This window comes from Cupressus sempervirens, chromosome 9, assembly GCF_028749045.1.
Source record: "Cupressus sempervirens isolate cs-2001-9-10 chromosome 9, ASM2874904v1, whole genome shotgun sequence".
NCBI classification, from domain to species: Eukaryota; Viridiplantae; Streptophyta; class Pinopsida; order Cupressales; family Cupressaceae; genus Cupressus; species Cupressus sempervirens.
Window position 1 is genome coordinate 774,197,014 of NC_143126.1, and position 144,179 is coordinate 774,341,192.

A 144,179-nucleotide genomic window follows, 5' to 3' on the forward strand; every position below is an offset into this window, starting at 1 on the left:
CTCGGTGACCACTGGTGACTCAAAAGATGTAGTGTTACTCGGTAGATACTCCACGCTGATTTTACCTTACTTTACTTGGTAAACATTATAACTTCCATGCTCGGTTTACACTGAATTCTCATGACACAGTTTGACTACTCAATAGACACTAAGATGCTTAGTGGATACTGAGATGCTCAATATAAACTATTGAACACTTCTAAGCTCGGTGAGTGTAGGAAACTGAGTGCTGAGCTTGGTAGCTAAACTGATGTAGATAAGTGTTGTCACTAATGGAAATAGTAACTTAATGCCAACAAACAATAGCATATAATCAATACAATGAGTAATGATCTTTAAATTATCATGTACAAGTGAAGGGTTTAATATTATAATCAATGGTAATTTGAAACTTCAAAAAAAATTAATTTAAACATGCTTGAATGTAAAAGTAATGGAAATAAATAGGAAGTCATTACTTAAATTGACAATTAATTTATAATTTATCAAGTGCACACCTTTAACTTTCAAATAGAAGTAAACTCTTGTTTTTAAATTTGTTTGTACAACATATTTCACAATATATATAAGACAATGTTAATGATATATTTATAGAAGTGAACTCAAAATATAAAATTGGTTCAACACATCTCTTCAAATGAGGTCCTGTAAAATAAAATTGTAAAACAAAAATACATGTTAATAGATGCATAAATTAATATGAGGTATCTGAAGTATGTAAATATATGTGTAATTTGTATGTACGCACTATGTGGAATTGCACAAGATGTTGATGTTTGATCCACTTTAACATTTAAATTTGGATAAATTGTAATTGAGACCTGAATAAGAGGACTATATATAAGTTTTGTTAATTTTGTATTAACAGTGCAAACATACATGTAATTAAATTATATGAGTACATATATAAAAATAATACAATAAAGAAAAAACTTACACGTGTTTGATTTAAATGTAGTCATCCCACTATACCATCTACATCCTCTCTCTTTTGTAATGCATCTATGATTGTCTCATGCTTATCCATTAAAATTGTCCATAATACCTTATTGGCAGGTCTCCCTTTGTATATTTCTAATTTGATATTCATTGCCACAACCAAATGAGAATAGTGTAAAATCTTCTTTTCAGATTGGTAGTCTTCAAATGCTAGTAAACCATTTCTTCTTGTTAGGTATCTATGTAGCGAGGTGCTAGTTACAATGACAGACCCAATTGGATACTCAAAACCATCATCATCTACTTGATGACATATCAATTTCTTCTTAGGTTTCACACATCTAGCTAGCCAATACTCAGTCTATTCATCGTTATCACTAGGTGCAATAATAGCATAAATATGTACTAAAATATAAGATAAAGTACATAAACACTTTAATCACATGAGTACATATGCAAATTATATAAATTGAAGCATGAGATCACAACAAAATCTAATTAAATTATGCATACTAGGTTGTATGAGGTCTGAAATATGACCATAGTCTTCTGATGCAAAAGTAACATTCTGGCCTTCATTTACTATATCATCTTGAAAATGTGTGTCAGTAGATGCTAATTATTTTTGTTGCCAATCTTCAACCCATTCTATATTCTCGCATTCTTCCCATTCACCTGCAAGACAAAATTGACAAAAACAAACAAGCTCTCTAGTCCATATAGTCCAAGTGCAAGAATTTGAACTCCTAAATGAATGCCATTTACCTGACCCACTATATGTATCATAGTCATATCTTGAAAGGATATTCTTCTCTTCAATTAGATAGAAGAAACGTTTGACCGTAGAGTTCTCACTTGATCCTATGTATAAATATTTGTTACACCATTCAATAATCTCATGTGCATTTTTGAATTTGACTTTTTCCTCAAATTTTAATTTCTCTTTACTAAGGGCTCTCTTCACACATGCACCAACACCATCATGTTCTCCTTTACCATGTGCAACCTCAAAAAAAACTCCACACATGTTGGATATTAGTTTTCCTATGTGTCCTACTCAACCAATAGAACATTCAAGCATTCTTGAATTATCATGTACAATTATCTAACCATATCCAATGTTGTGTCATTTGAATTTGTTTCTCTTTTAAATTATCATAAAAGACCTTAAAAAAATATTGGACAAACTCAGATGAATGAATTTTATTATCACTCATATAGAAATGGTACTCTCTCAGTATGTTTTGATACTCCTTTGTACTATCAGGTGCATGCCTATAAGTTATATGAACATACATTGTTACTTGCACTGAATTGTAATATTGTGGTTATATCTCATCTTATGGTGCAAGTGTGTAGTTCTCTAAAACGTCAACAACTAAAAGTATAGTACCAAATGGAAATGTATTCTTACATATGTGAAATTGTCCATCAAGCCATATAGCATATTGAGAGTGTTTAATAAATTTTGGTATGATCACACTTTTAAACTCATCCATAAATGCATGACAACTAACTTTATCTGTAACTAGATCACACCTTCTTCCAATCTTCTCATCCTTTAATGGATATTCAATAGTTTTGAATCTTTTTACATCAACTAATTGTTGTCCAAAAGTAGTCAAATCATTTTCATGCAAACATTCATCTAAAAAAGAAAGATTGCCACACATATCACATGTACTAGAAAGACATGCATTAAAAAAAAGTATTGATCATTAGGTGGCTTACAAAACAAACCTAATATGAAATCCTTTATAGTTTGAGGTAATTTTATACCACATTCCTGCAACATTTCTTTACTATGCATGGTACCAGGTATAGATCAAAATACATCATAATGGTAACGAAATTGAACATGAGTTTTACAACATGTGATTCTTTCCTTGTTAATCCTTACATACCATGGTTTACACTTTTCAAAAGATCTTTGACTAATGGTAATATTTAATACCTTACCATCTACAAATTTTCTAAACAATTTAGTTTGAGTCATGTCCAAAAGGTTTTTAGGATGTGGATCATGTATTTTTGACCCAACTCTCAATTTAAGAACATCTCTTGAATTAGGTGATACTCTTGTATTATCATGCCAAAAAATTTCAACCAAACTTTTCACTCCACTAGTAAGTTTCATATCACATCTCGGGAGTCTACCACTAGAAGTCCACAAAATATTTGTTGGATCATATTCAAAGTTAACCCTTCTCTTTACAGATCTTTCTAAAGTCGTATAATTCACATTAATATATCCAGTTATGTTGCTAATCAATCTTTTGTCAGTTGTTGATTTGTTAACTAAAGTTGTTGTTATTGCTTGTCGTGCTACATTCTTATCTTTAGAGGGACTTCTCTTTCTGATAACATCAAAGGCACTAGCAATAGTGGATACAATTTGTTTGAAAGGCTCATTTTTATTCTTTGGTTTTGCATACTTTCCTAACCTTCTCATTACTTTTCACATTTTAGACATTTTAATCAATTGCAACATCAACTAACATTGAAACCCAAATTTCTTATTATAAAAAAAATGTCTATATAATCTATTAGCATGTGTCCTAATTTATCTCCATGAAACCAATCCCTCAAGATTATCTAGCACATCATTAGGAAAATAAAAATTATGTTCAGACACTTTACTATCATTATGACATGTTTGTTCAGTAGTTGGTGTTTCTATGTATAATTCATGCAATTTTTATTTTCAATTGACATTTCATTTTCAATGTTATTTGGGATTTGAATCTCATTTTCAATTTTTCTTGGTATTTCTTTCAGGGCATGCATTTCCTTTGTTGTTTGTTGTGCATGATCGTTTGACAATTTATTCTCATGAAGAAAATCTAAATCATTTAAATTGTAACCTACTTCTAAAATAGCACCAATTTCATCACGAGAAAAATTTTGAAGGTTTGGAGACACACATATATTGAATGTTTGATTAAAAAGTGAACTTGAATTTCCTTGTATTAGGTTCTCTTCTTCGGCCTCTTCATCCATTGTGGTATCGAAAATGTCTTTCTCCTTTGAAACATTGTCCAAGTCTCTAATTCTTTGTCTTCTCTCTCGTTGATGTTGTGCTTCATTCTCTTTATTTGTTGCAATCTCCTCATCTTTTAGAACTTTTATTTTTCTTATTTCTTCATTGTTTTGATCCCATGTTTGCACCAATTTTGAATTTGAATCAATAGCTTGCAAATTGTAGAAGAAGACAAGAAAATAGAATAACTATGATAGAATTCACTGTTGCAGATCGAAACTGTTATTCAATCATTTCAATCATTGAAAGTCGGCCTATGGGGAAAATTTTGGGGCCCAACAGGTCATTAGAATTGGGTACCCAATTTTTTAAAAATTGGTTACCCACTTACAAATTGATTACCCAATGTTTAAACAATTGGGTACCCAATTCTTACAATGGTTAACATGCAATCGGGCACCCAATTTTTAAATTACAAATCGGGTGCCCGAATCTTGAGACATGAGCAAGAATTTGGAATGGCCGTGACTTTTGCATGGGGTTTTGCCTTGGGGAAAGGTATGGCATAGGTTTGTTCCCACCAAGCCATGCCTTTATGAACCATTTTTTTCCTAAGGCATTTAATCGACAATTTTAGTGATTGTCATAATTTTTATATGGTCATCCCCATTGAATTTTTTGATGAAACAAAAACCGATTATAGGTCTTATTGTTATGATTTCAAAAATGTAAATTTTATAGTGTTATTAGTTTATTTTCTATTTTTCCATTATTTATTAATCAAAACTATCTCTTACACGTTAAAAAGTGACATTCACTAAAATTTTTATAACTTTTTTATTTTATAATTTTTCTTAAATTAATTTATATGTCATCAATTTACATATAATTCTTTTGAGGTTAATTTTTGTTTTTTGAAAAAAGTGAAATTTTGATCAAATTATGGTGTCCATACTTTAGAGGTTTTAATTTTAATATTTTTAAATTTAAAAAAATTAAAAAAATTGGTGAACGGCTAAAGCCTTGATTAATTAATAGAAAATTAAAAGTTTACAAAAGCTGGACTCTATTCAAACAGAAACTAGAAGGAAAGAACAGAGAAGAAAACCACCAGTCTTGCCTGAGACATATGTCCTATATTATTACATAAATAAAAGGGGCATACCCCAGTGTCCTTTAGTGATAAATCAATTTATAAAGATTAGGCGAAACCCTTAATGAAAAGGCATTGTAAAGTAGAATAAATACATATAAAACTTAATCATATAGTTGTCAGACGAGATCCATCTTCAAGAAAAAATTCACCATCATGTGATCCTTTCTTCAAATTAAGCTAGGAAGAGAATAAGTTAGAGAGCTAGCTATTTACAAGAATACATAATCGTTGACCCAAGAGATAGGATCTATGCTCAACCTTATCATGCGGATTTCATTAAAGAAACAAGTTTGAGAGCTACCATCTAGATGAAAATACCATAAGGGAAGATAAAGCTAATCTTAACCACTCATAATAACAATCCATATGAACCTAAAGACCAAATAAGGCCACCAAGAGGGAAAAAATTGACTAAAGGTAACTTAATTAATTAGTGGAAAATAAAAAAAACCAATCAACTAAGCAACAATAGAAATAGATATACCTATCCAGCCTATAACATGCATTAAACCAGCACTTGAAAGATAACCCTTCCGAATCAAATGCAGCTACAAAAATTATAAACATCATGTAGATTACTATACCATAAACTTCAGACCAAAAAATAATAACATATGATGTAATGAAACAAAAAACTATATCAATATAGTGTTGACAATATCTCCATATCTGTTAACTTCCTTAACTAAGTTGGGGATTCAGATGAATCCAGTTAGAACATGAGGCTACCAGCAGACTAATGTCATCATAAAGAGATTGAGTAATAGCTAAACTAAGAATCAATAAATGAGAGAGCCATGCTACAAAATACTCTACTCAATTAGAATAGCCCACATAGACTAACCTCATGCATCTAGGCCCTGTCTAATATGCTAAAACATAATTCATCCCGCCCAAACCATCTGACTAAAACTATTAAATATCTACCAAATTGGAATTAACTACCCTTAATCACTACAACATAGATCCTTCCTCCAGTAATAGTCCTAAATTCAAAACACTAGACCTTGGTGAGGTCAAGAATAGGGGTAGAAAAAAAGTAGACACAAATCCATAAAGAAGAAGGAAGATATCTTACAAACATCAGATCGTCAAATAGATATCCAATTGCCCTAAATTAGAGTGAGAACCAAGACATAGAAACCTTACACTACAGTAATAATTAAAAAACCCTAAAAGTCTAAGCCGAACATCAATTGATTACTAATTATCCAAATGAATCTATAGAGATAAACAAACCCCAAATTATTGATAACACTCTAAATCTAAAGGTAACAACCACCCCACCATAGCTATAAAATGGAATAATTCCATCAAAACATAGCATCAATTAAATTCAAAAGTCAAATGCAAGACAAAAGAAATGAAGATAAGACAAACTTCAGGAGGAGCCCACTTAAACTATTAATATGGTTCTTTATATATATATATAGAGTGTCCATTCTAGTACAAAGGTGGATATATACAAGTTCAAACCAAAAGGCAAAACCTATCTACATAAAACAAACTGCATACAATTATCTTCGCCAAGTATAGTAAAGATTCCATCCAACTATAATGAAACCAAAAATAGAGTAGAAACCCCATCCCACTCGAAACCCTACCTCAGGAATAACATAATGACATATGAGATGTAATTAGGGTTCTCCACCTGGAAATGTGGAGGTAGATTATAGCTAGCCTTCAGTCTATTGTACTTGTCTGTATTTGGGGTACAGAATGTGAGGGCTTCAAGGTTGTCAAATGAGACTTTAGGGTGGATATAAGCTTGAAACGCATCAAGGTATTCTGTCAACCACAATCTGAAATGCATCAATACCGGGAGGATGGTAACTAGTAATTAAATAACCATCATGAGTAAATGAGGGGAGATATTAGCCCCTAGCTATGAATCCTTTCTTTATAAAATTTAAACACAAGTACTCATGGCCTAAGGTGACCCTTAGTGCAAACAGACATCATTATTAATAATATTAATGACATCTAATAATAAAACTTTGAAAGAGGGATATAAAACCTCAAGATGAAAAAGCCATACTCGTGAACTAGAGACAATCTAATAATATGTAGATAGGAATTATTAACATAGAATAAAATAATACTTGATTACACTTAAGGGTAAGTTACTAGAAAAGGAAATCCCTAATAAGAAGAATGTTAAAACCATCAGCCCCTTTATTAGCAAGCTGATCCACTTTCATATTACCTTCACTATAAAGATGGAAAATTTGGTAATCTTCGAATCAATCAAGAAGCTGGAGGACACTGTCTAATGTGGAATTGATGACCCAATTTGGAGTAGATCTCTTTCTTATGGCATTCAAGATGATCTGAGAATCACCTTCAATAACTATTTTGGAAACTCCAACCTCCAAACACAAAAGCAATCCTGATTCCAAAGCTTCAAATTCTGCCATATTGTTCAAGTAGGACCGATGGCCATTGCCTTTTTAGCTAACCATTTTCTAGAGTCATTTTTGATGATGCATCCTATACCTACTATACTAGGGTTACCATGAGAAACACCATCAAAATTTATTTTGGCCCTTTCCCTCGGGGGGGGGGGGGGGACCACTTACGGTTAACCCTATTCATTTTTCTATTATTGGAATAGATGGGGGGGGGGGGGGGGGGGTCAACAAATTGACCCAATTCTTCTTCATAAGCCCATCCCAAGAAGAAAAAGATCCCTCTTCTTTCATGCACCTTTTAAGATGAGTGTTCATGACTTCCACAATACTAGCCTTGATTTTTATAATAAACTTCTCAACCTCCATCTCAGAGTTCTAAAAAATGCAACAGTTCCTCTCTTTCCAAATTTCCCAAGAGATGATTGATGGGGAAATGTTCCAAAATTTACTGTAGATGCCTTTATTCAGATTGGTTGGCCAACTAATGAGAAATTCCCTATAAAATTTAGGGAAAGGTGAGGACCATCCTAATTTAAATCTTAGCCATTCCCAACACTTAAAAAATTAAGGACACATGAAAAGAAAATGATTAAGGTCCTCGAAATATTTTTTACATAGTACGCATCTAGAAGGACCCTGAATCACAAAGCCATTTAGCCTATTAGTGATTAAGACTCTATTTTGGAAGGCTAACCAGAGGAAAAACCAACCTTAGGCAGACAGGCCTTGTCCCAACAAAGTTTGAGTGGGATGTCAATACTATCCCATCTTTGAGATGAGTGTATTGCATTATAGCCATCTTTCGCTTTATAATTGCCATCATTGTTAGTAGCCCAAATGAGCTTGCTGGGTTTATCTAATTGCTTGATTTCCCTCTTAGATAAGATCCTGGTAAAAGCTTCTACTTCAACCTAATCGACTCCCAAGTCTTCAACTGATTTCCAAGCCCATCTAGTCACACCATTGCTCAAAGTCTTTGTTTTGTAATCACCAAATTTATTACCCCATCACAAAATTAATACTTCCTTCAAGCATTTTGGATAGGGTTTAGAAATGAGCGGGGAGTGGTCATCCCATGAATCCTCCCAGAATAATGCTTTATCACCTATGCCAACATCCCAAGTGAGGAAATTCCCTAGAAGATTACAACAGATTACCATAAAGTTCCAACTTTCAAAACCCCCAGGGGGTTGAATCATTCTAAAGATAGATAAGGGGTCATCCGCATTAATATATTTATTGTATAAGATCTTGGCCCATTTTTTATCACTCTCATTATACAATCGCCAAATTAACTTTGCACCCAAGGCTTCATTTTTCCATTCAAGATTCTTGATACTAAGCCCACCCTTATCTTTAGGTTTGCAAATATTGTCCCATTTGATTAACGCTAATTTTTTGTCTTCCTCACAATCCTTCCATAGAAAGTTCTTGAGTTTTGATTCCAATTTGTTTCAAAAAAATTTAGTAAGAGGGAGACAAGACATGGGGTAAATTGGAATGGCATAAAGGACCAAACTAATTTTTGTGACCTTACTTACTTTAGAGAGCCACTTATCTTTCCATCCCCCTATCCTAGTATCCAATTTTTCCATTGTGTTTTGCCACACTTTGTCGGATTTGGCTCCTTTTTGTAGTGCGATTCCCAAATATTTGCATAGGAACTAACATTTATGATAACCCATCAACTTACAAATCCTATTTTCCATGTCTTCAATAGTGTTTAAAAATAATATCCCAGACTTATCCTTATTCACTGTCTGACTAGAGGCCTTCATGTATGAATTTATGATGGATTTAAAAATAGAGGCTTTAGCAATAGTACTTTTACCTAGAAGAATTGTGTCATCAACATACTATTGATGAGTGATACTAGGCATATTCCTTGTAATGGTTGTCCTAGAGAGTAACCTATTTTTGATGAGTAGCTAATAAGGCTCTCCTAAAAGCTTCAACCATGATGATGAAAAGAGAGGGTGATAATCGATCATCTTATCAGATACCTCTAGAGACTTCAAAGAAGCCTTCAGGCATGCTGTTGATAAGAATTGAGATTTTAGGTGTAGAAATGAATTTAAAGATGAGATCAATCCATTGATGTGAGAATCCAAAGGCTTCTAGGACCTTGCATAGAAATCTCTAGTCTACCATATCATATGCTTTTTGGATGTCAAGTTTCATAAAGATACAAGGTTCCTTTCTTTTGTTGGTAGAATGAATCATTTCTTGAATGGTAATGATGCCATCAAGAATGGATCTCCCCGAAACAAAACATGTTTGCTCCTCAGAGATTAATTTAGGTAGGAAACCCTTAAGCCTATTAGCAATGATTTTGGAATAGATCTTGTAGATAGTGTTGCATAAGGCTATAGGCTTGTAATCTCCTGTAGTCTTAGGTTCATTATTTTTTGGAATCAACATGATAAAAGAGAAATTTATTTCTAATAGGAGAGTGCCTCCATTTCTAGATGCTTCAATAGCTTTCCAAAGATTGAGCCCAATAATGTCCCAACATTTTTGAAAGAAAAAGGCTTGAAATCTATTAGGCCTAGGGGTTTTATTGGGGTTCATATTAAAAACTACAAATTCTACCTCATCCAAAGTAATAGGTCTATCTAAAAACTTATTGTCCTTGACTGAGATAATTTTAGGAATAAATTTAAGCATTTTATCTTATGTTACCTTGTTAGATCCTTCATAATTGTTGAGAAGATTCTTAAAATGAGTTACAAAAGTATTTGCAATGTCCTTGGGCTTATCAAATTGAATACCTAAATGATTTCTAATGCTAAATTTTTTTTTCTTGGATCTATTATATATAGTTGAGTTAGGGAAAAAATTGGTATTCCAGTCCCCTTCTTCTAGCCACTTTTCCCTAGACTTTTGTTGCTAAAAGATTTCTTCTTTTGATAAAATTAGCTCTTGTTTAGCCAATAACTCCTTTTCTAGCTAATAACTTTCATTATTCATACCATTCTTAATAATATCCATGTGTTTAGGTTTTTAAGTTGGTTCTCTATTTCTGACTTCTCTATGAAGATATTGCTAAAATGACTCTTATTCCATTTAAGGATATGTTCTTTTAATAATATTAGTTTAGAAACAAAAATGAACATTTTTTAGCCTACTACTTTGTCTTGCTCCCACATTTTTTCGCATTTGAATGGGTTCCTTGAAGGTTTGAGGGGTTCATAGAGTTCTAATCTAATTGGAAAATGGTTTGATCCTACAATAGGTAGGATAGAGGATTGAAAGTTGAAATTATTATCAACTAGCTCACCTATGATAAAAAAAACCTATCTAGTTTCTCCGCAATGTATGCAAAGTCCTTTCTTCTATTGTTCCATGTAAAAGTCTCATTGCTGGAAGGGACATCAATCATGTCATGTTTATTAACCCACATCCTAAAGTCTATTGATGATTGTGAAAGGTGATTGATACCACCCATTTTTTCTGATAGGTCTAAAATGGTGTTGAAGTCTCCACCTATTAGAAAGGTGTGATCCTTGAAGTTTAGGATGAAATTAATAATCTCATTCCATACTTTTTTTTTATCCATGCGACTTATAGGTCTATAGACATTTATAAGAATAAACTGTAAATTAGACTTTAGACTCTTTACACTCAAGCTGATCCAATTTGGGCTATGTTGAAGACAATTAAGCATTATCTTCCTAGTGTTCTAGATAACTCCTATACCACCCGATGCTCCTATTGATTCTTGGAAGAAAGTACTCCATAAGCCTAAAATTTTATCTAATTTAAATGCTTCATTCTTATTAAGTTTAGTTTCTTGAATTAATATGATATCTAATTCAAAGGCTTTAAGATTATGTTTTACCAACCTCTTCTTGCTAGGGGCATTTAGACCCCTAGCATTCCACATTGTAATCTTCATCTCTCTTTGGGAAGGGACTTCCCTTTCCCTACATTGAAAAGTTGATCAATTTTCTACTATTCCCTACTCAGTCCTTCTATTTCTCTCAGGTCCTTTAGTGATCTTCTTCCCCTTTTTCCTTTGATTTTTCCATAATTGGGAGAACTCAAGCTGTTCTAATACTGTAGTATCCCCAAGTCCTCTATAGTTTTCACATGTACTAACTTGCCAGTCTTCTCATGATTAACCTTTCCTTCTAAATTTTTAGATTCTAGCTCATTGATGATCTTGTTAATGATGTTTTCTTAAGGATCTTCTTCTATACCGTTCTCTATCATATTTTCCCCAATGTTCCCTTTGTCTAGTACATTAATGTTAGAATTTTGCACTTTCCTTATAGCACAATCCTCTACCTCTATACTTATTATATCTCTTCTAATATCATCAAAAGTATAGTTACTACCCCCAAGTTTGATGATTCTCTGGATCAAAACCGCCTTTTGAGTTTCTGAGCTATTGTTGATTGCTTCAAAGTTGAAAACCTGGACTAGTTCATCAGATAGCCACTCCAAGTTCTCTTCTCTAGAACTATGACCAAGAAGGTTTGCCTTTGAATAGTCTTCTTTGTTCAAGAATTCATACACCATTTTTGTTAAAGAATCCTCACCTTTTTACTCATTCTTTCCGTAGGACTGCTCTATTGGAGTGAAAGGAAAATTTTTGAATTCTAATGGAGTTTGCCAAAATTTAGAAGCTTTTTGATGACTATCTTTTACAAGGGAGGTAGCTTGAGGAGTCATCATCAGGTGCTATTTCTCTAGAGGTGCTTCATTTGTAGGAGTATCGTACTCTTTCAAACTTGGATCTGCTTCAAATAACATTTGATTTTCCATATCTTCAATATTAGTAACCTTAATAATCTCTAGGTCTGTGTTCTTTTGGGTAACACACATCAAATTGGTTTTATCCTCAATGTCTGTAGTTATAAATATCTTTCCCTTGGTTGTTGGCATATCCAAATCAGTCACTCAGTAGGAGCTAGAGATTCATGTTTCTTTGCTATCTTTTCTAGAATTTCATGTTCCTATATCCACACCTGATTACTATTGACTGGGCCCTCCTTGTCAGTTGGGGAATCCAACACTGGGTTCTGAATGATAATTGATTTGAGTCTTATTTTTTGTGTCTGGATTGCCCTTGTTAGCAGCCCAGCTGGTATCTTAGACTTCAGAGTTCTCCTTATGATGCTTATATTCCATATTTGAAGGATCTAGGCTACATAACAAGGCCCTCGCTCTCGTCCTCTATTCTTTAAACTTTGGGAATAATATCTAACAGTCTAATGTACTTGAAATAAATTCACAATTGGTTTTTTGCCCTTTTCCACTTTTATGATTTTAGAGATATATCCTTTATAGGGGTGCAACAAACATTCATATGACTCCTTTTTGGTTAAAATTTTTCTTAAACCTTGAATTGATTGATTGAGCTTCATTCTAATCAGCATTTTAATATTATTATCAAATATATATGTAGACTCTATACCTAATAGCTCTCCCAGACCAAACCCTAGGGGTTTAGGAATCTCTAAATGGTTTAATTCGAGAGGTGAGGATATAAAATTAAACCATAACAAACACATTACATCTAGCTTCTCTGGATTGAAATTAGGATACCAAGCTATAAATTTAACAGTGTGCCACATGAAAAAGAACTCAAAAACTTTAATAAATTGTCTTTTAACATCTTTGTTACTGCATTGTAAGTAAAGTATAGTATCAGAGAAGAAGGAAATACTTACCTGAGATTTTCCATTTTATTCTAACCAATTGGATAGTAGAGGCAGATCTTTTCTTGATCGACACCAAATTGCATAAATCCCACCTTTTTTTGCATTTGTTCTAGGCATCTTCTATGAATTCTCCATGAAGGGAGATGGGTGGGATCACCTGTTTGGTAGCTACTTTTCCCTTAGGATCTAGGGAAACCCTATGGGATGAATGCTCCAACCATCAATGTGGAGGGATCTATGAATTTTGGCAAACAAGACTATTGTTGAATGAATGGTTAATTCTAGGAGGAGTGGATAATAGTGAGGATTCTGCCCTAATAGGAAGATTAGGGAGTGGAAATGATTGACCTCGCAAGTGTTGAGCATATTTGGTAAGATGAAACACTCAGAATTGTTCCTCTAGGCTATTTACAGTAAAAAATAGCTAAGCATGATGGTTGGGTAACTAATGGTGTGCAAAAGCCTGGTTAACTCTGGTGGATCTCGATCTATGTTTAGCAAATATATCATTGTTTTTTGTTTGGTGCTTCTGCTTGATTGATTCTTCCACTTCCTACAAATGTGAAAATTTGTTTGAGATTTTGACCTCGAAATGATGTCTAGGGTTTTTCAACTCCTTGCAATTTACAATGGAGTTCTTATTTTTTTTCTCGTGTTCAAGTGACTTCCATTTATTCAAACCTTGATTCTGCTCTGCCATTTTTTGCACATTCGGTCACTTATAAATTAAGAGGTTTTAAAATTTACCTTTATAGCCAATTAATAATTAATAATAAAAGAATTATTCAAGAAAAAATTAAGGAAAAATATTTTCATCAATCTTAGGTGTATAAGGTTGTTAACACCCTTTAAAAGGATTTACAAAAATTATTTATTTGTGTCAAATTATGGTGTTTGTACACGAGCGTGGTATGGTCCTGAAATAGGCTTTTGAAAAAGTGGTTTTTAAAGATCCTTACCAAAAAAAAATCTATCATATGGGTATACAAATAAATTACATATTCAAAAAGAAGATCCCAGGCACTACAATTTTTATTTCTGAAGTTTTTTTTATATTTAATCTCTAAATGACCCAAATTTTGGCATCAATTGACAAAATATTTCAAAAAAAGCAAAAATACTTCCACCTTTTGGCCAAAAGTGAGACCCAACTTTTTGCACTAACCCAAGAGCCAGAGGACAAGGATTTGGAAGAGGACACTTCCATGGGAAATATTTTCACTATAGAGAAGAAGGGCATAGAGCATTTGAATGTTCACACTGCCAAGGAAGGACATATCGAAGAATTGAAGGCTAGGCTAGAGTTACACATGTTGACAAAGATGCTAGATCATCACATTCTAAAGATGCTAAAAGAGGAGAAGTCCTAGTCAATAGAAGAGTCCCACTGAGTGGTGAGAATGAACTTGATCAATAGAAGAGTTTTTTTCACACTAGGTAAAAATGTGAAGATAAGTATTGCGATGTGATCATTGATGGTGGAAGTACTGACAATCTAGTGTCAAAAATGATGGTCACAAAGTTGAAGTTGAAGAGATAGAAACACCCATGTCCATATCATATTGCTTGGGTGCAAGATGACCACAAAGTCATGGTCATTGAGCAATCCTTAGCAAAGTTAAGATCAAAAGTTAACAGGATGAGGTACTATGTGATGTCATACCTATGGACATATGTCATATGTTGTTGGGTAGGCTGCGACAGTTTGACAGGCATGTTGTACACAATGGGTAAGAAAATACCTACACCCTGACCAAGGATGAAGTGAACCATAAGTTGAAACCATTAAAGGAGAAAGAAGAAAAGGTATGTAGTGCTGCTAGAATATGTTTTTGATGGAAAAGAGTTTCTCAAAGGTATAAAGTGTGAGTAGATGTGTTTTACTATAATTCCAAAAGATAGTAAAGAAGAAGTAGAGGAGGTACCTACAAAAGTTGCAAATATGTTGGGGAAGTTTTCTAATATTGTATTGGATAATATACCTGATGGATTACACCCAATGAGGAAGATTAGTCACCAAATGGGTTTGGTTCCAAGAGCCAGTTTTCCAAACAAGGCACTGCATAGAATGACACCAGTAGAAAGTGAAGAGTTGAATAGACAAGTTCATGAGTTATTGTAGAAGGGATTGATTCAAGAGAATCTAAGTCCTTGTGTTGTACTATCCATATTAGCACCAAAGAAGAATAGAGAATGGAGGATGTGCATATATTATCGTGATATCAACAAGACCATAATCAAGTACTAGTTTCCATTGCCAAGGATGGATGATATTATGGACTATTTAAGTGGGATTGAGTATTTCACAAAGATAGATATGAGGAGTGGCTACCATCAGATTTGTATCAGAGAACATGATGAGTGGAAGACTACTTTCAAGACAAGAGAAGGATTGTATGAGTGGTTAGTCATGCCTTTTGGGCTAATCAATGCACCAAGCACTTTCATGAGGCTCATAAATGAGATATTGAAGGAGTTTCTAGGTAAGTTTGTCATTATTTACCTAGATGATATTCTAATATTTAGTAAGAAATTGGAGGAGCATTTGATTCATATTCGAAAGGTGTTTGATAAGTTGAGGGAAGAAAAGGTCCTAATAAACTTGAAGAATTGTAGTTTTGTAAAGGAGTTGGTGTACCTGAGATTATTATTCTCGGCAAAAGGTCTAAAAATGGACCTAGAGAAAGTGAAGGCTATCCTTGAATGAACTACTCCAATGAGTGCAAAAGAGGTAAGATCTTTTTATGGATTGGCTATTTTTACAAAAAGTTCATAAGAGCTTTTAGCATTATTTGTGGACCCTTGATTGAAACAATGAGAGGGGATATGAAAGAATTTAAGTGGACTGTAGGAGCAGATAAGAGTTTTAATCTATTGAAATAGAAAGTTGCTAAGCAAATTGTTTTAGCACTTCCATATTTTAACAAGGTGTTTCAAGTAGATTGTGATGTTAGTGGCATTACACTAGGAGTTGTTTTGAGCCAAGAAGGTAGACGTGTTTCTTATTTCAGTGAGAAATTGAATAATGCAAAAAGAAAATATTTTGTTTATGATCATGAATTTTATTCTATAGTTCAAGCATTTAAGAAGTGGAGACACTATCTTCTTCCTAAGGAGTTTGTTTTGTATACTAATCATCAAGCTTTGCAGTATTTGAATAGTCAAGGAAAATTAAACCAAAGGAATTTGAAGTGGGTTGAGTTTTTGCAGAGTTACACATTTGTTTTGAAACACATGAGTGGGAAGTCTAATAGAGTGGCAGATGCACTTAGCAGAAAAAAAATTTTGCTAATAGAAATGAAAATTGAGGTGGTTGGGTTCAAGGAACTCAATACTTTGTATCCACAAGATCCTAATTTTGGTGAAGAGTGGAAGACTTGTACAAAAATTGTTACACTTGACATGACAAAATAGTTAGATTTCATAATCGAGAATAGTATGTTGTTCAAAGGAAGTCAATTGTGCATTCCCAAAAATTGAATGAGAGAGAATCTCACCAAGGAGAAGCATAGTGGAAGATTCGCTGGAATTTTGGCAGAGATAAAACCATAGCTTTAGTTCTTGAGAATTATTACTAGCCATAGTTGTAGCAAGATGTGAAGAAGTTTGTACAAAGTTGCAAAGTATGTTAGATGGCGAAAGGAGTGAAGCAAAATATAAGGTTTTATCAGCCATTACCTATATCGAAGAAGCCATGGGAGGATTTTAGCATGGATTTTGTTCATGGATTATTGAGGACACAATGTGAGAATGATTCTATTTTTGTGGTGGTTGAAAAGTTTTCAAAGATGGTACATTTCATTCTTTGCAAGAAGACTAGTGATGTTGTTCATGTTGCAAAGTTATTTTTCAGAGAAGTGGTGAGAGTACATGGTCTGCCAAAGAGTATAGTTTCAGATCAAGATACCAATTTTTTTGGTTATTTCTAGCATACACTATGGAAGAAGCTGAAGATAGATTTGAAGTTTAGTTCATCGCATCATCCACATACTAATGGACAAATAGAAGTGGTGAATAGGAGTTTGGGAAATTTATTGAGATGTTTGATAGGAGACAAGCCAAAAGGATGAGATATGATTTTACCATAGGTATAATTTGCATATAATAATTATTTCAATAGGAGTACTGGTAAATCAACATTCTAGATTGTATACAAGAGTAGTCCTAGAAATGCTTTTGAATTGTGACAAATGGATAAAGGAGATATAACTAGTGTTGAAGTAGAAGAATTTGCTAAACATTTGAAGACCATAAATGAGGAGGTGAGGAAGCACATTATAAAAATGGATACATAGTACAAGGCTAAGGTAGATGTAAAAAGGAGGTATAAAGAATTTCAAATTGGAGATGAAGTCATGGGTCATTGAGAAAGGAGCATTTTCTAGTGGGTAGATATAGTAAGATGAAGATGAAGAAGTTTGGACCATGCAAGATAGTGAAAAGGCATGATTCTAGAAATGCCTATGAAGTGGAGTCGCTTGTTGAATTGAGTATTTCACTAGTATTTAATATTTTAGATTTGAAAGAGTATTATGAAGGAGGTGATGGAGATGAAGTTATAGAAGTGTAGTGGAGTATTCCAATAGCTAGTTTGGCTACAAAGGAGATTGAGGAGATACTAGATAGTCATATTGGAAAAAGTACAAGGAAAAAAACTTATGAGGAATATCGGGTCAAATGGAAAGGAAGGCTAGTAGAGGATTCATCATGGCTAGAAGGGGAGGAGGTTAACTATCTTGGTTTTCCTCTGAACAACTAAGACATAATGGGGCCACTTCTCAAATTACCTCAGGTGTTTGATGCAAGAGCATCCTGGGTGTAAGAGCAATCTTGCATCACCCAAAAATATTTTTATTTTCAGTCTTTTGTATTTTAATAAGGACTAGTAGACATGGTGGTTGCTATTTATGGGAGCTTACTATTTTTAGTAAGTTTTTCATACGAGCTTAGAATGTTCTCATTTTCTACACGAATGTTCATTTCAAAATTTAAGCCTACCACAAAAATCTCATTGCTCCATCTTAAGTATCAGAGAAGTTATTGCAAATTTTCGATGGAAAAATTTTCAAAAAAATCTTTAGGCTCATTGTTGGAGGCTTTAGAGTGCCCAGATGAGGTCCAAAAACTTGATGAAAGGGCACTTGCGCAGCTTTGAGCCTGTAGGTTAGGAGCTGGCATTTTTTAAAAGTGGTTATAATAGCCAATCAGAGCAATAGTTCAAGAGTTATGGCCTTCCAAAGTTGGGCTACTGAAAATTCCTAAAAGAAATGTCAAAGATGTGATTGGTTGAATATGTATGTTTAATTAGGGTCTGTCGACCCCAGGTATTAAGTTGGAATGTCTAGAATCTTCTTGGGTGGCATAAAATTGCCTATTTAAGAAAGGCCCAAACATTGTCTAAAATAGCTTTGGGTGATAGTTCACCACATTGTCTAGAAGATAACTGTAATGAAGGTGCCCCATGTGGGTTAGCATATTGTATTTGTGAATTCTATAATTCTGCATTTGTGACAATAATAAGAATTCCATATTTTGTTCTCGCATTTGCTATTGTTTCTGTAATGAGTTTAAGGCATTTAGGGGAGCACCCTTCATCATTTGTCTTACTATGTCATCTTTAATTTAATGTTCTTACTTCATTTAGATTAATCCAAACTAATAATTTGTTGGTGATCTTATGTGAGGTTTGTCATTGGTTGCAGGTACTAGGGTGCAATATGAAGCAGATTTTGTGGTTTCATTAGTGAATTAGAGGTAGCTTAGTACCATCCATGGTTTTGAGGTCCTTGGGTAACCTTTTTGATAACTTGTATTTTATAATCCATTTAATTTAAATTATTTAATAATTTTCATAGGAGGATAAGTGAGTCTATCCAAAAATGTTGAAGCTAGCACCTAACTTGGAACTAGATATTTGTATAATCATCATTATTCAATTATTTTCAATTAACTCTAAGAGTCTTCTATAAAACTTAATCAAGTCATAGAAATTGGATAATGGTGACTATAATAGAATTGTTATGAATGCATATACATCTATTCAACAAATAGCTAAAATAAATAGTATATATAGTTGTTTTGATTCAATAATTAAATTAGAAGCATAATGAAATTATTTGAATATTTAAAAATAATAAAATTTACTGATATTCAATCTAACAATAAAATTAATATCTATAATAATAATAATAATGACCATAGTAAAAGAGGTAAATAGAGGATTGGAAAATAAAATATATGTATTTTACCAAATTGTTGATGTTGGAGAGGCAAATAAATAATTTATTAAATGATGTTAGAAGGGAGGGAATTTTCCACACAGGCGGAAGGCATTTTGGAGACAACTATATATATTCATGAAGAAATTATTGTGCTTCCTACCATATTCATGATTCAAGACAACTATAAATTGAAGTGAAATGGCCAAGAGCATGTAAGAGGAGGTTGACCATTTCCTAGAAGGCATGGACATCTATAATTTTGACCAACAAATGTTGTCGTACAAGTTTTAAAAACTCTACAACTCCTTTTTCTTGGAAAGAGGCACTATTAGAATTGGCCTCATTTTTTGATGAAATTGGTCAAATTTTTGACTCATGTTGGTCGAATGATCTAAAAATTGTTTTGTTGCTATTTTTCTCATCAAAAATTTGATCAATTCCTATCATCATCAAAATTTTGATGTACAATTTGGTTGAAAATAACCTCCCTTATTTGCGAAAATGGCCGTCAAACTTTCAACCAAACTTGGTCAAACTTTTGGCCAACACATTGACCAGGATGCCAAACCCATGACGACATCTTGGTCGATGCTTTGGTTGAAAGTTCAACCAAAGATTGGTGAAAAGTTTGACCAATTTTGACCCTCAATCGACCAAGATGCCAAACCCATGATGACATCCTAGTTGATGCTTTGGTCGAAAGTTTGACCAACATGTTTTGTTTAGAAAAACATTTACCTGAAGAAAAATATCCAAAGTAATCATAGATGATAGCCTGGTCAAAGATTATTTTGGATATTTATCATTAGGTATTTGGTGGGTCTGCCACCATCTTGAGATGAGATTTCACACACCTATATTGATTGCATTTATAAAGAGATGAGTTTCTACTATGACATCATTCCATCTCCTAATTGGGAGATGTTAGGAGTTGGCCATTAAATTAGTAAACATCTATCAGATTCTATATATTCTCATATTTGGAGAACAAGTTATGATAAGTAAACCCTTGATAGCTGACATCTATGAGTCATGGATCTATAAGGTTATGGTAGGTTAGTGGATGATAAAGGACATATCTACTTGTAGTTGCTTGAGTAAGGATGACACCCAAATCTATTGATGTGGTAAACTTTGATGACCACAATGGCACTACAAGTGGCTACAGATGGATGAGGTTCCCATCTATCATGGTGTCTCATTCTCTACATCTAGACCATGAAGAGGGAGAAAATATATGTTAGGGTCATAGCCTATTAGCCCACCTATACCACAATCTCAATTGCTACATACACTGTTAGTACCACAAATCAAAACTTACCAAATATGTTAGGCATGAATAATAGAGCACATCATATACATTAGGCATGTGATTTAACATTATCCTATTGATTCTTATCTCCCTCACATGCACATATGTTCATAAAAATAAAGAAAAAAGGAACAAGGAACTATTTTTCCTTTAAGTGAGATTGAGATAACACCCACTCCAAAACTAGTTTGACACCTTCATCCATCAAAATACATATCCTAAATAGGGTCATGATTGATTATGAGAAATTTCTCAATTAAAAACAAATTGAATGTGGGAAATGTTTTAGGTGAGGGAATTGAGAATGTAGGAAATGTTCTCAATTCCCTTGAATGACTTCTATGTTGCAAACCCTAGGTTGAACCCAAAAAGACACATCACCCACTTTGTTAATCTACCTCAAATATCAGCTCTAGAAAATAAATCACAAGTAAATTGTTCTTAGTGACAACTCAAGTTTTTGTATGTTGAAGGCGGTGCCTCAACTTTTGTGTTGTGAAAACTATAGCAAGAAATTGTTTTTCCATGGAAGAGTTATGATTGTTATACTCAAGAAGAACATGACTAATATAATAATAAACTTTTTTTCCCCTTGTGATCATACTAAGCTAATAAATTTGCTAAAGCATTGTGTAATGCTGAAAACATAAAAGGCCTATCTTACATAGTGTGCATCAACATGGAAGGATTAGCAAGTTTTTCTTGATGGAATCAAAATCCCCCTAGCATTCACCACCCCATTTGAAGTGCACATCCTTCTTTAATAATCATGTGAAAGATAGGTGAATTCACTATCTTCAATAAATTCACAAAGATGATGCATGCCACTTTACTTTGCTTCTAAATTATTCCTTATATGAATAAGAATAGAATCTATAATAGATTTCTTATACTCAATCCATTTTCATGGAGTATATTACTCAAAAAAATTTATTAGTGTGTGGTATTTCTTTGGGAATTTCAAGCACAAAGATGTAATAGCTTCCACAACAATAATCTTGATCTCATATTCCCTATCAGACATGAAATTTCTAATTTTGTTCATCAAATGATCCACACTTGATTCATTTCTTGTTTTTAATAGTGTGGTAATAGCTAGAGTGGTTTTGAACTAGTTTTGGTCTAAAATTAGTCTCTCGATATCAATTTTGTAGTTTGTAACTGCAAACAAAATGTGTCATTACCACCTTGTTTAAAGTACAAATAGTTGAAAACCAAAGAAATATCTTTGATGAGCTTAAAAATAGTTGTAAAATAGTAATAGCTAGTGTGAACTCTTGAATTGTCACCCCATTCAATTCTATTATATACCTTGTAGCTTTAAATATGACCATTTCCACATTGTGGTACAAACATTCTTCTAAATAATCATAGAGTGAATGTTGACTAGTTTGTGAATTTATATTTGTTTCTTATATAATGTGGTAGGTGTAATAGATAAAAGAGGCATTGAGCTAAAGGTGAGTGAATTGTTCCTCTCATTAGACTAGTCACAAGCTTTATTATAGCTAAGTAGCCATTTTGTCAAATGAAGCAAGGCTAGTGCATGCAATTTTACAAGAGAAATATTGGACCGAATTACTTCTTGTACCTTGTTATTCAAATGATTGACAATATATTGAGTGGTTTGATGTAAATGAATTCCACTAATAAGAGAAGTACTAGAGACAACCTTTTTCTTTTTCTTTTTTATCAACAATGACTTGTTTTAGATATCTCTTAATTTGTCTCCTTGAGAATTAGCAGCTAGGAAAAGTTTATTCTTAGCACATATCCATCTATATAAAAAAACTTTACATTTGGCAATTTTTACAACTTTTCGGCAAAATCTGTATAGAAATGTTTTTACATTAGCAATTTTGATTTGGGCTACCTTCATCTATCATTATGATGAAATGATTTTTTGTGTACAAGTATTTTTAAAACTATTTTAGAAGTAACATCCTTTGATCCCTTTATGCAGGTACCAATGAGTTGTTTCCTAACATTGCAGAAGGTTTCAAGGCCTTCGTGTCAAGATTTGCATTGTTGATGGTATGTTATTTCTTTTGTTTAAGGACCCAAATGCTCCAATATTGTATACAAACTTCCTTGATGAGTGTTTCACATGTTTGTGTAAATTATGAGAATATTTGTATATCATAATTGTAATTTTTTTAAAAATTCTTAGAGAATAGCATAAGTAGTTTTAATGTAGTTGTGAGTGGTAACTTTGCATGTGATAAAGATCTCATATTGTCTATAATACTCCTTTTTCACATGTTGCCTTTTTAATAGAATACTCATAAGGGATTTATGATGCAATTATTCTAGATTATTTTGATCCTATAGGTATGATGTTTGGTATGTATATAGTACTATTTATTATAAGTTTGTTTGAAATACCCTTTCAAAATAAAAAGTAAAGTGAAATAAACATTTTTTAGTTTCTATGATAATTGCAAAGTGTGACTTGAGCATTACTAAATGGACATAGGTATAGCATGTTTGAAGTGAGGGATTGAAATATTTTCAAAAAAATCATTGCAAAATACTCTCATTGTCAAAGATGCACAAGAGCTGGATCATTTCAAGATTTTCAAGCATATAATGTGACTATTGCAATTTCGGCCAACACACAAAATGAGACTCTACCATTATGGGCCATCTTTTCACAAATGATTAGTCCCCATTAAAAACAATATTTTGTTAATGAAAAACAATGAACTAGCACAATTGAAATATTTTATGTCCAGGAAAGTAAAATATATGATAGGTGTAGTAAAATATGTTGGAAAAAAGTCAGGATGCCCACATGGCATAGATCTATATATGAAATTCTTATTTATATGGAAGCATTTTTTTTATACTTTCATTTCCCATCAATATTGAGTTTATATGTTCTATGCAATTAAGAATTGAATTCCCTAATCGGATCTACTAGTACTTAGGACTTAGGTGCAAACCACTACATAAGCTCATCCAATTTGGGACCATCCTCTCCACTAATTAAATGATGTTCAACCACAATAAATAAGGTAACTTGTTGCATTACTTACATTGTTTCCATTTGTGAGACAGAGCATCCCATTTCTCAGGTGTTTTCAAAGGAAGATAAGGGACTTGACAACTAGGGGACTTGAGCTAGTATGCTATACATTCTTATGAAATGCTTCTTGTAGGATATTAATTACAAGGTTTAGCCTCTGTTGCATGACTTTGGTCCGATATAGTGGCCATCTCAATTAGTTTATCCAATCATATTGCCATAGAATTGCTTGTTGCTCAAATTTATGATAGCAATAAAGATAAAGTAGTTCAGGGTAAAAATGGAATTTGGCTAGTTGCATATTATTATTGTTTGCTAACTTTAATTTTAGGATTATCATTTATTTCTATAAAGGGTAGTTACCTCTAGAAAATTCATTCATGATAATCTTAGTAGAATGATTCATTCAGTTCTCTTTGGAAACGATAACACCAAGGTCTATACCATTTGGGAGACCTACAAATCTAAGGCTCTTAAATCCTGGTTGATTGTAGCTTGCATTTGTCAACTTGAATATGTGTTCGGTAGGAAATATTTCAATGTTGGAGTCGGAATGGTTGTGAAAAATTGTGTTGGTGTCTTTATTACCAAGGTTATATGTCTTAGATCTCAATTGCATGGTCCACTCCCATTGTTAACCCTTCATTTATTTTCATTATTTCTGTATGGCTCGCTGTAATATACATATAGTATTCCATAGTCCTTCATTTTAGGGGCTCTAAAATTACCTTTAACTTTCACTTTGTCATTATATCTATTTTTATTATAACTAGTTTATCTAGATTACCAAGTTTTCATTTCCATTGTTGTGGTCTCATATATGGTAACCTTGCAAAAGGATAACTTTGAAATACAAGATGATAAGTACTTCCAAAACATATCCTGGTTATGAATCTTATCAAGAATATGTGAGCACTTGACACATCCTTGCCAGTGTATCTTTTAAAAATGCAAAATTTGTGAGAGTGTATAGGGTTGTCTGATGAAATAATAGTAAAAAAATATATATTAAATTTTTTATTCTTAATACTAAGTTTCTGGATTAGATTGTGTAAAGATTTTTTGCATCAACGTTTTGAACCACACTACGTGATCCATCATTAGGATGAGAGAGCATGAGGTGTAAAAAAATGTTTACATTGTTTTACACCTCTTGTTTTACATTGTTTTACACATCTTGCTCTCTCATCTTGATGATGGATCACGTAGTGTGATTCGAAACGTTGATGAAAAAAACCTTTACACAATCTAATCTAGAAACTTAGTATTATGACTATCATGGATTGTGGAAATCTGATCACATTAAATTTTGTATTATTCAGGTACATATAAAATGAAAGTCTAATTACAAAAGATAAATAATTAATTAGAAGCTATCCTTGTTTCTGAACTTCAAATGAAATGGTAACTGAAATTTTCATAAGATTTTCACTATTTTGTATATAATTCCACAACACATCAACATCATTCCCTATCATTATCTCATTTTTAATTCAATTCTTGAAGGAGACAATCTTATGACTATATTTTTTTACACAGAATTGGACTCTATAGGTTTTCCTTGCGAAAATAACATAATCTCTAAAAGTGTAGGCTGAAAGAGGAAAGAATAAACCTTTTATACAAATCATAGATTGAAGCATAAAACAAACTTAAATTCTTTTTAAATAGGAGAATGAAAGACACTGATGTACATGTTGCATGTGCAAATTGTAAAATTATGTTTAAGAATTAAAAGAATTGGTCTTTGTACACGCTATAACTTTTGCAGTGGCAGAGAAGAGACACGCTATAGGAGGCAACATTGTTGAAAATGTAATAGGAAATTTAATGTTATGTTTTAAATGCTTTTAGTTTTTGAAGTTTGTAATAACGTCCTACATGTGGTGGCATGCCTAGAGTAGCAGTTCGATAAGCTCTCCAGATATAGCCACCTAGGACCAGGTGTGTGGATCTTAAATTAGAATAGTTTTTAATTCGTAGGTGGAGTGTTAATGATTTTCAGAATCCAATAATAGGTAGTAGGCAATTTTTTGGAATATTCTTGATTTAGACTGTCTAATATTGGTAGGAAAAGAACATTTCAGATTCTTATCCTTTTTTTGGATAGAAGACGTTTTTCTTTTCTAGATAGAAAGAAAACATTTCACATCCTTTAATTAGGAAAAAGAAAGTCAATTTTAAAAGAAAGCCAGTCGGCTATGTAAGAGAGGAATCGAATTTGGAGAGATATGGAATGTTTTTTCATTTTGTCTTTGTGCAAGTTTTCGATGGTCTGATTTTTGAACAGATTTTTCTTATCTTCTCACTGGAAACAAGTTGATAGTTTGCAGAAGATTAAAAAGTTTTAGTTTTGGGTCGAATTCGGTATGTTTGCAGAAAATTAATCTCAGTGCGTGGGTAATATTTCCCAAATGCACTGTTGGATTTTCATGAGCTTTGGATATGTTATTATAGGCCTAATTATGCCCATCTTGACTAGAGGGATCGAAGATTTTTGATCTGGTTCAAAAGTTATACATGTCTATTCATAGGTCTATCTAGAGACAACAAGAAGCAATGTTTTACAGAAAAATATACTCAAATGCAGGGTCAATATCTCAAGTTTTAACCGTTGGATTTCTCTCAAATTTTTATATGTTGTTTGAAACCTAGTTATACAAAATATCAATGGTTGGATTGAGAAAATATTTTCTTTTTCAAAAGTTATACATGTCTGTTCACGGGTCTATCTAGAGATAGCAAGAAGCAATGTTTTGCAGAAAAATGTACTCCGATGCGTGGTCAATATCTAGCGTTTGAACTGTTGGATTTCTCTAAAACTTTTATATGTTGTTTGAAACCTAGTAACACCAAATCTTAATGGTTGGATTGAGTAAACATTTTCTGGTTCAAAAGTTATTCATGTCTGAGTGCAGGTCTATCCGGAGGCAGCAAGAAGAAATTTTTGGGGGGATTTATTTTCAAAGTTTTGTTTATTGAATCTAGTGGATGGTTATAGGAGTCTTATGAGTTGAGTCTAAGGTATCTTTGGTTGTTTTTTCATAATAATAATAATGATTAGAATAGTTGGTTCAAATCACAATGGGTGGTTATAATATATGGTGTGTGATCCTGAAGGTTGTAGATGCCCCTTGAAGGAACTCAATTGAGTGAGTTTTTTCCTCCTGAGTTTTCCAAGGTGTGGCTTTGCATCAATAACCAAGGTCAACCAAAACCAATCCTAGCTAATCAAACATATATTTCAATTCAACTACTAATATGTCTTGCTATTCATACCTAATGATACTTATGCACATCATGATTCTCTATAAGAATTGGTAGCTCAATAGTAAAGAAGACAACTCATCATATCTAGTTTTGGGTAACTTATATAAGCTTCACTTGAGCATTTGAACATTGAGAAAAGAAATATTTTTGACATGTTTCCATATGTCGATAAAAAATTCCTAGCATGCAATGCTATGATAAAAGTGTTGGTGGAGAAAGAAGAAAATTAAAACAAAGCTTATACCCCAAATGATCAGGTGTAACTGTGACCTTTCAAGAGTATGAATATTTTTTAGAAACATGAAAGGTACAGTCCTCATATACAATTAAGCAGGTGGAAAGAAACAATGTTGATAAGGTGAAAGAAATTTAGATAGGACTCAAGCTCGCTAAACTAAAAGTATCATTGAGGTTAATAAATGAAGGTCACTCCCAAGTTATAATCAAAGCAATTGCGAAAAGACCAAGTCACAAATAACATCGCGAAAAAATTGGACAAGAGTGAATTTTTTTTGAAATAGTAATAACAAAAAACAATTATATTCACTTAATGGGCTAAAATTTTTTTTCCTCATTTTTAATTATTTAGCTAACATTGGTATGAACAATAGGTATTGGATTGGCCTAGTAGCAAATGTACTCATGGAAAGTGCAATTATAAATATCTAGCTTTAAATGATGAAGTTTATATTCATAAATTAGGGTTCCCTAAAAATCCTCCTCCATGCAATCATCATAATAAATTTCACAAATGAAAAATCCTCCCCACACTTTGTCTACTAGCTAGTTTAACTCTATTCTCAATCACAAGAAAAGGAGAGTCTTAGATACAAAAGAAAGAAGCATTGTTTGATAAATTGTTTTTTGTAGACCATTTTTGAAATACTAGTAAGAATCGACTCTCCAATTCTTTTGTTGAAATATTAGAAATTGTATTTTTTTTGTGTTGGTAAGTTGTTTAAATTAAAACATGAGAGGGAAGTTGACATTTTTAGCACAAGGAATATTGGGTTCCTTCTAGAGATTTTTTTCTTTTTCAAAATCTATATCCTTGCTCTCACTTGATCATTTACTCTTTTGATCTTTCTCCATGGATTCCTCTTCATACTGACACTTCAAAAGTAAGGGGTTGGGAATCCTTTTATACTATTTTTACTAGCCTCTCCTGCCTTAGCTTTTGTCAGGGGGTCAGGAATTCAATTTGATGAAGAAACTAGATTCCCTTAAATAAAAATGACAGGTTCAACATGATTCATGTATCTTTTATGATTCAATGAATGTCCATACCATTTTACAATTTCCTAATTTGGTATTGAAAAGGAGGATGCTAGAATATGTTGAGCAATTTGGTTTTACACTTGCCAATTGCATTTGTCTTAAAATTTTCTAAAGCTTTTTAAAAAAAACCCCTTGTACTTATCCAATAATCATTGCAGTCCATGAGACCACATTTATTTGAGGCATTTTTAAAATAGTTTATTGCCTTGTCTATGTTTCCACATTTTTTATCCATGTCTAGAATGGAAGTTGTAACTACAACATATGATGAATATCCTCTATCTAGTATTCTTTGATGAATGTCAATACCCTGTTCTAAATCTTCCATGTTGGCACTGGCAAGAGACTAATTTTACAGCTACCAATTGCATTTTACTAGTTTGTAGTGGCAGTGAAAGCATATTCACCATGATTGATTTTCTATGTTCTATGGTGACATGTCCTTGACTTTTTTGGACACATCCTTGAATTGATGACATTTTGGGGATGTGGGGAAGACTTAGGACTCCCCCACCCCCACCGCCCCTACCCCCCCACACCACTTATTTTATTTATTTTAATCTCACCATGTTAAACATATTTTTGCATTGATCTTATCATGTTAAACAATGAAAGTCTTCCATATTTGATTTTTTAATTTTTAATGCAGGTTAAGGACAAAATTTCCAATTATAGTATCTACTTATGTGCCTTCTTATGCTCTTGGAAACTTTGTATGCCTTCCTACGTAGCTCTAATTGATAATGAAATTATGAATGATGGGAAAAAAGGTTGTAGAATATGGCCTTGGGTTTGTCAATTGCATTAGCTTGAAAGTCTCTATATATTTTCACCAAATCCACTTTGTGCACATGCTGCATTCATTTCTTTTCATTCCTTGCAATGACATTGTCAAATAGTTGTATTATTTATGATTTCATATTCATTATACCACATTCTTGTGAGACACTTTAACAAATAGTTTTCTTGCATTATACTACTCCAACTATACCTATCACTACTCACATCACCATGACCATAGCTCCCATAGTCACATTGATGACACCAGTCATAACTCCTATTACTACACCAATCACAATGTCCACCACTCTTGCAACTCATGTAACAACACTGTAACATCCCCCACCACTGCAACAACACTGACAACTAGATCAACTTGGTGCATAACAAATCTTGGTGTGGCATATAAAAGCTTGTAGCTTGCCATAGATTATGCCTATGGGCTTGGAGTCACAAACTGTTCAACAATACAACAAGGAGTTGCCTACTATAATCTAGAAATTTTTGCATCTCACACCTATACTTTTGATAACTACTACAAGAAGAATGAAACAACTCCTACTAGTTGCAACTTTGGTGGAAATGCAAAGATGACTACTCAAGATCCAAGTAAGCTTCTCATTTAAAAAATAAAATCAAAAAGCATATGGTATCAATCTCTATTTCCATCCAAAAATACATGATAATCAAAATATGTCCCCATGATGAGTAATTATCTCCAATAGTAAACCACCATTCCAAATGGTCAAATATAGTTCCCAGGTAATATATTTTTTGATCTGCTCCTAAAATTAATTCTTTAAAAGTAGAAAGACCATGAAAGAATATATTCACCTAGATTTTCCATTACAGGGCATCCTAGTTCACTAGCTTGTTACCACAAAATCCTACATTATAATAGAACCTTTAAAGAGAATTTTATTTTAATTTTGAGATGTTCTAGCTATTTCAAGTTGGCCATTGCTTTAAGAACTTGAACTTGAATTTGTAGTGACATGAGTTTTAGTTAGATAGTGTGATGGTTGTTTATATCCATGATTTTTATTATGCTCATTTCGTGGCTGCCCATAGCTGACCAACTCATTGTAGGGATGTTGACCATAACCTTGTTCCTCACATGTGCCATATACTTGTTGATTCGCTCCATGTTGCATGTAAGTAGGTTGGGTAGAGACATGTTGTTGAGTATAACCAACAGGTGATGAGAGTTGTTGCTCGTACCTTGTTTATGTTGAATCCTACTGACCATAGCTAGGTTGAGTTGTGCCTAAATGGGCATATTCCTATAAAGAGATTTGTGGTCCATAACTTGCCTACGTCAACCCTTGCTATGGATATGTAAGTTGGGTTCATTCTTGTTTCCCATAGCATAGTCAAGAAGATAGTTGTTATCCAAATCCTAATAGTGGTATAGGTTGTTTTCCATAGGCAGGTTGAGATGGTGTTTATTATCCATATCCAAACTATGAAGCCCCTTGTTGAGGATAGCTAAACAAAGAAGGTGTTGATGAAGCCCCTTGTTGAGGATAGCTAAACATTGCAGGTGTTGATTGGCTATAACCCTGCTAGGGTGTAAATAGCTATCATTTTCCTTGTGGCATAGTCCCTCAATTTGAAGAAAATTGGGGTGGTCCATATTCTTGTGATGGAAGTCAGTCTTATTGAGTAGCTGCAGTTTGTGTAATTCTCGACGGGCCATAACGTTGATTACAATAGGCTTACTGATCATATCCTTGTTGTGCATCTACCTATTGTCCATATCACTACTGTGATGTGCCTTGATTCCAATAGGCTTGGTTGTCATAACCTTGTTCAGGATAGCCCTACTAGCCATATGTACTTCCTATTAGTTTGTGGTGACTGATTAGGAAAGTACTATACATACTTAAAAAATTCTTTGGGGTTCGAGGCATCAGCCCAATTTTTTTTTTTGGCCTGTGGCTAACATTGTGGTTGACATATAGTAGACATGTTATAACCTAAAGTGGCATAAAATTACTTATATAAAAGGGCTTAGGGTTAGGTGTTTTCATTAAGTTGTGATGCAAAATTGGTTCTTGTGGTGGCATTGAGCTGTAAGGGATTACAGACTATAATCAAGTTATAATCACTAGATTGTAATAATATCGGACTTGCTGTTTGGTGGATGTAGCCTAGGGATTGGGTGAACCATGTTAAATCTTGGTTCCTTGTGTTCTTTTCTGTGTGATCTATTATTTTCTATTATTGGTTATATTTTCATGTAATTGTTATTTTCTATCCATGGTTTAATCCTAACAAGTGGTATCATAACAAGGTCATTTTCTAGTTATCCTCTATAGGAAAGTCTCACAATTAAGTGGGAGTCTCATGGTTGAGTGGGAGCGATGGTAGACAAGCGTAAGCTAAGGGTTGACAGGTTTAATGAGCAAAACTTCTAGTTATGGAAGATGCAAATGGAAGAATATCATTATTAGAAGGATTTATGGAAGTCGTTCGAAGGAAAAACCAAGAATAAGGGATCTATCTCAAATGATGAATGAGATCTTTTAGATAGAAATACACTCAAAAGCATTTGGTTATGCCTAGCACCATCAATGGCATTTCATATTAAAAAGAAAAGATGATAGAAGATTGATGCAAACCCTAGCAAAACTAAATGAAAAGCCCTTCGCTTCAAACAAGGTATTTCTCATGAAGCATTTATTTAATATGAAAATGGTAGAAGGTGGATCTATTGTAGATCATTTAAATGAGTTTAATAATATTACTAAGTAGTTATGTTCTGTGGGTATCAATTTTGATGAAGAAATTACGGCTCTCTTGATTTTTTGTTCTTTGCTTGAAAGCTGGAATGGCTTGGTAATGGTTGTGAGTAATTTTGTTCCTAGATCTAGTATCCTAAAATGTGATGATGTGATTGGTGTTCTTTTGAGTGAGGAAACTTGTAGGAAAACCTCAATTGGATCTACATCAAGAAGTGCTTTGAATGCACAAAGCAGGGGCAGAATGACTAAGAGAGGAAGTAACTCTAGAAATCATGGGAAATCAAGAGGAAAGTCAAAGGGGGAGGAGGTCTCAATCAAGAGGACCGAATGAATGATGGTACTATGGGAAACCAGGGAACAAAAAGAAATATTGTTGGAATCGAAAGAAAAATGAAGGAGATAAACTAGATGGAGACAAGGAGGCAAATGTGGTAAGTGACAAATCCAAAGAGGATGCTTTTCTTTTGTCTTTAGAAAGTGTTGATGATTCATGGGTTTTAGATTCTGGTGCTTCATTTCATGTTACACCTCATAGAGGTTATTTCATTGATTATGTCCAAGGGGATTTTGGACTTGTTTTTCTGGGGGATAATGAACCTTATCAGATTTTTGAAAAGGGAAAAGTTAAGATTAAGTTGCAGAATGGGAATCATTAGCTAGTACATGAGGTAAGACATGTTCCAAGGTTGAGTAGGAATTTAATTTTAGTAGGGCAACTCAGTGATGAGGGTTGTGTCACTACTACATTTGACCTCAAATATCTACCAAAATTTTGACCATCAATTCAAAAGGTTTTGGTTGGTCAAATTGTAAAGGAAAATTTTCATTTTTTTAAATCTAAGCCTGTGTTGGTTGAAATTTCAACCAACACGGGCTTAACTTTGAAATGAAAAATCATTTTTGATTTGATTGTTGGAGCGGGCCAAGGAGCTAGTGTAAGGGTTTTCTTAATTTGGCATTTCATTCACATTGTTTTCTTCTGCATTTTTTACTTGTGCCCCCCAACTTCTCCCTTTTTCTCACTATTGGGGTAGTGGCATGCATATCACTAGAAGCATTCCTTCATCTTTAAATCAAGCAAAATGAAAAGTTACAAACTAGAGTTTTAGGGGTTTTACTAGATCTCTTCCATTTCTAGATGATAAGATGAGAGATCGCATCTCATATTTTTTGAAAGCTTTGAAACTTCATATATGCATTGTAAGCTTAAGGATAGATGCAAGTTGTAGAGTTTTGTATCTCTTAAATTTGAAGTTTGGTACCAGGTGCAAGCCAAGTACTGTGCCATTTTCCTTGACTACTATTTACTGATTTTTTAAAACAATATTATACTAAATTTAAGGAGACTATTAAAAAAAATGTGGAAGTAGTTACAACTCTAAATAATGTGAAAGTTAGCAAGCCAACAATGAGCATAAAATAAAATTAATTAAAAGATGCTTGATTTTTTCCCATGACCTTCCCAAATGTGGAATGGCAAACCATGTTGGGGAGGAAACTCAAACACATGGCAAAGATAGAAAATAGCCATTGGAACTATAATACAGGATTAGTTGCTACTAGAGCAAATAGGATACTGTTAATTATTCCTCGTATGCAACAAGAGCTAACAAGATCCTTCTGGGACAACTATGGAAGACAAATACAAACTACTATCAAAATGTAGCAGCCCATCACAAAGGAAATACTAGTTGTTCAAAAGTTACATCATAATAATGGCCTTTAAAATAGCAACCCTAGTTCAATGGGTAGCTCCATCCATACACTATTCTTTGCAATATTAAAAAGATTAGCAATCTAAAACCCTATCCATGGTGGTAGCATTTCAAAAGCAATTAACTGGCATTAAAAGAGGAAACCCCTCAGAAGTCCCCTTAGAAAGTTCCAAAGAGGAGATTACATTGCATTTATCATCCACATTATTGTTATATAATCTAGATGAATCCCTCTAAAAAGCATGTGATATGTACCAAATGGAGTAGGAAAGGGCAATCAATAGATGGTATTGTGAAATGGTGGAAACATGTGTTCCCAAGCTAGGTAAGTATCACTCTACTCTTGCAGGTAATTTTTAATAATAGATTGCAAGGAACCAATGAAAAATAAATTTCTAAGTGGAAAACCAATGTTTTTTGAAGGTGACAGCTTCCTATTTTTAGACTGGCAATCCAATTTTAATACTAAAGCATTCAAAACAAGTAAATCTCCAAAATGAGTTACAATAGCATATTTGCTCATAGAACTATTATCCAAGAAGCCAGATTTGTCCCCTATTGCCCAGATTTGAGTCTAGGTTCACACAAGTCTGAATGTGCATCCAGGTTCATTGCAAGTTTGAGCAGGGTCCTTAGTTTGGATTGCAGGTTCACGCGAGTCCTTGCTAGAGTGAACCTGGGTGAACCCATAGCAAACCCAAGAGGACCCAAGATAGTAGAGTCCAAAATGTGGCTAAAAGATGAGAGAAAACTTCACTAGGTGCCCTTTTAAGTTTGAGAACATGTGGCTGAGAGATGAGAGTTTCATCAAAATAGAAGAACAATGCTGGAAAGGATAAAAGTTGGTGGGATCCAAGATTTTTTGTTTTAAATCAAAACTAAAACCTATGAAGAAAAAGATGCTCATCTAAAATTAAGAATAGTTTGGCAAATATTTTTGAATTAAAAGAATAGATTGAAGAAGACATAGAGAAGTCAAACAATGAGGTAATAAAGAAAGGTATGGATCAGACTAAGTAGCTAAAAGAAAAATTAACTCTGAAACAGATATGAAGACATATTAGCCATATAAGAATTTTTTTAGACACAAATATCTAGAGAACCTTGGCTAGAGGAAGGAAAAAAAGAAGGAACATGAATTGAATCAATAAGACAAGCCTTTAGAGATAACCAAAGAGATGGTGTATTATTACCAAAATATATTGAATGGGGAAGGGTCAGATCTAGAAGCCAAAAAGGACATGTTATCAAATATCCCCAAGGTAAAAATAGTAGAACAAAACAAGATGCTCAAATACAAATTCATAAAATTAGAAAAAGAAAAAGTATTGAATCTAGTGAATCAATTACATCCAGAAAAAGCTCCAGGCTCCCAATGGTTTTCTAGAATTCTTCTTTCAAAATCTTGGAATTTCTAGGGGATGAACTAGTAGAAGTGATAGAAAATATGAAAAATTTAGGGAGAATTCTAACAGAGATCAATAATACATTTATCACCTTAATCCCCAAAAAAGAGAAATCTAAACAACTTGATGACTTAATACCAATCTCTTTATGGAACACTATAAAATAAGATTCACTAAAGCCCCAGCCAATAGAATTGAGAAAATTCTCGCAGAAAAAATTTCTTGTGAACAGACAAGATTTGTCCTTGAAAGATCCATCTTTGATGGAGCAATAATAGCACATGAAGTAATCTACACCATTCAAATAAAATTAGAAGCCTAGTATATTAATAAAATTAAACATTACAAAAGCCTGTGCTAAAGTAGAATGGCACTTCCTTTGTGAATGCTTAGAATTTTGGCTTTTCAAAACAATGGCTAAACCTTAGTTATAAATGAAATACTAGCCCAAGAGGTTAAGTTTTGATTAAGGGATCATTAGAAAGCCACTTTGATATATCTAGAGGATTAAGGCAATGTGATCCAGTTTCACCCCTTTTATTCATCATAATGGTAGAAGCACTAGGAAAATCTTAAGCTAGAGCTTAGAAAAGAAATCAAATTAAGGGGATAAAAGTGACGAAGGAAATGACACCCGTTACTCATTAGCAATTCACTGATGACACAATGGTGTTCAGGGAAAGAGGGGTATAGGATGCAAAAGAGCTCAAAAATATGTTAAACAAGTACTCAAGTCTCATGGCAATGGGTTAGTCCTAAAAATTAGAAGTTCTCTTTTTCAATTCAAAACCCAAAATAGAAAACATAAGTGATATTAAATATTCTAAACAATAGAAAAAGATAAATTCCTTGTAAATATCTAGACCTCTCTCTAGATAAAGGAAACTGATAAAAATATTTATGAGACCAAATATTGTCCAAATTGGCCAAATATAAACAATAGTTGGATGAGCACCAATGCTAAAAACAATTCTTTCAACGATATCGATTTACCAAATGTCATGTATTTCCCTCCCCTCTAAAGTGAATGTGGAGATAGAACAAAATTTATTGATCTATCATGCATTACACCTCTCATGCATAAATATACATTCTCATAATAAAAGCAAAAACAAAATGACCAATTGTATGTTTCATCATGGAAGAGTGTCCAAATAAATATTGTATTTAGTGCATAAGTGTAATAGAAATATTTTAAAAATTAAAATTACTCTACGACATTCTTCATTGTTCCTATTTATAATTTAACCAAGCAGACTTTTAAGAATCCTAAGTACCACAATAAATTGGACTACATTTTTTTGAACAAGTGCTAAATGAATAGCTGAAGTAAACCTGCAAAGTAGAAAAAGAGGAGATATTTGCACAATGATCCAATATGAAAGATATAGGTAAGGCAAGTCTTAACTATATATTATCCTTTATCAAAACAAAATTATGCAATTCAAGATGCCCTGATGACTATTGGTACTAACTCCATAGTAAAGAGAAGAAAAATGTTTATTGTTCAAACTATCTACAAATAGAACAACATGTTTTTCCATAGTATAGGTACATATGACATTAAATATGTTTGAATTCTCAAGGTTCAATTGATAACCTTCAATCACATCATCATAAGATGAATCCACAATTGAGGATATGACTTTTTTATTTCTTGATTTTGCAAAAATGGATGAAAACAAAAAAACTTGTGTGAAGGAAACATACCGAGTTTCTATTTCTATTGCAAGTTCAAATAAATTATAAAACCTAGCCTGTTTGTATGCTTGGCCTTCACTACTATTCAATTTCAATATAATTGACCTTGCAAATTCCTAGAAGAGTGGTCTTAAAGAAGAGTAGAAGACAAAATGCATGAAATTACAGTGTTATGGTGATACATTATGTTTTGCCAATTACATTGTTTGGTTAAATTGTTATGTTTTTATTGGTTCTTCTGCTAAAAGGTAACAATATTTCTAGGAAAATTTTAACTTTCTATTGAAAATATATCCATACTACTCTCTTTTTATTTGTAAATTTAATGGATAATTATCACAAATTGATGGAAATTCTTTTGTAATCAGCACCGAGACATTTGACAATTTAAAGGCTGCCATGATACTACTAGTCAATGTCAAGAGTTTGTTAATAAATTCTCATCCCTATCATAGGATATACCTGTTGACATGCAGTTGAATGACATTATAAATTTTATCTTTTTGCATGTAAGAGATTTTGACTATAAATGCCTTCCTACTAAAGCAATTGAAAGAGCTTTGACCATGCTTTGACTAATAGGGGTGATTGGGAAACTGAGCATTAAGATTTTCTAGACTAAACTTGGTTGGGACCCAATAATTATTGCTTTGGAAGATGTATTCATATGCACTTGAAAAAGAAGTGATTCAGAGGCATTTTTTGATAGATTTTGCATTGTAACTTTGTGAAAGTATTGATACATTTGGAATAATTTGCTTGTATGGAAGTGTAGATGTAATAGTGCTACAATATCCTAGATACAAATCTGTAGTAACTACCAATGATCCTGCTAGGTTAAAGACTAGGAATATGTCAGATTCTCATAATGTTTCTCAATTACATTTGTGATTTTTGGAATGATGATAGTGGGGTATAGAGGTTGTAGAGGTTAGAGAATGGGCTAGAAAGAGAGAAAATCTTGTAATAGTAGACCTTGCAAAGTTGTCAAGACGTGTTTGTGGTAATTATTACTTTGTTCTATTGGCCATTCCTTTAAAAAAGGGCTAGTGTGCTTGACAAAAGCTATTGAGGTTCCCATAATGCATTTTATTTTCTATGAGAAAAACTATTTTCATTGAATTAGCCATTTTTATGGAAAATGAGAATGACTCTACAACTTATTGACTTTTAACATTCTTCTTAGTGAGGATAAATTGTGGTTGATTCATAGCTCCAAAAGGTAGTGAAGTTATTAAATTAATTCTATGAAGGTATTGGGTTAATAATACAGGTGATAATACATAATGTTCTAATACCTATTTTACTTTTGAGAAGATCTTTAATTTTTTTGTTTGATTGTATCAAATAATCAAGTTGGTCGATCTTTCATTTCCCAACATTCAGTAAAGGTGAGTTTAGGAATTATGCTTATTCATTTTTGACAATTTCCATATAGTATGTGAGTAAAAATAATTTCTGGTCAACATTGCTTTAGTTTTGAGACACCACTTATTTCTTGGAACATTTTGTGCTATATAAATATTTGATTGTCTTCAAGGTTTATTGCTGATTTATGTTTATGCATCTTGGTTAGATTATTGACAACATTCCAGTAACAATCAAGAATGTTCACATTCGATATGTCGATCAAGATCCTGCTTCTAAGGCAACCCATGTTTATATGCTAATGATTGCATTATGTTTTTCATGGATTGATTATTAAGTGTCCTTTCTTATTAAGTGTCCTTTGGAGGGTGCTTGCATAGAATGTATTGAAACTCAGATACAAAAAAGCTTTTGATCACTTTGGAATGGTATTTTGTGACATTCCCTAGTAGAAAATTCTAATTCCCAATGAATAATCGTATGTCACTATGCTTTTAAATCAAATTAAGGAACAATCATTGATTCATAATACATATGTCCTAATTCATTACTCTCTCCTAGTCATTAACCTTAAGAATGATGATAGATTTACTATGTCAAGGGGACATGAAATAGCCTACAAGCAGGTTCCCTCAAGGCTCTTACCTTCATATATTAGTTGATGATATACTGAAACCATTGTTTTTCTCTTTCCTTTGAATGTGATTTGTGATGGATACTTTGTAGGTGGCTTTAGACTTTATGCAAAAAGGCTCAATTATGGAGAAGATAGATATAATTAATGGTGCTTTGGAATCCCCTGGACTAGGTGTTCTTGATGGTTTTTTTGCAAGTTTCTCTATGATCATTGTTAGTGAGGTAGTATTCTTTTTTTGAACATTTTTCTTTAAAATTGAATTCACTAGGATCATTGCACCATAATTGCTTCTTGCTGAATGACTTTTAAGACTTCTAGTATGTTGATTACATATTTTTTTCCCTACAAGATTGGAGATGAGACTTTCATTATTGTTGCACTCATGGAAATGTGTCATCCAAAGTCCATTGTCTTGTCTAGTGCTCTTAGTGCACTTGTTGTTATGACTATAAGTAAGGTAGTTACTCTAGTATTGTATATTTCTGGCTTTAGTTTTGGAATACAATGTTCTTAATGGAAGTGATTTTGGTAAAGACATCTTTGTCTCATTCATATGGGGTTGGGCTTGAGCAAATTCTGAATTGATTCAATTTTTATGATGTTGTGAGTGAAGGTGCTATCAACAGGATTAGGGTGAATAGTTCCAAATTTGATCTCGAGGAAGCACACAAATAGTGTTGTTACAGGTAGGGAAGTGTACATACTATTCTGATGAGATACTATTCAAATTTCTTTTTGCATAGAGCTTTTTTAATATTTAATCATATTAGAATCTCTTAGTGCCCTGAATTACAACCTCACCATGTCCAAAGATCTGTGATACTTAGTTCTCTATTATTTGTTTGATTGAATACTATGTGTTCCTTACTTATTTGATATTTCCTTTAGAAAGCTTAAGACACCTATGTCCTATGGTATTCATCATTTTCCATTTGAATGCAGTGGGTGTTAGAGGATCACAAATATAATCATAGAGTAAACATTTTCCATCAAATTCCAGTAATGAAACTAGAATTAGAAACTGGTCAGACGTAAACTGCGACAGTGGCGTGCACATGCGCGCGCGCGCGCGCACACACACACACACACACACAATATATATATATATATATATATATATATATATATATATATATCTGTGTGTGTGTGTGTGTGTGTGTGTGTGTGTGTGTGTATATATATATAATGGAAATGATGATAATAAAATAAATAAATTATAATCTACAATATATAATAATGGTGAGTAAAAATGATAAATATGTATTACTATTATATAAATTTCCTACCAAAAACATTGTACAAGATGATGTGCATGCACTTGAAGCTCTATGGATCTATGGAACACTCCAAGCTATCTAGATTTTTTTTTTCTACACCTTATATGTAAAGAAGTTTGTGCACTAAGTATTCATTTGTTTATATTTTGAGCATTCCACTAGTCTTTCCTGAGTATTCTTTTCTCTTTGCTATTCCACATCATATCTAGCTCCATGCACCAATATTACACACTTTCAAAAGCAACTATATTATCATATTGATTAAAGATTTATTTATGAATATTATCATTAGCAGAGGGCACCTTAGAAATATCGGGCCTCTTTGAGGAACACATCCCATAATAGGAGATGGCATTTCCTTGGCATATTGGCCTTCTAAGGATCCCCTCCTCTTAGAAATGAGAAGATTTAGGGATCATGTATCCCTATGGAACACTGCTATTAAGGTTACCTAAATTGGTAAAATTGCAAGGAATTTTAGTAGCTACCAGTAGTATTCCTATAAATATTAAGGCTAGGTATATCTAAGATGAGGAATTATGAGTGTTGGTTATGGGAGAGTCAATAACCTCTACCCAAATAGAAACTAAATCAAACTAGAAATGTTTTTACTCTATTATCTCCAACTCTTAATCTCATCAGTTCTAGGTTCACAATTTAAGAGACACCAATGGGCCATAACAATAGAATTCAAGAAAGTACAAAATATTTAAGTAATCAAAGTTTAAAATAAATTAAATATGAATGAGAAACAACATAACATAAAGATTTGGTGCATATACCTTAAGCTTACTTAATGTGGACATAAAAATGTTGAATTAAGTATACATATACTATTTAGTATTTACAATTGATATTTTCATATCAATCTAAAGTTCAATGCATCCACTTATATCAAGATAACTACTCAAAGATATCAGGCACCTCATCTTAATAGTTTCTTCATCACATAAGTATGCACCAGCAACAATTGTATCCCTTATATGATTCTCAATGGAATCAAAAGGATCCAGAATAACACTAATACCACCTTGTGCATAATGACTACCACAAACCCATGTTTTGCAACTTCAAGAGCATACCTAAGACTAGCCAGTGCACTACCAATGATAGAAAAGTCAAAATATTTGACAGGATTGCCCCTTGACACAAAAACTTGATTTGACTTTGAATGATTTTTCACTCCATGATCAAGTGAGGCATCTATTCTTCTAGTATATCAATGGTTCATTCAAGTTCCTTGAGTCCATGAGTAAAAGTTGCAAGACATGTAGAAAAATATATTGATCACAAATTTAATTTTTTTTTATCATTGTATAGTTTTTTTTTATAATTATAATAGTATTATATCATCCAAGTAATAAAAGTGTAGCCAAATTTATACATATAAACTGATAAAACCTCTAAGAATCATACATGCTATATTTTAAATTCAGCTTAAGCTATGCCATTGTACTTCTCAATAGAGTGGTTAAACTTGATATCTTGTGGACCCCACTAAAAGAATTCAAAAAGCAAAGAAACTTTTCTAAATCAGATATTAATAATCAGAGCAATTTTCCCCTACCACCAAATCATCCTAGCTAACTATACAAACCTTTAAGAAGCGATTTCACTTTCTTTTTGCCTATAGAAATATTGCAATAAAGTTGTGTATACAAATATAAAGCATATGTAGTTGGTACCTCATAGCTTATTGTGTTTTAGTTGTGTTTCACAAACCATCAAGATGACTTAGTTAGAGCACTTGTCTGTAGGATTCTAATGCTCCTTTATGTTTACATAAAATTAGTTAGGTTTAATTGAATTTGATATATTTTCACATATGCTTGGTTAGAAATTTTGTATGGGTTATTGTTGCCTATAATACTATTGCAAATCTATTTTTTTGCCTATGAACTTGTACTAATATAGGACTACCCTGTACTTGTAAGAGGCATCTAATCATTACTACAAAGGAAAAATACAAAGTCTTCTACCATTAGAATAAAGAGTGATAAAATGAAGGTTCAAAAGAACATTTGCACTACCTTAGTCCCTAAAAAATTTCTCCAAACATGTGATTTCCAATGGTACAACAATGTTTGATATCATCTTTAACAATAGGAAGATGGCTTCTCTAAGCTATCATGAGTGGTCACTCATAGAATGTTCCATCTCTAATGGGCCTAGTTCCTTATTATCTATGCATCCTAACATCATATTTGACATTAACCCATATCTCATTTAGTATTTGAGTTAGTGTCTATAACCCATATCTCATGGGTTCATTCCAATGCTCTTTCCATTCCTAATTCTTTGCTATTTTGCAAATCTCTCCATGTTGATTGCATTGTACCTAGGGCATGAACTAATTGCCGAGCCAGTCAAATAATCTACCTCAAGATGTTAAACAAGTTTTGTGATGTTTGAATAGTTCTTCATTTTCTTTGTAGGCATTTGGAAATCTTCCTATAAAGCATTATATAACAAAATATAGTATCTTGTAGTTCTAAAAGAGCTCACCACATTCAATTCCAGTTGTGCATGGTTGGTGTTGATTACAATCTGCAGGTGACTTTGACAAAATGGATCTTCTCTATTGTGGTCACATGGCTGAATGGAAAGAGACATTGCAGTTCTACCCTCCTCTACCCCCTTAAAGGAAATCTCTTACAAAGGAATATTAAATTAGTAAAAAATTAGGCAAGATGACTTTTTTGCATCCTTTCTTGTCTTCATTATCAGGTTCAAAGTGCTATTTTGTTTATCATACAAGCATGTTGTTGTAAAAATTGGTGTCAGAGCTTATGGAAAGGTGGAAAATTTGAAGTGAACGATTAGAAGAACATCACCATGGTCAAAAACTATGAAAAAGAAGTGGAAGATCATATACAATGTAATTTCAAAGACAAACCTTATAGAAGAAAGTTTAAAAAGAAGCAAAATTCTGGCAAAGATGAGGAATTCATTTTTCTAGCTCAACAAATCTTAATTTTAAATTAATAAATTGAGCATCTTGACAAATTCTATAACATTTGTTGATACTAGTAGCCAAAAGAACCCTAAATGAAAATGTGATGACCCATTAGAAATATTTCGTCAACAAGAGATAATTGTAGAAAGTTGTGATGCAAGCACTTTTCTTTTTCTGTATTCTATTTCATTACAATGGAAAATTGAAATTCATAATTAGAAAAAGAAGTCAATACTAAATAATGGAGGAAGAACTTGAAATTAGAGTAAATATTGTTGTGTGCATTTGCAAAGTGAATATTGTTGCGCACTTCAGCTATGAGTTATTTCTTCAACCTATGTATGTAATAGTGTTGTTACTGTAGCTTGTAGTGACTTCCATAGTTGGTCTAATTCATAAGTTTTGCACACATGTCGGATTTGTCAAGTTTGTCTTTTTGCCAAATTGTGCAAGAAATTCAAGATTGCTAGCCTTAGTTTGCATTATCTTCTTTCTTCTTCATGTTGTACTATATAATCTTATGCTTAGATTAGGATTAGTTAATTACAATTTTGTTTCAATTTTATGATTTTTCGTGTTAGGTTTTCAAAGAAACAAAATGATGACTGTTGTTTAATTTGAGTACAAAAAATGATTCTTTTGTTTATCATGAATCTTAATCATGCTAAGTTAATGGATTTGTCTTTTTTTTTTAGAAATATACAGTTTAGTTTATTCATTGTGGAAAGAAGTTCGTTCGGATCAAAATCTACAAAATTTTTCTTGTTTAAATACAACTCTGTATACTTTTGGATGACACAGCCCTACTTTGTTATTCAAGCATCATATAAAATTGCAAACTTTCATAGCTCTATGCATTTAAAACCTTTTTAGGGTAACTTTGGATGTCCAACTTGGTATGTCAAAATGTGCAACAGGATATAAAATAGATCTGGAAACAAATTCTAGGCACATCAACTTAGGTCCACTGCGAGACTTCTCACTATGTCTCAAATCTGTGATACCATAGACACTTTGCTTCAATACTTGGTCACTTAGATCCAAGCATATCAATATGCAGCCAACAAAGGATCCTATGTGTAGGTACACATTGGAAATCCATAACAATAGATGAGTCATTCAATTTATGATCCTCAAACCAACAAAGACTATCCTCATCTAGGAATTAGTGAAGCACTTCAGTGACCTATAGGATTTAAATTTTTTATCTTATGTTCTTATTAAACATAGGTTATAAAAAATTTAAAAAAATTGTTGGTGAATGCCCATTTTCTCAAATGACATGTAGATTAGCTTGCACTTTTATTGCTGGCAATGGTATCTCTCTCTACATCCTAAGATTGGTGTTTTATTTTTGAAATTATTTTTACAATACTGATACAAATTTCTTACATGGAGGGTTTTGTGAAAACAATAGTCTTGATTTGGATGGATCAATAGTTTATGCCAAGCTTTTCATCTAGAGAGCGTTCAATTTTAGAAGTAGATGCTTGTGTTATGATGTGTAACAACCTAGATCTGATCATGGAAAGTGACACAATATTTTTAATTGATTTAAAAATGCTATTCATATAGGTAGGATTTTCATATTTATATTATTTTGTAGGTGAAGAAGATGAAAGGGTTGAAGCAGAAGAAGGCTCACCTGATGGAAATCTAAGTAAATGGTGGAACAATCCCAAAAAAAGTAGATTATGCATACAACTTTTTTGAGAAGGTACCCATTGATGCTCTTTTCTAGATATATGAAATAATTAATTTCATTAGTGTTACAAAGGGAAAATAAAATGAAGGTGTTGTAACTAGGTGCGGTGTAACAAGGTTGCCTTGTAAACACACAGAGGTTTGCAAAAGGTTGCCTTTATTGGTGCTTGGCATCTAGCTAGAGTTTCCTTTATTATTGTCAGGGCTAGGCAAAATGGATACCAGCATCATATTGAAATGAATAAGAAGATCTATAAGATTGGCAAGTGAGACCAGGAATCTCACACTACAGTCACTGATTTTGACTAGACTGAGAAGGATATCACTCCAATAGGTGGATTCCCTCACTATGATATTGTGAAGGATGATTATATCATGATCAAAGGATGTTTTACTAGTTCCAATAAGTGAGTTGTGACTTCGAGTTAAGGTATTATCCACAACTGGTTAAGGTATTTGTGTGTATAAGTAACCAAGAATAGTTTTAGGGTAGCCTAATTTATAGCAATATAGGATCCATCCACAACTAGTTAAGATATTTGTGTGTATAAGTAATCAAGAATAGGTTGAGGGTAGTCTTTACAAGATAGCCTAAATGATCTTATTAATTTATTATGTTTTCTATAATGATTTGGCTTTATAATATTAAATATTTTGTAGTTGTAATGTGTGTGCACTATTATTATCTAAAAATTTGTTTTCCATGTTGAAGCATTCTTCACTATTAAATCACTTATTCTAAACTTACAATCCCATGGGAACTCTGATATAGGATAAATGATTTTTGCATTGATGGAGGAATGGCTGCAAAAACTTTTGAACCCAATTTTGCATTGTTTAAAAATCATGTCACAAATATACTAGGTGTTCAGTTACCAGAATTTGAGGTAAGTGAGCTGATATTCACCTATTTTTAATTATTTTTAATTTTTCTTGACTATCAATTGTTTGTCTCTATCCATGAAGTGATTTCTATTGAGACCATACAAGTTACCATCATAATCTTTTGATTTTCTGTTGTCCTCAATTAAACATGAAGTTGGGAAAGAAGCCTATGGCTTAGTATTGTTCATTTGGATGTCTTGGTTATCATTTGCTGAAATGTATTCTTCACAAGTGGGGATTTTTCTCCTCAAGTCATGTTCTCAAGTCTCTATAATATTAATAATAAAAGTAGAGATTTGGTGGTTTTAATGTTTTTAATTGTGTTTCATTTCACTAGTAGTTTAAGCATTTGTTAATGGCAGCTATTGGCATAAAAGGTATTGGAGGCATTCTTTTCATCATTGGAAGCATTCTAGCAACTTATTTTCTAGTTTGTCTTTCTTTTAGTGTGCCTCAACTAGATTCTAACTATGGATCAATTCCTACATTTTTTTCCAGACATTATGTTGAGTAGTATTTCTTTTTGACTTTCTTGCAGCTCATTTACTTAGTAGTAGTGACACCAATTATTTATGACTTCTACAACTATGACATGGCTTCATCTAACTATGTAACTGATTTCATTGAGTTCTTGAAGGTATGTACTTTTAAAATCACATGTTTCTAATCTTTAATTTAATGCATAATTTCATATGCAGTTTGTCTTAATGAGATGCAATTTGGATATGAGTTGTTTGTAATGAAGTTTATATTTTTGCAAATCACGCGTTGCTATGCAAAAATAATTTATTTTGATAATTTTGATTATGGGATTTTTCGTGGTGCTGCTAGTTATTTGTGGCATCTCTAGGATTTTCTATTATTTATGCTTTCTACTAATTTCTCCTTGTTCATGCCAATTGAAAATCATTTCTACCCTTAGATTTTTTATTAAAGTTTATCTAATTTTTCTTGTGCTTGACTATGGAATAGGGTGTTCTTTCAGATGGTAAATTAATAGTAGTGAAGCAACTATCATCTAAATCTAAGCAAGAAAAATGCGAGTTTATAAATGAAGTAGCTATAATATCTGTAGTGCAACATAAGAACCTTGTTAAATTGCATGGATGCTGTGTAGAAGGAGATCATCATATTTTCATCTATGAATGTCTGGAAAATAACAACCTTAATGCACAAGCTTTATTTGGTAACAATATACAATCACCCCACTTACCTTGAGTTGTAAGCATTATTTTGTATCCACTCACATAGTATCAATGCAAATTAGAAGGCAATCAAAGATCTAACATCCACCTAGACTAGCCTACTCGGCTCAATATCTACATCAGAACTGCATGTGGGCTTCCTTATCTTCATGAGGAATCTAGTGCCTAAATAGTGCATTGAGACATCAAAGAATGTAATATCCTATTGGATAATTGTTTGAGCCCCAAGATAGTAGATTTTGTGTCATTGGATCTCAAGCTAGTCAAAGATGCTATCTTTGGGTTCTCTTTCAATCACCATGACTTTGCTTTATTGCTACACTTTTATCATTGCGCATTTGAAAGTAAATATTTTGCTAATAAAACTACAGCCAAGGAACAATTTGTAGTGGTTGAAATACCCTTTTATTACCTCTTAATCAATTCTTCAAAGGACTAAACAATCTATCTTAAGAAAACTACTAATAAAAACTTCAAATGATTGTGAATGAAATCTGAATACAAAGACAATAGACCATGGTTATCTCAAAGTCGAGTCCTGCTAATGGACCAAAAAAATGTGGTTTTGTATTTTGATTCTCTTATCATCAGTTATTGTGATTTATTTGTAACATTATGGATTGTGGAATCTTGAAGTGTCTGAGTATTCATTTTCCCAAAATACTACTCAAAATACATCCACATCCTTGCAAATGTGAAATTCTCCATGAGATTGTTCCAGTATCATAGACACACTTTTCTTCTTTGTTCCATGCTATATCAAGCAATTGTTTCTTATCCAAGCCATTTAATTTGCAACCTTTTAAATCTCTACAAAGATAAACTTGGAGCAAGAGATTTTTTCTTCTCAAAGGTGTCTTCTGATTGTAAAGCGTCCATTCCATTATCTGTTGAACTAGATATGTCTTGTTCATTGAACAGATAATGGAATGGATGCTTTACAGTTAGAGGACACCTTTGAAAAGAATTTTTTTTTTGCTCCAACTTTATCTTTGTAGAGATTTAAAAGATTGCAAATTAAATGCCTTGGATAAGAAGCAATTGCTTGATACAGCATAAAAAAGAAAATTCGACCAAACATTGGTGGAAATTTTGATCAATGCTTGTTAGTTTTCTACGTAACATTTTTCAAAATTTCCACCAACTAAAAAAAATTTTGACCAACCATTGGTGGAAATTTCCACCAATGCTAAAAAAATTTGACCAAACATTGGTGGAAATTTTGACCAATACTTGTTAGATTTCTACCAAGCATTGGTCAAAATTTCCACCAATCAAAAAAAAATTGATGAATGGATTGGTCGCAATTTTGACAAATGGATTGGTCAAAATTTCGACCAACATTAACAAATCAGGAACACCAAAAATTAAATTTTTTTGACAACTATATTGGTCAAAATTTTGACAAGAAAAACTTCGACGAACATCTTGGTCAAAATTTGGACCAACTTGGGTGGAAATTTTGACCAAAATTTGTTGAAAATTGAGTTCAAATTTACTAGTGTAGTTACTTTGAATGATAAAAACTGGAAGGTTTCAAAAGGTGTGAAAGTAGGCACCTTATATCTTTGTACAGGTCATATTGTTCCTTCTACTTTAATTGTTCTAGAGAAAAATGAATGTTCAGGAATAGTTGCTGTCGTTGAGCAGGGATAAAAATTAGCTGCTATAAATTCTGATACAATGATATGGCACAACATACTTGGGCACATGAGTGAGTAATGTATGAAAGTAATTCATTAAAAGAAATTTTTTCTAGGTCTAAAATGTGTTAATATGGATTTCTGTGAAAGTTGTGTGAATGGAAAACAAAAGAGACTGAGTTTTGTGAAGACTGGGAAGGAAAACAAAAAGGAGAAATTAGAGCTTGTGCATACTTATGTATGGGGACCAGCTCAGGTATCTTCCCTTGGTGGCTCTCATTATCATGTTATATTTATTGATGATGCAACTACAAAAGTATGGGTTTATTTCCTTAGAAAAATATGATATATTTCAAACTTTTAAGAAATGAAAGTACTTGGTTGAAAATAAGCCTGGTAAGAAATTAAAATGTCTCAGATCTAATAATGGTGGTGAGTATTGTAGTCATGAATTTGATTATTATTGCTCCACTAATGGTATTCATAGATAGAAAACTATTCCAAGGACTCCACCAAAAAATGGAGTGGTTGAATGCATGAACATGACTATAATGGAACGTGCAAGGAGCATGAGGTTGCATGTTGGGCTGCCCTTACACATGTGGGCAGAGGCTATCAATACTATTGTACATTTGATTAATAGAGGTCCCTCTACTCCTTTGGGCTATGGTACTCTAGAGGAAGCATAGATTGGTAAGAAGGTGAGTTATTCTTTTATCAAAACCTTTGGTTGTGAAGCATTTTCTCACATAGATTCTGAAAATAGAACCAAGATAGAAGCTAAGTCAAAGAAATATGTATTTTTTGGATATGGCATTAATGAATTTAGTTATAGGCTTTGGGACTTTGAAAATCAGAAAATTGTATGAAGTAGGGATATCATATTCAATGAGAAAGTGTTGTACAAAGATCTCTTGCAGCAACATGAGAAGAAAGAAGATGATTATGTAGTGTTGGATGATACTCCACAAGATGATGTTCCAGCCATTCCTCATGATGTGCAACAACCACAACCACAAATACCACACACACTAGTACATGTTAGATGGTCAAAAAGGAAAATTAGACCTCCAGAAAGATTTTCTCCCTCTTTGTATTCTATTTTATTAACAGATGCTGGTGAACCTGAATGTTATGATGAAGTGCAGGTGGATACTAAGATCCATTGGGAGTCTACAATGAAAAATAAAATGGACTCTTTGCTAAAGAATAAGACATGAGATTTATGCAAGTTGCTTGTAGGTAAAAAGGCTTTATAGAATAAGTGGGTTTATTTGTTGAAAGAAGAGGAAGGAGGTAAGAAAATATTTAAAGCTAGCTTAGTTGTAAAAGGATATGCATAGAAACAAGGAATCGATTTTGATGAGATATTTTCTCTTGTTGTTAAAATGAATTGTATCCATATTGTTTTAAGTATTGCGGCTACTGAAGATTTGCATTTAGAGAAACTTGATGTTTAAAAAGCCTTTCTTCATGGTGATTTGAATGAAGAGATATATATGGCTCAGCCATGGGGATTTGAGGTCAAAGGTAAGGAGAACTTAATGTGCAAATTGAAGAAAAGTTTATATGGCTTGAAGCAAGCACCTTGGCAATAGTATCTAAAATTTGACAGTTTTATGCATGACCATGGATACAATAGGTGTCATTCATATCACTATGTTTAATTTAAGAGGTTGGATGATGATAACTACATTATTTTATGTTTATATGTTGATGATATGCTTGTAGCTGGGTCTTACATGGATCACATTAAGGGGCCGAAATGCCAGTTAGCACATGTATTTGCTATGAAGGATTTTTGGGTAGCAAAACAAATCCTTGGTATGAAGATTTGCAAAGATAGGAAGAACATGAAATTGATGCTATCTCAAGCTGATTATGTTGAGAAGGTGTTGCAACATTTCTCTATGGATAATGCTAAAGTTGTCAACATACCTTTACCTAGTCATTTGAATTTGACTAAGGAGATGTGTCCCAAGACACAAGAAGAGGAGGATAAGATGTCCAAGGTGTTGGCATTAAGTTATTATTTCCATTAGTGACAACACTTATCTACATTAGTGTAGCCACCAAGAATTCTAGTGTTAACCGAGCTTCGTAGTTCACACCGAGCATTCTAGTGTTAACCGAGCTTTGCAGTTTACACCAAGTGTCTATAGTGTATACCGAGCATTCAGTGGTTACCTTGTAGGTTCATCACTTACCAAGCATTTATGAAGCTATTGAGTGAATGAGCAATCCAACAGTGTCTACTGAGTTTACAGTATTCACCGAGCTTCACAGCATTTACCGAGTGTTGAAAGTACAGTGTTTACCAAGTAACAAAAGTATAGTGTTTACTAAGTGAAATCAAGGTAAATGAAGGATCCAATTTTTACTGAGTGGCACTATATCTACTGAGTCTCCAATGGTTACTGAGTTCCAAGATACGTTGTGTGGTTAGTATGGACTGAGCCTCTACTTCTACCGAGTGCATGATGATGCCGAGTAATGTAGTGGATGCCAAGTATCATAAGGTCACCAAGTCAACTTGAAGAACATGAGTTTTCTACTATTTGACCAACTCAGTAATGTTTTGTTCACTTGTGTGTTAGCTGACCTTGCAATTGTAATTATTGGAATGTTATATATGTAATGTAATATATCATTTACAAAAGAAGAGATGTATGTGAAGGTATGGATATGAAAAGCTTTGAATGAAAATGAATCAGTAGAAGAGCAGAGTATTCAGCAAGGTCTACAAGGAGTAGTAAAGATTCATCAGTCACAAAAGGTGATCTATATTTTAAGGATCTAATCAAGTTGTAAGTAGATCCACTGTTTCATCCTAACAAGTGAATCAGTTTTGTAAATCCTTTAATAGGATAGACTTAATAGTCTTTGTATAAATCTCCTAATAGAGTGCATACTTCAATGTATATTTGTAAATCCTCTAACAAGGTGGACGTAGCAATCCTTTGTGCTCCTAATAGGGAAAATCACCAGAAGTGGTCAATGTAAGCCTTAACAGGCCAACTTCATACTGTAGTAATGAAGTTTTGTGGGTATCATCCCCACCCTAGTGTTACTTTCTATTTGGAAGGTTTATGGGTCACAAAATCACTATGTACATGTGTTACAAATGTTTTTTCTCTCACATATGTAGTAGATTAGATGAATGAATGGTGAATAGTATATATGATTAAAGTGTTGAATTACTTTAAAGTTTTTGAGGTTACTGATTCACCCCTCCCCTCTTAGTAACCTATCATATCTTGAATATTTCCAACAATTGGTATTAGAGCTTAGTTTGGTTCTCAGGACAAAGCTTGATAGCTTGAGCAAAGATCAAGGACAATGGAGATATTCAGACTTGACAAAGCTATTGAAAATGAAAAGCCAAATCTAGAAATGGCCAAGACTCAACTCAAAGAAGCTAAGGAGCATCTTTCTCAATCCCTAAAGAGAAGGAAGGAACTTCCAAGACAAATGAATGACCATGAGTATGTTGAAGAGAAGATTGAATACCTTTTACCATCAAGTAGCTCAAATGAAGCTAATGAGGCTATCAAGGAACTCCTAGCAAAGAAGGGCTCTCTGCAGAAAGAGGTAAGAAAGCTTAAAAGAGAACAAGAAATGCAATGAATAAGGCTATGTGAAGCTTTGGAATAGAGAAACAAAGAAAATGAAGACTTAGAGGAAAGAAATAATCAATTCCTTCAGCATGAAGATCTTGTAGATCAACTATCTAATGCAAATGAAGAAGTTATGAATCTGAGATCTGAGAATGAAAGCGTGAGGAATGATTTAATCACTAAAAGACAAATCAATGAAAGCTTACAAATGTTGGAGTAATGGAAAAGCTAAATTCAATGGTAAATGCTACAATTGCAGTCAACATGGTCATAAAGCTAATGAATGCAAGGAGAAACTAAAATTTGAAGGAAATTGTCACAAATGCAAGAAGCATGGTCACAAGGCATTCCAATGCAGATCCAAATCATTCAATCCAGCTGAACAACTTGTTAAAGCAATATTTGGATGGGACTACAATACCTAGTGTAGATGTCATTATTGTGGAGAATATGGACATATTGGTATAAACTATGCAAGACATCACCTACGGAAGAAGGACACTACTGTAAGATGTTATACATGCACTGAACTCAGTCATATAGCTAAAAAATGCATGAACATAGGAAGAGTCAAAGATGAAAAGAAAACTAAAGCTGATAACATTCAAAAATATATGAGGCAGTAGTGGATTCCAAAATCTACCAAGCACGATAGGTCAAATGATCGCAATGTCACTCAAGAAGTGGGTGACTCCACCATTTCCAATTAGATTCATAAAGGAGAATATGGAACTACATCTTCTAGTGATATCTCAAGCAGTTCCAAAATAAAAGAAAGAAAAATGATCAAATCAATATTCCAGATACACAAGGATCAAAGAAAGCGTATCTTTTGCCAAGTTGCATCTACTGAGGATAGTCGGTTGAAGACCTTATCTAGCTAGTTCGGGAGCAACAAAAGTTTTATTCAATCACCGAGTTGCAAGCTTCTACCGAACAAGTGAATGATAGCATGTCAAGCACTATGTCATCTCAGCTACCTTTGTACCAAACATTTATGGAAAATTTTTTGTCAAAAGGGTAGAATTTGATTTCATTTTTCACCATGATTACAGAGCTAAGAAATTTCCAATGATTCCAAGAAAATTCCAAAGCAATTTCAAGCGATTCTTAAGCAGAGACTTTTTTTAGAATTTTCTTACACCTACCGAGCAACAATGGCATCCAGGAGTAGCAGTAGCACCAAGGCAAAATGAGGTTTAGAAATGCTAGTTAAAGGTGTGGAGTGGAAGGCGTTGAATTTCAAACTAGTTCCAACAATTGCAGAATCACTCAACCCCAATGGAGCTCAATCAAAAACTCCACCAAAGGTACTTCTTATAAATGACATTCGTACTCACTTCAAATTTTTTGTTCAAGAGATTGGAAACCTAGAGATGGATAATGCCCTAGGAGAAATGAGTGTTGATGGTTCTTTGAAACCCAAGCATAAATATCTGGGGACAAAGGGTTAACCCACATTTTGCATATGCCAAGAAGTTTTCAAACTAAGTGGATCAAGTACATACTTAGTCATGTTCACAATGGCTAACTATGGTTAGAGCAGCCAGTGTTAATCACCAAAAAGATGATTCATAAGATTACTGGTCTCCCCATACTCAACAAAGAAAAAACCATCAAAACTCTAGGTCGAGAGGAGTTGCAGAAGAAAAACGTAGCTAAGTGGGATGGGAGAGGTTTAAGGGTTAGCACTATTTCTAACATTGAACTAAGGTTTGGCATTCACGTCATTGCCCACAAAATTTATAGCTCCAGTCGCCTGAACAGTGTGCCCTATGAGGCTGTGGATTTGGCTTTCAAAATTGTGAAAAAGAACCTTGAATTTGACCTATCAGAATTATTGTTGAAACAATTGAACAAAAACATGGACATCATAAGGACTTCAAAGAAGAATCCCTACAAATTTGGTTCCTTATTGACTTGTTTATTTTTCTATGTTCAAAAATCATTTCCATCAAAAGGAACTGTAGTGTGGAGAAAAGACATTCCTATTCTATATCAGATAAATGAGTTTGTAGTAGAAATGGGTGAAAACTTTGATAGCATCATGGACAATTATTTTGAAGATTTCATTGAAAGGATGAATAATAGGTTTAGAATTCCACCAAAACTTGTTGAAGATTAAAAAGATGATGTATGCTTTATGATTGATTGTGATAAAGTATACATTTAGGCAGTCAGGCCCCAAGTTGCATGGGAGAAACCTCTTCCTTATGAGGTTAATATTATGAAGCCAAGGATATCATTGAAGCACTAGTGAATGAGCTAGTAGATCCAAAGCAACTAATTTTTGGAATATATGATGAAGCAAAGGCCAGAATTGAGCTTGAAATCAAGCTACCCCAGGCCATAAGAAAAGGAAAAAGGAAGATAGCCAAGTTGAAAACTGAAACCAGCCCTCTTATGCTTACTGAAGGAAAAGGTGAAGACAAAGAAGAGGAGTAGGAACCAAAAGATAGAGAGGAAGAAACAGAGAAGGAGGTAGAGCCAGTCAAAAAAAAGGCAAGGTAATCATTACCAAGCCACCCAAAGCCTCCATAGTTGTTTTCAGTAGGCAAGAAAAAGGTAAGAAAAAAGGTGAAGTAGTGTTCAACAAGCCCCAATTGACCTTCCAAGATAGATTGAAATAGTTGGAAGAAGGAGCTAGCATCACAAATTTCAAGGCATAGAAATTTGAAACAAGGATAGATGCAGAGAAAATGCAAATTGAGGAACTAGTACTCAATAAGATAGGAAAATAGAAATACTCCCCAGACCAGCTTGCCCCTCAAATCTCCAAAGAACTGTTGGAGAGATTGCAACCTAGGTGGGAGTTAGCCACCCAAACGGCCAAAGATATATATGAGAAATCCTTAAAGAATCTTCTACCGAGTCTTACTAGACAAGACATCAAGGCAGCAATGAAGAACCATGAAGGTAAAATGATTATTAGATTTCACACATGTTTGATTTTAACTAAGGACATTGAGCATGTTGTAAGTGATGCAACAAACATGTGGAAGAACATCTATCATCTGCACAAGCCTAGTAATGACCCTATTGAAATCAAGGATGATGACAATAGTGACAGTGATCATTTTGCTAGCACTCCATCCATCACAGTTACTCTAGGAGAGCTGCATGCACTAATGGAAGAAAAAGAGGAAGAAGACAAGGAGGAAGAAGCACATGAAAAAGAAATAGATGAAGAAGATCCAGTAAAAATTATAGCAGAAGTTATTGCATCCCTTCCTCACTCTCCACCAAAGAAAGTTACATCTAGTTTGGAGATAACTTCTACGAGTGAGATTGTGAGCACAAAAGTAACATCAATTGCTCAATATTCACCAACCTCCTCCCAACTCCAGGTATCTAAAATAGATGTACCAAGCACTTCATCTACCAAGCTGTCTGTCACTTCTTCAGCCACCGAGTCAGCCTCCTTAACTCCTTCATCATTAGTGAGTGTAACAGTAAGTTCTACAATTTTGTTTTCATCAATTCTAGTAAGTTCTATAGTTTTGTTTCCATCAGCATCATCTGTCTCCACTTCTATTACAATTAGTTCAGACTCTACTATGGGTACTCTACTGAGTGTGATTCCATTTTTGGGAAGTGTTTTAGTTCTTGATCCAGATAGTACTTCTATTGGCATTCAATCCTTGAGTCCTATCCTAGTTCCTACTGCTAGCCCTTCTATCTCCACTATTGCCTCTATACCTAAGGTCAAACCAGTCACCACAAAAGTAAAAAAAAAGCATCCATTAAAACTTATGATCACTAGAAAAGAAATTGCAAAAGACATTGACTTAGACATAGAGATAGTGATTCCAAAGATTGACTATGACAATGCTACCATTGAAGAGATGAGGTTAGCTAGTCAACTCATAGAGATGCAAGCTAGGCAAAAATAGTTAAGATTAGAAAGGGATAAGGAATATAGAATAATTGAAAATGCCAAGAATATTATTACAGATGCTATAAATGTTGAAGTGGATTCTACTCAACACATTTTGATTCAGTTAGAAGAGGCTATACAGAAATTTAATAAAGATTCTTCCAAACAAAAGAAACTTACTGAGAAAGCTGAAAAGAAATTTGATAATAAGGTGCTAGAGAATATTGCTCAAAAGATAGCAATCAAGCAAGTTGAATTGTCAACATTTTTGGGAAATTTTGAAAATTCTTTTAATAATGTAGCATCACTTTTTGCCAAACTTTGTGATGTTTCTGATTTTACAAAAGAAATAAACGATAAGTTAAATAAGATTGACATTGATATACAATCAAGCACTTCAAAGCTAAAGGTAGACTCCTCCACAACCTTCCATCACACCAAAATTAGATATTTGGTAGATGTATACACAAAACTATTAAGAGAGGAAGCAATGATCTAGTCTACACTCATAGACGTCCAAAACATGATCCTGCCTATCTTGGACACAATGCAAAATCATATTACTCATTGCAAAACATTGGTCCAAGATCAGAACTTCTCAGTGGCTGGTCACTTGATCCAATTATCAACTGAAGTTCAAATTGCTCTCTCCACCTATCAAATCTTGCAACAAACTTGGGATAGTACATTTTCCACCATCCTCAATGTACATCAAGAATTTCTATCTCACTTTGGTGTAGTCATTTAAACTTTATATATGTAGTCTTTTGGCATTATTGTCAAAAAGGGGGAGAGATTTAGCATAATAAGTGAGGAGAGTTATCACTATGAGTGTTAGGGGGAGTTAGTACTCAATAGAGTTAGCATGTGTACATAAGAATCTTTATATATACATTATAAGTCATCCAGAAGATACATAGAAATGTATATACAACAGTTCTACAAAGATCAATTTTGAAAAACAAAAATTCATTGAGTCATGTACATATGTTCTGGCTTATGTGTTTTGTCACTAATGCCAAAGGGGGAGATTGTTGGCATTAAGTTATTATTGCCATTAGTGACAACATTTATATACATCAGTATAGCCACCAAGCATTCTAGTGTTAACCGAGCTTCACAGTTCACACCGAGCATTCTAGTGTTAACCGAGCTTCGTAGTTTACACCAAGTGTCTACAATGTATACCGAGCATTTAGTGGTTAACTTGTAGGTTCATCACTTACTGAGCATTCATGAAGCTACCAAGTGAATGAACAATCTAGAAGTGTCTACTGAGTTTACAATATTCATCAAGCTTCACAACATTTATCTAGTGTTGAAAGTACAGTGTTTACTGAGTAAAGGAAGTATAGTGTTTACCGAGTGAAATCAAGGTAAATGAAGGATCCAATTTTTACCTAGTGACACTATATATACCGAGTCTCCAATGGTTACTGAGTTTCAAGCTACGTTGTGTGGTTAGTATGGATCAAGCCTTTTCTTCTACCGAGTGCATGATGATGTCGAGTATCAGAAGGTCACCAAGTTAGCTTGAAGAACCCAAGTTTTCTACTATTTGGCCAACTTAGTAATGTTTGGTTCACTTGTGTTTTAGCCAACCTTGCAATTGTAATTATTGGAATGGTATATATGTAATGTAATATATCATTTATAGAAGAAGAGATGTATGTGAAGGTATGGATATGAAAAGCTTTGAATGAAAGTGAATCAACAAAAGAGCATAGTATTCAACAAGGTCTACAAGGAGTAGTAAAGATTCATCAGTCACAAAAGGTGATCTATATTTTAAGGATCTAATCAAGTTGTAAGTGGATCCACTATTTAATCCTAATAGGTGAATCAGTTTTGTAAATCCTTTAATAGGGTAGACTTAACAGTCTTTGTATAAATCTCCTAACAGAGTGCATACTTTAATGTATGTTTATAAATCCTCTAAAAAGGTGGACCTAGTAGTCCTTTGTGCTCCTAACAGAGTAGATCACTAGAAGTGGTCAATGTAAGCCTTAATAGGCCAACTTCATACTGCAGTAACAAAGTTTTGTGGGTATCATCCCCACCCCAGTTTTACTTTCTATTTGGAAGGTTTATGGGTCACCAAATCACTGTGTACATGTGTTATAAATGTTTGTTCTCTCATATATGTAGTAGATTAGATGAATGAATGGTGAATAGTATATATGATTAAAGTGCTGAATTACTTTAAAGTTTTTGAGGTTACTAATTCACTCCTCCCCTCTCAGTAACCTATCATATCTTGAATATTTTTGACACAAGGTACCCTATGCTTTAGCTATAGGAAGCTTGATATATGCTATGGTATGTACTAGGATAGATATTGTACATATAGTGGGAGTCGTTAGCAGGTATATGAGTCATCCAATAATTAAGGATTAGAATGTAGTCAAATGAATTCTCAGATATTTGAGAGGAACATCCAATAATTTTCTACACTTTGGGGGCTCTACTACTAATCTACAAGGCTATGTTGACTCTGATTTGGCAAGGGATATTGATATTAGGCAGAGTACTATAGGTTATGTCTTTATTGTTGGTGGGGCAGCCGTGAGCTGGGTTTCTAGGTTATAGAAGGTTAATGCTTTATCCACTACAGAGGCAGAGTATGTTGCTACTACAGAGGCATCCAAGGAGATGATATGGCTTTGGTTCTTCTTGTAAGAATTGGGACACCCTCTAAAGGATAATTATTTGTTTATAGTTAGTCAGAGTGCCATTCATCTTGTGAAGAATTTAGCTTTGCATTCAAAGACCAAACACATATAGTTGTGGTACCATTTCATTCGATCAATTTTGAAGGTTATATAGTTAAAGTTGGATGAGATACATATAGATGACAATCTTGTATATATGTTTACAACGGTAGTGACAAGGGAGAACTTGAACTCCTCTTTAGCTTTGGTTGGTCTTCTAGACTACACCAAAATTAAAGAACAACAGAGTCTAGGGTGGTTTGATCCAGTGGGAGCCCCATGTGGTAATTTCTCTAGGACCAGTCTCCAAGTGGGAGATTGTTGTCTAGTGTGGAGACTGATCAGTCCCCAAGTGGGAGATTGTTAATTTGTGGTGACTAATCACAAAAGTACTGTACATACTTCAAAAAAAAAAAAGGGTTATGGTCGACATTGTGGCTGACATATGGCTGACATATGGCCAACATGTTGTAACCCTAAAACAACATAAAATTACTTGTATTAAAGGGCTTAGGGTTAGGTATTTTCATTAAGTTGTGATGCAAAATTGGTTCTTGTGGCAGTATTGAGCTATAAGGGATTATGGATTGTAATTAGGTTATAATCACTAGATCATAATAATATCAGACTTGTTGTTTGGTGGACGCAGCCTAGGGATTGGGTGGACCACGTTAAATCTTGGTGCCTTGTGTTCTTTTCTATGTGATCTATTATTTTTTTTTATTGGTTATATTTGCATGTAATTGTTATTTTCTATCCGTGGTTTAATCCTAACACTTCCTTGCCCATAACTACCAACCTAGGGCTACCTAAAGCCATAGTTTCTTTCAGATGAACATGCACTAGTATGGCTTTGTTATCTATAGTAATCATAACCTCCAAGCTATTGCACTGGTCAACCATATGGTTGACATATGCATTATTGAGGTGGATTGGAGTAAGGTGCTGATTAATGATACCTATATCCTAGTTACTACCTAGGAGGTGCATGTGGTGGACCCCATTGTGGAGGAGGTTGAGGGGCACAATAACTCTGCTGTTCATTTCCACAAACATGGGAGGACCTCTAAAACAATTCTCATTATTTATAACTTCATTGATCATTTATTGAGTACACCCAATTTTATTTTTGGTGTCAGTCATCTACAACATCCTTTAAGTGAATGTATCCTCCTCAAGAAGATGTAATAGTAGTAGGAAGATGTTTCTCATATTATCCTTATGTTAAGTTTTTTCATTCTTTGTTTCAAGGCATTAGATTCCTCACCTTGCATAAATTCCTAAGAGATATTTTGTTAAAAATGATTTAGTCATTATGCTTGTTCAATGTTTATCAAATTTATTTCAAACTATTGCATAACTAAAATTTTATTTCAAACAAGATGCTATTTCAACTTAATTTATTGCAACTAAATGAGCATCATATGGTGATCATTGGATTTCACAGTTCCTTAAGAAGTTTTAGTATCATGTCTCTTTGCTATAGAATCTCCATGTCAGGTGATTAAATTTAGACACTTAGTTTTGATTATTTCTCTCCATGTTCCATACTAAATTTATTTTTTTGATATTATTCTCCATGTCTTCTCCTTTTTGGCACCCAATTGAATATATATATATATATATATATATATATATATATATATATATATATATATATATATATATATATATATATATATATATATATATATATATATATATATATATATATATATATAGAGAGAGAGAGAGAGAGAGAGAGAGAGAGGAGAGAGAGAGAGAGAGAGAGAGAGAGAGAGAGAGAGAATGCTTTAGAATTATTCTAATTTATCTCTATTAAATAAGAATAGAGGATGATCCATTTATTTTTGTTGGTTGATGCAAATAGTTGTAACACTTGAAATATATGGTATCAAGCACAATTTTCTCCTTTCATCAGATATGATCTCAAGCTCTCTTCATTCATGGAATGGGTGATGTGTTCAGGCATCCATAATTGGACTCCAACATGGCTGCTAAATACATTGAAGATGTCAGTGCTTGTAATGGTAGTTTCACTATCATATTTGAGGATTGATGTTAACAAAGCTCTTGAAACATTCAAACATGGCTATCAGACATATTAATCGTTGTTGCCTAAGATTCATAGTCTCCAAGATTAACATTATAATTTATTTTACACATTCTTAAATGATCTATTGTAAATGCTCTCTAGTTTTCAAATTATCGAATGCTATACCCTTGAATTGTGCTACTGCAAGATATACTTGTCAAAATATGGCCTTGGGTAAGTATTTGGAGTTGGGATTGTATATTTAAAGGTACTTAGATAGACACTCAACACATATTCCAATGAGAGAATTGAGTTGGCTGTAGTTTTTCTGAAATGAAAGGATTCATAGTTTTCTAACTCTTATAATCAGGTATTTTTTTTATTTGTAGCTAGTCATTCTCTGGAGATCTTGAATTATAATGGTCTAGACTATGCCCGTGGACTTGGAGGTGTTGACTATAAATAGATTCTGAATGGAGGTGCATGCTACAATCCAAATATAGATGTAGGTCATGCTTCCTATGCTTTTAATAGTTACTATCAGAAGAATAGCATGGCACATGGAACCTGTGATTTTTGTGGCAATGCAATGATCACTCAGACCAATCCCAGTAAGTATAATGTGTTGCGATTGCATTTTATTTTCCAAGCTACATGATTCTCTGTAGAAAGTAGAAACTATAAACATTCTCATAGTGGAATTTCCCTGAGAGGCAAAACAGAGTATGAACATTAAGAAAAGGCATTAAAGTAGACTCTAAGTTAGGGGGGATTCCTTATCAAGGTTGTATGTATGAAGTTGACTTCATACCTATAGTGCCTCTACATGGCTAAATTTGGCACATTTGCAATGTTCATATGGTTAAGTTTGGCCCATCTATTACATTTTATAATCTATATACCAACATTCATGAAAAATTAAAAAATTGTATTGTATCGGGCTCCAAGACAACCACAAACAATCCTCGAACAATTTTCAACCTCAAATGTTATAAACAAATCTTATTAGCCTAGTGTTTGAGTTACATGACAATTCAATAAGTTTTCACTCTATTTGAAACTAAAAATTTGGAAAGTACTATTTAGGTCTGGTGCATCTTTCCTACCATTGTGTTTCTAATTTACCTTAGTGGTGAAGTGGGGATGTGCTTTTATTAGCTTACTACAAAGTAAAACATGATTAAGGAAATGTGGACTTGATTTTTAAAGAACACAACTGTAAACTTTAATAATAAGTTTTTCACAAATAGTCTTTAGTTGAGGGCTTAAATTAGACATTTCATTTATTTGGTAACTGAGTAGTTTTGTATGGGGCGATAGGAATTAGGGTGTCATTTATAAGTTATAACTTAAAAAGAAAGTAGAATTTAATCAAACACTTCATTTCTTTTCATGGTATGAGGATTTTGGGCTGGGCTATCTTAATAATGCCTATCTTGTATCTTTGATTATAGGTTATGGCACTTGCATTTACACTAAAATATCAAGGTACTAAATGTTAGGCTATATTCCATTCTTTCTTTTCTATTATTTGATAAGAAATTCTATTGACAACACTATGAATTTAAACTTACAGACTCGAGGAACTAATTGTTAGGCTGTATTACAATCTTTCTTTCTATCATTTGATAAGAAATTTTATTTGACACCACTATGAATTCTTTGCAACACTGCTACCCCTACAACCCCTACAACCCCTATCACTACCCCAACAAACCTTGTGATGACTCCTACCACTACTATGACAACTCCAACCACTCCTATTATGACCCTAACGACCCCTGTTACAACTCCAACAATGCCTACTACTACCCCATTGTACAATTCTAGTAGTCCCATTGGTAGTATTGTAAGTCCAATAGGTGGCATCACTGGAATCCCCACCAGTTTGGGACCATATAGTTCATTCAACACCACATCATACAGTGGCACTTCATCATCATTTAGATATCTAGGCTCACCACTTACACTTCTCATGGGTGCAAGTGTTCTAATATTGTAAATAGTTGGAAATGGTTCACTCATTTCCTTATTTAGGGTTTTAATCTAACATTTTGTAATTGATTTCTAGTGCTACATTTGCTAGTACATCAAAGCACAATGATGTTGCTGACAAAAAATGCTCATCATATTACTATATAATTTTTTTTGGATTTTTCTAACAACTATACATGATTGTGATGGGAGGATTTTGGGATGAGCATGCCATTAGGTCTTGTCTATTCTTTCTTAGATACATTAGGGAGCATATTGTTCCCATATGTTCTTTTGTACAACATCCTAAATAGAATACAAAATAGGTGTCACAAGGGGAGAGACAAGTAACAATGAAAACAAACTAAAAATGCTTTTGGCTAGAGCATGGAACCCAAAGAAGTCCACAAGTTTTGAGGAACAACAAGGGACAACAATAGACTCTCAAGGGGGTGTGAAACTCATCAACATTCAAGGTATCTAGATAGGGGGAGGGTGGGGATTCAAAGTCATTACAAACTCATTCAAAGAACTCTCAAGGAAATTTTTAAGTTTTCTCTTTGACCTTACAAGAGGATTCTATTCTCACATCAACCTTAACAAAGTAGACTCGACAATTAGATTCTAGCTCCCTCCCATTAAAAGTAAAATACAACATTCTGAAAGAAGGTTTTCAATAGAGGGTCTTTCAACATAACATGTTGGCTGCATAAGGAACTAAATCCCTTCTCCAAATTCTATAAACCAACTAGCGCCATCTCATACTTCATGATAATGTTTAAAAGCACCTTCCCATGAAAAGGTTGGCACAACATAGAGAAGTGTTCAGCCTAGTGGAAGTGATGCAATCGAGAGGCCAAATGATAAAGTATCTGATCCCATACACCAAGCTCGGAGAGCAGTTTAATCTTGTTGGCTAACTCCAAACCAACTTCAATACAAACACAAAATCTAGCACATAGAAAACTTATTCTATATTTCATGACATCTATGAAAATAAATTGACCCATATTATCTAATGGGGACATAACAAGGTTATCTAAGTATCATTGTCATGTTCTTTATTTGGCCACAAGTTGATATTAATATTTTTTTAAGGAATGTTTCTACTTTAATTCTCATAGTTAGTGGTTGGAACTTGTTTGCCAATGTGAGTGATGTATATATCGTAGATGGTATTGTTGGCATCATTAACAAAGGGTATTGGCTATGCATTTTTCTTGTGTGATTTTATGTGTTTTAGACCATATGGTTCTAGATAGTAGGCATTACTTTTTAATATCTTGTGCCATAATCTTGTATAATTGATTTATAAGAGATTAAAATGGTAGTCCTGAATGTTTCTACTACTATATATGGTTTGAATAAAATAAGCTAAAATTATTAGGAGATACCAAGAATATCTCAAAAGTTTTTATTTCATCAGTAAATAAACAAATAATTAAGTGGAAAATAAGTCTCATACAAATGACTTGAAGGACATAACTTAGTAACTTCTTTTTTTCTTATTTTGATTAAGCTTTTTTCTGATTCAGTTGCATTTTTCATCAAAAGAGTGTTTAGATATGACTTTTCAAGTGTTTTCTTGAGAATTTTGACTAGTAGTCATGGGGCAAGAATCTTTTTTGAATCCTGAGGCAAACAATCCTACTCTATTGGCAGCATGTTGGTCATAGTTGTGTCGAACCTGCAAGGTGCTTCACTTTATATCCTTTCATACAGATTCCTACATAGATTTAAGTTTGTTAAAAGTTGTGGATTCCTATATCTTTAACTTATTTATGTCTTTATTATTTATTTATTTTGTTTTATACTCTCATTAATAACTTTATTTTCCAATATTCAGATAGATAGACATTTGCATTCTAAGAATTTATCTATTTGCAACCGTTGTGTTGAGCAATTTGTGTTAGAGTAAATAATTAATTTACTAATTATTTATTCTATTACTTAAGCTTACTTAGGTAAATGCATTTCATTTATTAATTGTAGTCTAGGAGTTAGTTATAAGTTGTTGGCAATACGTGAGTTTGTTCTCTCCTAAGTCATACTTATCCTCTCTCCTTGTTCGAGGACTTTCCACCTTATGTGGATGTATGCTTAGTTGTCACACTTATCTCCTAGCATCTTCTAGCTTGTTCTAGGAGATTCCTTGAGGCCTTTATAAGCGGTCTCTCTCTCTTTTTATTTCATCAAAACATCACTTCTTGCATATTGTAAATACATATTTTCTTGTGTTTGCATATTTTCTCTCTCATGTCCATTTAGGGTTTTTCCCTTGCTCCACATTCTTCTCTTCTTGGCTTCTCTTTGATAAGTTTTAGCATGCAGGTGATCTTGGGAATCTTCAGAGTTGTATTTCATCAACTCCAATATGGTATCAAAGCCTCCCTACTATTGCTTTGTTGAAGAATTTTTGAAGCCGTGATTTGGAGTCACAAACCCTAATTTGTTTATGCATTTTTCTTCAAATCGGGGGAACAAAAAATTTTCAATGAAATTTTAGCTTAACCGAACACTACCATTGGATCCGAAAGGCATTTTTCAGCTAGGATCTATATAAAATTCATCGATTTTGGAGACAGGGCTTCGGGAGGCAAATTTTTTTGTTGTAGGCCCCTTTCGTACGGTCGTACGGACGATTTTTGGAAAAAAAAATTTAAAAATATAAAAAGCACCACCACTACGAGGTTGCCTGCATCCAACCGGCACCTCGCCAACCCCAGCGACGTCTCTTGTTCCTTGCTACGGAGCTACCACCTCATGTTCATCACCTATCCCTAGCAGTGCCTCCCACTCTGCCCAATCACTGTCAGTGTCTGTATTTCCTCTGCCATAGCGCCTCTCTAGTTCACCGCTTCCACTGGTACTCTCAGCCTTGTCACTACTCTAGCCAGTCAGTGGACCTATCAATGCCGTGTGGCATTCCTTGAGCATAGTCAACGCAATATCCTCCTGATACGTGGCAGCCATGTGGCACCTCTTTCTACCGTGACCAGCTGTAGGCCATCAAATTTAATCCCACAGATTGTTGACATCAGGATGACATTAGCGCTACATCATCATCCTTTCTTGCACATCTCAAGGGTCAGTTTTTGACCTACCTTCAATTTTTTGGCCATAACTTGAGCATACGTAAGTATTTTTTCGATCTGAAAGAAGTGTCAAAAAGCTAGTTCCAAGAAAGAGACATTGGTGTAGGTATTTTTAGGTTTTGATGCTTTTTCATTGCCCATTTTCTTAGTTGAATTCCAAAGTCCTATTTTTGACTCCCGTATGCATATCTTTTGTGTCCCATGTCCGTTTTTTGAAAACTTTATATTTTTAGAAAGCTGGTTTTATCACCTTTTCAGAAATGTGGTCCTTTTTCTTAGATTTTGGCCCATGCTCTTTCTATCATATTTTTAGCATTTTTGCTATATGGTGGATATCTTGAGTGGTTTAGGCCCAAGGATCATTTTCTTGGCATGATTTCCTTTGTTTTAGGCTGTACTATATTTTGTATCATCTTGTTTTTTATTTTGACCATTGTAGCTATAATTTTGAAGCACTTTTATGTATCACACTAAGATAAAGTGCCACTCTTGCATTCCGGGGGTCATGAACATTGTTTTTGATTCAGTTGTACATACACTATTTTCATAAAGCACCATGGGGGGATAGTAGTTGCAATGTTTGTGTCATCTTTCTTTATCAAGTGAGTGTCCCTTCCATGACATTAGCCCCATGTAGCGTTAGTGTGACCATGCCTTTATAGGTGTCTATACCTCTTCCTCTCTCGTTGTTCTTGGTTCGTTTGTAGGAGACTTTGGCCCACCTTTTTAGTTTCCTATCATCTGACCCCGTCTGCATTAAGGGGGGGTTATGTTGTTGTTTTAATGCATCTGTGGTTCGATGGTTCATTAGTGTCAGCTATGTATTTAGTAGTTGATCCTATATACAAGGCGATTGCAGTGGCTGGCTACCTATGCATTTCGGTGAGATGGATCATCTACCATATAGACACGCTTGGTTCATGCCTTTTTCTTCCATGGAGGTTCTTCAGATCAGCAGTTTTATTTTTGATGACAGATTTTGCAGCTTCTTCATGCTTCAGTGATGCTCTACATGATCACTCCTTGTTCCTGTTTTAGGGGACGTTCCCCTAGTTGGAGGCTTCTTCAGTTCTTCACTAGGTTACCTCTTTTTAGGGGAGGGTTTTTCCTATGTGGTTTTCTCTCTTTCCCTGTTTTTAGAGGTTGTTTTTTTTTTCATTGTTCATGGGTACCTAACATGGCCTCATTGCCGAGACCCATTTCTACATTTTGTATTTCTTAGTTTTGTGAGCTTAAGGCATTTCCCTAAGTTGCACTTAAGGGGGGGTGTTAGAGTAAATAACTAATTTATTAATTATTTATTCTATTAGTTAAGCTTACTTAGGTAAATGTATTTCATTTATTAATTGTAGTCTAGAAGTTAGTTATAAGTTGTTGACAATACGGGAGTTTGTTCTCTCCTAAGTCATACTTATCCTCTCACCTTGTTTGAGGACTTTCCACCTTATGTGGATGTATGCTTAGTTGTCACACTTATCTCCTAGCATCTTCTAGCTTTTTCTAGGAGATTCCTTGAGGCCTTTATAAGTGGTCTCTCCCTCATTGTATTTCATCAAAACATCACTTCTTGCATATTGTAAATACATATTTTTGTGTGTTTGCATATTTTCTCTCTCATGTCCGTTTAGGGTTTTTCCCTTGCTCCACACTCTTCTCTCCTTGACTTCTCTTTGATAGGTTTTCACATGCAAGTGATCTTGGGTGTCTTTGGAGTTGCATTTCATCAACTCCAACAATTTGATCATCATTTCCCTTTGATATCCAATTATGTTGGTAAAGTGAGATTCATCTGATTGTGACATTTGCAAATTGTTATCACCTTTGGAAGTTAGTATAATGTTTCATGTATTGGAAATTTATCTTTAAAAAAGAAGTGATATTTGTGTTGGTTATTGTACTTATGGTTGCAGAAGAGTAAATGGGATTTTTTCTTGTTTCTATTTATGGAAACATCTGCAATGCTGATTGGTGGCATTGTTACTTTTCAACATATGTCTTCTTCACTACCAAATAAAATCAAGACCAATTTACTAATTTAATTTTATTGTTGATCATGTTTAAGGTTTTGATGGTTTGTAATTATCATATTTATTTGGAAACATAGAACTAGTAACAGATCAAAGTTTTCCTTCCTCCTTCAGGCCATAGATGAACCATTTAGCAGATCAACATCCTAGTACATTAGCATTTTTAATCATGGACTTTCTCCTTCTATTTGGTGTTGAAATTTTGATTGGCATACAAGCATCACAAGTAAGTAGTTATTAACAGAAGAAATAAATAAAATAGATTAAATTTGGAAATTTTAAATTGAGGTGATTTGATCATATTAACTTGTTGAAATTAAGAAACCACATCTCTTATACTAGAAAGATTAATCGATAGTTTGAAGTCCCTTGAACATTGTCCTTCTACAAATATTGAAAAATGATAAACAATATTTTCTCTGTTATTTAGTATTAGGTTGGAGTTAATTCAAAGGTCAACTGATTGAGATTCATATTTTAGTGTTTGTCTATGAGAGGATCCCATTTTGAAAAGGAACAATTTTTGTAAACCAAAGCATAGCTTGTATCATGACACATGGAAAATTTAAGCCATGCAAGTTCCATCTGGAAGATAGTCATAGGACTACAACATTAAGACAAAAGTTTTAGCTTTCTTGAGAAAAAGAAAATAAAAAAGTATGAGTATATACACAAGGCACATGAATACTATAGAATTGAAGGTAAATAATAGTAGACATGAATATATACAACATGTAAAGCTAACATGAATATATACAACAAGCACATGAATACTATATAATTGAAAGTAGAATAATAGAAGACATGAATATATACAACATGTACATGAATACTAGAGAATTTAGATTTGAATATGTAGATAGAATAAGAGTCTATATTTGATATGCAAACTAAGTCGTACAACCTTCATAACAGATCATGTTCAAGTAAGGAAGGTTATAGAGACCAAGAGGCTTGTCAAGTGTTTTCTAAACTATCTAAGACATGATAAAACTGAAGTAGGGGTTCTATTTGATATGTTATATATCTTCTTGGTCAAAACTCACATCAACTACATGTTCTTAAAGGATTTTACATGATTGAGGTTTGCTCATTATACCTGTTTGCTCATTGTATTTGGTTGATTTTAAACAAATATGTTATAGATGATTGTATATCTATTTTCTTTACTAATTTTATTTTCTATAAATGGAACTGTAGCCCCAAAAGAAGATGGCCATGCTTTCTTTTTTTATAATAAATTTCTATAGTAGTAGTGGTTAGTACATTATAGTCTTGTACAGTTGAATTAAATGTAATTTGCAGAGACTTTGAAATATTATGGTTATGCTTGTGTAGAGTATTACTCTCTAAAATTCGTAAGAAAGACTCAAGGGTATAGTATTATGTTAAATTTAAATTTATTCATGCCACATTTCTTTTGGAAAAAAATGAGTGTTGTTTACATGTATTTAATGTTTATCTAAGGTTGTACCTACTAAGATATGTATATCTAAATACGTGTTTCACCTAGAAGATTATTTTATCTCCTTATCTTCTCATAGTGTAAAAAAATTTAAATATACATATTTTAATAAATATAATATTATATAGATTAATACTATGGTGTCACCTTATTTTTATATCTATATGCACATACATAAATATGTATTATATTAAAGTGATGAGAATGTCAACCATAAACCATTAAAGGTATGTACTTTGATTAAATTAAAATGTTAAAATGTTTTAAAGGTTATGCAATAGCTCATGTGTGTCCAATGATTGTATCATGTTATACAAGTCACTAGGTCCTTAACCATGGTAATTCAAAATTCATACCCATTTTCCTAGTGATGGTGATGCCCATATGGCCAATTCTTTTATAACAATGCTTCCACCCCTTTGACGTGCTCCCTACAAGGAAATTCTCCACAAGTAAATCATATTACCATAACAAGTTATTATTCATAAATGATCATAATGGCTTATTGACTTTTCAACTCCCATGAATTCATGATAGATAACTAACTATCTGCAATGGCTTTAAAATATCATCATAACAGTTAACTAGCATGTCACCTTCATATGAAATTATAATGATTAACCATCTTACCATTTCACATGATTATAACAAAATTCAATTTTCAACTGACTTCATGTGAAACCTCAATGACTATATGAACATTTTAAATTTGGTAAAAAATTGTGACGTAATAACAACATAAATTATTTCTAGCTGATATTTTCATTGCATTGACTATTCACCAATATGGTACCACACAATCATTGCAAAAAGTTTATTTATTTTTATTGGAAAAAAACTATACATAACTCAATACGATTGTAATTGTAATTTAATGCTATTTCTACTTTATGTTTCACTAGTCATTTGAATTTAGCTTGGACAACACTTATATATGTACGATTGTATTGAAAAAATTTAAACTTGTTAAAATTATTTGTTTTTAATGTGACATGTCTATATTGTTTTACATAATTATTTGGTAAAAACTAAAACAAAGGTATGTAGGATGAATTTATTATCTATTTGAGAGAGATCTAACAATATATTAATTTTAAATTATTATAAGTATTAAGCTAATACATTTTTTTAAAAATTATATATTTAGTACAATAAAATTAGTAAAGAGCTTTAGTGTTTTAATTTAAATTCATTATTAAAATATATATTTATGTATAAACTAATGACTTATGCTCTCTCTATATGTAATTTATTAGCTTTCTTCAATATTAAAAAACAAAAAAACTAATAACAAACAATCAATCTTTTTTTAGCAATATAGATAATATCAAATTTTACACATATATAATATAAACAATAAATGATATTTGTATACCATAATAAATGGAATTTAAATAAAATAATATAACAAAAGAAAAAAGGATCAAGGTTGGGGTTAAGGTATATATCATAAATATTGTTATTGTCAAGGTTAAAAATCAAGGTTTACATAAGTTTAATTAATATAATATAGTCAATTAGGATTATGGTTGGGATTAAGGTATATATCATAATTATTGTTTAACATTATCATTTGAAGCTTATTAGAGTTTGAGTTTTAATTAAGATTAATAGTTAAGGTTAAAGTAAGTTAAGAGTTTAGGTTTGTACCATGCTTAGGGTTAGGTTTAGGGTTACAATTTTAATTAGGATTAAAGGATTTCATATTCAAATATATATTTTGTACATATAAGAAAATTTTACTTTTTTTATTTCTTCGGCGTACCTATTGCAACCTAAGGTGCAATTGCTAGTTTACATCTAATTTTAGCTTATTCATTTATGAACAAACTGGGTTTAAAACATGTAGTCTATAGGCATTGCAGTGCAACAATGAGGCTCATTAATTGTGATGTGGTACTAACTATAACTTGCCTTTCACCTCTTGCTCTTTCTTATCATCCATTATGCTGATGATGATTTCATGGAAGGCTAGTCATATTCTCTCTTATTTTGACTGCCAGAGATATCTTCTATTACTATCGTCCAGGGATCTGATGCATCTGTGCCATTGAAATCTGGGAATCTTTCCTCATCTATTGAATAATACAATTTTGTGGAAATAAAGTATGGAAAATACCATGTCTTTCACTAAGCACAATAATATCATTCTATAAAATGATGGCCACATTCAAGCAATGAATAAGGTTGAAGAATCTATATATAAAATGATGGCCATATTCAAGCAAACACCAATTGAGCTTGCCAACTCTTTACCTAAAAGTTTATATGACAAAGTTGAGCAAAGATGACAATATAGTCTAACAGCTAAAAGGAACATTAGGGAGACTACTGTAGCCAAAGTAATGCTAGAATTGGATATGTCATCTATGACCAAGTCCATGAATAAAGACAAGGGGAATTTTTCTCCCAAATATAGAGCCTTCAATATTTTATAGAATAACATTGAAGAGGTTGTCTAATAGAGCACCCAGATATGGAAGGTTATCTATGGGCTGACAATAAAAAAGGCTATTGAGAAAGCACCTGAGGAGGTATGTGAGCAAAAAGATGAACAAGAAGTTGTAGAGGATAGAAAAGATGAAACTATCAAGGATGGACACAAGGGAGGTATTGAGAAAGAAGTAGATGCAATGGAAATAACTAAAGAAGAGTAGAAATAAGATTAGAATGTACCTAAGGTACATATGCTAAGTACCATTCTCCCTCATGTGGACCAAGAAAGTCAAAAGGATACAATCAAGATAAAGAATGTTTCTGATAATACCATGCAAAACATCAATCCTTTGATAGAGGATGATCTAAAAATGATACTACATGATTTAAAATTAGCTACTAAACTTTGCACTAATCCTATATTGGTAAGTATAGATGAAATTGATAAAGTAGTAGTAGAAGAGAAATAGGACACTATTACATCTAGTGTGCCCCTAAGACTTACAGAGGTAAAAGGTCCAGAAATAGAACAGAGTGTTACCACTAACACTCATGTTTCAATGCCAATTGTTGTATACCAAAGGAAGGACACAATGATATCAAGTGTCAACACTTTAGTGCCAAATGTACCAATGCAAGTAGCATTAATAGTTCAGAAGGATAGGACACGAGTCCAAGCAAAAATCAAAGAGAAGGAGAAGAATAGGACTAAAGAGTCAATTTTGGCTACAAAACTAGAGGAACAAATAGCCATTCAGACATTGGTTACTCTACCATTCTCTTTAACCATTTTCCCTAGACAAACTATGCATAGGTCGAGTGTAGAAGCTACACTACTGAAGTCATAAAGGCCTAATCCTGAAGCATCTAAGGTTGGAGAAGGTACATCTTATGGAGATGTCAACTTAGATGAGGTGATTGAACTACCAAATTTTGATCTAGCAACAATCACCATTGAGAAAATGAGCATATTGTAAGAGGCTCTAGCAAGGAAGAAGAATCAAGAGTTTCTAAGAAGGGAGCACAAGCAAAGACAAGTGCTATATGACATCAAAGACATATTTGTTGATGTGTTCAACCTCCTAGAACCTAAAGTAGATAAACCAATTATTAAGAAACTAGTGAATATGGTGGATAAAATTAGTGATGCAAACCTAGATACAAACACCAAACTTTTAGAATGGTCTGAGAAAAGGTTTATAACAAAGGTGGATGAAATATTTCCAGTGCCATTGCACTCAAACAGGTTGATTTAGCAACCAAAATGGAATATGTGAGGAAGTTGTCAAAGAATATATTTTCTCTATACACAAAGTTGTGTGATGTGAATCTCTTCACACTAGAAGTTCAAAGACATGTGAGTCAACTGGAGGGAGATTTGAATGTCACAAGTAAAACCTTACAAGCATCTTCTAGTCAAATTTAGTCTCAGTTTCATAGACTGCTCTCTATTCAAGGTCAATTAGTTGCACTACATGCACAAGATGTAAATATTTGAGCTACCTTGATTAGTATTCAATCCATGTTGACCCCACACATGGAGGTGTTCCACAAGGAACTAGAATTTGTAGAATCATTGATGAAGAAAGATCCAAATCTTTCTACTCATGAAGGCCTAGTAGACCTTGCTGTCAGCTAGATGTTCAAATTCAATCTCTAGAGATAGCATGCAACAAATGAGATGTAGCACTTAAGATAATCATGGAGGTCCATAATTTTTTTTGGAAAAACACACTATTCATGTACAACCTAGGACATATGTGTCAAAAAGGGGGGATATTGAAGAAAAAGGGGAATTGAGATAGAAAACTAGATCATACCCATAGGGGGAGCAAATGAAGAAAACAAAGTATGCCAATAGTTGAAGAAAATTTACTTAGTAGGAGTATTAGATTTAGAAATTTAGATACAACATAGAACAATTAGCTTAGGGGGAGTTATGAAGTTTTGAGGTATGACTGATAAGTCATAAGTTTTGCAAAATTTTGGAATTTTGGAATTTTGTATGCAAGCCAAGTAAAGTATATACATTAAATAAGTTATGCTTAAGTTAACATATGCATGGCAAAGTGTTTTTGCCACTCATGTCAAAGGGGGAGATTGTTAATCTCAGATTGGTTTTGACATATGAGTGAGTATAAACTTAGTCATATTTACAATATGCATGTCAAGCAAGTAGTGCATATCGAGCATAAGTTGTCAGATAGTGCATTTTGAGAAAAATATGTAGTACATGTCGAGCACCAATATGTGCTAAGAAAATAGTTAGTGTTGAGTCACTTTAGTGACGAGCAAGTTAGTATGTGATGAGTGAATTTAGATGTCAAGTGAACAGTGGATGTTGAGTCATTTAGAGGCTAAGTTACATCATTGAAGATATAGTGGATGCTGAGCATCAGAGGCTTCAAGTGCCGAGTAAACATTTTTTGATATAGCTGTTTATAATGGTATAAACTACAATGTAAATCATTTTTGAGCCAACTTAAGGATTTTTTTACGATTCTAGAAGATATTTTCAAAGGAAAATTAAGAATCCATATGCAATACATGCAACCAATCAGATTGAGGGATGTTCTAAGTGGAAAAATGCATGAATCACAATTGTTAAATCATACCTAACCCTAAATCACCTAAGTCTCCATAAGGAAATAATACAAAAAGGATGTAAGGGGAAAATAGAGAATTTTGCATGTGTAGACAAAGAATTCATGGTGGCTAAGGAGTTGTGAGTCAATGAAAGGGCAAGGAATTACAAAATTAGTTAGAGAGAACAGAGGAAAGAAGAGAAGAGGATAGAAGTGATACATTTGATCAGAGAAGATCAAGTACACACTAGGAAAGAGAGGATCTATTATCTAGAAGAGAAGTGCTAACCAAAGGATCAAGGCTAAGTCATTCTAATAGGTGAACTAGTAAAATATCTCAATCGATTAGTCTTAATAGGCTTTTGTAAATGCTTTAATAGGGTGCTTACTTTATTGTAAGTTGAAGCCCTTTAACCAAGCACACTTCTAATAGGGTGTTGAAATCCTTTAACAAGGTAAGATCTAACAATCTTGTAAGCCTTTAACAAGGCATACCTTGCACATGGTAAATCATAGTTTATGATCAAACATTGTAACCTTCATTAGATACACTTTATAACTGCAATCATGAAGATTTGTGGGTTTCATCCCCACCCTAGTTTTACCTTCTCCTTGGAGGGTTTTGTTAGAAAAAAAATTCCAACAAGATAAGTGAGAGGGCGGGAGGCTGAATCAGTTATCCAACAATTAAAACATTTATCTTTTTTAAACAAACTTAACCATTCAAAAAAAGTAAACAAAAACCATAATAAGATGTACATAAATCATTACACTAGATATCTTAAATAGGGAAACCCTTGAGTAGAGGGAAAACACTGGTGGGAATGATGCCCATAAGATGATGTACTAATATAAATATTCCTTGTTAGAGGATTGATCCTATTAGGAGTCTATTACAGCATTTAGTACATAGAGTCCTTGTTAGGAGACTTTGAATCCCTATTAGCAGATTCCAAGCCTATTAAGAGTTGTAGTACAATGTATGCAAGAAAAGCCCATTGCCCAAACATGCAATTTCAACTAAAAGAAGGGCTCACTACCCAAACATGCAATTTATTATTATGTTCTTCTTTCATTTGTTTTGTCAACCAAACCAATCACTGTCAGACCTTGTAAACTAGGTCACAAACTTCAGATCCAAATATCAAACCTTAGACCACATAATAAAACATTGGCAATAAAGTTTCCTTCACTTCTACTCTGCTCTGCTTAACTTTACATTCTATTCTCTCTACTACTTACAATCACTTTTCCATATCATCCACATATATCATGATAAATGAAAATGTCCTTCCTTTATACTGAGTCCATAAAACAATTCCTTAAGTCAGCTGTTAGACCTTCTCAATTAATCATTATAAGAGCACATTAAGAACATGTTACATTTAGCAGTAACATTAATCTTCTGCCTTGCAACTTGAATATATTTTTGTACACATGATATCATGATGAGTGAAATTGACCACATCATCATCAATATGTCTTCTACACATCCTCAACCTTGATTCTCAGAATAACAATTCTGCTAAAAGATATAACAAGTTTAGCAAAACATGCCTTTGTAAACTCTATCTCAGAACATAAATCACCAAAACTTACATAGCTTCTTCCAAACTTAATATTTCTTCATTCAACATTAACTGCATATACTAGATACTCAAAAGTATCTCCCGTAACCTGGGATAGTGAGAATACTCAACTAGTCATTGGTACCATCTTGATCTTTTAGTTGTTCTTCTATTAGATACTACATAAAACTACTATGTTGACATCAATGAAAAAATCAGTCATGAATGTAACATATCATCATAGTAACATATCTACAATACTCCCCCATACAAATATCATTAGCATTCATGCTTCTAACAATCTCCTCCTTTGGCATTGATGACAATATAGATGAAAAACATCTAGTTCCAAGAACACCAACAAAATATTTGTCATCTTTCTTTTCAAATTCTCTTCATCAATCATTCTCCCCATTGATATACCTCAATGTGCTTTCCATCAAATTTTCATTTCATGTTGTACTTCTTCTAAATTATCTTCTCCTCAAGATGTTTTTCCTCATGATTTTTTTCATGCTGTACTTCTCCCCCATTGACATCAATGTCAAACGTTTCAACAACCATCAAACTCTACACCAAATGATTCTCACTAGCTCAAGTTTCCAAAGACACTGTTCAAAAACAACATCCATCAAGATTCCTAGATGACTATGTCCATCACAGATACTCCCCCATATAGGAAGCATCAATTAGTCTAGACAAACAATGGTGCTCTGTTACACTAGACAGTTGCATCCTTGCATCTTCTACTCTAACGTAGGGAGGGGCATAACCCCTAGCATACCTCACAAATACTCAAAAATCTCTTTGGGAAGAGGCTTAGTTAATATATATGCAATCTTCTCTTTAGTACTCACATACTACAATCTAATTTCCTATTCTACAACTTTCTCTCTCAACATGTGATACTTGATAGAAATGTGCTTGGTCTCAGAATGCAATGCTGGATTCTTAGACATATTTACTATGCTTGTGTTGTCACAATGTATGAAAATAGGTTCATTGAATTATATCCTTATATCCTTCAACGTCTGCTTCATCCAAAAAAATTGACTATAATTGTTTGTTGCAGTAACATATTATGCTTTTTTTGTACATGTGATGTATAATCTTGCTTCTAACTTAGCTAAGAAACCAATCTTCCTCTAAGAAAGAAGGCTCCACCACTGGTGCTCTTTTTGTCATCCATACTACCTGCCCAATTAGCATCAGTATAAGCACTTAGAGTAAAATCATTAGAGCTGCCATAACACAATCCGAACTTTGATATTCCTTTCAAGTGTCTAAATATCCTTTTAACTATTGCATACTATTCTTCTCTAGGATAACCTTGAAATCTTACAACAATTCCAACTACATTTCCTATATCTGGCATTGTATGAGTCAAATATTGCAAACCTCTGATCATAGATCTATACTTCTTCTACTCAACATTAGGTATCTCATCCTTTGTAGATAACTTGTGTCCAGTTACCATAGGTGTTCCAATGGGTTTACATGTTTCCAAACCAAACCTTTTCAGAAAATCCTTTAAATACTTAGTCTGAGAAATAAAGATTCATTCTTTATTCTATACAATATGTAATCCTAGAAAATATTTCATTTCTCCTATCATACTCATCTCAAATTCTCTCTTCATTTCTTTTGCAAACTTCTCACTTTCCTCATCATTTCCTCCAAATATGACACATCAACAAATATTACCAAAACCATTAAACCATCATCAATTTCTTTCCAATATAGATTATTATCTAACATACCTTTGTTATATCCAAGATTTTTCAAATGCTTATCCAACCTTGCATACCAAGTTCTAGGTGCTTGCTTCAAGCCATACAATGCTTTCTTCAGTCTACATACTATGTCCTTGTCATCTGTCAAAGGAAAAACTTTAGGTTGTTCAATGTATACCTCTTCCTCAAATTCTCCATTTGAAAATGTTGACTTGACATCCATATGATATACTTTAAATTTCTTTTGTGATGCATAGGCTAGGAATAGTGTTACTGCTTCTATTCTAGCCACTAGAGCATAGGTCTCATCATAGTCCTGCTAGTCTGGGGACCAATTCCCATGTCTCATTCTTTACTATCTGATCCAATTCCTCTTTCATAGCTTGTTTCCAATAATCATCTTTACATGCTTCATCTACATTCTTAGGTTCAACTTGAGATATCAAAAATAGCTCTTCATTGACTCTACTTCTTGTCATCACACCTTTATCTTTGCTTTTGATGATCTTCTCAAATAGGTGATTCTTTATCATATCCATCCCGAAGTAGGAGTTGTTATCTCAACTCTTAGCTCAGTTAAAGGTTCCAAGCTTTGTTCCTATCTTGGCTCTACTTCATTATGCAAATCATTGTTAGTTTCAAAAAATACTTCATCATTTCTTGGCTTAGCAATAACATCATCATTTGAATTATAATCAACTATTCTCTCTTGTATCATAAATTTATCATCGATTCTCACATTTGCAAATTCCATAATGATCTTTTTTCTCATATTATAGCATCTATAAGCCTTTCTTTTCAATGAATAACCAAGAAACATACCTTCATCACTTCTAACATAAAACTTACCAATATCATCATGTCTTTTGATATAACACTTACTACCAACATTTTTGAAATACTTAACTATAGGTGAGTGACCAAACAACAGTTTATAAGGGGTCTTGTTTGTGTCTTTCCTGGCTTGCACTATGTTCATAGTGTAGACTATTGTATTCACAACTTCTCTCCAAAACATCTTGGATACATCATTCTCAGCTAACATGGCTCTTGCTACTTCTATCATTGACCTGTTCCTTCTCTTTGCAATGCCATTCTGTTCAGGGATTCTTAGAGATGATAACTATCTTTTAATTCCATTTTTTCACAAAATATGTTATACTCATTTGAAGTAAATTCTCCTCCTCTATCTGATCTTAAACATTTAATCTTCATACCAAATTCATTCTCAACTCTATTCTTGAATATTTTGAACTTATCAAATGCCTCAAATTTCTCTTTAAGAAATGCAACCCACATCATTCTAGAAAATTCATCCACTAGAATCATAAAATACCTTTCACCATATAATCCTTTAGTCTTCATAGGACCACTGAGATCTTTGTGTACAATCTCCAATTTTTTTGTAGTAGTACACTTCTTGCAAGGAAAATAAGTTATGTTATACTTTACCAAAACACACTCCTTGCAAATTGTGTTAGTAGGTTTTACAATCTGAGGCAAATCTCTAACTGCAAACATGCTACTAGTCTTCACAATACTATCAAAGTTTATATGAAAAAATCTCTTATGCCATAACTAATTGTCATCTATCTTTGCAACCAAAGATGTTATTTCAATAGGATTCAACTGAAATAAATTAACTCTAGATTTGGTTCTTATTCCAATTACCTTTCCATCTTTGTATCTAATCATGCATGTCTTCTCTATGAACTATAACTGATAACCTTTATCCACTAGTTGTCGAACACTCAAAAGATTGTACTTCAAACCATCAACAAAATATACATCCTCAGTGTTAGTTTTACCATCAAGAGTTATAGATCCTATACCTTTAACTTGGCATGTTGTATTATTTCCAACTCTGACAATGCCTCCATCCTGACTTTTGAAGTCAACAAACTTGTTCATATCACCAGTCATATGATGCGAACAACCACTGTCAATTATCCAATTTGATTTCTTTTCAACCTATGATACCAAAGCTACTTTCTCTGAACTTTCTTCCTTAATTTGATCCAGTTGCTATTAGCTTTGTAAAATTCAATGGGGATACCATCAGGCCCAAGAGCCTTGCCATCTTTTAAGGTAGTGATGGCTTTTTGAATCTCCTCAAGAGATATATTTTTGCTAAGCATATCTGAGTCACTACTAGTTAATCTACTAGGGATAAAGGTTTTGCACTTGTCTCTAAGAATCTTAGCCTCTTTAGTATTTTTTAATTTAGTTAAATGAAACTAATTATTTCTTATAAGATTAAACCAATGTTATATATAAAATTAAATTTATGTTAACACATTTTAATCTTCATTAAAATTGTTTTTATTTCAATTTTATTATATAAACTAAACTTTAATTTATAAAGTTAACTTATTTTGTCATTTAAAAAATATAAAAAAATATAAAAATTGACACTTACAATTTATTAATAATCATTAATTTTGTTTCAAATCATATTAAAATTTGAATACACTTGCTCCTTTGATAACTATTTGTATTATGTTGTCAATATTTTCCTTTCTAATACAATCATTATAACAAGTGTCACATAGTCGCTTAGTACTTACCTTTTATTTTTTTTTAAAAGAGGGGTAAAATTTTATTCAATCAAATCCAAATTACAAAGCCAAGGCCGAAGGCCCAAAATAAAATTACATACTCCTATCCTCTAGTAACATTTGATCAATGATCTCACAATACTCACAAGGTAACTCATACCTACCATTAATAACCCATCTACCCACATTCTCTGAAGCCCACTTTTCCAAACAATCTGCCACTTTGTTCCATTCACAAGGGATATGATGAAAGGAGACAAAGTCCAAGGAACTACAAAAACTAAGAATCTTTTTGGTGAAAGAGGCAAGTTGCCAACTAACATCTTCCAACCTCTGGTTATTCAACATATCCACAACAATCTAAGATTCAGACTCACAGATGATCTTCCACCACCCTAACGAACAACCACACTCAATAGAAACTTTAATAGCTAGGGTCTCCATCAAATTATTAAAATGTTGACCCTTGTAAATAGAGAGGAGAAAAACAACGCTACCATCATTGCCCTACCAATAGCCCCAATACCAGCATGACCAGGGTTCCCCTGAGAAGACCCATCCATATTGATCTTCAAGAACCTAGTTAGGGGAGGAAACCACCTCCCATCTCGACACACCCACTACTTACCATGGCTCAGTCTTTTTCTAGGAATGCATCCTTGATAGCTATCTCCCAAGTTTGAATTCCTCACAATAACTTGATCCCCAGGATCTATATTAACAGACATATCACACTTTGTATAACTCATCTTCTGGAGCCTATTAAAAATCAACTTCCACAATTGGGAGCTTCCTAATTTGGAATCACAAAATATTCTATGATTCCTTCCAACCAAAGGTTCCAAAGAATGAAGATCAGACCAACCATCCAGGCAATCTATAAGAAAGTAGTCTTCGTTGGAGGTCTGCCCAAGGTTTCCCAGAAATCAATAATAGAAGTAGCATGAATACAATCATGACACCAAGCCTCCCACCATCTATGCCATATCTCTCTCAAAAAAGGCTAGAGAAAAAACAAGTGGGAGACACACTCCTCATCGTGCAAACAAAGAACATAAATCAAAGGTCCCTAAAAACCTTGTTTGTGAAGATTCTCCCATGTGAAGCACTTCTTCTGAGCCAACAACCATAAAAAAAAGTTACACTTGGGCCACAAAAATCTGCTTCAAACCATCTTGCACCAGTTCACTTTAGCCAGACTATGTAAGTTCCTGTCAAGAATAGCATAGCCTTGAGCCACTATAAATTTACCTTTTGGACTAGGACTCCAAGCCAAGATGTCCTTCCCATTGAGAGAGTTGCAAAACCTATCCTCCAAAACTCTAGAGAGAAGGGCTCAATCCTCATTAGAGCCACCCATCGATCACTCCTAAGAATCCTTCCAGTAAGTCATCTCAACCTACCCCAGGTGCTTGACGGTCTTAAAATGCTCCACCTTAAGCCAACCTGCATTAGTGAAAGTTTGGGAAAGGGGAAGAAGTTGGGGATAACTATAAAGAATGGGAGGATGGCCATCCCATGTGTCTTGCCAATATAAAGTATGCGAGCCTCTATTACAAATCCAGAAGAGCCCCTCCTTAACTAGTTGGGCTCCCTTCTTAAGAGTATCCTAAATATAGGACCCTTCACCCACCAAAGGAAGGCGTGGCACCTTAGAGCAGTCCGCACCAGGAAAGTACTTATGGGTAAGAATCTTGGCCCACTTCTAATCTTGATTGTTACACCATTGACAATACAATTTGGCAGCCAAAGCTATGACAAAAAGAGCCATCGAGTGAAGCCCAAGGCCACCCACATGTTTCAGCCTACACACATAATCCCACTTGACCAAGCTCCACTTCAAGGATAGTAGGCTACTAGACCAATGGAATTTCCAAGATAAAGCATCAAAGCCCCTCACAAAATTAGAAGCACAACATTCTTTAGCAGAACTGCTCTCACAGTAGAAGATAACCATCTATAGGTCTAGTGACTAAGCTTACTCCTAAATTTATCCAAAATCCCCTACCACTAATCCTTCCACTGAGCACCCAAGAACAAAGGGACCCCAAGATACATCAAAGGAAGGGAGTCAATTTGGAATCTAAGAATTCTAGCAATCCTATTATGAATAAGCTGAGGAGTGTTAAAGAAATAAATAGAAGACTTTTCATCATTAATTCTTTGTCCTGAGGCTTTCAAATAGATATCCAAAGCTTTTCTCATATTCACTACCTCAATGATTCTAGCCATGCCCATCAATCTAGTATCATCCATAAACTACAGATGAGAGTATGAAGGAAGGTTATTATTCCATCTCTAACCTTGGATAAAACCCTATCGCACTTGAGCTTTTGAAAATCTACCAAGACCCTCTGCCATGATAAAGAACAAGTAGGGATAAAGAGGATCACCTTGCCAAAGTCCCCAAGAGGCACCAAACAAATTTGAAGGTTCTCCATTAATAAGAACTGAGAAGGAGGGTGATGTCACATAGCTTAGAACCCATTCAATCCACTCCACAGCAAACCCAAAAGTCAAAAGAATTTTCTGTAAGAACTCCCAACTCACCTAATCATAAGCCTTGCCCATGTCTAGTTTAATGAACATAGCTTTCTCCTTAGAAGTAGCCATAGAGTGGACTACCTCCATTGCTATCACAATTCCATCCAAAAAAAAAATTTCGTCAACAAAGCCACCCTATTCAACAGAGATCAAAAAACCAAGGAATGGCTTGAGCCTCTCAGTAATCAATTTGGTGATGATCTTGTAGACAACATTACATAATGCTATAGGCCTAAATTGATCCAGCTTATTAGCCCCTTTTCTTTTAGGTATTAGAGCCAAGAAGGTAGAATTTAAAGACTTCAACGTCTATTTATTCCTATATGATTCCTGGACCACATCTAGGAGATCATACTTTATTATCTCCTAGAATTCTTGGAAACACTCAATTGGAAACCCGTTTGGACCAGGGGCCTTACCTTTCTTCATATTAAACATAATTTTCTCCAATCCTAGAAGTAAGATAGGGCTTAAGAGGGAAAAATTCATCTTTGCAAAGACTAGATGAGGGATACAATCCAATACGTCTCACACTTTAGGCCCATCACAAGGATCCTCCCTAGAAAAGAGATCAGAGAAGTAATTGACTACTTCCCTAGAAATATCTTCACAAGAAAAGATTTGAATTCAATCTATTAAGACAAGAGAGAAGAGAGAGTTCCCATGCCTCCGTGCCTTAACAGAGTTGTGGAAAAAGGTAGTGTTCCTACCCCCCTCCTAAAGCCACTCAATATGGGATTTTTGCTTCCAAAAAATCTCCTCCCAAAGCTCCCATTCTTCTAGCTCCTTAAGAGCTAGGGACTTGGCTTCACTCATCTCTGAGTTCAACCCATGGTCTTGAATCTGGTGGGCAATATTATCTAGCTTGGTTTGAGCAACAGTCTTCTAGACATGTAAATACCTAAAACCCTTTCTATTCCATCTCTTAAACCTGTATTTCACCTATTGAAGCCTCTTACTAAAAGTATACATGCCCATACCATGATCAGGCATCCCCTCATACCACCAATCCACCATAAGATCAAGTAAAGACAAGCTTCTGAGCCATATCGATTGAAATTTGAAAGAGGGATTCTTGGTGACTCTGTATGAAGTGATGGAAAGCTTAATGGGCCAATGATTTGATCTCCTCCAGCCAAGAATTTCAGAACTGGTGATCCACCTGTTGTCCATCCAATAATAGGAAACCAAAAATATATCAAGCCTTTTCGAGATAGCCTCACCACCACATCTCTGATTATTCCAAATAAAGACACCATTAGTCAGCTTCACATCAATGAGAAACAATGAGCCAATCATATCTCTAAGCAGATTTGAGGATTGGTCCAGCCTAGCTAACCCTCCTCTTTTTTCCTCTAGGCTAATAACTACATGAAAATCTCCTACCATAATCCATGGAAGATAAGGTTCCAGGGATTGGATGAATCTAATATGGGTCCATAACTAAGATTTACCTAGAAAGTCCATAGGAGCATAAATATTGGATAAGAAGCACCTTTCTCCATTCTCAAAGCTAGTGGGAATCAAAGAAATGGATGACCGACTAGAGATCCACTATAATGGGAAGACTTTTCTTGGGTCCTAGAAGCAAGCCACCCGTCCTAAACTATTCAAGGCACCTGCCCCCTGCTAAGAGCCCTGGGGCCAGATATACACAGCACAATTATCCAATCCATCCAATGAAAGTTTAGTTTCTTGAATAAAGACCATATCAAGAGACTGGGACTTAATTAATCTATGAACAACCTTTTGTTTGGGGATGTTGTTCAACCCCCTTACATTCCATTATAGTACAATCATTTCTAGGGTTGAGAGAAATGAGAATCAATGGGTTTCACAAACCCAGACTCAACCAAATTTTCACCCATTATCTTCACTTTCTCCTGATCAGTCTTCCTACCACTTTTTGACGATTTATCTAAAGGCCCCCTTTTGAAGGGTTTTTGTTGAATGCCTAAAACAAGAGGAGCCTTATTACTTTTTGCAGAATTAGATGTCCCCTTAGACCTAAGGGGGTTAGTGGCCACCAAGACTAGGCCCTGTGAATCTTGTGATCCACGAAAATCCCTGATATCCTAAATAGGAGGGGGCAAATCAATATCCCACTGACTGGCTTGTAGGTACCCTGTAACTAGAATCTGATCCTCTCTCTGCATATCTCCTTCTTGAATCTCATGTTGACTTTTGGCCTCAGAAGAGAGCTTGATTGGGATGCCTTCCTCTTGGACCATGTCTCTAAGAGCCTCAAACCTGTTAAAGGTGTCCTTAGTCCGCCTATCCATCCAAGTTCTCTTCTTACCTTTGCCCTTATTACGAGATTTAACCTAAGTAAATCCCTCACTATCAACAAGTCCATTAGATACCGTGGCCTTCCCCTTGTCCTCCTTGGTGGGACTTCGAGCATCCAAGGAGGCATTTTTATACTTGGGACATTTGCGAAGAAGATGCCCATATTCATAGCAGATTCTGCATCTAAATAGTAGGGTCTTGTAACTTAGTACTTACCTTTATGTTTTATATAAATCTAGTTTTAATTTAATAAATTGATTATAGTATATTAAATATTTTAATTAATAGAAATGTTACATAATTATAGTTTCTATAATGATATTAATCTAAATTTAGATTTTACTTATAAATATAATTATTGATATACATGTTATATTGAATATATATTATATGATACTATTAGATTATAAATAAATTATAATATGAAATAATAATATTTTTATAATAGTAATATATAATAGTATTTCTTAAACGATTATATAACATAAGTAATATCATTTAAAAATGTTTTTAACTAAATGGAAAAAATTATATTCTAAAAAAAACAAAAATAAAATATAGAAATCTAAGCCAACCATTCAAAATAATATTAAAAATTAATGAAACACATTCAACTTAATAAAAAAAAAGCTCTTAGTTTTACAATCCATCAAATCCAACCAATATAAGAGTTAAATGAATTCACCAAATCAAATCCTAAAAAAATATTTTCTAAAAATTGTGAAGTTAAAAATCTTCCAACTATGCTATGCACAAAAGAAGAAAAATTTAAAATGATTAAATCTAATTTGCAGAAACTGACAAATTTAATCACAAGTTAAAACATAAAATTCAAAAAGTATCGCAATAGTACTTAGCCTACCGGCAAGTACTAATAAGATCATAAAAATAAATTGTACTTAAAACAATTTTTTTTGTTTATAATGAATAATCAATGCTAAATGCAAATGATAATACAAGGGAAAAAATACTAATATAGAGCAAACTAATTAAGTCTATAGGTTGTATACCTTTGCAATTCATCCAACCAAATTAAGGTAACAAATTAATTTGTTAGGAATGCAATGACATGATATTACTATTCAGGCTACATGGCTACACTATTGATACTTAAGATGCCTAAATGCTTGACTATTTATTTTATTGAAATAATCTAATAAAACTCTTTATCCCTTAATACTAAAATTAAGGATGAATGTTATTAAAAAAATTACACATTTCCTTGTTTAATTAAAATGGTTTAATAATATTTATTGTTTGAGCTAAAAATAATCTTTTATTTAGTGAAGTTATTTGATATCTGTGTATATTTTATTACTTTATTTTCTTTATTATTTTTCTAAATAATTTTACTAAGCAACAATAAAGTTTTTACTATTTTAATTTCACTTAAAATATATAGGATTTTTTTCTAATCATTTTATAATATATTTGTTCTGGCTTTGGTTTCGGTATTTTTTTAAGTTTAAAAATTAGTAAAATTATATTAGAACTGTACTAAACATTGTAAAAATCAAAATTATAGAAACCAAATAGAATAAAACTAAAATTTAGATTTTTCTCTTATATAAATAATTATAACTCTAATTTCACTTTTATAATTATAGAAATCTAAATAAAAAATAAATAGTTTATTATTCATAGGAAGAACAATTTTTTGACCTAAAAATTTACAGTAGAAAATTTATTTTTTCTACACTAAATATACATTGAAAAGATTCCTGCATGATGGCCATGGGCTAGAACGAGCTAGCATTGTAGATGATCAGGCAACTTTTGACGCTGCCCTTAAGCATCTGCTGAAGGAAATTAGAGACACCAGAGGCCCTTCTATTGATAGGCTGGATTTCTTTGCGCATATCCTTGAGAGTAAGAAAATAGCTTGGATGGAAGGAGAGCAAGGTTGGACTGCTTGGATTGAAGACCATGATCACATTCTGTATTAATTCTCATCTTTTTCTTTTATATTCTTGAAAAAACTGATTCATATTGTGCGAGTTAGTTTTTTTTTGGATCTCAGTTGAACTAGATGGTTGAGCTTGGTGGTTGAGGCTTGCCTCCCCTACTCTAATTTTGTACTCTTTTCTTTTTGAATGTTCGATTATTTAATTTTCTTTTAAAAAAATGTTAAAAACAAAATAAATATTTGTAATTCTAAATTTCAAATTTTCATTGTTATTTTAATCTAAATCAATTCAAATTTAATATAATTTTAAAATAAATTATTAATATAATATAAAAAATATATAATATCTATAATATTAATACAATATTAAAAATTATATAATATATCACAATTTTTTTGGGCGAAACATTATATTTATATTAATAATAATTGATTTTAAAAACTCCAAAAATATATGACAAATGTTATATCTGTTCTACTTAGGAAAATTAAGACATTAAGATATTCACCGTTAAAAAATAAAAAATAACGGATGTGACGGTGAGTGAATTGTCGTGCCTTTGCTTTATTGGAGCAATTTTAAAACTAAAAGACAACATTGACATGAACTATCAGGCCCCGTTTGGCTGCTGGAAGATGAGGGCCAAAACCGGGTTATCAAAGGCAAAATCAGGTTTTGCAAAAAAGCTTTGGTGTTTGGTTGGTTAAAATTATAACCTGGTTTTCAATTTCATCTTCCAATTTTGGTCAAAAATTGGAAGAAGTTTCTTCCAACAAAAAGGTGGAATTCGAAATTAAAACCAGGTTTTGAATTTTATGACAGTTTTTTTAATAATATTGTGGAGTCCACAGTATATTCATCTTCCGTGTCAACCAAACGGACCATTGGCTTTCCAAACCACAAAACTAGGTTTTCGAAAACCTGGTTATAAGATAACCTGGTTATGTCAAAAAATCATCTTCCCCAACCAAACGGGGCCTCAGTAATATCCGTAAAATAAGCAGGGAAATGTAGATGTGCATGGAGTTGGAGGGATGTGTGAACGAGCAAATGGAGTTTAAAAGAGGCAGTCTTAATAAGCGGTGAGCTCATGGACCACCGATCTCAAGTAGGAGTAGCTCTCCGCTCTATTAGAGTTTAAAACAGGCAGTGTGCTATCTGCATCACCTTGTGTTACACTAGTATATGTCAGAATTAGGGAGTAGTTTAGTTGTAGTAATGTTTTATTCTGAGATATAATGAAATTATTAAAGAGAGGATGGCTGTCGCGATCAAGAAAATTGGTTCAGAGCATTCTCATTCACTGGAAAAAGCGGTGCGGTGATGCTCATCCATTACGATGCGGTGAGGTCTATAAGTTGCCTTTCACCTCCTGCTCTTTCTTCTCATCCATTGCGCTGATGCTGATGCTGATGATTTCATGGAAGCCCAGTCGTTTTCTCTCTTCTTTTGACTGCCCTTCTGATATTTTCTGTTACTATCGTCTAGGGATCTAATGCATCTGTGCCGTTGAAATCTGGGAATCTTTCCTCACTTGTTGAAGAGCAGGATTATGTGGAAAGAAAGAATGGTCTTGCACTAAGCACAATAATGTCGTCAGGATTCCCAGATTCCAACAGCACGCATGCATCACATCCCTCTCCAAACAACGCAGGTGCCAGATGTGAACGTTTTGTCTACTATTGCTATTACTAACCAGGTACATCATATTTGCTTCTTTCTTCTACTTCTATTTTCTGCACTTTAATTTGTGATGGACTCGAATCTTATAGGGTTTGGAATAAAGGATCTGGTGCAGCCTCTTGCCTCAGTTTGGTTCAAGGCATTCTCAGATCAGGTAATTCAGGTGTATTTTTCTTTCATGTTTTAATGGTGGGTGATTCGTTTTTGTACTAAAGGGATTGGGGAATGTGCATTGGGTTGCAGTGGGCCTTTGGGCGATAGCTAATGTTTTAGAAAGATTCGGCAACATCTCTGCAAATGCAAATGAGCGATCTCAAAGTTGTATTTCACAAAGAGGGTTTGGTGAAGCTGTGTAATTGGCACCTTTTGGCGCCATTTTATGTCGTTCCTTTATGTCAACTAGGAATTTGCATTTGTTTTCATATGTTCTTTGATGCAGAGCATTGTTCTGTCTCATTGCTATTGGTTTCATGAAATGCATGGCCCCATACAGTAAATGAAAAGAAAGTAATCTTTTTATATTTCTCTAGAAATCCGTGATGAACTTGTCTATCTTCGAGGAAAAGTGAATTCGATGATAGTCCTCACTGTGTATTCTTCTATGTAAAAATCAGGCTTCTTATGATTCTCCTTTCTTGTCCGCGCAGATTCAAAATGTCCAAATGTTCAGAACCTGACGTGGCCACCAAATCTTTCTTAGGAATGTATCCTCTTTTGGCATCCAAATAGAATAGGGAATAGACAAACATATTCTAATTTTGTTCCTAAAATAAGCATATGTGCACTTCAAAAAATAGTTGTTATTGGAATAGGTTATTCCTATTCTCAATCTGGATTTTTTTCGTTAATTTTTTTCTTTTAATTTAACCTTTTTTTAATTATATCTATTTGTTTAAAAAATGAAATAAATTATATTTCTCATTAACTTCAATGAATAAAATAAAAATGAAAATAAATTAACCGTTTTACCATTACTGAAAAAATTAATCAAAAAATAACAAATTAAAACAAAAAAAATTAAGCGAAATATTTTCTTTAATACAAAATTTAACCTTATTCCTATTCCATTTTTATACAACCAAACAATGGATTAACATATGGTGGTAACCCCACTTTGACTTAAAAAAAACATATTCCCAATCGAATTCTAAGTGAACCAAACATGATTGTGATTGCCCTTTTTTATTCTCATTCCCCATTTCCATTCCCATTTTATTTCTGTATTCTAATTTTGAATTCCTATTCCAACAAACAAATGGGTCCTTACATCTCTAATCCAGAGAAGAGACCGAATATATAATTGCTTGTAAATTATAAATAGTTCAATTATAAAGTGAACTTGAAAGAAAAGTAAATTCTTATTCTTCCTTATATGGTGAATTTAACAAGTTTGATGTTTTCTTTTGTTGTTCTTTAACTATATACTCTATTTAAGTTTTGCACATAATGTTTGGTTCATTCTAGTATTAACAAAACATAATTAAAATTAATGCTATTACAATGTTGTATGATAGACCATATTAAGGAGAGTGTATTTATTTCTAACATTGACAAAATTGAGGTGGTAGAAAACTTAAATAAAGAATCTAAATGTAATGCTTATTGGACATGCTCATGTAGTGTTTCATAAAAATTACCTTATTTTAAATTACAATATTCATCACTAAAGAAATAGTTAAAAACATAAAAGAATCATACAAAAGAAGAAGAAGACAATTATTGAGAGTGCTTCTTGAATCTCTGACAAATATCAACTGCAGATGAACACATTTTACAATTTCATGGATTTATTTATAATAATTTTGAATGTAGATTTCTTTTGATGTATGCTTAATTTTGGAATGCAAATAAGGCTATGTTCTTTGAGTTATTAGACATGTTTGTGAGGACTAGAATTAACTTTTAAGTTGAAAGACTTTCTACATTATTATCATCTTTAGTTGTAAACTCTTGAGCCTTTTTAAAAAAATAATTTATTTCATATTCTTTGTATTACTCCTATCTTTGCATTCTTGCATCCTGAATTTATGTAAGCTATACATATTTATATGAACTTGTGGCATGTGGAATCATTAATTCATTATTTGGTAAATGAAGTCAATTATTTTTATTGATGTATATATTAGGAATATGAAATAATTGCATGAGGCAATGTTACCTCCCATGGGATTTGTTGTCAATCCCTCACCTTACTCGTCATTCATTATGAGTTTTATGGTCTCACTATGCATTACTCTACACATTTATTTATAAAGATTTTGATAACTAACAAAACTATTTTTGCATTGTCTTGCTTGATTTTTAATGATTGCAACTTGGAAACAACAAATATCTATGAAATGCCAACCTTCCTATGTGGATTGCAAGGACTCATCCTTTGCAAAATCGACATGTAACTTAAAAGCCCTTCCTTATTTACAATATAATTTTAGCATTGCAATAATCAAAGTTTGCAAACAACTTTTATTATAAATTTTTATTTTTGAACAATAGACTTTATTATTTCAAAATGTTACACTTACATCTTAAGTCTTTTTGTTAAAATAGATAGAATATGAAATGGATACACATTATTTTGTTACAACAGTGGACAAAGAAAACCTTCATTATAAAGTTCACATTCTTATTTCATTTGCGACATTAGGTTCAATACTTTTGCATTTTGTAAGTAAAAATTTCAAAACTTTTAAGCTTTTTCCTTTTTCATTTTCTTTAGATTTAATTTTCTAAAAGTGCATTCTATTGTAGATAGTCTTATTTTATTTTCTTTGAATCTTGCATTTTAGTTTCTAGGAGCTTGTATTTTTCTGTTGGCTTGAATAATTAAGGACAATTGTTAAGGATGTCTCTAGTATGTTTGGAGAGATGATTGAGTGATTATGTGTTGCATTCATGACTTGGTTTATCATTGATGTCAATATTCTCACTTTTTTGACAGATTGTGCAGAGTAATAGAGACAAGTGTAACAATTTTGGACACATAGTTAAATACTATAGACTACAAGTAGATCAGAATTGACCAAGGTATGAGAACTCTATTATTACATGTTACAATTGTAATAATTTGGGATGCACAACTAGATATTGAAAATTCAATGAATTCGTAAACTTGTAAACAATATGAGAAAGTTTAATGTTAGAAGAAGCAATAATAATGGATGGAGAAACATTACTCTTAATCATATATTTTGTAATCTAAGTATATAATGTGTCAATTTTTATGGCTCATGGGAAACGCTCCCAACTAAGGGTTCATTATATATAGCTTAGGATGATTAGATTATGGTAGATTTTTACTAGGTATTTTTTATATGTAACATTTCATGGGCTCATTATAGCCTAGGATGATAAGCATTTTTTAGAATCAAGAATACTAAGTTATAGGACATGGGATGACTCATATGCAATTTTTCTTCATTCATTCTTTCCTCCATGAGCCATCAAACCAGGTATTAATATTAATAAAATATAAAATATATTAGTGACTTGCCACTTTTATTAATAATTATATTATTAATAATTTATACAAATAATAAAATTTGAGTAATAATATTAATCAAATAAATAAATAAGACAATTGGAGAGTGTTAAGTCTAAGTAAACCCTAACCACCTACAAAAGTCACATTGGTCCACATTACAAGTAGATACATGGCATAAAACATGGATAGGGAGGGAGGAAACTCTCTTACCCTATATTATAAAAGGTGATCACGAAAGTTTGAAAATCACATAATAAGGAATAAGTCAAAACATATATGTATGCAAAGAGATCCTAATACAAGGTGGAGGGATATGATATAACAAGGTAAGTGAAAAAAGAGCACATTCCTAAGTATGGTAGATTAATAATATGGTAAGTTACTACAAGTATTGAGTGTCTATGGAGACATTTACATTTATGTTGATGTTTACACTTAAATATTCATATATAAGATAATAATGTCATGCATTATTAGTGTGAATAAAATCAATGGAAAATTGGTTCAAAGCATCTTACCTAACCAATCAACCTTCTAGGATCTAAGGATATGACCTCAAGACTCCAAAAATATTTAAGGGGATGACTAAGGAACCAAGAAACCTAGAAAATATGTTAGGGTTCCTTTTGAAGGCATAGAAGAAAAACCCTATTTTCTTAGAGTAGGAGACTTAATATGGCTAATAGACCTAACAGGGGAATTTTGTGAGATCGGATAAGAAACTATACTAGGTGATGAGCACACAACCCAAGACAAAATGAACACAATAGGAAAAGGAGAATATTATTATCATAAATGATATACTATTACGTTCACTACAATGAAAATAGACTCACAACATACCCTATGTGCTTACAATGCTATTGAATTCTGGAGAAAAACCCTTCTCACAGTACCTTCTCTAAATTCTACCCAAAACTACCTTTGCAATTCCATAAATGACATTAAGCAACCTGAATTAGGTTTAGGATTAGGAATAGATTTTAGAATATGTCATTTGGCATCCACCATTGAAGCAGAAGGTTCCAGAAGACATGTCAGAAGTTGGTGTAAAATTAGAAGAACCCAAAAATGATAGTACAACTTTCAGGAGGCGTAACTTTTGATCCGAGACTCTGATTGACAAACCATTTACTTATTCAAAAACCTCTCAAAGTGCTCTATATCCCTATGGATCAGCTTAGCTTGTCCCCCCTTTTTTAGTCCTGTACGAGGTTGTTCAATGCTCAAATCTAATTTTGAAGCGCTCCTAGGGGGTCTCCAGGCAACTTAAAATTGTAATAAATTTCAAATTATAAAGTCTTTTGACCTGATTCTTTTTCCAGAATGCTTTAAATTACAAGTATAATCATCTCTCCAAATTAAACCCTATAACTCACCATAATTATGGTTCAATTACAAAATAACCTATTTTCTACATTGGTATGTATCCCAAGGTGCTAAAAAAACTAACCCAAAAAACCAGTAGTGGAACTATGAGAGTTGGAATATCTATTTTGCCCAAATAGGTATCAAAAAATACTAACACATTAAATAGAAACTTACACTAAGCATATTTTTGGGTGATACAGGATTGTCCTTACACCATTGGATGCTCCTGCATCACTAGGAGGGATATATAACACACCTAATTAATTGCATTGAAGTCCCTTGGAACACCTCCACATCTCTGCAAGGTTGGCTAAAGCATATGGATGATTTAGGCCTTTAGAGATGGTTTAAGGGCTTTGGCAAGTGAGAAAGAATGCAACAAGAAGTGGAATGAGCATACAAAACTTATTGGTAGGTAGGTTGTCTTAAGGATACCAGGGCATCCTAGTGAAAAAGGGTCTTATAGGTGCTAGGGTAGGAGAGAAAGACACCCTAGAAATATTTAAGAAGACCATGAGCATGAGTCAGTGATTAGTTCATCCAATCTGCCTATTAGATTAGTATCAGAGTCTCAAAAGATTAGGCTTGTGGATACATATTCCATACTAAGGAATCAGCAGGAGAAACTACAATGGTGAAAAATGCAGATTTACCAAAGAACGTGAGTGAGAAAGAGGAAGAAAATAAATCTCTTAGAGAGAGATTAGCCCAACTAGAGGATAATTTGGATTAGGTGGAAGAAAAGACTAATGAAGTTAAGGATAAAGTTGATTGGAAGAAACTAGAGGTTGATGTAGAGGACGAGGTCCCTACATCAGACCCTATTCTCATAGAAGAGCCTTTCTTGAAGGCATTGAAGGTTATGAGTGGGAAGGAACTTGAAGGCATTCCATTGTTTAGTGGAAAGATGGAACTAGATCTATTTATGGACTGGATAGAGGGAATGGAAAACCATTTTGAATGTGATGGAGTCACTGAGGCACAAAGGTTAGGGTGGAAAAATCAAGATTGAGAGGCTCAACTTTGACACGGTTGAAGTTCATTTAGGTAGAGGGGGAAAAGAAGGTAAGAAACCAATCTCTTCATGGAAAGGGATGGTTCTTAAGGTAAGAGATGCATATATGCCAAAGGATTATAAAATTTAGTTACACCAAAAGAGGCAGAATCTAAGGCAAAGGGATCTTGATGTAAGTTCCTACACAAAGAAATTTCAAAAGTTTTGCATGAGGTCAAATGAGGCAGAGGATGAAATCCTTAAGGTAGCTAGATACATTAGTGGCCTAAAATGGAACATTCAAGAAGAGATGAATCTTCTCAGTCATAGAATAGTACATCAATGCTATCAATTAGCTATGAAGATTGAAGAAAAGAAAAAATGAAAGCATGATTAGTCCTCCAAAGGTAGAGGTGGAGGGAGAGATCAGAGAGGTCATAGAGATGGTTGCCAAGGTAGAGGGATTGAGCATAAAAACCAAGGGGAGTCCAAAGCTATAGAGCATGGGAATGAAACCACTCCAAGAGGAGGCCATGGAAGAGGTAAAGGATCTCAAGGAGCTTCTAGTAGAGGGAGAAGTTCAAGTAAAGGTAATTCATACTTTTCTAACATGAAATGCTATAGTTGTGGATAGATGGGACATCCTTCTTATAGGAGCCCTGAGAAGGCATCCTCTCCTAACAATGAGAAAAGGATTGGATATGCTCAAGAAGACACATCAAGTGTCAAGTCACTTGAGATCAATCACACTAAGCTAGAAATGAGGGAGAACGTAATATTTAGGAGGGTTTTGGTTGGACAACCTATGAAGGAGGAACCAAACCAAAGGAGAGGTTTATTTAGAATAAGGTACAAAATACTTGAAAAAGTTTGCAAGGTTAATGTGGATTTAGGATCCACATATAAGATAATATTTGAAGAAGTCGTAAAGAAGCTCAAACTTGAGAAGATACCCCATACCAACCCATATAGGGTGACATGGTTGGAATAAGGGCAAAGTGTCCTTGTGAATGAACAAACATGGGTGAAACTATCTATTGGTGGATATAAGGATAAGTTAATTTGTGATGTCTTGCTCATGGATGCATGTCATCTCCTATTGGGAAGACCATGGTAGTATGAAAAAGATATCATCTATGATGGGAAGGAGAATACCATTTTCTTTTGAGAAGGATGGTAGGACATTCAAAATACAATCATTGATGGAGGATGAAGAACCACAATCAAAGACCCCTAGTATTTTGTTGAGTAGTGGCAAGGAATTTTTCAACATCCTAAAACAAGGTGGTAAAGGATATGCTATCATGGTATAACCTAAGGAAGGAAAGAATACCATGTCAACACCTATACCAGAGGAGGTACAAAATTTTCTTGGTAAGTTCAAAGATATTATTAGTGATGGGACACCAAAAACACTACCTCCTATGAGGTCCATTAGTGATAAAATTGACTTTATCCTAGGAACCTCATTACATAACAAGGTAGCCTATAAGCTCACTCCAGAGCATAACCAAGAAGTGGCTAGACAAGTGCAAGAGTTTCTAGACTAGGGATTGTTAAAGAAAAGCATAAGTCCTTCTGTAGTACTAGTGGTATTGGCATCAAAGAAAGGTGGTAAGTGGAGGCTTTGTGATGCATGATGCTCCTGCAGATGCAGGAGCATCTCTTTGTAAAAATTCTAGGGCTATTAATATGATCATAAACAAATATAGGTTTCCTATACCTAGGATTCAAGATTTGATGGATTGTATAGGAGGATCTAGGTATTTCACTAAGTTGGACTTAAAGAGTGGCTACCATTAGATTAGGGTTCAAGAGGGAAATGAATGTAAAACAACATTCAAGACAACTGAAAGGTTATATGAATGGAAGGTTATGCTATTTGGGTTTAAAAATGATGAGGCTCATGAATGAAGTGCTTAGAGACTACACTGGAAGATTTGTGGTGGTATACTTGGATGATATACTCATCTTCAACAAGACAAAGAAGGAGGATTTAGAAAACTTGGAGACTATACTCAAGAAGTTGCATGAGGAGAAGTTGTAAATCAACTTGGAAAAGTGTGAATTCCTCAAGAAAGAACTTGCATACCTAGGTTTTTCAGTATTACAAGGTTCATTGAAGATGGATCCAAGCAAGGTGGAGACTATCTTGAACTTTCTAACACAAACCACAGGGATAGAGGTGAGAAGTTTTCATGGGTTAGCCCAATTTTATAGGAAGTTCATAAGGAATTTTAGTGGTAATTATGCACTAGTGTTAGACACCATCAAAGGCAAAAAAGCCTTTGAAAGATTGAAACAAGAAGTGACTACCCAACCTATCCTATTGTTGCCTAGTATTGATAAATTGTCCACAATGGAGTGTGGTTATTGGAAGCAAAGACACCAAAGTTACGGAAAGAGACATAGTACATGAAGAATTGTGCTTGATTTCTCATTTTGAACCAAAGAGTGTAGATGAGGCATGCAAGGATGATCATTAGATTCAAGAAATTAAGGAAGAACTAGATCAAATTATAAAGAATAAGACATGGGAATTGGTTCCTAGACCTAAAGACAAGAATATTATAGAAACTAAATGGGTATTCAAAATTAAAATGAATGAACAAGGTGAGGTTGTGAGGAATAAATAAAGATTGGTATGCAAAGGATATTCACAAAAAGAAGGCATAGACTATGAGGAAACATTTGCCTCTATTGCTAGACTTGAAGAAGTAAGAATTTTCTTGGCTTATGATACAAGTAAGAATTTGCATACACCATGAGTACTGCAAATCAAACCTTACCAAATATATTAGGCATGGATGTCAAAGTACATCATGTGCATTAGTCATGTGAGTTAACCTTATCCTATTGATTCTTAGCTCCTTCACACCCACATATGTTCATAAAAATCAAGACAAAAGGAACAAGGAACTAGTTTTCCTTTAGGTGAGATTGAAATAACACTTGCTCCAAAACTAGTTTGACACCTTCATCCATTGAAATACATATCCTAAATATGGTCATGATTGATTATGAGAAAGTTCTCAATTTTTTTAAAAAACTGAATACGGGAAATGTTTTAAGTGAGGGAATTGGAAATGTGAAATGTTCTCAATTCCCTTGAATGAACTTTATGTTGCAAACTTGAGGTTGAACCCAAAAAGACACATCACCCACTCTATTAATCTCCCTCAAATATCAGCTCTGGAAAATAAATCATAAGAAAATTGTTCTTAGTGAGGATGCAATTTTTTGTCTGCTGAAGGTGGTGCCTCAACTTCTGTGTTGTGAAAACCATAGCAAGACATTGTTTTTGCATGGCAAGGTTATGAGAGTTATACTCAACAAGAACATGAATAGTATAATAATAAAATTTAATTTCCCTTGTCATCATAGTAAGCTAATAAAGTTGCTAAACCATTGTGCAATGCTAAAAACATAAAGGGCCTATCTTACATAGAATACATCAACATGGACAGATTAGCAAGTTTTTCTTTATGGAATTAAAATACCCCTAACATTCACCTCCCAGTTTGAAGTTCACATCCTTCTTTAACAATCATGTGAATGGAATAGTTAGCTCAACCAAATGATTAACCATTGGATCCATGAAGCTTGTTAAGCATGCATAAGTTAGCATAACACATGAATAAGAATAGTAAATGTAAGTAGATTAATGTGTACAAATTTTTGGACAATAGAGAAAATTGGACTATATTTTTTTCCTAACAATCAAATCAAATGTAACTTCATACATTATATACGAAAACATTGTCCCAATAATGTTAATTCAATTGGAATTTAACAACATTATAGCTACACTCATAATGTTGACTATCTAGGTGAGCTATTGAGCCATAAACTTGACTTCAATATTATCACACAAATATGCTTAATACATTTTATTTGATCTTGATAACAAGTGGTAAGGTTTGCTAGGTTCTATGTAAATTATTCACTTTAATAGTATTATCATATAAAAGAGGTAAAGGTTTGAAAGGAGGAGTTGGAACATTTTGGAATATGAATGAATCAATAAAATGAGCATCTTTTTGGAAGATAGTTGATGAACCTAAAATGGTAGATTCCTCTCATTCTTCTTCTTCATCAGTAGATGCGACATCAAAATTTCTAAATCACAACTTCAATGTGAAAATGCTCCAAGAACAAGATATCCTTTTTGTGTCACCACCAATTCTACCACTTCCTCCTCATCATCAATGCCAATCATTTATAAAATTGGTAAGTGAAATAGTTTAGATTGATTATTATAGGAAAACCTAGAAGAAGGATTGCTTAACTTTAGTAAGAAGAATTAAATCGCTACTACCTCTTTTTGAAGAATCAAAATATATGCACCATGGAATATGATCTCTAACTTCATATTCTCTTCCCTACAATAATTCCTTGGAAGAGGCCCATAAATTTTCTAAAGCTTCACTTTAACTCTTTCCCGATGGTAGAAAACTCTATCTAGTCTTCGAGAGTGAGGTAATCACAAGAAGGTTTCAGCAATTAACTGAGTGGTGCAGTAGCACCTAGGATAGGTGGTTAACAAGAAAATAAGAGTCTTGGAAAGACTTATAATTAATGAAGTCACTATTTGGGTGTCCTTATGCATGTAAAGAAACAATGTAATGCATTATAGGCAACTTGATGTCAAAATGTTGCATTGGCAAAATGTTGTCAATTAGGTCCAAAAGTGCTAAAAGTTGTCTTAGAGGGCTAGTTAAGTGTACAAGGGTGGGTAGGAATGGAAATGACCTAAAAATGGTCTAAATAACTTCCATGGTTTACTTGGAGCCATGATGTTTAGCCTCATGAAGTCTAATGTGCAAAAATGAAAAAATTATCAATTTTGCATAAAATGCACATTGACAATTTTGCAATCTTGCAATTTTCTTGTCCATGAAGTTGTAAAAGTGGTTAGAAGTCACAAGGAGGTTACAAATGAGAAGGATTTGGTTTAGTTATTTGGATAATGAGTTGTTAAATCCCTTCAATTCAACGTTGTAGAGGGTGCAAGTTTTTGGGAGTACAAATGCAAATGAATTCATGAAAATGCTAACATTTTTGAGCAAATGGAATGGATTTGATAGAAAAGTGATACATCTAGTGTTTTGGTGTTTAGAATTAATTTATGAATATTTATTACTTTCTTTTTTCTTTTGTTTGAAGGTCCTAGAAATCTATTTTTTATTACAATAAATGTTTTTGTAATCTACCTATTTGTTGGCTAGTACTGGGGTAGATGTTACAAAATGGTGTCTACCGACATTTCCCATGGTTGGAATTCTCTAAGACCTTGAGAAATTCTAGTAGACACATTTTAATTTGTATTATAGGAAGTATGGACTGATAGAAAGGAAATTGGGTTGTTCTCGGCTTAATTTCCTTCCTATCACTCATCAAGTTTCAGATGCTCAAAATGTTTTGGTGTATTCTTCTTTATCCTGAGTGAAAGTTTTACTCCTTTGTGTGGATTTATTGCCAACATTTTTTTCAAACATGAAGATTCTAGGCTCATTGAAGGGCATCCTTAGAAAGATGAAAATTGATTAAGGAAATTGATGTCTTCTCTTATTAGATACCTAAAACCTTTAGACTCAATATTGATTAAGAAAATCTTGGTCCCCGCTCACTAGATGTGAGGTTTCATGTTTCTCTCTATGTGTTAAAAATTTGATTAATGGTCATGAGGGAGGGCATTAAAGTTGGTAAATTATGTGGATGAGTGATAGGAAGGATATTAAGCAGAAAAAGGAATGTAAGAATCATTGACAACTTTATTTGATGTTAGACCTTGTTGCTGTAGGTGTACCGAGATAGAAAGAATTCGTTAACTCTATTCTTGATTGGAGATATTCCTTGCCTTTCTTCTTGCTTGGGCACAACGCCTATCTTCTACAAACCATTGACAGTTGTTAAATTTCTTGTACACAACCTTTATCCCTGGAATTAGTGTGTGGAAATTCATTAGGTGTAAGGATCCTTTGCCTAAGGCATTGGTTATGCTAAATATTCAAATTGAGGAAGATATTAATAATAGATCCATTCATTCAAAGAGACCTCTAGCAGTGCCCAATAGTTTTGTTGCAACTACACTGCCCATGACGGAAAATAGATTGAAGGCAATGTAACCCATCCTACTCTCCACAAAATCCAAAACTTTTTATTTTTCTACATCAAGTGCAAGAGATTTGTCACAAGCATCCAATTTTTTCTGAAGGTTTTCCTCTAATAAAGGCTCCCCACTAGTAGTAGATGTCATGATAGAAATGACCAATGTAATGGAAGAAGGTAAAGGACCTTCATGATCAACCTAGGTTAGGTCAACACCATTTCCAATTTTCTTTACAACTCAAGTGCAAATCAATTGGGTGGTGTATAAGAGGTTCTAACTCAAGAAAATTCAGACTATAATGGTCCCAAATGAAGTTATGAATGATAACAATTTCATTCTCAATATCAACTAACAAAGCATTACAATCAACAATCAAATAATACTCCAGTTCATCTTTCAACACTATCCCACTACTCAAAATATCATATCCCTTTTTCAAACCTTCTTCAATTTTCTAAAAATTAATACACATCAATTAAAGTTTTGTGTGAATAGATATCCACAAATGAAATTTTAAAAAAATTTATTTCCACAAGGCATTAGCTAGAATTTAAGTGCAAATGGACAACCTAAGAGATGAAGAGTAGTGGACAGAGTAATATTTTGTTGTTTAAACCATTGGATATGGAAGCAAATCCTAACACCCCTACAAAAAACAATATCATAAAATCCTCCACTAGTTGCACCATCACCTACTCTTGTTACTCTTTCAGGAATAATAGTTCAACCTACAGTAATAGATGATGTTCCATCTACACAAGTACAAGCTACAACAACAATAACTACAAGATCAGCAAGAACCTCTCCATGTATTGTACAATAAACACTAACATAGGTTAAAGAAAAAAAGGAGGAAGAAACTCATAAGAAAAAAAAAAAGTACTCTTGTTACCCTTTTAGCGACAACAGTTCAACCTATAGTAATAGATTTTGTTCCAACTACACAAGTACAAACTACACTGGCAATGACTACAAGAAGATTAGAAAGAACCTCTCCATCTGTTGTACACGCAATACCAACATAGGTTAAAGAAGAAAAGGAGTAAGAAACTCCTTAGAAAGAAAAAAGAGTAAAAGAAATGACAACCGCCCCGGACCCAAGAAGAAACTAAAGACAGAAATAGTATACATGGGAACAAAGAAATTAGACAAGCCTAAGGTTAAAGCAAAAAAACAAGAATGAGAGGAAAAATTTCCTTGCGGCCTATAGATCAGTCTAAAGTAAATCAACCAAAGCCAAGCAATGACAAGAATAAAAATAATTAGAAGCCCGAGATTAGGAAAATGAAAGAAATGATCACAAAAAATGGAAATTTGGAGAAATTGAAAAAATTCTATGATAATTGTGATCCTAATTAGAAAATAAATTTGCAAATTCTAGTTATCAAATATATGATAAAGTTTAGAAGGCCATCGATCAATCTACATAGCACATTGCCTGAAGAGATCTATGAAAAGCTAAATCAATCAAGGTTTTGTGCTAAACAAGAAGAACTAGACATGAGGGAAAAAATAATGTCTAAGTGTCATGTCATTGAGAGTGAATAGAAATTACAAAGGATAAAGAAAAATTTACACCACTTTTGAGAGAGAAGACATGAGTTATAAGGATAATGGAAGGCTTGTATGATGAATTACAAGTTGAAACATAACAAGTAGTTTATCAAGTGTTAAGTGAACTTGATATATTGGATACCACCCCTACATCCGCAATATATCAAATAAATTTTATATGCATCATTGCATAATAGAAAATGATTTTTTTCAGTGAACAAAATGAAGGTTGGGTTAGTAATTTTGTAGAATCTAGACATATCATAGACAAATTTAAGCATGCAAGAAAGAACAAGATTTTGAAAATTGTTCCCTTATAGTTTATGTACAAACATAAAATAGTATTCATATTGTTAACCATTCAAATATGTATCTACTATAGTCTACTCTTGGATGGCCAAAAGCTTTATTTGATTTTTTTTTGAGAAAGGAATATACGAAAAATAAGACAAACATGTTTTTAAAAATCTATAAGAAAATATAATAGGAAGCATCTAAATCAAAAGAAAGGTAATTATATTCTATATGTGTAAAAATGTGCAAAACTATGTTTATTTTCTTTTCATATATTCTATATTTGTTCTGCACATAATTACATGATATCAATATAGTGTTGCATCTTCTATAGCATTACAACATTGTCCAAATCATGATTGTGAAGAGTTTCAATGTCTTCCATCTCATCATCAACATCTTCTGCCTCCTCCCCTGCATCATCATTCTCATGGTCCTACCAATACAAAACTTAACTAAGAGCATTTGAAACTTCATATCAAGCACTAATATTATTTCAAGCTAACATAGAAAAAATGAAAATCAATAATTACCATGTGTTGATGTCCAAAAAATAAGAAGGAATTTATTATTTACTAGTCTATCTAAAACAAAATGACATATCATTGTCGGACATGTCGTCGAGGTCAGCCAAATGAATCTACAAGAGTGGCCTACAAGATGAACAATCTGAACTTAGGTAACATTCTATTTAATATAATATAGTTTACATGAAAGCAAAAATAAAATACATAACAAGCCATACAAGGAGTAGTAACATGATTCAGATATTAGCATCATCATCATTGGGGAACTAAAGATTAAAAGAAATCTTGTAAAATGCAATAAGAAAAAATAACAAACATTTTTTAGTTGGAAGCAATTTGCATAGTTCATATATTATCAAAAATGTATACCTTCTATATGCAATAAGTCAACTTTCAACTTTCAACTTTACAAATTATCATGTTTCACTATAACAACATGTATTAAAAAGGCCAACATTAAGAACAAGAATTTTTTTAAAATGTGACTAATGTACTATATATACATGACATCTTCAAAGATATCAACAAGTTTCTTACTTTTCAAGCTAGTTCACAAAACTGGCTTCATCAACACCTGATCTAATTTTATCCTAGGATTGTGCACCCTTAAATAGGAAATGTCAAGACTCAAAATGGAAAAAAGTAACATTCTAAATAAATATTTTTTATCCAAAAAAAAAAAAAACTATACAAAAGCAACTGTTGAATCTAGACAACCATGAATAGAAACTTCCAAGAATAGAACTCATGTTCTTGTTTACTGCAAGCACTACTAAAGTGTACCTAAGTTTCACATATGCACCCTATTAGAGGTGTTTTAATCTAACACTATATTATTAAGGACTCCATATTCAACAATTTCAATCTCTCTCTCTCTCTCTATACATTAAAAACTCCCCCTTAGCTTTACTAGAACGCATACAACTTGCTGATGTGTCTGAATGTAATCTAGAGCAATTGATCCCCTCTTAAGTTTGTATCTGAGCAAGTGTTTTTTGATGTCACTATGGTTGGAGCAATCATAAAATACCATATTCATAGAAATTTTCATGGAATAGTAAATAACTATGAGCTTTGTAATCAACTTGCAAAGCCATATGACTTCACAACTACCAACATTGTTGCCATGTACTCTGCCTATACTAAAATCCATGTCACTAAAGATTGCTTCTTTTTTATCTGAGATATGACTTCAAAACCCAACTAAAGAAATATCCTAAAGTCCTCTTCCTACCACCTATATCTCCTGTCAAGTCAAAAACCACAATTCCATGTAGCATCAATTCATCATTCTCTAAATATCTCATACCAAAATGTATTTTTCCCTTCAATTATAGTAACCCATTGTATCTACCTTAACCATTAATAATCCATTTTATCTACCTAAATATCTCATAACAAAATGTATATCTAGTTGAGTATTAAATGGATGCATGAGGACCCAATCAACTACCACTATAACCAAACAATCTTCCAAATCTGAATCCAACTCAACATAAAATTTCAGATATAGTTTTTTAGATTGTTGCCTATAGAGTTCAACTAATTTTTTATTAAATGTGGACACAGTGGATACCACTCCTTTATCAAATATGGTGATGCTAATAATGGATGAAAATGAGGAAATCACTAAACTCATGGTTCAATTCTCTGTAGTGTGGTATATAAGATCCCTAACTCTTGGTTGTTTATATTGTTTCAACTTTCTCATTCTCACTATCATTGTGTGGTAATAAAAGCCTCTGCCTCTCCTACAACCATATTGTCCTTTTGACATTTTGTAATGGGTGAGGAGACCTATCAACTACTAACCCCTCTTTTCATTATCAAAGGAAGGAAAAGATGTTTACTTGATGGGCCAAATTTAGAATCAAGGAAAAGATAAATATAAAACAAATATGAAATATGTGAAGTAGAAGGGAAACTAATGATTTCAAATGTTGGGCAAGAACTATTGGGAAGATTAGGTTTTAGTTAATGTGAAGTTGCATTCCATAAGTTAGAAATACAACAATAAATGACCTTATAAAACCATTTATATTCTTTGTATCAATGCATCAAGTTCTAAATAATATATCTCAATCTACTATACTATTTTTTATTTTTTTTTTGGTGTTAGAGCCAAGTATACATGATGTGGCAATAATGAGGTTTTTCACTAGTAGGAAATGACACTCTATGAGTGTTGTGTTCCAAAGGCACCTTCACAATATGCTAAAAAAATTCTTTCAGAATGCCAAAATCATTATGTGATAGCATGATTGTGTTTCTTTAGAATGAAATCTCAAGTGAAAAAGTGATCATTGTTTGTATACTTTGATCAATGATCTTTGTAGAGTTAAGCAAAGATGTGTGAATGCATTCAAATTTTTGGCTGCATTTTACGGAAAGAGAAATGTGAACCAATTGGGAGCCTAATTAATAAATTGTTGGAGATATGTTTTTAGGCATAAACAATAATTTTTGATTCATGTGCAATTTCTAGTTAGAAAGAAGTTGAATTCAAAACTTTGTGACAAGTCCCATTTTCTAGTTATTTATGATTTCTACTTAGAAAATTCAAAAAAATTGAACTCATTGATTTCTAGTTATTAATGGTGTTATTTTCTATTTTTTGAATGACCATCTTTATAACTCTTATCACGATGAATGTATTTTCAATTTGCCACTATTTTATAGTGTTAAGATTTAATATTTTACCCTCGTCTAGAAGAAATAACATACTATATTCATCGATCGAAGCATCACAGTCATAGCTTGTAGTCATAAAGGGGCCTCCTACTGTATGACCAAAGTTGGTTCCTCCATGATATTGCAAATTGTGCAACTCAAGCATTAATTATACATATGATGTTCATGAAAGAGTTATAAATTGTTAATGTTGTATGCTCCAATAGGTATCTAACATTATTCACATAATACAATTTTTAATCATTTTTGACAAAAAATGACTTTCTTCCACAAAGTTTTTTTTATAGCCACAAATTCCTCTGAAGTGCACAACCAATTGATACCATATAATAATTTTGCATTGTACCACCCTTTTGAAAAAAGCATGCAATGCTTAATTCTACGTCCTCCATAGGCCTATATGTTGCTACACACCCAAATGCTTGAATCCTATAAATTAAATCCCTAATATATGTTTAAAAAGTGTTCTACCTAATATATTTTAAAGATGTAATATAGCTATATATGGAGCATAAATAGAAATGAACAACTTATACACTGATTATCTAAAGTAACATGTTTTGGGGTTGAAAATCTATCTATAAATACCAACCAGTCCAGTTTTCTGTCCAAATTTTTGGCATTTTGCTAGAATTGGGAGTAAATCCATCACAATAAAAACCATTGCAAGTATTTATCTGCAATAAAAATATACCAACCTATTATTTTTATAACCAAATATAACTTTTTATATCTTACAATTAAAGTTTCAAATTAATTAGATTTGATTTGTGCGGTTCAACATGAAATTGCTTAGGTGGTTGGCTTCATTAAGAAGGTTTAATCATTGATAATAATTGCAGAGAAAATGGACTAATATCATAAATAATTAGCAACTTTCATACTCGTTATAATTGGCCACTATTGAAGCTAATCTACTCTTGCATTAAAGTTGTTCTCTAATGAAATAAAACCTTTATCTAAAGGCCCCTAACATTATAATTTTACATAAATGAAATGCTAAAAGTGGAAATGAATTTAAAGAAGTGAAAAAAAACTCACAACTAGATCAAGATCATCTTCTTGTTTGCACATTACCCAAGGGACACCTTTATTTTGTCCAATAGCCATAGATGTTGCCCATTTGACCTATACCATAAAGTATCATCCCATCATTCTAGACCTATCTATCATGGACAAGAATAAGATTATATTTGGAGCCTATGGAGTCATCCCTCTTTTAGTTGATCTACTATGTGATGGAATACCATCCCATGTTAATGACAACCATTTTCTTGAGACTGTTGAATCCATACCATCATCCAATCAAGATTGTTTACAATATACAAATGTACTGCATCTCACTCACAAAAAACTATAAAGAAAATAAGTAGACCAATTAGAAACGACTTATATTGATGATGGATAAGAATTAATTAACTAAAATAACATCTTATAATTACCTCTCACTTTTCTCACTCTACCTTTCCCCATTAAGTATTCCCTTTTGAATCTATTAATGGAGTTGAGATCCTAAATGCAATCTACATGGATCTTTCATGCAAACTTGGGGAGATATTCACTAATGTACACCATGATTTGGTATACTATATATCCCTATACCATATAATCCTCAAGATATTTTGAAAGAAAAAATTGTTCTAATTAATGTGTATATCTACAAAATAATTGGACAGATGTTTTACTTAATGTTTATATCTTCACATATGGTTTTGAAAGAAAAAATTGGTCACCTTGCTCAAATTCACCCATATTATAAACAACAAAAAATTATCTTCTTACAATGGTCTTTGTTATATCTTCCTTTGTGTCACTACATTCTTGATTCTTCTTGAATATTTTTTATTTCATTGGTTTCTGAACTTAATCATTAAAACACTTAATTCTTGGTTTTTGAGTGTTTTGGTGTTCAATAATGGAAAACCTATTTGTTTCACCTTAGACTTGAATTTCCTACCATTTCTAAAGGTTTGGAATCAATTGGTGTCCATTAGGATGAAAAATACAAAAAGTTATCATATTTGACAAGAAATTGCAAATATCCAAAAATACAATTTTGGAAAAGTTGTCAAAAATGTCTTTTTTGCCTCTCAACATTCATAACCATGAAAGTTTGGTTTGAACTAACTAGATGAAGGTATTTAAGACTTGTTGTGTTCATTTCATAACTGATCATCAAGTTGTACAGAAGAATCAACATTTTATGAAGGGAAAAACATGTTTTCTACAGCAAATTTGTTTTGTATGGCTCTATACAGATTGGTATGGAATGATGATGCACATGTGAAGTTGGATGCCTATGTTACCATTCATTTTAATTGATTTGGTTGAATTTAATTGAATTTGTATATTGCTAGAGAAATCTTATGTGGTCATAATGTCTAATAGGCAATTGGTAAAACATACCTGGTGCAATGTAGCCCACTAATAGAAAACTTATTAAGAAATATAAAATTACCCCAAAATACAATACAATGTGATGGCAGTGCCAATTGATGCACCCAAGATGATTTTTTTTCTAAAAGCATCATGATTTTTCACTAAGCTTGTGCATTTTGGTAGATTCAACCAACTCAATGCTACATACAATCTTGGATTCACCAAAAATGGTGTTGCTCTTAGGCTTTTAAAAGCTCCTTGATTTTTGATGGATCCATTCAAGTTGTTGTATGAAAAATTTGAATGTTAGAGCATGGAATGATTTTCTATAGAAAGTGGCACTAGTCTAGACAACTTATTGAAAGATATTTCAATGTTTCCAATGCTCTTATGATGCCCTAAAGATCTTGGAACCATTCCCTCCAATTTATTTTTGGAAAGGTTCAGATATTGAAAAACCCCAAGAAACTACCAATAGGATAGGTCTTGATAGCTTATCGGTAGAGATATCAATGGTTTTAACTTGTTGCATTCCTCCCAGTAGAGGCAATCTTCTTGTCAATATATTATGTGAAAAATTGAGAGAAATGCCAATGAATGGACTCTTTCAATATCCAAAAAGATATATTCTATGAGGTTGTTGTATGAGAGTTCAATCATTTCTAGGAGGAAACTGTTGACATTACAGTCATGTTTGTTATTAGTGACATACACTTATTCAGATTGTAAGTATCTAACAAGCACATTGTATAGTTAACAGTGTTAACCAAGCATTTTAGTATCTACCAAGTTCTATAGTTGCTATCAAGTCTAAGGGATAGTATTCACTTTGCACCAAGAAATTACTAGCAACTTGTTGATTAGTAGTATAAACTGGGCATCTCAGTGTATTCTGAGTTTATTAGTGTAAACCAAGTTATGCAGTGATTACCAAATTCACAGTTGATATGATGTGAGTCTAGTATTAACCAAGCCACTTGGTGTTAATTGAGTGACTTAGTTTATACCAAGCTTGTAGTGATAGCATTGACTAAGCTATGTAGTGTGAATCGAGTGATTCAATTTATATTCTAAGTTTCACATTATTTGTCGAGTCACCAATGTAGATTAAGTTCAAGACTACTTGGAAGTGATCAGTATGGACTGCACTTCTACATCTACTAAGTGCATGATGAGGCCAAGCATTGATAGTGGATGCCAAGTATTAGAAACTCACCAAGCCAGTCTTCAGAACCAAAGTTCTTGAAGCTGGGCCAACTTTGTGGTTTTTGTGTAAACTTGTATTGTAGCCGACTTTGTAATTTGTAAATTGGATTGGTATATATGTAACATATTGTATCACATCCAATGTATGATATGGAAGTAATGTAATAAGAAGAAAAGAGTAGAGGAGAGAATTATAAAGGCTATAACTGTATAAGGAGCAACAAAGATTTATCTATCACAATAAGGTGATTACTATACTCAAAGGAATCTCATTCAACAAATCAAGTTGCAGATCAAAGACCAGCTACTATTTCATCCTAACACATGGATCAGTTAAATCCTTTCACAAGGTAGACCTAGTAGACTTAAATGTAAATCTCTTTAATAAGTGTATACTTCATTGTATATTTGTAAATCCTTTTGTAAGGTGGACCTAACAATCCTTATTGCTCCTAACAGGGTAGATCATCAAAAGTGATAATTGTAAGCCTTAAGAGACCAACTTTATACTGTCGTAAGAAAGCTTGTAGGTATCATCCCCACCCCAATTTTACTTTCTATTTGGAAGGTTTTTGGGTCACCAAATTGTGTGTCAAAGTTTTATGAGTGCTTTAATGTTTTTAGTTTCTCATACATGCAATTAGATCATCATAAATTATTAATTGCTAATAAAGGATTAAGTTTTATTGTTATTGATTCACCCCTCCCCTCTAAGTAACTTAGCGTATCATAATATTTCCAAAATTTGGTATCATAGCTTTGTGGTTCTCGGGAAAGTAGTTTAACAACTTGAGAAAAGATCAAAGGCTATGGAGGTATTCAAACTTGCCAAGGCTATTGACAATGAGAAGCTAGATTTGGAATTCGCTATTGGACAACTCAAAAAGGCCAAAGAACAACTCTCTCAATCCCTAAAAATAAGAAAAGATCTTGCAATCTAGATGAATGACCAACTCTACATTGAAGAAAAAATTGAAGACATTCAAGCAATTTAGATGAAGCTAATGAAGCAATCAAAGAACTATTTGAAAAGAATAGTACTCTTCAAGAAGAAGTAAGAAAACTTACTCCTCAATGTTAGTGTTGTTTTTTATTTTTCCTATTTTGCTAGATTTTTCCTACACTTTGAATAATCTCGCTTAGGTTAATAAAGCATGTCTTATTAGGTGAATGGTTGTGAGGTGTCACCTTCCTACATGTGAGCATCCATTAGCTATCTTGGGAAGATACTTTTCTATCTTTAGTCTGATAGATGGTTGCTCCTCATTGGTTGGTGTTGCCACCTCCTCCCTCTTCCTAGCCTATATAAGCATGCTACCTAGCTTGTATTTGTAGCTCTTGTTTTTTGCATCCTCTTAATGCTATTTTGTTTCCAACATTTGCATTACTCTCTTGGAGACTAACTCTATGATGCTATTTTGATTTTGTATATTTTGCATTCATAGTTTAGATATTTATTCTTTGCACTAGTTTTCTAGGTTATTAATCTTATCAGATTCTAACATGGTATCAGAGCTTTTCTATGTGCAAGAGTAGATTTTAGTTTCCTTATTTGAGAGATTCGGAGGGGGGGGGGCTAATAAATTTTATTGTAGTTTTTTGAAAAATGAAGTATGCTCTTCTCTTGCATCTTTGGATGATCTTGAGAATTAGAAAAGTTTTGACAAAAATAGTTTTTCTTTGGAGTTTTAGTCTCAAATCTAACAACCAACTTGCATATTTGGAGTTTTCAATAAGTATTGCAGGTTCTAGCATGCCATTGATGGATTTAGGAAGCTGATCCAGCATTTGAATGTCATATTTTGGTTGTTGGGGTCATTTCTTGATTTTTGGAGCTATTTTTTATTGTTAAAGGCGTCTGATTTACACTACATCAACATCTTTTGTACATAAGCAAGAAAATTGCTTTTTGAGTTTTGTTCACATCACCAAAAAACCATCTGGGTATCTTTTAGTTTTTGCATGCAAGCTGTATATTTTGTAGGATTGAGCATGAAAAGCTACAGCCATACCCCTCTCCATTGGCAGTCACAGATTTGAATGCAATTTGAAAATGTCTCATTCTTGCTCATACAGACTCCGATTTTGATGATTCTTGTTATGAACTTGGCTATTTTTTTGTGCTCTATCCAATAGTGGAGTTGTTTTTTGATTTTCATGCATGAATTCTTCAAAAATTGTAGATTCTTGGCCATGACTGTGCACAGTTCTCATTTTGGAAACTTCAGAGAATCATAACTTTCTCATACAATCTCGTATCAAGGCAATTCTTTTTTTGAAAGTGCATGATTTTTCGAGTAGATTGCAGTGGTGTTATTTTTTTGCTTGATTGTTGTGCCTAAGTTTCACTTTCAACATATGCTCTTCATGAGGGTTTGTAATGCATTGAAATCAAGACCACTAAGTATTTCTTTCTAGTGGTAGTTGTAAAAGCACTAAAATAAAGTGCTAAATCATATTTCTTTGGGGGGGTTCTTTGATTGAGTAAAAAGAGGGGGGGCATTGTCGTGGCTAGGTTGTCTTCTTTTTAGCATTTCTTCTCTGCATTTCTTCATCATGGATCAAACAAATATGCCCATCCTAACTCCATACAATTACTTTGAGTGAAAATCATGCATGACAATTGACTTAAGGAAAGCTGGATTAAATAGGATAACTATGGGAGTTGAAACTGAACTTGCTAAAGATGAAGATAAGCCTAAGTGGTTTAACAAATGTGATGAGACATATGGAACATTGTGTTTGTCTATTTCTCCTGACTTGCTATTTCACATTGAGTCTTTGGATACACCAAATGAAGTATGGACAAAGCTAGAAACACTATTTGGCACACAAGATTCAATGAGGGGTCATATGTTGGAAAATAAATTAATTAGTTTAAGTCCTAGAAATTTCAACACAACCCAAGATTTCTTCACCAAATTAAAATCACTAAGGTTGCAGTTAAAATAATGTGGAATTGAAAAGACAGATGAACAACTGATTCTTAGTATTCTCTCTAAACTAAGTTCAGAATATTTTGTGTTTGTCTCTACCTTCTATGCTACTAAGGGTGCACTTGGTACTCAATTCAACATGCCATCTTTAGATGATTTTTCTGTCAATCTCACTTGAGAATAGGACAAGCTAATCTGGATGGGCACTCTTACATCCTCTAAGTCACATGCCTTGGCTGCCAACCAAGGCACAAAAGAATAACAAGGACAAGAAACAAAAGAATAACAAGGAGAAGAAGGATCAGATACCAGTTTCTTCAAAAGTAACTATTGATACACCATCTTCCAAGGGCGATAAGCCTAAGAAAGAAAAGGTCAAATGTGCCTATTGTAAAATACTTGGTCATGATGAACATAAATGTTTGCAGAAACAACTTGATCACTTGACATACATTCTTGAGAAGAATAATATTAGTGTTCCTGAGTCTATCAAACGAAGTTCTAATGAAGGGTCTAACAAGGAAAAAGAAAATAACAAGGGGAAAGGAAAGGGCAAGGACCTTTTTGCAGTTGCTTCCTCACCATCCACTTGGGTTCTTGATTCAGGTGCTTCACACCACATGGCTTCATCTAAGGAAGAACTTGCATCCTTGGAGCTGTGTACTATGCCTTCTATTTTGATGAGTGATAACACTCTTGTTGAGGTGTGTGGGAGAGGGTCTGTTGATGTGGGGGATGGCACATTCTATGATGTTCCTTGTGTACCCTCATTGTCAACTAATCTCCTATTAGTATACCAAATCACTCACATAGGTTTAGGCAAGCGAGTTGAGTTCACTCCTAGTTCAGTGGAGATATCTAAGTTACACAATGATTCTACAGTTGTAGCTGGGAGAGAAAATCATCAGTCACAACTCTATATATTTTCTCACTTTGTTCCTGATCCTCCTTTGACTGTTTCGCTCACTCACTCTAATGATGTGAGCAGATTGTGGCATGAGCTGTTTGACCATCTTAACTTCCACTACTTACATTAGCTTAACCAGCAGAGCATGGTCACAGGGTTGCCTTCTACTTTGACATTGGAGTCACTTGGAATACATGATAGATCTTTTGATGGGTCAAATTCACTTGAGCAGTCTTCCACTTCCATTTTTGATGCAGAGAGTGATTCAGAGGACTCACCTCCTTCCTCTCCTAGTCATCATTCATAGTTTGATGATTCTCCTCTAGATTCTCCATCTTCTGGTCCACTTTGGGCTAGATAGACCTTTTAGTTTGCAGGTGATTGGGTTGGGGATCCATCAAATATGAAGCAAACTCATGCACAATTCTAAGATGCTCTACATATCTTCATTGCTACTGCCTCAAATCCATAGTCCTTTCATTAGGCTTTTGGTATTTCTGAGTGGGATATAGCTATGCAGGAAGAGTATAGTTCCTTGATGAGGAACCACACTTGGGATCTTGCCCCTTTTCCTAAGGGAAGAAAACTTGTTTGATGTAAGTGGATCTACCGAACAAGATTTGCAAGCTTTGCTGGGGGTGCGAGATGCTACATCTTTTGGGGGGGCCTCTTCCTCTCACTTGGAGTCCTAATTTTCTTTGGGGAGTATCTTTTCTCTCTCTTTTGGGGGAATTTTATGTACATGAGTACCTCATTAGTCTTGACTTACCGAGACCCATTTCTATATCCACCTAAGCTTTGCTTATGGGGGGGTGTTAGTGTAGTTTTTAATCTTTCCTATTTTGTTAGGTTTTTCTTACACTTTTAATAATCTCACTTAGGTTAATAAAGCATGTCTTATTAGGTGAATGGTTGTGAGGTGTCACCTTCCTACATGTGAGCATCCATTAGCTATCTTGGAAAGATACTTTGCTAGCTTTAGTCCGATAGATGGTTGCTCCTCATTGGTTGGTGTTGCCACCTCCTCCCTCTTCCTAGCCTATATAAGCATGCTACCTAGATTGTATTTGTAGCTTTGTTTTTTGCATCCTCTTAATGCTATTTTGCTTCTAGCATTTGCATTACTCTCTTGGAGACTAACTCTATGATGCTATTTTGATTTTGTATCATTTTCATTCATAGTTTAGATATTTATTCTTTGCACTAGTTTTTTGGGTTATTAATCTTATCAGATTCTAACACTCAAAAGAAACCAAATAACCATGATCCTCATCCAAGAAGATATACCACCATAACTAAATTAAGAATCTAAACCAATGAACATCAAGGATGTACTTGTATATCCAATCATGTCATGTCAAAATTCATGACACCATGATCACATCCATGAACTAAGCATCTAACTCTTGAAATGTCCAACTTATCAACATGAAATACTCAACCACAATTCTCCACTATGACTAAACCTAGTAACAACATCTCATCCCTTCTACATGAAGAAAAAAATAGCGAATCATGTGACTTAGGGCATAAACAACTGAAATCCAAGCCACCAATTTGAATATGTATCAATAATGAAAGATCAATGGGTAAAGACAACCCATATCCAAGCCATAAATGTAACCTATAAGTATAGACCTCTTAGAACACTACATAACTTGTAGACCCAACAAGTCATCATACATATCCAAATCAAATACTGATAACTATATCATCATGAGACCAATCTAAAATATAAATTGAGTATATAGTGAAATCAATTCTTAAATCTCCAAACATACAAGGTCATAAACACACAATGTTACCATAGTCAAGATATATCATAAACTATTTAGATTAATATATCACCAAACAAACCATGTCAAACTTGCACCAATTTGAACCAATGTGTAGGGCTTTCCAAGAGCTTTCTTTTGACTACTCAAAGTCCAAAATTTAACTTTGCATGCCCAAGTTATACCCTAATCTGTGCTCAAACTAAACAACAGCTGACTTTTGGCCTCTTAAAACCTGACAAAATGTCAATATCCCAAAACCAAACCTACACCACCTTGTAGTGCTTTGAATTAGCTTTCCATGTTTGTAAGAAGTCTAAAATCCAATATCCTGAGAGAAAGTTATGGTCATTTTACTAAGATAGTCCTTTTACCATTTTCACTATGATCTATTTTTTGTGATGAAAATTCTAACAGGATTAAATTTGACGGTCATCACATGATGAAACTAAAAAACCTTTGTAATTTATGTTCACATGGCCAAACTAGGGCATATTATACATCCAAATTTATGGAAATGTTGACCCAAATCCAATGGTGAGGTTTGTTTTAACCTAGGAGGTCATTTTTGCAAGCTCCCCCTAAAATCTTCATTTAAATTAAACACCAAAAAAATCCTTTTGTCCAAAAACTTTACATGCCCAAAATCTACCAATATTCCATCATAGCAATAAACCCAAAACCCCCAAATCTACAATAAACAACTCATATATCATTCCCTTTCTTTTAACCTCCCATGCATTCCCATGGATTCAATCTACAGTTACAACAACATAACCACAGCTCTGATACCACTTGTAAGGAAACTTACAACAAAGAATGTAACTGTTTCTACATAACCCATAATAGATTTGAAATAAATATGTAGTTAAAATCCACATGCAAGAGAATAGACAACATACCCACAAAATTGTGACACAAGATATACCTTGGGAAACCCTCATGAGAAAAAAATCCAGCCTCCAAAAGTGTCCATCACCATGTATTATTCAGCAAAAATACCATTGCAATACAACCCTAGAAGCCTTCAAAGCCATAGCCACAACCAAACAATCCATGTAAACATACATGAATCCACACATCCCATGCCATGCTTCCAACCTTCACAAATGCTCCCTTGGCTAACCTATTAAGCCTTGTCCTACTGGACTCTTTCCTTTTTCCCTTCTATCTTTTCCTTTTTCTCTACAACTACCCTTTTGGTTTCTTATACAGTAGCATGTCCTACAAAACCACCAAGTGGTATTAGATAAACCATGTGCTAAAACCATGTCCTACCTAACCCATTGACCCCATATTTAATTATGGAATTTTAATTCTTTTCCCCAATATTAAATAATTACACGGAATATTATCATAGTGTTACAATACAACTCATCAAGAATATCCCATGGGAATCTTTACATGTTGCATATCCATCTAGGTGCAACATTACATAATAAAATAAAATAATATAATATAACAATATTATGCAATGTGTGCAAAACCCATTATCTCAACATCACCTACCATAGATCCTACCATAGGATCACCTATTGCAAGATGACTTGGACACTCGCTAAAAAATTGGTGGAGGTGGTGAAGGGGGATTAAAGTCAAGATCTTCCTTAGAGGATGTATAATCATGTGGAAGAGTAGACGAAGTACTAGATAGTCATGAGGGAGAAGTTGGTGATGGAGGCTTCATCTGAGGATAACACTCATCGAACTGAACATTTCACTGAAACAAGACATCCTTGGAATTAGGATCAAACAACCTATAAAATTTCACATCTCACAGTAGCCAAAAAAGATGAGTGGTCAGCTCTTCCTCTCCATGGCTTTTAGCTGAGCATCTAGAATAAATGTTGAAGCCTCACTACCAAAAATTTGCAAAGTAGAAATATTTGGCTTGACATGAGTCCAAGCCTCCTCAGGAGTCAAGTGTCACAATTCCTTGTGAGGCATTTGATTCAGAATATCATTTTCATAATTGATAGCCTCAGCCCAAAATGAATAACTCATAGCTCAAGATTGTTTCATACAATTGGCCATCTCCTGTAATGTCCTGTTCTTTCTCTCCTTAACACCATTCAACTATGGGGTATGGGGAACTATGAACTAATGTGGTGAACCATGCTCAATGTAAAAATCTTTCAAAGATTGATTTACATATTCCCCCCATTGTTAGTATGTATATGCTTGATAGAAAGATGAGACTGCTTCTCCAAAAATTTCTTAAAGATTCGAAATGAATCAAAGACATTGGACTTGTACTTCAAAAAGTACACCCATGTGCATCTAAAGAAGTCATATATGAAGGTAAGCACATATCAAGCACCTAAAAAAGATGGAATGGGGAATGAAATAAGATCATTGTGTATCAACTTCAATGGCATCTTAGCACATGTGGATCTACCTATCAGAAATGGATCTATGTGATGATTGTCAAGTACACAACCTTGAAAAACACCTTCAATACAGGAGATCTGAGGTAGCCCAATCACTAGCTCCTATGTAATCATCTTCTATAGATATCTATAGTTGACTTGGCCAAAATGTTCATGCCAAAGCTTGTTAACTATATCTGCATGAGAAAAAAGAGAAACATCTATAGAATTAGAGCTCTCAAAATAATATAACTGAGATTGAAGATCAACACTCCTAGCAGTAACAACCAAGTCAGGATTATGGAGGTCTCAAATAAACACATCATGTAGTAAGAACTAAACTGTCTTACTAGAGCCCAAATTCAAAATCTGAAAGATAAACAAGAGGTTTGTAGAAATGGCCAGAACCAAGAGGTCTTACTATAGTGAACCACCCTCTAAATAGATAGTTCCTAAACCTATGACTTAAAATTGTGTAGAGTCACCAATTACAATCTGCATAGTAACACTCTGAGAAAGTGAAGTAAAAAAATTAGGTGAGTGTGTCATATGGTGGGAAGCACCTAAATTAAGAATCCAAGTAGATGTAGAAGGCAATGCTTGTGTAGAAAGGCTATGTCCTTTCCTTGAAGGAGGAGGTGGTGGCTTCAAAGAAGAAATACTATGTTGTTGCATGGCCTCCTCTAAAGCCTCAAGATGTTTACAACACTTGGAAATCAAATGTCCTTCATTGCCACAAAAACTTAAAGAATCACCTATGTACTTCTTAGTCTTGGAGGAAGACTCACCAAACCTAGAAGATTTACCCTTTGAAGAGGGTTTTCAATCATATGATTTAGGAGTAGGCTTGGAGGAACTCTCATTACCTATTTAATCTATCTTGGGATTTGGTGTTTGCTTTGACTTCCCCATAGATGTCTGAGAAACCAATTCCTATGTCTTTGAATCTGTGAAAGTATCCAACCATGTAAGCTTGGACCACTCTCTAGTCAATCGATCACAAAAGACCTCAAAAATGGGCATGGTAAATATGGGACCCAAGGAATCCATAATATAATGGAAGCTAGAAGAGAAAATCTAGAAGTTTCCATGAAGCTTTGATAGAATCAGATAGATGCACTCCTTATCTATCTTCTATTTCTTGTATTTGTATAACAAAGTTCTCTCTTGTTTGAACCTCATGATAAAGTCCTCAATGGAGGGGAAAGCATCTGGTATAAGAGAAGTAAGCTCTACCTTAATATAAAGTGCTCTAAACTTGTTGATGGTACTAAACAAGCCCTTCAACTTGTCCCACATTTCTTGAGTGGAATACTCATCAAGATGATATTATAAGTTGTGTAAAACACTCAAATAAATCAGACTGATGGCTTCATCCATCCTATTCATGTGCTACAAAGTATAATATTGATAATGAAATATTGGCTGCAATGTATCTAAACAATATCACAAAGTCTTTGAACTGATAAGTCATTCCATAGAAGATTTTCATGTATGATAGTTATGTCAGTTTGGAAGTACTAGACAAGAAGAGGTCTTGGCCATTGTTTTAAGAATTTTTTTTGAAGTTTTCTAATATATTGATATTGTAATAGAAAATAATGGAAAAATACCCCCACATTGCAAATAAATGAACTTCAACTTGCAGAAGGAATGTTTATACAAGGATAGCTCAAAAAAAAACTTCACTTGAGTTCACAAATACTTGGTAATAAATCATGGTGAAAAGGCAGAGAATTTGGAAATTTCTTGAGAAGATTTTTCCATCACTTCTTTTAGATTAAAAAAATGGAGCAATAACAAGCAAGTTAAGCCCCCGAAAGATAGAAGACATCATTTGACTTTGAGTGAATAAATTGGTACTAAACTAGGAAAAAATCCAAACAATAACTTTACTATCATCTCTATCTCTAAATCATCTTTTAGGTGCTTCTTTCAGATCAAAAAAACAACTCTGTATGCTCAAGTTAGAGAAAAAAGACTGCCAAGGCCTCCAGAAGGCTAGAATTTTTTTTTTTTTTAAATAACAATAATAATAACCATTGCTGGTGGTGTGTTGGACATGCATGAGTGATGGATGGGTTGAGAAGAGGCACAGTGGCGAATGCAGTAGCGATGGTAGCACAGCAATGCAAAGCTAGTGGCAGTGGGGCCACAACAACACATTTGAGCGAGGGTCGTTGTGGTGAGCAGATAGACTGCTAGCAATGCCACTACAATTAGTGTAACCATGATGGTGGTCACTACGATTAGTTTAGCATAATGGTGTTAAAATACCATTTTTAAATTAAAAAATTTAAAATTGTATTCACCTACATTAGATTGTGTGCCAGATGCCATATGGCTCTAGTATGCAAATTCATTTTGCCTCCCTAGTTAAAATTGTCCAAAATCAACAAATTTTATATGAAATTGTGGTTTTTGATGTCTTCTAAATCCAATCATTAAAATACGTGAAAAAATCTAGATTTTTTCTCCCAAACCCTCATTCTTCTTTTTCTACAAATAAGAACAAGCTATGGTAGGTTAGGCTATGATACCATGAAGGATTTGAGAAATACAAATCCAAAGAATACCTGCATACAAGAACTTATTATAGAGAGGAAAAGACAAAGAAGATGTGAGAGTTTTGCTATGAGAATATACAAATTCTATTATCAGACTAAAAGAATAAGAGATATTTACAAAAGATCAATCCTTATAGAAGGAGATCAAAAAATTTAAAAGGTAAACCCTAAGAGGTCAATGACATTTAATAAAATTACTAATTAATTATTAAATGTAAATGTGAATTGCATAAAGTGAAATATTAAGAAGGGAGTAAAGATAATTTAATAAATTAACACTTTCTCTAATAGAAAGGAATATTTGTTGGGTACAATGAGAACACCAAAGGGTATAGATTCTATATACCTAGGTAGAGATCAGTTGAAATCAATAGAAATGTCAAATTTGAAGAAAATATTGCCTTAAAACTATCCACAGGTATAGAAAATGAGCCCATCGTAGAACTAGATGAAAATTTGCAAACTGAAAATCAGAGGGAGAACATATCAGAAGAGAATGAACTATTATTAGACACTGAAAAATAGAGACATCTCTAATATAAGAATAGGTTATTATGGGAAAGGAAAATTATTGAAGAAAATAATGTTGAACCAGTTGAAATATCCTGTGAGAGAAAGAAAACCAGAAATAAATCTTGTTACACTGCACTAGTAACTCATTTTACAAAATTTGAACCATCAACTGTTGAAGAAGCCCTATCTTTTCAAGCATGGAAAGATGTTATGGTTGAATAATATCAATCCATATTACAAAATGATGTTTGGGATATTGTACCTAGACTAAAAGACAAATCAATTGTTTCATCAAAGTGGTTATACAAAATCAAGTATGCTTCAGATGGTAGTACTAAAAAACATAAAGGAAGATTTGTTGCTCGAGGTTTCTCTCAAATGATAGGTATTGATTATGAGGAAACATTTTCTCTAGTTGCTCGATACACTTTAGTAAGGATGATTATTGCAATTGTGACATCCAAAGGATGGAATATACATCAAATGGATGTCAAGACCACATTTCTAAATCATGTCATTAATGAATGAGTATATATCGAATAACCTAAAGGTTTTATTATAAAAGAGAAGAAACTATATGTATGTAAACTAAACAAAGCTCTTTATGGCCTCAAACAAGCACCATGAGCTTGGTATGAATGGATAGATAGCTACCTCTCCAAATTAGGATACTCCAAAAATAAAGCTCATCCTAACATATTGTAGGTGCACTTTTAGTACACCATTTTAAAAACTTTTAAAGTCGTCTCTCATAAAGAATTCTCCAAAATTGTTTCCAGTTTGCTTAACAATATTTCTATGAAGGATAAAGATCAAAGTTCTAATGCAGATGTGAAAGTTCCTATGCCACAATTTAGAGTTCATTGCCTCAATTCATAATTAAAAATTTAGTTTGATATGATCTATTATGCTTCTTCAGCTTCACGTTCGTAATCTAACTTAGAGAAAAAAACACTTGAGTTAGTCTTCGAAATTGTTTGATTGAATAGACAAAAAGAAGTAGAATTGGAATTGGAATGCAAAATTAGAAATGGGATGTAGAACTAGATTTCCAATTTTCCCACCATAGTAGAAGCTCATTTGGGACTTTTTGCAAAGAAGAGGAGAAGTCGTTTTGATATTTTCTACTTATGGAGAAGTCAAAGTCTCATTTTCCACCTCAAAAGAGAAAATGAAAAATCTTGATTTTAAGCAGAAAAACATGAGTTTATGTCATCAAAATTGCATTTTCAATGTAATCCATGGACCAATTGGCACAAAATAGTGATCACAATAAAGAAGTGGAAAATACAATGTCGCAATCCATTTCTAGTTTGCCACCAGGTGAGAAGCTAAAAATAATTTTTTTGCTAATGGGAAGTCCCTATTGAAAATCTTGACAGATGCATTGGAGAAATGAAGAATGGACTTTATTGAAGTCAAGTAGATTAGAATTGTCAAAAAAAAAATTGGAAAAGAGGAATCCCAATTGGGAGGTAGAAAATGAACCTTCTGCTATTCACACTCAGGAATTGAAATCCTGCTAGTGGAGAAGTAAAAGTCCAAAATTCCCGCTAGGGTCTTTCAATGAAAAATGTACATTGCAAAAGCCACAGGGAGCCTTCGAATGAAATCCCAAACTCAACAAGTACATTTAGTGGAACTGATTTTGTTCTAATTATGAGTAGTGCTAGTCATCCAAAGAATAAAAATATATATATCTCCCACTGCAAAGATACGAAGAGATCAGATCATGAGGAATAGGGGACACACATAAACATATGTCATTGATATCAAGAGCAAGGCACCAATCATAAAAATCAATTTGAAGGCAAGGCACCACATTGAAATAATGAGGATTTGTCATCATAGTAATAGAAGAGCCCGATTCATAACCCCTACACAAGAATGATTCCAATGTGATAGTGAATGCCAAATGAGAAAATTCTAATGAAGGTAGCACATTGGAGATATGGTTCGATGAATGTAATAAGAAAGGCATCGTATAAAAGTAGTCTTAGCATATGAATAGTCAAGGTCACGACATCTTTAGAGTTTCCATGCAAATATCAGTGTTATGTTTGCCAAGAGATATTTCCTTATTATAGTAATTTAAAGCATGAAGCTTAGTACCCTCTTGGGCCATATAATTGCATATATGTAGGTCATGAATGTAAAGTAGTTGGTGATATACCATCTTTGGTGGCTCATTTGAAAGGAGATCACAAAGTTGATTTTCATGATGGTCCTACCTTCAATCACTGATATGTAAAGTCAAATCCACATGAGGTTGAGAATGCTACTTAGATGCTAACATTATTTAATTGTTTTGAGCAATACTTTTGTCTACATTTTGAAGTGTTTCAACTAGACACATCGCCTATTTATATAGCCTTTTTTGAATTTTATGGGAGATGATAATGATGCTAAGAACTTTGGCTATAGCCTTGAAGTTGGAGGTGGTGCTTAGAAATTGACATGGCAGAGCATGGGTATTTCTTAAGGTGTAGTCCACATTCTGAATAGGAAACATGTGTGAATGTAGTAGATTTTGATTAGAAACAAACTACCAAACCCATTATGAAATTATATACTGAAACTACAAATGGTTATGCAATAGAATCGAAGGAAAGTGCTTTAGTTTGGCATTATCGAGATGCTGATCAAGATTTTGGATCCTACCAGGTAGAAGAACTACTTGATCATCTTGAGAGTGTACTTGCAAATGAGCCCATATCTATCAAGAGTGGTACACATATTGTTGAGGTGAAACCTCAAGGTGTGAGCAAGGGACTGGTAGTAGAACAACTTCTTTCAGTAATGATGCAAAGAGGCACAATACCAAATTTTTTTCTTTGTATTGGAGATAACAAATCTGATGAAGAGATGTTTGATTGCATCACAACTGGCATGTCCAGACCATCACTATCATATGGAGAAAAAGTGTTTGCATGTATAGTGGGTCAAAAGCCTAGTAAAGCTAAATATTATTTGGATGATATTGCTAAAATCATAAGAATACTCCAAGGTCTGACCTCTACTTCAGATCAAGCAGCATGAAATTCATTTCTACATTGTTTTTCTTGAGAATGCACCTTGAACTTATTGGAGATGTGTCTAGGAATTTTCTTGCATAAGAAAGATGACATCAACATAGGGGTCAAATCTTGGTAATTCTAACTGAATGCAAGATAGTCTGTTAGGTATTATCCTCAATAGTTCAACCCGAATACTATTCCATGTGTTAGAAATTATATACAAATCTTCAAAGACATAAAGGGTAGTAATTAACACTTGGATAAATAAAGAACCTGAGCAAACCATCTAATATGAAGAGCATGTCTCAACATTTGGATTTGACCAAGGATATGAACTTAAAGAGAGATTTTGACGGTACTCCTTTCATAATAGGAATTAAACATCTATGTTAAAAAATGAAGATAACATGCAACGGGAAGATCGAATAAGGTGAAATGTCCACAAGTCATGTGGATAGACCAAGAATCAAATACAAATTGAATAGTTAAAAAATTGAAGAGGCAGAGTAACCGAATAATCATGAAAAAATCAACCAATCACTTGAGATATTATTTATGGCTGATCATTTTGAAGGAAAAGGGTTCTTCTTTTCTACAAAAGTAGGTATTGCTGGAGTAGAGGGGAGGGCATTTTATTTTTCTATATTTTTGTTTATGCATTGGAGATTGATAATCAATTTTTGTAACAGATTTGGCTAAGATTGCAAGGAAATGTAGTTAGAGTGTTGTGTTTGTTGTGTTTTAAAAAAGAAAGGTTTTGTTATGAATCAAATTACTTGAGCATCACTTTGTCTAATTACTTTCAATCAAAGTATTGTTATAATCAATTTTGAGCACTTTCTTTCATTCTTAGCTAAATGTTTAATGGGTGATAGATCAAAGTACTATCATTCATTCATGTTGTAAGGATTAGTATATTTAATCTTCATTTTCATTTCATGTCATTGCATTTTCATAATTAGAAACATCATTGCATTACCAATGTCGAGAAGTCATAGGAATTGTGGGTTTTTGGTATTGGCTAGGTTTAGGAACTAAAATTTGCTTGAGTTCTATCTAGGGTTGGCTTGGTTTCCCTCTTCTATTCTCGGGTTAAGAACGTACCCAATTAGTTTAGGAAGAAAAAAGATTCATTGAATATCATTCGACAAGGGAGTTGTACCTTTGAATTCAGAGGAAATCTATTAACTTGATGATAGATTATCCAATTATTGGTATCAAGTCGTTCTTTCAGATTTGGGCATTTGAGAGTTAAATTGAAAAAGAACCAATCTATTTACCAACACATATATTTCAAAATACCTAACGATAACATGTAAATACTTGTTTTGTATGTTGATGAATAATTAATAATAGGTGAAGATCATTTAATTGAAAGATGCAAACAAGATCTTATAGCTGAATTTGAAATGAAGGATCTGGGCCTACTACACTACTTTTTGGGTCTATAACTATGTCAAAAGAAAGACCATATTTTTCTAAATCAAGGGAAGTATACCCATGACATATTAACTAGATTTTCTATGATGGACTCCAAACCTCTAGCAACTCTTATGGAACAAATCTATACAAGCTAAAAGAAGAAGCAGTGAATTTAGAATCTATAGAGCCTACACTCATTGTTGTTAAAAGAATGTTTTCAATCATTGTTTTGTCATTGATGTCAAACCTACTATTTGTAGGAATGAAAATTTCTTATAAGATCCAAGTACTATCAATTAGTTGATTGATGAAGAGGATTTGATCAACAAGATGTAACAAGAGAACCTAAGGGAAAGGTTCAGTTATGATTTTGTAATGAAGTACAAGGATTAGCTAAGACATTGGTTAACTTGAAGATACAGAGGTTGGCCACACTTAGTAACTTTGGAGGAATAAGTTACAACAAGGTTGGTTGCAAAGCTTAAACTAAGTTCATCAATAAGTGTCAATCAAGCTAGTTTAAGCCAAGCAAATTTTTAGTTGGAGCCGAGCAAATGCAAAATCTAGTGTGTGCTGAGTAAATTTTAGGTGTAGAGTGAAGTTCAAGTGTTGAAAGATATAGAAAGAGCTAAGTTTCAGAAAATCTTAGTAGTTGTTGAGTAAACTTTAGGTGCCAAGCATCAGTAAAACATAGTTGATGCCGAGTAACACAGTATGTGCTAAGCACCAAAATTTCAATAGTCTCAAGCTATTGCATTATTGGAAATGAAAAAGATTCATTAAATCTAAGCTGAAAAAGTTGTTACCTTGAATTTTTTGAACCAGTTGGAGGATAAGGATGATGAGTTGGTGGAACAGAACTTTATGTAAACCATTTTTGAGTGAATTCAAGAGGATTCTTCATGATGTTTCTAGAAGAAACAAAATATGGGTTAGATTCAATGAATCCTACCTAATCCATAAAAATTTAAATTAAGGGAGGGAAGAATCGAGTAGGAAAATAAATTCTAGATTTATATTTAAGGAGTCACAGACCGAGATACAGGAGTTGCTGGTGTGCCAAATTGTGAAGTGGTTGAAGGGTGTCAAAGAGAAGGCATCTAAGAGAAGGAAGAACAGAGCACAAAGATTCTACTTCAACAAGTGGTTAGAAAGAGAGGATTGCACTAGTACATTGAGCATGAAGACTTAAGGAGACTAAGCTTGAAAGGAGGGCAAGCTGTCAGAGCTACAAAGTCTAAAAGCTAGGCAATGTCATGAGCTGAGAAGTGATCAAAAATTTGAAAACTAAGTTGTATGTTTTAATTAGGTCAAAACCACTTATTGTTACTATCTAGCAATTGTATCAATTAGGGTAAAAGAAAATCCTATGGAATTAGGGTGGTCTAATAGCCATTTGTAAATCCTTTGACAGGGTGGAATTCCAAGTGAATGTTCTAAAGTCCTCTAAGCAAGCCCACTTCTAACAGGGTGGTTAAATCCTTTAATTGGGTAACATTTAACAATGTCTTTTAGCCTTTAATAGGACATGCCTTTCGCAAGGCATCACTTCATAAGAGTGGGAATTGAGTAGCATGTTACTAGTGGTTTTTACCAAATTGGGCTTTTAAATAAATCACTCTGTTATGTGTTGATCTTTTTATGTGTTATGCTTGCATGTTTATTTATGGTAACTTGCTAAATAGGAAAGTTAAAGCTTGGATGAATGAATAAGTTTGATGGGCACACTTGATGAAAAAGTTTGAATAGGACATTTGGACCTTTAATAACTGATTCACCCCCCCACTCTCAATTATTCTAAAAAATTTCTAACATTGGTCCCAACATTCCTTATGTAAAGCTTTGTCAATCTTAATTCTATAGCCTAGAATGGATAAAGTTTTTAAAAATAAATCTTAATTAATTTTTAAAGTTATCATAATAATCATAACTTGATTGTTGAATGCCATTATAATGAATATCAAAGTGGGCTATGAGAACAATTAAATAATTTTGTTTCCTTTCCTATAAGGAGGGTGTCTCTATGCCCTTTACAATATTTTTGAAGACATATCATAAGTGGGTATGTGTAGGATCATGGTGTGTCAAAAAGTGGCGATGTGAAAAAAATAGAGTTTGAACATGTCTAAAATTGCTTCAAAATCCGCTCTAACTTTTTTCCACCTATCCAAGTATTAAGCTTGGAAGGAAAAGCCGAGCCTTATCAGATATCCGATCTAATATCGGATATTCGATAATCATATGACATTATTATTATAATATTATTATTATATTATAATAATATAAAAACATTATATTATAATCGTATAATATTATACTATAATAATAATATTATATTATAATGTATTATATTATAATAATATAATATAATATAATATTTAATATTATAATATATAGTAATGTAATATAATATATATATAATATAATATAATAATAATATTATATTATAATAATATAATAATATAATATAATATTTAATGTTATAATATTTATTAATGTAATATAATATATATATAATATAATATAAAAATATATAAAATATAATAAAATATAATATTTCAAAGCTATATGTTATATGTTATATATGTTATATCTTATATATAAAATATAAGATATGTGGGCAATCGGATATCCGATATCTGTAACATTACATATTAAAAAAAGACCAAACCTGCGGGCCCTTATTTCTCACATTTTGGGGGCCAGTATTAGCGCGTGACCGGATATCAAATATAGGATCGGATATCGGATATTAAGGTTTTTTTTTTTTTTTTCTCAAAACTAATTTTTAATCTAAATTCGATAGATTTTAGCATGATTTTGTTTGTTTCAGTTGAATCTAGAGTTTTTTTGAAAAAAAAGGTTAAAATTAAGATTTTTTTTTAATATTTATTACATTTTGCAATTTAGTAGGAATGGCTGATCAGAATGATGACACTGAGGCAGGGAATAATATTCCTCGTAACCCCCCACCAAACGATCCAGTACCCCCACAAAATCATCCACCAAACGATCCTCTACCCCCTCAAAACCCTCCTTGAATCGAGGATTTGATAAATGAAAATCTCACCGAGTTGAGAGGTTTGTATAAAACATATAATAATGTACCCGCATTGGCTCCTATGTTATCCACGTTAAACACCATAGTGGATAACATTGAAACCCTTACAAACCAACAAAATGTCACTCTTCATTGGCATGATCAAATGCACGAGATTTTTGATGATGTTTTGGATTATGATGAGCTTGCGGCCCTCAAAATAAGCAAAGACAATTTGGCCAGTCTTTTTGCGAACCCAAAAATGGGTTTACCAGTTGACCTAAAAAAATCTAAACCATCAATTAAATGGTGCACAAATGACGCCATACATGCAAACTTTTGGGATCGTTGGTGGATGGTCTTTGATATCCCTCCACATGGAAATTTAGACATACCATTTTATTTCCTTAGAAAATTATATGTTGAATTTGTGTTGAAACTTAAAGTGAACTATTGGAGCACTAATACATTTGGCATCGATTTGCGACAGCTATGTGTCACAATTACGACAAAAATGTGTCGCCACTATGACAGTAATATACGTCATTATTTTTTGGTCACAAATTACGATGTCTATCCTTTACCATCACCATTATGACACATATCCATCACAATTCATGTGGCTGACGTCACAATTGAGACAAAAACTAGAATCGTCAAAATTTGGCAAGGCACTATGGTGGCAACAAAAAATGACAGGGTTTTTCGATGGTGACATAGAGTCCTACTGAAAAACTTGGAAAAATGGTGGACGTCGCAATTGCGACAGACACCCAGTGTGACTCATGTCGCAATTGTGATGGAAACCAGATTCATCAAAATCCAGCAAGGCGCTATGGTGCCAATGAAAAAGGGCAGCATTTTTCAATGGCGACATAGCACCTTGCTAGAAAACTTGGAAAATTGGTGAGCATTGCAATTGCGATGGACACCCAGTTTGACTAACGTCACAATTACGACAAAAACCTGATTTGCCAAAATTTGACAAGGTGCTATGGCGCCAACAAAAAATGGTAGCATTTTTCGATGGCAACATAGTGCCCTGCCGAAAAACCTGGAAAACTGGCAAACATTGCAATTGTGATGGACACCTAAGAAATTGTGACAATATATGGCATCGCCGCTACAGCAACCCCGTTGTAATTCTATTGGTGCATGTCGCAATTGTGATGGATACAAAGTAAAACAAAAAAGGAAAATTGTTGTAGATTTACTCACTAAAGTATTATGCTTACTCGTAATTCTATTTTACAATTTCTACTCAATATAAATATCATAGAAAATACTATCATATGCTGACTAGGTTTTATGAGCAATAGAAAATCCTCATTTCTACTAAGCATGCCTGAGTGAAAAACCTATATTAGACCAATAATGATCTCTAGAATATCAGTAGATCACTAAATTACTTACCTGAAGGTAGATTCTTGTCTCAAATTGGCTCTTTATAGCATATTCATTAAAAATTGAAGCCAAGGAAGCAATTGTTACCTACAATGTTTCCAAATAGATAAGGATGGTATCGTAAGAAATTAGAGTTATGATAAAATAATAATCTTGCAGTTGTTTATGCAAGCTGAAAGGCAGTTAGATAAAATAATTAGTCGTCTTAGAAAATCCTATATTATTTTGAATTTTTTTAAATTAGAATACTAACAATATTTTTATCATACTTAGAAAGGGAAATTAAACTATAAAAATTGTAAAATTCTATAGCTTCTATATATAATTGGTATGAAAAGCTTACTCTATGGCTATTTTGTTTTCATGTAGTGAGGAAATTGTACTGTAAATTTTAAGAACTTGTACACATGCATCAATCGTAAGTTGATTGTATGATAATGCAAGGTAGACACACTAAGGTTTTCTCAAGTGTCATCACAAGTATCTGTACTCTCATTGCCTTTCTATCGTTGCATGAGATCCAATGAAACATAGGGACTCATTGTTTCCCTAGTTAGTTATGATAATCATATCATTGGTGATATCACAGTCCCAAGACAGTGCTAAGACCCAAGGATGGAATAAAAAAGCTACAAGTTTAGCACTTCATGACAGTTCAAAGCATGAAGCCTTAGATGCATAGGACAACAGTCTAAACATAGGACAAAATAGAGAAATATTTAGTATCTTATTGAGCTTCACTTTGTTTTGAGAATAGTTTAGTATTCTCTACTAAACAGGGCCAACCACATGAAGGTAGAAGCTCATTTGGCCCCACCCCCCTCCCCATAACATCACTCTACATTTCTCGTTAACATCTAACATTCATTCATTCTTTCAACCATTAATAAAATGTAACATTCAATCAATATCACATGATAACATTCATTAACACATTAGATTCATTAACATGCAACATTCATCAATATTATGCATTAACACATAATTTATGAACATTCATTAACACATAATTAAATTCATTGAGACATAAAATTAAGTCATTATCAATTAAGGTATGTAGATGACAATCAATTCTTTTTTTTCGTTCTGTTTATTTTTTCTATGTAAGCTCTAAGAGGAGCATCAGTGTCATCATCAATTCCCCCCTCATTAGTTGTTCTATTCTCTTTTCTTGATGATCTCAAATTCCTATGCTGTTGCAAAGGGGGGTCCTCTGCAATAACAAATAAAAGAGTTAAATTAAAAATAATTTCTTATAATTGTTACAAGTATTTAATTATTTTAAATAACATAACTATGGCACTCTTTACTTGATCTGACCACATCATTTTGTCTGGACTCAACGTCAACACACTCATGAACATCGACCCCTCAATCCTCTACAGTTGCTATACAAAATGTTATTTTAATCCAAACACCAATTGCAATTACATATAAAAAATTTAATAGCAAATGTATACCTCCACCACTGGGATGCACATCATGCAAACCTTCAGCATCCACAAATTGTGTAGAAGGATTGTTAGGCTGCATTCCAACATCTTACACATTGTTATCATTGCTTTCTTAAAACAGATATACTCACTTTATATTGGAACTTAACATCAAATAGACTAATTGGTAAACTATTCAATTTGAAATAAATTTCATTTAGCTTATTTACCTATGGCTCAGATGCATCATTATTAGAATCTTCCACACTAATTTAAGCTTATAGCCATTCAGCCATAGCTCTATAGCCTTGTTGGAAGCCAATTCTTTTATCCTCTTCTGTGAGGCATCTCTTGAACTCTGAGCCTTGCATTTTTGTGTGGTATGGTGAATTTTACTTGCATTGTTTCATCAACCAATGGAGGGTAGTTAAAATATCAAAAGAAAATGGTAAATAGTTAGTAGGGTTTCCAACCCTTGTTACACCTTATTTTGGTCATGTTGGATTTTTTCTAAACTATCTTTGGTGTTTGGGAGTCCTAGAGGATCCAATTGCACTCTTGGTTGGGTGTGTAGAATAAAGGTCAAGTGTTGCAATCTGCCCTATGACTGGTAACAGCAAGTTTTCCTTATACCTGATTTGTTTTGGGTTGTGTTGATGTTTGTTTTGGTTTCCATTTATGTTAGAGGGTTGGAGTTGTCCAAAACACTTGGTGTCAAGGTTGGGTGTATGAGGCCTTAAATGGTAAAAGGGAGAAGTAACTAGTATGCAGTCTTATGTGATGAGTTGGGTTCATGAATTAAAGGAGCAGTTGTAATAGCAGATTAGTTCCTTGTTTGAAGGTGAATCAAGCCTTGAATGTTCTTGTGGAGAACAGAGGATTAGGGTGATAACTTGAATTGCTTACTATAGACACCTAAAAACCTTTTGAAAATAAAGTATTTTTATTTTCTAAAAAATTCCTAATGACATCATCATTAATTTATTTATTTATTTATTTATTTGTTTATTTATTTTTATGTCATTAAATCCCTTTATCTTAATTAAAAATATTTAATTAAGGAATCCTTCCCAAAAATGTTTAAATCTTATTTAAACATTATTTCCTTATTTATTAATTATTTAATTAATAAATTGACCAAAAAACCCAAAATAAATAAAAAATTTATTTTTTGCTCAAAACTTGGCCAATTTCCTTAAGACCACTAACTTCTTCCAAAATCTTCTAATCCTCCTTTAATTTTGATTAAAGGCTAATCCCATCATTTCCTACCCCTAATCCCAACTCAAAATATTTAATTAAGATTAAATATTAATCCTCATGTTTATTAAAAAAGTTTTAATAAATATCTCCTCAACCCAAACCCTTGAAATAAATAAAACTTTATTTATTTCCTAAAATCTAATTTATCCTCATCCTAAGAAGTTCTAGACTCTTCTAGAAAGTCTTCGTCCTCATCCTAGGAAATTCTAGACTATTCTAGAAAGTCTTTATCCTCATCCAAAGTCTAGACTCTTCTAGAAGATGTCTTTAAACCTAATCCTAATCCCCTCCTAACCTTGTCACATTCTCTAAAAATTGGTTAAGACTTACTAACCCAAGCCAAAGTTAACAAATATCTCCTCCTTCACCCACCCTCATTAAATGCCATCCACTTGCCTATCCCTAAGCTAATCCTAAACCATCCTAAACCATCCTCTAATCATTTGCACAATCCTAAGCAAGCTTAAAACCCTCCTAATCAAGCCCAAGTCGAAATTACTCTCATCTCCCTCAAAATATCTCAACCATAAAACTTTATGAAGCCCACTAGGCCATAAATGACTCTTCCAAGCCCTTTTATTGCTCTTACAAGCCATTATGAGGGTCTTTATGAAGATTTTATCCCTTGAGCCTCCTTTGTTGACTCATCCTTCCCATTTCCTCCATCCTCTCACCCTGTGACATGTGTCACTCCCTGATTGGCTATAAGGAAGCATAATCCATGTGCTCTCCTCTCATGCAATCTGAGCCCTCCATGAGCTTTTCCCCATCCTTGCGTCTTAGCCATCAATCCCTCAAGCCTCTTGCCTATAAATTGGATCCTTCCCCTTTGCAAAATAACACAATCCATGAAGTAAAGTCATAATGCCATTTTAAGAAGCCATTTTACATCAAAACCATACACTCACACCCAAATTCCAACTCCATTTGAAGCCCTTTTTGAAGCATAAGCTTGAGCATACATCCTATCTATTTAGACAAAGCCACTCAACAAGAGAGCTTCTTATTGAGAGAGCCCATTAATGGCTCATGTTCTTAATTGAGAGCTCATCTTAGTCTATCTTGAAGTTTATGAATTTTGTTTAGTTTGTAAAAGCTTTATTTAAATTTGGTTTCTATTAGCATACTAACATTGCTCATATACACTTAGTTGTTCCAAGGTGCTAGGATTTTGTTGGTGCTTCCAAAGCATGTTACTCTACATCATATATTGGTGTGGAGGAACACTAAGATCCAAGTTGAGGATTAGGAGCATAGACAAGCTAGTCTATCCTAGCATTTCCCATCACATTATATAAAAAATTTGATACAATTTTTCATTTACTAATACTTACAACTCTTGCTTGAAGTTTCAAAAAACCACCAGAGCCAAGCTTGTGTGTCCCGTGCTTTTCTAGTCTTGCCTTTGTTGCCTTTGATGTGTCAGGCAATCTATGAAAAGTTTGAAATATGTTAGATAGTATAAATATAGAGGTTAATTAGTACATAATTAGATTCTCAATAGTATCACATACCTTTTTGTACTCTCCATTGGTGTAATATTATTTTTCTTGCTAGCTTTATACTTTCCATCCAAAATCAGAGCCTACCACTCAGCCTTAGGAACATAGGGTGGACACTCGTACCTAGGGTTATCTCGTAAATTTTTTTTGTAGTGGTCCCTAATATACTTCAAACATAAACCAACTTTTTCAAGGAGCTTGTTTCTCTTGAATGCACGAGGTCCAAAGAGTTGGGTCATGCTCTTTATAAGATCATCCTTCAACTTTTTGTCTTGGTTATTCTACCTTTTAAGGTAAAAAAACATGTTAGCCTCATAAATGAAGTGAAGCTACCTTTAATATAGTTCAATAAATGGATGAAAAGGAAAACTATTCTAGCAATGATATGAAATCAAAATAGTGGTTTGGGGTTTTAGTTAGGATATGATGTTCCACCAGGTATGCAATGTGGGCCCGAATATTTGCAAACACTCATCACCAAGTTTTTTGCAAAAAACATCATTCCCTACAAAAAAATCATGGGATCATTAGTCAATGAAGAGTGATCAAAAACTAAATTACTATTATATCACTATAGAATAATAATAACTTTAAAGTACCTGGAACTTTGGCTACTTTTAATGGAATGTGTTCATCGTCGCTGATGATCAATATGACATCCTTCACCGTTCCCATACTAGGAACATAGGAACATCTAGGAAATGATGCTGCAACTCCTATTGAAAAAAGTTTCGTAAGTCTTTGTCACGAAGTATAAAAGAACAAATGATAATTGATGTTAAAAAGTTGTAAAAAAAAAAACTATTTGTCGCTGTCATAAGAGAGAAAAAGAGGGATTTGTGTACTAGTAGATGGTGCAACATTTGATGCTTGTAAGCTGCGTGTTGTCGACTTAGTAGTCGAAAAGAGATTTGTGGTTGTCTTGGATGGAGGCGATGTCCGCATAGGATTTGAAGTTGAGGAATAAAATTGTTAGAGCATGCGTAAATATAGAACACGTACATAAATTCAGTCTTTATTGCATGTATTGTCAATGATTATGATAATTCCTATATATATTCAATGGAAAACACAAGTGGGGAATGGAACATGCGATCTACCTGAACCACCTGCAACACCCTCATCATGGGAATGGGGCTCAAAATCATGCAAAAAACTCTGTGAAGACAACGCATCCATATTTTAATTAATGCCATAAAAGAGCATAACATAAAAACCATTATTGAACTCTTGTTATAATTGAAAATTTCATTAATACTTACTTTTAAGGTTTCAAAGATGTGCAAAAATTCAGATGCCCTATTTTTTATTTCCTAAGTAGTAGGCTTAATGGTTGCCAAATGCATAATTTATTTCCCAATTTTCTTTAGCAACTTTTTAATCGAACCGATCGGGTCATCGGTCTCTGGTAAATCAATATAAAAAGGGTCCTCCTTAGGGGTGGGCTGCTGAGGGATTGCAGGTTCCTTTCCCTCCCTCCGACCACTAGCCCTCTGTGAAAAAAATAGTATTAGTATTATCAAAATTACTCCAAAACAATGAAGAAAACAACATTAAAAAAATAACATTTTGCTTCTATCTAGTTTGTACAATTACAATGAGTTTTACCTACTCATGTGTAGATGAGTCAGGAACATCGCCAACATCCCCTCTGGGCGGTTGCTCCATATTATGCCCCTATGTCAAAGATCAAGTATAAAAATGTTAGCCAAAAATTTATTGACTAAATGGTATGTTGGAGTCATTGATTAGAAGTTGGTTTAATAGTATGTACCACCCCCATGATAGTAGCCTCATTTGTATCTATGCGGTTCAATTTGTAATCAATAGAAAATAGGCCCAAACCATGTAATGATGATGGTGCTATGTGATATATCCTCTCATTAACACAAAAATAAGTGTTTATTGGAGGAAGTTCCTTGGGTACCCAATGTTTCTATAGATGTTGGTACCTTAAGGGCACCTCGATGTCTCCTTCCATCTCATCATCATAAGAACATGACCCCCCTTGAGCAAGGAAAAATTTCATGCGTTTATTGAATTTCCTTCTAGTCCTTTGACCTCTAGTTAGTCTCCCTATTCTAGATAAACTGCATGTCTCACTTTCCTCTTCTATTCCTATATTTCCCTCACTCGATGAAGACACTTCTGATAAATACCTATTCACTGGTACCTGCAAATGGGAGAGATCTTAGAAGACATCAATCTTACTATTGATAAGTGTATTAAATAGACTGTCTATCAGGAGTATTGACTTATACCTGTCGATCCATGAGACTATGCGGGATTCTCCTGAAAGGGGTTCAGTTTCGTACAAATGTAATTCAATTATTGTGAGCATAATCACATCATAATCATAATCACATCCATCATAAGAATCACATAAAAATTAAAAACATTAAAAGGCACACAATATAACACTTAAATCAGGCTCACATTATAAGCCTACTAGGGAAGTAGGTGTAGTGAAGGGCTAAGCACTTATATTATGTTTTCCCTATGAATTTTGTTCTAGGTACAACTCCCTTTTATAGATATTTAATGAATTCCCTTTTCTAAACTAAACACTTAAAAATTCTTTTGACCTAAAAGAAAATAAGGCTCAATACATTCACAAATTAATATGTATTTTAAATAGTTTTATTTAATTAATTTAGATTAATAGTTAATTTAGATTAGCAGTATTCTATTTCTAGTTGAAACTTGTAGCTTTTAAATACATAATGAATAAAATATGTAACCATATTAGAAAAATATATTTCTATCAAGAAATGAATATTAAATAGATTAAGGATTGATGGCATACCTCTAAATTTCATCATCATCATCCTTGTCGTCGTCATCATCATCATCATCATCATCATCATCATCATCATCATCATCATCATCCTCGTCATCATCATCATCATCCTCATCATCATCGTCATCATCATCATCGTCATCATCATCATCGTCATCATCATCATCATCATCAACATCAAAATCATCTTCATCATCATCATCAATAGCAGCATCTACATCATCTTCTACTTCTTTGGTATCTTCTTCTTCCATCACATTATACTTTATTGGCCTTCCTCTCGGTTCATGTCTAACAACAAATGACCAACCCAGTTTATGTGGAACCTCTGAGTAAAATAGATGCTTACATTTGCTTGGAAGAACATAGGGCTCATCCCCAACTAGCTCAAATGACCTTGTATTAACCATTTTAAATCCATTATCATGTTCAATAATAGTTCTATCAGGATCATTTGGATTAAGTCGCAGCCTATACCATTTGACAACGAAGAGTACTAATTTGAAGGAACTAAAGTCACACTCAAGTATATCATCCAAAATGCCATAGTATCAATTTTTAGACTCTCGAGGATGTAAGTCATTTCTAGATGAAATATTAGTCACTTGAAAGACTGCAGTTATTCCTGAATCACAAGTTTTCTTGGTATCATCCAACACTTTGATGTGAAATTTCTAACCATTACAGAACATAGCCTTGTGGTGTTTAACCTGCAATAATATGTGAAACATGTCAAAATTATTGTATCATGAATTGATAAACATATGGGTGATTAATAAATTTGTATGTACTTGGAAATCTCTTAAACCACGTGCTAAATCTATTTCCCTTTGCGTAACATTGGAATCTCTATTATGATGAGCTTCTTTAACCAATGAAGATACACCTTCCAATGTTAATGTCCAACTAGAATGTTGACATCGTTCAATCCATACCATCATCCAATCAAAGATTGTTTGCAATATACAAATGTAGTGCATCCCACTCTCAAGAACCTATATGAAAAAAAAATAGACAACTTACAACCAATTTATTTTGAAAATTATGAAATAATTTATTACAATAACATATTATAATTTATTACCTCTCACTTTCCTCAATGTACCTTTCCCCATCAAGTACTCCCCTTCTAATTTTTTAAAAGGATCGAGATCCCAAATGCAATCTACATGGATATTTGATGCAAACTTAGGAAGATATTCAGTAATGTACACCATAGTCTGGTATACCATATATGCCTCTACCATAGAACCCTCAAGATGTGCTCTTTTTTGAACCAAAGCCTTCAAATATTTCATGTGCCTCTCAACCATCCACATTGACCTAGTGTGTATAGGTCCACACAATTCAATCTCCTCAACTAGGTGTATGAGGTAGTGTTCCTATGCATTGAAAAAAGTTGGAGGTAGACACTTTTGCATTTCACACAGTAAATGAGGAATTCTTCTCTTCCAATAGTTTATATCTTCTTTATGGATTTCTTTAGATGACAACCACCTACATTAAGAGATTCAAGTCACAAAAAATATATAGATACAAGACTTTACAAAATAATATATAATAGATTACATATCAAGAAAAAAAAATCACGAATATAATAAATATATACAACAAATTGAAGATATATTACTGCTTACGTCATGTATTTTCCAAGATCGTATATCACTTGTTTGATGTTATTGTTGAAGGGCTCTGGGAGAGATAGAGGAACCATGTACTGCAGTGCAAGCTTTCTATGGTAGACAAGGGTTTCACGGTTGGAGATTCATGGCATAGAGCTAACCATACACACCAAATAGAGAAAATAGTACACAAAAAGATAGCTGGGACTGTTAAAACTAGAGCCAAAAATTAATAAATAAACACTACAACCAATATACCCTGGGAATATCTATTTGGAGTTGAAGAAGGAGTTCACTCTTTATGTAGTCCTAAATATGTGAAGAAGATGAAAGAAAGAAAGCAAAGATTTATTTAAGAAAAAATGTATTAGCACATGTAAGGTACAAGGTACAACTACCATTATATTAAAGTTTTTAGTTTTTTTTTGGCATATTTTTCAAAGGGGGAGAAGATCTAAACATGAAATATGTAGGTATGTGAGGAAGGAAGATTGTGGTATAAGAGAACATCTAAACACGAGCTAAGGAAGAGCTAAAATGTACATATGCATTGTTGACAAGGGATAGAAATGAATGAATATATAACAAGGAGAAAATAATCAATAAAGGAAAGGAATTGAAGATCTGATACTACAAATTTGATGTGATCAGTCATAGGTGATTTTTCTCTTAATAGGGTTTTCATGTTAAAATTTATTGTGTTCAAATGTGTGGATTATTGTGTTACATGTTATTTTATTCTTACTTTTTGTATACTTCTTGTTGATGTAACTCAATACATGAAGTATATAGTTAAAAGTTTATTACTCTAATACTTGGTGAAAGCTAACAATTTACTAGTGAAGGATGAATTAGATATTATTATGAAGTTTTAATATAGTTACCAAGTTGATATAGGAAAATTTTAAGTTTGTAAGATGCTGAGAATTTTTTAAGGTCCTATTTGATAGCCGAGGAAAATTGAGCCCCCCTCCCTTCGTAGTTATTTAACAAAAACATGTCAAGGTGTCCAACAAAGGATCATGGGAAAGAATGGGATGCATTAATACCATAGGAACAATATGCCTATAATGAATTGACAAATAGGAGAAATGGTATTAGTCCTTTTAAGATAGTATATCAAAAAATATAGAGGATATTTTAAGTTGAGGGATATGAAGAGTATGGATAAGAGGAGTTCTCATGCTAAAGATATAGTAGAAGAAATGAGAGAGGTTCATGAAAAGGTGAGAGCTAATTTATGGAAGTTTTTACAATTGACCAAAATGTTAGGAGAAAAGATATACAACAATGATACACTTGAATAGCGAGAGAATTTCCAAAGATAGTTAGGGTAAGATTATAATGGGAAATACTAGTCACTACAGGATCCTGGGAAAGTATGGAGAAATTTTTTACAAGTTGTTGTAACCACCTTATATAGGTCTTTCTCCTATATTCAATATCTAAGATTTGACCATGTTCAAAGATTTTATGAATGAAGGTGTTAAACAAACATATTCAACTCTAAATGACAAAGCCTAGGTGTCTGAATTACCATTGACAAAGGAAACGTAGATTAAAGCTATTGTGGATAATAGAGAATCCAAAATGACAAGGTGCAAGGTGTAATGGGGAAAAATAATTGATAATGGATCAGACTATAAAACTTGGAAGCCACATGGATGCTAGAGGAAGAAATTAGGAAGAAATGTATTGATTTGGATCAATTTTTCTCTAAGAGGACTTTAGACTTCTTCTCTTTGGGAGTATCATGCAAGAACACCTCAAGTTTAGATTAAAGGCCAAAACTAATTAAGTTCCTAGCATGGCATAATAAGTATAATAAATTAAATCGATAATTTAGACCAATGATGTAATGGAAAATAATATTTTTAAGCCAAAGTTTAAATAATATTGTAATGAGAAAACAAAGGGACCCAAATTGATACATGAAGTTTCGCAATCAATGCAAACAAGGTTTCCTGCATAATCCTTACTTTGATCAGTAAAAAAGAAGTTTGATTTCTGTGTCCTTTTTTGGCAATATTGGTACCCATTTGATGATCCATTTTTTGTAGATGATAGAGGGTCAAATATACTTTATTTTAGTTTGTGAAGTACTCAATTTCATTATGTGGATGAAAAGATATTCAACTTTTTGTGCAAGCTGTCCAAACCCTTACTAGGGTAATCTGTAACTTTGTACAAATAAATCTGTAATATTAAATGTGGACCAAGACCCCAAATTCTAATAGATGGTGGGGAAAAAGGTGTATTATATTCCCTCTTCTTTGTAGGAACCCATGGACAAGAATCCATGTGTATTTGATCAAACAAAACCATGAAAAGTTGTCTCAGATTACATAAAACAGAGATATGATAAACTAGTGATGATTTTGCTCACATAGGGAATTTATTGAAAAAAAATGCCAAATACACATTACAGCTATGGATGAGTGGTGGGGTCTCCTTTTTGCTGGTGACATTTTGGTTATGGGAGCCAAGTTTAATCGCATTTTGAAGTGTTGGGAATCCTTTAAAAAAATTGTGTTCTTTTGGAGATCCTCTAAAAATCCCATTATAGTTGTGGGATCCAAAATAAATCCCATGGAGGTTTGGGGAGTCTTCTTAAACCCTAGAGTTGCAGATCACTTTCTAATGATCATTTCTATGAGGTATGTGATTTTTAAAAGACTTGGGAATCCTATCAAAATAATTGTGAAATCCAATTCAAAATTTGGGAGCATTCCAAAACCCCAAAGTTTTAGTTGGATTTTTGATGATTGACCTTCTAAGGTTGTGGGTGATGATTTTTTTGAGAGCCATGTTAAAACCCATAGTAGTGGCTATGGGAGCCAAGTCAAAACCCAATGATGAGGTTCAGGGAGCCTTTCTAAACCCCATGGGTCTCCTTGATAGATAGAATCATTATGTTATGTGTGGCTTTAACCTTGTGCTAACTTTTGGGAAAGTGGATCTTTGTTTAACTTTATTTTAGTTGTCAATTGTTTTCTTGTTTTGGGTTGTTGTCTTGTAATACTTTTTCTATTGTAGCTATTTATTTTAGTGGGGTACCATGTCCCCTTAAACATTATATTGTTGTAGATGCTCAAAAATGGTTCGCAACTATGATTTCATCACTTCTTCATACTAATTTGTCCCATTTTCACATTTTACTAACTCTGATCTTTTGGCCAAATTGACCATATTTTTTCATTTGTATCCTCTTTCATATCAATTTCATATCAACTCAAAATCATATCAAATCAACTTGAAACCATTTCAAATCAACTCAGAATCACCCAAAATCACTCAAAATCAGTCCTAATCAACCCAAAACATATCAAACATCCCAAATCAATCATCATTTATCTACTCCTAGGTATTTTTGTGGCTTTCAATGCCTTGGAAACCGATCAACCTATCAATCTTATCAATCTGACCTTAGTATTGTCGTGGCTCTTAGTGCTAGGTCAAACTATCATTCATGTCATTCAATCTTTGACATTGTTGAGGCTTTCAATGTTAGATCACGAAATCATCAACCATTTTAATAATATTGATAGTGTTTGTCGATGTTATTATGATCAACCTTTTCAATCAACCTCGATCCTGTAGCATTTGCAGTGTCGGTTAAATGTTACCTATCAAACAATTTGTGTCATGTGTCCTTGGCATGTTATCAATTTCAATCAATCAATCTAACCATGGCTTTGGTCTACTTGTCATCATCTTATTCGATATCCATCATCATCATATTTTATCAAAGGGTACAGTCGCATTCATTTAATCAATTTGGCCAATCATCTGCTAATTTTCTCTATAGGATTAAATAACCCATAATTTAATCCTATTATTCTTTCTAATTATTCTTCCTAATTATCATCCTCAATTAATTTATTCATTATCTGCAAACCATGGAAATTTACAATTTTCTAAGTTCAATTTTCCATCATTAATTCCATTTTCTACTAATTCTTATTTTGTGGAATAAGAGGATTTTTAATTCCAATATTCCATAAAATATTGCATCATCATGACACTTGGATATGACACCTCATGGATTCTCCTTTGACACTTGGCTAAGATTTTTCATAATCAAATATTCTTATCTCTTATGCATGTCCCTATTTGGCTTATTCGTCATAGATTCTTGACTTTAAGTGGGTTGAGGTGTCTTATGACGCATCATAGATTCTCTTCCACATTTAGCCAAGTTTAACTTGCATGCGTCATAGAATCTTACAATTGGCATATTTTTTGATACGCGTCATGGATTCTCAAAGGAATCTATTGCCACATCGCATATCTATGGGTGACAAATCCAATGCTCTCATCCTCCATGTCAATTATAAATTGGACACTCTTTCTCTCATTTCGGATCTTAATGCTTAAGTCTTGAAAATCCAAATTCTTGAGTCTTTGAGTTCCCACTTCTTTGGATTTACACTTCTTTCTCTCACACTAAAATCACACTTCTAATATTCTCATGGCATTATCCATATCATAGGCTTTTGCTTCAATCTTGTGTGCACTATAGGCAAATTGGAGTTACAATCATTTGGAGAAGAAAGAAGGACATGAGAGCTACAAATGAAAGAGGGGGTTTCTATTGCTTTCTTTATTAGTTTGGCTTTCATGGTAGACTAATGGGTGCTAACGTATGATTATTGAGTTTTGTGATTTCTCATAGTATGTTATGCATTTAACCCATTTTCTAGCCTCCACATTTGGTGAACCTGATGTGAACATGCATATGTAACTTAGGTTTTCTTGTTTTATGCTTGTAGGTGCAAGGAAGGAGCTCACTTGGAAGGGTATAATGCATATCTTCTCTTCTTTTTCACACCTAGATTAATTAAGGGGTCCATTAAAATTCTTGTATGCTCTTGTTTCATGCATTATGTTAGCTGGTTGTCCTAGGGTGCACTCTTCTCTATCAGGGCACACTTGGGACCCCTAGGAGTAGTTTTAGGAGTCCAAAAGAAACCAAAACCTCTTTTTTTTGTTTTTGACTTACCAAATACATCCAACTAGGCCCCAACTATGTCATTGATTCAGTCTACACTGTTTGGGTGCACTTGGGAGTGTAGCTTTGAAAATTTCAATTTCTAGGTCTTGTCTAGGCACCATTTCCCCACACTTTGTACTTGACTTCCCAACTGCGCCCAAAAACTACCAACTATGCCTAACTAGACCCCAACTACATAATTTCCATAGTTTTCACTTTTTGGGCACACTTGGGAGTGTTATGAGCCATTTTGGCCTTCTGGGGTCCAATCTGCTCTGTCAGAGCACACCTGGGTTCACAGTAAGCACATGCATCAATCAAAATTTGCATCTAAGGTTCCTATCACTCTCTAGGACATAGAGTAGATGATTTTTTGTTACTAATGGTCTATTGGCAGCATGTGGCAATTTTTGGATGAAGATGTGATCATAAGAAACTACTAATGTGTGCTTTGCAAGATGTTGTCGAAGACTTTGTGTGTCTTTCAAAACTATGTGTGTGGATTTCCTAGATTAGATAACATTTTGTTTTGTGCTTAAAATGAACCTTTTTCTTTTCTGCTTGGCATGTCTGCAGTGTTAAATCCCTATGAGTTGCATTGGACATATCCTCTCTCCTCACCATTCGTGGATCTTGGGTGTAAGAGAAATCCATGTAACTTCTATAGGAGGCCTGCCTTGGACCAAGATACTCAATATTGGGTATGCCAAGGGATGACCTCAGAGCGGTAATGGGCCAAAATCTAGGTCAAAATTCTAGCTGCTATATAAAATTTGATTACGGTGAAATTCGTGTCAGCAATATTGCTGCATGATAGCTCTCCTCTAGTACCCTTGTGGTGTGTCAAACCCCGATTCTCAGGGCTAGGAGACCTTCTGCGAAAGTTTATCATTCACTTGCTAAACGGAATGTCCTTACTAAAAATTGTGTTTTAGTGGCCAAAATCCTTTCTATCCACTGGCTCAAGGGGTCACCCATGCTCGTGAAGACATCCTACATTCTCGCGGTCCTTAGTAGAGGCAATAGTCCCTTGGGAAGTCATGCCCCTTTGGAAGAAGATCTTGGTAGCCTTGAGAAGTGAGTGCACTATAAGAGGGAGTCTGTGGTGCCAAGATCCTAGGTTGTCCGCTCTGGATAAGTGTGGCTAAACTTTGGTTCAAGTAGGAATTCAGTGGATACAGTCCTAAAAGCCTAGGTTGTGGTGTGTTTGTTAACTTTTAACAACAACTATTCTTGTCTTAATGTGTCTTGCGTGTGTGTAAACATAATCAAGATAAAAGCCAAACTCTTAAATTTACACCTTGGATATCATTTGAACTTGTCAAAACATTACACATTATCAAAATATTATGCCAAACTTTGGTTCAACACACTCAAACCTTGGAAAACATGGTGACTTGTACTCCTAAACATGCTTGGCAAAATGTAGATCTTACACTTGCATAGACTTCACATGCATTCACCCTAGTATAGGCCTCATTCATGCATCATATGGACTTCATATTGCACCTTTTAGTCCTCATTTAGCATCTATTACCTTTCTTATTGCATCCATTTAGGTTCAGTTTACCTCCCTTAGTCTTTTGCATTCCCATCTCAAAATCAGTGCTTTCCA

General features: G+C 33.4%; 3 pseudogenes; 2 read left to right on the forward strand and 1 right to left on the reverse strand.

Moving 5' to 3' along the window:
* Positions 1-29,967: 29,967 nt before the first annotated feature.
* Positions 29,968-80,532, reverse strand: LOC149541005 (uncharacterized; annotated as a pseudogene).
* Positions 38,741-44,966, forward strand: LOC149541006 (large ribosomal subunit protein uL3-like; annotated as a pseudogene).
* A 42,095-nt stretch (positions 80,533-122,627) lies between the features above and the next one.
* LOC149541007 (alpha,alpha-trehalose-phosphate synthase [UDP-forming] 6 pseudogene) lies at positions 122,628-123,107 on the forward strand (annotated as a pseudogene).
* Positions 123,108-144,179: the final 21,072 nt, after the last annotated feature.